The sequence below is a fragment of the Tachypleus tridentatus genome, chromosome 10, assembly GCF_004210375.1.
Source record: "Tachypleus tridentatus isolate NWPU-2018 chromosome 10, ASM421037v1, whole genome shotgun sequence".
NCBI classification, from domain to species: domain Eukaryota; kingdom Metazoa; phylum Arthropoda; class Merostomata; order Xiphosura; family Limulidae; genus Tachypleus; species Tachypleus tridentatus.
The window spans coordinates 90,673,090-90,817,268 of NC_134834.1; the positions used below are offsets into that span (position 1 = coordinate 90,673,090).

The window sequence follows — 144,179 nt, forward strand, 5'->3', positions numbered from 1 at the left end:
AAAGGCAGAAAGGTAGTTATTATTCAAACATAACTCAACAACTTCAGGTCAATTAGACGAACCGAAACAAAATGGTGGGATGTTACTCTCAGTCCTCTTTACCCTGATGATGTGAAACTATATTCACTGAAACGTTGATACGTAGTAAATAGTTACCTACTTACGTTTTGCAATGCGAATAATTATGAAAGAACATACAGTTCCTTTCCCATCAGTCTCCATACCATTGGTTTATCACTAGAACTGGTTTCACCTTGTCGCACGACTCAATTATAATAAATCTGAGACGACAGGGTATTGGAAGGAGCATGTTAATCAAGCAGCAAGACAGTCTCAATAACAAAGACTCAACTCATGCATAATGTTAAGTTTTCATGTTTATAAAGTTGATGTAAAAGAGGATATGTATAAGAGGTATAGTCTTTACTGTAAGAGGTTTATTGATGCTACATTAATGGATTTAAGGAAGGGAAGTCTTAATATTTGTTCCTGTCTAAGGCTTGAATTCCATGGAATTTTCGCATTAGTTCTGCAGTCGCAGAACATTCTTTCTTCTTCGCACAATTGTTTGCTATTATGTTGTTTACAAGTTCATTCTGCAATTTTGTTTCGAACTATTTAGATTTAGTAATTACTTTTTTTATGTTGGTAATGGGTGTTTTACTTATAGCAAAGCCACATCAGGTTTTCTACTGAGCCCAGCGAGGGGAATCGAACCCCTTGATTTCAGCGTTGTAAACCCGTAGACTTACCGCTGTACTACCGTGGGTGCGTTAAGTTAGTAATACACGAAGTATTATTTATTTGTTGTCAATGTACTTTTGAAAACTGTCTTTGGATTCACATTAAGTTATCAGCTGAACTTGAGTTATTTCTAGCTCAGGAGTAAAACGAAGTAAATATTCTCAGTTATCAACTTTTATAAATTGATTTGTTCGAGATTAGAGCAGTTATCTTGCTTCTGTTTAATTCTAACTTATCATATTTCCTTAAGTTTTCAATATCAATTAGTTCTAATTTCCATAATATATCTTTTCGAGCCTTTTAATATTGTAGTACACCTATTTTGTAAACGAAGGAAGAGCTACATATTTTTTGTAATAACGAACTAATGAAACGTTTTCAGCATATTAAATTACTTCTTGTTACTGTATGTATAATTTGTGTACGTTGTTCGTATGAGTTTGCCCAGCGTGGCCACACAGTTATGGCGCTCGACTCGAAATTTGAGGGTCATGTCTTTGAATCCCGTCACACAAAACATGCCCACCCTTTCAGCCGTGGGGGCATTATATTTTGACAGTCAATCACACTTCTCGTTGTTAAAAGAGTGACCCAAGGGTTGGCGATGGGTGATGGTGACTAGCTACTTTTCATCTAGTCTTACACTGCAAAGTAAGGGAAAGATAGCCCCCGCGCATGTTTGCGCGAAGTACAAAAAACAACAACATATTTATGAGTTAATTTTGCGTATTTCTTTACAATATATATATACAAGAAAAATGTTGACATTAATCTAAGAATTTTTCGATACATTATTTTTCAAGTTATTTGACAACAAAATAATTCCACAATTATATTAGAGTCCAGACTGACGAACTGGGTAGAAATAAAGAAATATTAAAACCATTAGATTACATATTTAACTCAAAAATATGGTCTCTCGTATGTTTCATTTAAGAAATATGTTTCCTCTTTCTTTGCCATAAAGAGATAAGGATCTATAAGAAGTGATTTTTGCAATTCTCGTAAACTTTTTATTTGCATTTTTGCTTCTAAAGTGTTGAAAACTACAAGCAATGTTCAAAAACTTGTTCACAACCAAAACGTCACACTTCACTCAGTATGAACAGTAATATTTATATATCACCTTCACCCATTATTGAATTCAATGAAATTTTAATACATCGTTGACCATCACAGCATAATTTACACCTTTAGCTGTGAAATGAGTTTTTGTTAGCCAGTACTTCTTTTGCTTTTCGAAACCCAAGAATCATATTTACCAAAGTTAATGAAAACATGATCACTCAGCAAAGCAGAACATGCCAATCTCTGTTGTTCTCTTTCATTCAAAAATATTTATCAAACATGAAATTCAAAGCTCTGCTGAAGAACCTAGTATTTAACGTGAAAACTCTAAAAAACATTTCTACACGTTACACGGGTGCTGCTCAAACATAGAATCTTAAACTCGTCTCCAAACTCAAACTCAAACTTGGTCATTCTAGTTGAAATAAAGTATAAATATCACTTAACATGTGAAGTCATATCGATATGTGTTTCACCTGATCTCTTTTGTTGGATTGGTCCATTCAGCATCTTATCTTTCCGTTTGTGACATGGTCAGTTGGGGTACAAACACTTTGAATACGACTTTAATATAATCAAATTTCAGCAGGAGTGACAAAACCATGCTTTAAAAATACTTTAGATCACCTTTTTTACAAGATGTAACTGTCACATTTGGCATAGATATTGATTTTACCTTCAGTAGTAAACTTTTAGGGCTGGGGCAGTCTGATTTACTGGAACATCAAGCAAAAAGAGAAGGTAAGTTAGCTTTGATCACCTCTATGCGTTTCATGCCATCTGCAAGAGAATTATTAGGCGTCAGTGTTTAGAATAGAAGTAACTTTGGAGGCATTTGGAACAAATTATAACATTTCCAGAAAGAGTTTTGAAGACATCTTCAGAGTTCACTATAACACGGTTCTAAGTTATGTCTTTTCCAGTTAGGTCCATATTTCCCATGGAATATAGCAATCTATATTTTTTTTCAGTATGACTGAATGATGTGTCAGTATCATGATTACAGTGCGGGCTTTATGAGCCACTCAGGAAACAATGTGACAAAATACTATATGACGCACAGTTACGAAAGTACCTTAGTTTTATTCGATAATCTATTTTTAATGAGTAAAGATATCATTCACTGTACTAAGCAAACAGCGATGCCACTGATTGAAATTCTGAATCATAAAACGAGTGTATACTTTTTCAGTGCTTAACTTGTACATATTGTACATTTATATACAAATTAAAAGGTTTAAAAAAATTCAGAATATGAAAACGATAGAGTAAAATAATAATAGCTGTTACAAAATAAAACTATATTTCGTTATTAATTACATGTCATAATTAATTCTCAAGTTCTTTAGTAAGAGCATTTGTGTTAAAATTGAATACAAAGTAGAAAAAACTTATCTTAAGTGAAATAAAACTGCATAAGCGGTTTTATATAGGAGTCAATAAAGATAGAAAACAATAATGTTTTCGCAACAGATAAACACGTTTCATATTATAATTTCCCTACAGGTTGAGGGCCCAGCATGGCCAAGCGCGTTAAGGCGTGCGACTCGTAATCTGAGGGTCGCGGGTTCACATCCCCGTCGCGCCAAACATGCTCGCCCTCCCAGCCGTGGGGGCGTTATAATGTGACGATCAATCCCACTATTCGTTGGTAAAAGAGTAGCCCAAGAGTTGGTGGTGGGTGGTGATGACTAGCTGCCTTCCCTCTAGTCTTACACTGATAAATTAGGGACGGTTAGCACAGAGAACCCTCGTATAGCTTTGTGCGAAATTCCAAAACAAACAAACAAACCCTACAGGTTGAATGGATTTTACTTCTTGACAAATATTTAGTTTTTGTCACGACATGAAGGAAAAAGATCCCATTTCAATTATCTTGATCGAGTTGGAACAATATATGCATATATATATATTAGATATCCCAATTACATTTTCAAATTATTCTCTCTTAGTACATATGTAGATTGGTATTCACAAACCTATAATTCAGCACAATAGTATTTTATAAGGTAATCTTTTGTGTATTCTTATACTTCTATATAATGACTCTATTAATAAAGTTTACTGAATTAGAAAAATATGCAATGTATCAAATGTTCTCGAAACGTTTCTTTCCTATATAACCTAAATATTTTTGACGAAGTATGAAAATGTCATGAATCGTATATGAGAGAGAGAACTTTGAGAAAGGTAGTATATTTTAGAAGAGACAAATGTAACGAATTATTATATCATCATAAAACATCTGTCACTTATATATAACAATAAATTAATTGTTATTAACTAAAGCTTCATTAAAAATGAACTATATTTTTTGTCTAAGTGAAAAAGTAAAAGAATATTTATGTCAAACATATCTTTTATATATTTTGCTGTCAAAATCTAAAGATCTATGATTTCTAAAATACTCTGAATTAATATAATAATTTGAATCACAAACAAACAAGAAAGACAAATAAATCAGTATTTGCATCATAAAATTTCTGCTTGATTCATGTTGAAATGCGTTTATTAGAAACATAAGCCTAGCTTGCATGAATATATATCTTGGCATTGAAGATTTTATAATAAATCACTGATAATTAGATAAAATTGTATATCTTCTGTTCGAAGTAGGAGAGATTACATTACTATAAAAATTCCCTTACAACTAAAGTATAATTAAAACTTGCGAAACTGACGAAAAATATCACCATTCCAAAATTAACACTTTAATTAGCCAAATCAAGTAAGACAATTGTTCACAAATAACAATTTAATAGAAACAATTAGACTATTTTAAATAAACATAGATAATAGGAAACTTATTTATCTTTATAATAATTTAAACATTTTCAGAGTTATTTTATTTAGAAATGTTTCTTACAAAGAGAAACACGATGAAGAACGATTTCTTTAGCGATAATATGTTATTGTATTTAGTAATAACCATCCATCGCTAACTTTTGGGATACTCTTTTACCAACAAATAGTGGGATTGACCGTCACTTTATAATGCTCTTACCTTATAATGCCGAATTTATTAAAGTAGAAACTAATATGATTAAAAATTCTTCAAGTAAATGGATATATGGAAAATAAGTCATATTGTCATTGCTCAATGAGCATTTGAACCTTCATAATACACAATTTATACTCAGAAACCCTTTCCAACATACTTGAAACTGGTTATGCAAATTTTAATATCTAGAAATATTTCACTGTGCAATGTGTTATTTAAATATTTTCAAATCGCTTAATTTATGCAACCAGAATAATGGGATCTATGAAATTATAAAGGAAAGATTTTTTGGAACATCCTATTTGTGTACGTAATAGAAATGTTTGTTATTCCTTTGAGTGCATGGATTGAGCTGAAAACCCGACTTTACGATCTGAAACCTTTATTCCGTACATCTAATATACAAAGGTTTTCGCTGCGTCTTCTCATATGCTAATGAAAATAGACAGAGCATAAAGAATTATAATCGCACTATCGCGTCCTGTAACATTGGTTGTGGTTAAATAACTGAATCCGTGGTGCGGATAGTAGTGGACTATTTTAAATAACAGTATCAACTGTAACAGTTTTATAAGTTTATTTGAATTTCTATCTGCATCATCTAAAAACCAAGTATTTTTTTAAAGCATTTCCTTTTATATTGAAATCAAACCATTTCAGTTTAACATTGGGCCTTATGTATTCTTATGAAAGGAATATCTTAAAGCATTACTAGGACGTTTGCGAAAACAAGACACGTTTCGTGTCACGTGAAGAAATTTATATAATATTCGATTTAATTCAGTGTTACGGTATTTATGTTTGAAACGTGAGAAACTTTGTAATAATGCACATAGTGCATCGTATTACATTACGTTTTATATCCTTAACACAGCTTATCAATTTTATAAAGCAGTTAAAGGTTTGTTCTACGACTGCACTACTTAGAATATTAATTTTGTAACTGGTTTTACAGTGGCACTCTCCAGTAAAGTTTATGATTTTTGCAATGCTACAGCGCCCATTATATGTACGTATATATAAAACTTCATGGTAATTTACTGAGTTTTAATTTTGAGTTATTCTCAGTAATTCAGTTTCATTAGAAGATGTTCGTTATATTTATGAAACAATGTTGAATAATTACTTTCTGTTGAGCGATGTTGCGTACAATATTTCGTTGGAAATGTTTTCGTACGCAAACATTTGACCAATTGTTTTACATGTCACTCGTTGGGACAGCGGTAAGTCTAGATTTATAACGCCAAAATCAGATGTTCGATTCCCTATGGTGGGCAAAGTAAATAATCTCAAGTAACTTTACTGCAAGATAAAACGCACACATTGTTTCTCATATTCGAGCAAAGCTGTACAAGGACTATCTGTTCTAACTTTTCATAATTTGCAGTTGATGGAGTAGAGCGTTCAACACTTGGACTTCTTTAATAGAATAGCTGGACTTGACCGTCACTCATATAAATCGTAACGTGGGAAGCCAAATTATTTTGTTATAACTGGACAAAAACATTCGACTCTTTGATCAGTATCCCGACATTAGTCACTAGGCAACACAGAACTGCTTACACAAATTTCATTAGAGATGCATTTAGCCATTTCTTGACACCAAATCACTGGCTGTGAAATAAACCTATCGTCCTTAAATTACCACTTGCCTTGTATATGATAAATACATTATAGTTGAAAATGGTTAATTTACAAAGGAGAAGAGGAATCGTCAAAAAGTATAGAAACAAGTTGAATCAAAGTTTTTAAAGGTTTCGAAGAACTTATGTTGGTAGCAAAGAAGAACTTAGAAAATTTAGAGTGTGGAAATCTCGGCTTTCAAGAATCAACCTAAAAATCTCTCTTTAGCCTGCGCAGGAGTTTCTTTAGTAGCTATGTTTAGATTCTGGCGCAATATAACTAGCCGTTTTTTTTTCTAGGCTTCAGTGCTTGAATGACTTCGAGAATAAACTTGGCCAACAGAAATCAAAAACTGATATAATCTATTCTTTTCTTTGAAATATCAACATAAAAATAGCCTTATAACCTGCGCATTAGATTTTTAATAGATATGTTCAGATTTGAATAAAATATTCAAAGCTATTTCTGTATGTTTATGAAACGACAATAATAATGACAATATGAACAATCTAACAATCTGAAAATTAGATTATTTGTCACTATCAATATCTTAGCAGCCTTATTATTTCAAGAAAAAGTCTGCTTATAAAATGAATTTTGTCTTAACGTTCTATTAGAATTTTTGGGAAATTCCTGGGCGATCTTTATTATGAACTACTATGTGTTCATGATATATATATGTATATAAAATCTCAGCTATCCATCTAGTATAACAAGAGATCAAGAACCCAACATGTTTTTATCAATACAGAGCTACACAGTGGAATGCCTGTGATTTGCCCACTGCGGCTTTCGAAATATCATTTTTCGTGTTACAAGCCTTCAAACATGCTGCTAAGCAACAGGAAGACGAATTTCTTCACAAAGTTACAACATTATACTATACGTTAACACACTGTTCGTCTACTGTTTATGCATTATGAATGTTTATTATGTACTTAGCGAAAGTGTCACTAATACAAAAGAACTCAGTTCAAATATAAATATTTATTTTCAGAACAAAAACCTTTACTGTATAATATTTAGTTACCAATGATTTGTATGTAGTAGAGAGAAAGTGTACCTTAGATTTACATCTAAAATGTGTTAAAAATTTCATGCAAAATGTTTTAGTTCTGGTGTACCTTAGATTTACATATAAAATGTGTTAAAAATTTCATGCAAAATGTTTTAGTTCTGGCGTACCTTAGATTTACATCTAAAATGTGTTAAAAATTTCATGCAAAATGTTTTAGTTCTGGTGTACCTTAGATTTACATCTAAAATGTGTTAAAATTTCATGCAAAATGTTTTAGTTCTGGTGTACATTAGATTTACATCTAAAATGTGAGTTAAAAATTTTATGCAAAATGTTTTAGTTCTGGTGTACCTTAGATTTACATCTAAAATGTGAGTTAAAAATTTTATGCAAAATGTTTTAGTTCTGGTGTACCTTACATTTACATCTAAAATGTGTTAAAAATTTCATGCAAAATGTTTTAGTTCTGATAAATGCTATAAATTTATAAATATATAAAATACATTATTTTATCGTTGTATAAATTTTTCGTAATCAGTATACGATGTTTGTTGCTTTAAATCCCCTGTTTAAGATGTTACCTAAACAGTGTTGTAGTTACTATAGAAACATTTTTTTAAAGAATAAACATACTGTTTTATAAACGATAACAAATATTTCAAATCTATAACAAAAGGAACCCTAAAACTTGTAAAAGCCTGTCAAAAACATAGCCAGCGTAAATTCTGCAAAAGTAGTTTATTATTATAATCTCACTGCTTATTCTTAGTGTAGCTAAGACACTTTAGTTTGTTACGTTTTCTATATGACTTGTCATATTGTAGAGTATCCAACAAGAACTTCAATCAACAAGGAGTCATTGTATTGTATACACATTATGTTACACTGATATAAATGTAGCTATAGTAATTCGTGTCTCGTCGTTCTTGTAGGAGAAGTGAAATAGATTAAAATATATCCTAAAATAGTTTTATTAGCACCTTGTAATATTAAACAAAAGGTGGGAATACTTCTAATAACACAAATCACACATTATGCAGAACGTGGACGGTAATATAATATCTGAATATTTGGGTGGGAATACTTCTAACATTACAAATCACACATTATGCAAAACGGGGATGGTAATATCTGAATATTTGGGTGGGAATACTTCTAACATTACAAATCACACATTATGCAAAACGTGGATGGTAATATCTGAATATTTGGGTGGGAATACTTCTAACATTACAAATCACACATTATGCAAAACGTGGATGGTAATATCTGAATATTTGGGTTGGAATACTTCTAACATTACAAATCACACATTATGCAAAACGTGGATGGTAATATCTGAATATTTGGGTGGGAATACTTCTAACATTACAAATATCACATAATTTTCCAAAGGGTGGAATGTGATTGTTTTTGTGAGAATACTTTTTGAAATTAATGTTGAAGATGGAGACGTTAAAATTATTTACACAAGCACTTGTTAACCGTTTTCGAATAGGTTTACAGTGCAAAATGATGTGTAAACTAATTATCTAACAATAGTAAAAATAAGCTTTGTCTTCAATCAAGCAATGCGAAAGAAATAATGTAAAATGTCAGTGATCGCTAATACTTCTTATGTTGGGGAACTAAAATAAGAATGGAGACAGTAATGTCCTGAAACATATATCATCGACACTATTGGTACCATTAGCTAGTAATGGACCTGATATCATTGAACAGCACCCCTCTGTTTATGGCATATAGACATCAACATCTGTCATCTACAAGTAATACAAGTAAAATGGCTAGGAGGACAAAATAGAAATTAATTAGTTGCTGATATGAGATATGTAACTGGTCACCCAAAATGAATAGTTTCTTGTTCCACGTGAAATTTGAATCACGATATAAGTGCAACCCTCTCCGTTTGGTATTAAGTCTCATACATGACTTTAATTAGCCTTTTCATACCTGTTAGGGCACGTCTTCTATGTGCAGAGAGCTCAATGCTCCTAGATATCAGATCCGTTCAACGCGACTGTAAATATAAGATATCAGTTGTCATGTTGCCTTTAGCTACGAAATTATTGTGAAAACAAATGAAAACCTTATGATGTGAACTTATTATTGCTCTACTCCCATTATATGTTAGCTAAATGGGTCTGGATATTGCAGAAACAAGGAAACACTTTAGAAATTACTGCGTCATCGGAGCCTTGAAAGATAAAGATAGAAATTCGTGACTACAGTTTAAGTTTGACCGACGGTGGAGCCATAGGTGTCTTCTCGTACTATGCCACTTCACTAACTGTGTTCATTTTTTGTTGACCATATATATCAGAATTTTAATCTAGCCTGCCATCATTCCACAAACTCGTTTTAACAGTTGTTTGGAGAAACATCACTTTCAAAGTTTACATTGCTCAAAATGGAACCATGTTTTAATTGTAATGGATCTGCTATGGGACGTTGTGGAATGGCATGATGTTGTGTTTCAAAAGAATTATATAAATTGTAGATGGATAGTATAAATAACAGAATTTATACTGTATCAAAAATGCTATAAACTAATTCCACTTGCTTGTGTGTACTTTTGGAATAAAAGAGAATTATTTAAAGCTCTGGATAAACGGGTGGTCTGAGTACATTTATCACCAATTGTATTGTAATAACAGAGTAGAGAAGAATAGTTCATCTTTAAAATTGATTTCAATATAACTGTATGAACTGTTGATGAGAAGGAGAATTATTTAAAGCTCTTGATTCAACTGTGCTGATTAACTGTGCATCTAACTTTTCTACATACGCTTGACTTGTTTTAATTAAAATTACTTTTAAACAAGCGGACTGCGTGCTGTTTGTTTATTATTGAAATTTACTGCCAGCGAGTTACACATATCTACTGTAAAGAATTCTGTCCACAAATAATCATAAATCCTTAGAGGCTGTGACTAGTTCCAAAGTTCAAAACGATTCCTATTAGCGTTACATTAATATTATTTCTGAAGCCTAAAACAAGGATTTTCCGACACTAAATCAATATCATAAACCTTTGTTCATAAAGAACTGAATGCAAAACAATTAAATGTATTCTGGTTAGAAATGTATTTGCACACATTGCATCACATTTAATTTGTAGCTACGAGCCTCACATGTGAATGGCTGCTAAAATTCGAAAGAAGCGATGCTTAAAAAGCAAGTTGATAGACGTTTCAAATCCTCAGTCTCTGACCTTTATACTACTATACGTTAGCTCAGCTTTAGTGTAATTATGTAATTCACCGTACAAACTATACAGTAAAACTACTTGCAACTTTATAAGGTATTTGAATAAACAGCACATAGAACAATAATGAAACGTTTTAGCTGTAACAATTCACTAACGATTTAGATTAGGTTCTACGAAACAATTTATTGCGTAAAACAAAATCCCACGTGTATATATATATATACACGTATTAAACTTGCTTTATGAAGAATCGCCTATAATTACGTTTGTTGTGAAACATATTATCAAAATAAATACTTGTTAGTGGATGCTTTAGCATTCTAGATAGTGTGTTTGACCTATCGAATAGTGCGTTTTTGGAAGTGGATGGAACCGAACCAAATTGGAAGAAAAAATCATTGATACTGATAGGGAAATATATTCTTCTTTTTCATCAAACTGCCATTAAACGTAAGGTATTAGATGCTCTATATTGTTTTTATCTTCTCACTATTTGTCAGGCTTCTACCTGACTTATGTACAAGTGTAAGTGACACGAAGCTAGTAATTCATCTTTAAGCTTATTCGTCTTTATTTGTATTATTTACAGCAATACTCGAATTATCTCTTCGTTACAACTTTCCCTGTGTAATTTATAGACTGGAAGATCTGAGTTATAATCAAAGTGGGAAACAGCTAATAACTGGGTCTACTCTTTTACTTTTCATCGTCCACCTCACAATTTCAGCTTGAGGCACTAAACCAGAAGTCAGAATAAGTTGTGCTTGTTGACTTGTAAAACGATATAAGTATAGAAATTATTCGAGGAAACTCTGGTGGAAGAGAAAGCCATTACTACTTAATTTGTTTCCTGTAAGGATAAACATGTCAGAAGAATGATTTATTTAAATTTCGGGGTGTAAGAATGTCTTTATTTATAACAATATGTTGAAATAATAAATCGTTTAATTTGGCTGGGTAAATACTTACATCAAAATTTGATAAGGATTGTTTATTGAGCCTTTATAATTAACTATCTGTGGTCCAGGCTTTGAAATAAATAAAAACGGTTTTCATAACATAAGTAAAAAGGGTAATTACTAAAAAAACCTTACATTTAAAATAATTATATCCTTCAACGTATTATACCTTTTTTTCACGGAAACATTTTACCTTGAGAATCATAAATAAGTATTATACAGGAATGTTTGTACATGGCGCAGGTGCTTCAAAGCCATATTATATTAGTTAAGTAAATTTCTTTTATTTTAAATTAATACTTTTTTACATATCTCCTTACTTTAAATTTCAACAAAGCTAGAGGAATAAATAAGTTATATTAAAATAATTTTATGGCATCTTTCATGTCTAATGCACACCTCTCTTACATGCAGACCTTTCATAATTATTTTCCTCCATCCACTTCAACAGTCGGATTACACAGAAATCTATATGCGCTATGTCTGATGACTGAACCAGAACGTCTCCGTATCGAATTACATGAATACTCATATCAGTCTTCAGATGCTTGATGTATAAGATGATTGAAAGGATAATTCGTAGAATCAACTCGTACACCCGTAAACATGTACTGCCTTCTTAGACGGGGAACCTTCTTAATTATGTTGTGTGCTATCGCCTGAAACATGTAAACACCTTTTTTCTCTGACCTTTATGTTCGAGGAATATTATCTGTTACAAGACACTGCATTAAACTTACTATTTGTAGGTTGCCTTCTTGATATTCCTGATTCTTTAAATAGTCTATATCTCTTTATATTCCAATGTTGTTCTGTATGAGAGACATATAAATCTTTAAAATAGTAAATTCCCTATCCAAACTTGTAACAAGACATTGCACTTAACTTACACAGTTTTGGTACGACCTCTTGCTGGTCGCATTCAGGATGGTCCTGGTAATCCAAGTTGATCGAAATTCCATTGCTTTACAAGGGATATATCACCTTGCAAATTCTAAATTCCCTCTCTCTGCACGTCTTTATAACTTAAGTATATAAGGCTTAAGTACATACTATTCCAAAAGCGATCTCAATACCTAAAAAATTCCAAACAATGTCAAAGTGTAGTTCTAAAGCGTTCCAATCCGATGCGGCTTTATTTCATCTGTGGTTGTCACATGACTAGATGATTTGCATATACTAAATAGTTATAATAAAACGTTCATATTGATGATATGAACAGTTTGCGTGTAAGGATACGAAATATCACTAGTATCAACGAACACTGTTTTTTAATAGATGATGTTTGAGTAATTTTACTGAGGAATAGGTAATTTAGCTCGATTACTAATTTCTGAAAGAATACTGGAACTTTTTGCATCCGTTTAGAAATATGATCTTCTATGTAAACATTTTTCTGAGTAACGTTTCAATACTGAAAGTGCCTTTGGTGGAACTGAGCTACGTTGAAGTAGTTTTTCGATAGATAATTATTCTAAATATAAAGATATAAAGAACTGCCTTCGCTCCACGTGACTTCAATTACACCGTATCTTCTTTCTCTTCATTCAACCTTAATCCCATCTATTCTAGGGATTAGTCATTAGGGTGTTTTACCTTAGTCCATATTTTTTACACCACGGTGACTAACCCTAAATAGAGACTTCAGCTACCCCTTTATTAGTCAGCAAATAAATTACTCGTGAAAGTGTAATGTTTTATTGTGTAATACACAATTATTTCACTAATTAATGATTGGGAGATTAAAACTAGTTTACATTTCCAAGATAAGTTTCGATGTATGTGACTGTTTGAACACCATTTTCTTTGTTTTATTATTAATTGTGAATGCACTTAGGATACAAGTTATAATATATATCTGTATGGTATGTATAAAACTATGACAGTCTTATAGAAGACAAAAAATTCGAAACAAAAATACCCAATGTACCATTTTTTTGAATACTCAAATTTAGTAACTACTTTCGTAGCATAATTGTCACCTTTCTCAGTACGAATAGAAGATACTTGTTTCTGTTATTCTTACAATGTTAAGATTGCACGAGAGCTGAAGAAGATGAACAATTTCTTATTGATATCAGTTTTGTTTATCAACATGAGAAAACGTTTTAGATCTATCTGGAAGGTTGGATGCCTTACCTTCATCTTCGTATATATGTATGTGTAAACAGAAAGCGAACTTCCACACCAAGTTAGTTCTTAAATCTGCTTAATGAAAAACCATTGTACAATAAAACTTCTTTTCACTCTATATGTTCATGCGGATAGACAAAGTATATAAAACCGGATTTGGAATGTACTTCACCGAATCCTTTCGTTTTGAGTACAGTAACCCTCACCAACCCCACTCGACACAGATATAAATTGATAAAATGTTGGATATTTCTTGTGTACTTCGATTGATCTGATTCCAACTTTACGATATAAGCGTTTATTTTGTAAATAAAGGACCCATAGATCCCAGTTTTGTATAATCCTGTTAGTTAAGAGAGACTAGGAAGTAAAAACATACGATTTCAAAACGGATAAAGCAGTTTTAATCTGAGCAAGTATTTATTTAACACAATTGGATGTAAACACAAACATAAACAGGAATTATCCCTTCTTTAACTGTTTAAACTCAGAATCTCATAAAAATACGAACTACATCCTTTACTTAACTTACATTTTTATTATTCAAGCATCGTAATTGTACACTAAACTCACCTTATAACTTACTAGATTAGAATGACCTTCAAGTAATATTTGTTAAATCATGTTTCAGTTCAATTAAATATATCTATGAACATTAACATAGACGTGAACTTTAAGGATTAACCAACACCTCAATGTTGCGCAACTGATACCAATTTTATGGAATAATATTAAATATTTTATTGAACATATGAAATTAGTGTACGTGAAAGCTTATTATATTTTATACGTTACTTCAAAAACTTCAAGGTATTGTCAAAAGGCATTTACATTAAATAAATGAAAATAAAAACAAACAATAACAGCATATGAAAATATCATTATAATATTTCGAAAGCATCAGGTATAATCTTAAAGTATCATTAAGAATAATACTATTGTATGTATTCATATTAGTATACATTTTCAAATCTTTACATCAAGACTGAAACGTGAAGTAAAACATGTCATCGATAATTCCGTGTTTTAGAAAATGACAAATGACAAAGGAAAGTGATTTCTGAGAGAAAAAAACATGAATGGATAAAAGGACATATTTTGTCTTTTTTTTTTCTCCATTGGCAATTGGTATGACAGAGAGAGAGAACGATTTTATGGGTTGTTGTTTAAAGACCACTCTATGAGATTATTTTAAGATGCCAGAAACATGATACGTTTTCTTGAGGGTTGATATAGAAACCAAATTGAGCAATATACTCAATAAGTATGGAACTAAACTGCCAATAAATCATACTGTGTGATTTTGTTACAGAAATTACATGAGCAAAAATGACACAAATATCCAGCGGTCTTTCAATTCAACGAAAACATAAATTGGCTTTACTCATCACGTGTCCACAACAAACATATTTACTGCGTGCATATTTTAGTTGTTTTAATAATTTTGAGAAAAGAAAATAAAGTAAACAAAAAGAACGACCATCGAAAATACTTCCAAGTGTTTTTCCTTAATCGACCTTTCCAAATATTTTGTCTTCCATGTTTGTTTGTTTTTAACTTCGCTCAAAGCTACTCGAGGGCTATATGTGCTAGCCGTCCCTAATTTAGAAGTATAAGACTAGAGGAAAGGGAGCTAGTCATCACCACCCACCGCCAACTCTTGGGCTACTCTTTTACCAATGAATAGTGGGATTGACCGCACACTCTAACGCCCTCACGGCTGAAAGGGCGAGCATGTTTGGTGCGACCGGGATTTGAACCCGTGACCCTCAGATTACGAGTCGATCGCCTTAACCCACCTGGACACCTTATAATTCTATTTTCAGTAATCATTATTTTCTCTAAAATAAGGCCTAGTAGGGCGCTCGATTCTCAGTATGTGAACCACGGATTCGAGTCCCCTTTACCGAATATTTTTAGCCATGAAGACGTTAGGTCAATTCCACTCTTCCATGGTAAAGAGTAGCCCAATGACCTTTAAAGTTTATCTTCATACAAACAAGTATGTTTCGTAGAAAATTTGACAAAATTTCTAATTCGCGATACAGAATTAGTTACGATAGCGTTGTTTCTTTTTGTATAAAAGTATCAAAATAGTCGCCAGTAAGGAAATAAGCACATCTCAATTAGTCCTAAATGTAGGTACTTGTATAAACATGAATAATATTTACTGTTAATATTTATATTGTTAATTTTTACATGCACTGATTGTATTCTAGATAAATATAAGAAAAAATTACAAGTCTGTGAAAATTATGGCAACGTTACATACAAACATCTGAATTTAAAATGCTGCACAACGATTATAAGCGCTATATAATTGTATGAAATTATTGTCAAAAAACTATATATTTTATGAAGATGATGTCTTAAAATGAAGAAATGGGATATTTTATTTAATACTAAAAACTTTCCCTTGGAATTTCTTTTTAAAAAAAATCCCTTTTTGGAGTTAAAGAGAAGTAATAATTGTAGTTTAATAACAGTCATGGGAAGTTTTAACTTGCATTGAATGGTGTCATAACGATATTTGCTATTAATTATAAAAATCGATTCCATTTTCTGGTTATTCTCACATTTTCACGACTAAACCAGCTAGATTACATAGACAGAACAAACAAGAGCTCTTAACTAAGACCTCTTCTCCTTAAACAAATTTTAACATAATGTTAGCATTACACCGAGAATCGAGTGTTCCCTAATGAGAGGTCTGTGAATAGAGGAGTGTGAGACACTCTGTCTAAAGACAGATAGCCTTTTAACGTTTACACTGTTTATCCGTACAATCCAAAGTACGCTTCCAGACACGGTGATATTGATTTATCTGTAACCTATTCATCAAGGGAACGCGCTTTTCAGTTGGCTAACTATTATGCGTTTCAGAGAACGTTGATTTGAGAATTTAATGAAAGTTTGGGGTTTAACAAACACTTATGATACACATAGTTATAGAAAAAAGTATACCGTAAGAGCAACTATTAATATGAACAGTAAAAGCAACTCACACATTTTTGAAACGTACACAAAAATATTAGTAAGAACTGCATCCAGGAGTACCTGCGATGAGGGGTCTGTAGTAATGTCTATCGAATGCTTGACGGTCGATGCCACTGGAGAAGGCGTTCGCCAGTGTTGTGGCTTTTCTTCTTTGGTTTCTATCGAGGATCCAGGGAGTTTTGTTCAGGTTTCGACGACAACGAACAGTCAGTTTAAATCTGTGTTCGTTTTTCGAGAAACCTGGGCAACCTCTCCCTCCGGTTTTTAATATATGAAACGTCGCTCCTGAAGTGCTTAGCAAGCAGCGCTGAGCCCAGCCATTGTTTTCTGTTGTCATTAACATTAAAAATAGACTTTTGTCGTAGATCTTCATTGCAGTATTTCACGAGGATTACTGATTATGTTACTTCGATGTGTAGTGACGTTATCTTTAGCGGATGTTCAACAAGATTACAAGTTGGATGAAACAGCTCAGAAGCTGAAACGTCATGAAAGCGGTTATATCTTTGAAATCTAGTTAGCTCTCTAGCATAGCCTTTTATAGTGTAGGAGAAGCTACAACCTCAGGGGTTTCTCTGTGGATGGCACATCATTTGGTTGATATTTGGCGACTCAGTTCGACAAGCTTTGCGCTTCAACAACTTCTGCGGAGTGGCTTGTCGAAAATTGCCCATGTAGCTCGACTGTTTGCTTCTTTATCAGGACTCTGCGCCTGACGTTATGTTGTACTGTTTCCGCTTAGCTGCCTCTTCATGATGAACGAGACAACCTGTGGCGTACTTGCACGTGGATTCTGACGTCACAAGGTGGAGGGCGTTACTATGTTTCCTGTGCAATAGCGTCCTCTTTCCACCTGAGCAGTGGAAAATTGGAAATATACGTCTGTGAAAGCTTTAGAAGAAAGAAGCTAGGACTAAGAAAGAAGCTAGGACTGCAAAATGATGACCAAACATCACTGAACAAAGACGAATATCGTAATGTTCTTGTAAAGCAGAAAAAAATAAAAATGATATGACATCTATATTCTTTTTAAGATACTCTAACAATTTCTGTTTTGAAATAGCAGAATATTTGCTTCACAGACTCATATCTAGGACCGTCAGTTATTAATTCTAAACCAGATTCTTTACTGTTTACAAAAACAAAATTCGTTTAACAAAATAAACTAAATAATTACTGGCGAATGATGAAAGGAAAATTAATACATTCGACAAAATTTAAAGAAATAAATAACATTTATGATACGATGTAGAATTTATTATAGATATGTAAAATAAAGCTACTTTATTGAGAAAATAACTCTATCACACGCAATGAAGCCTAACTTATGAAATAAATTAAACAATACACGATTCTTGTCAACTTTATCGGATGCAAGAAACGCCACCTACTTTTTTTTACTAAGTTCAAAGTAAATCATTATTTGTGTTTTATTCTTCATCAAAGAAACTGTACTTCTTAAAAGTACGTTAATAACAGAGCACCAATACAACTGCGGATAGTTAAAAAAGCACCAATATCGATATTTCTTCCAATAAGCCACCTAGAGACGCATACCAGTAAACTGAAAGATGAACTAAATAGGAAAAAAGGTTCACTTTTTCTTTCTAACACATTATTTAATCAAGTTATTTTTTTATTTCTGTTGTTAATGGTAAAATAATTTGAATCAACGTAAATTCTCCGAAGTGCAAATAATTATTCAATTCATGTTGACTAGTTTTGTTTTAAATTATGAAACAAAAAGAAGGAAGATATAATAGTAAGTGGTAATCATATACGTTTCTTAAAATTAGGTCTTAATAATAAATCAGTTAACTGAAGCTTAGTGGAGCTACAAACAGCAAATTGACCTATTAAAGTTATATTTCCAATGTCTGCGTAAGAATGTGGTGAGGATTATTGACCAATCAGATAAACAGAAATGGTTACTCATTTTAACTGGACTTACTTAATAAACTATCTAACCATTCATAACATTTTTCAGTTAGAGCTATTTCGTTATTTTAGTATTTTGCAAAAGGCAGAAGGTCTAAAGGCTAAGCTAGTATTAAGACAAACGACAAGTATTAGAGGACTTTCAGAGTTTATTTGGTGCATGTACAGTTTTTCTTTGATTACATGTGACAAAGAGTACAATAGGAACCAAATCGCACGTCTTCTTGGCTCTCTGACATTACGAGCCTTAAGTTGTATATTGAAAGTAGAATACACTGTCCTTGACAACGACACAATGTAAACTTATTGTAGATAATCTCCCAGTTACTGTCTCCAAAGATAGAAAATGATGGTACAAGAAAGTAGTTTATTTACATTTGTGACATTCTGAAACCTGAACAATAGTAAAAAATGTTTATTTCACAAGATGCTTCTGCAACATTTCCTATACAAACTTAGTTGAGACTTACGTTGTTTAAAAGTTTTCTTTTATGTTAAGTAGAATGAGGTTTGATAACTTTTGAACCACAAATTATGAATATAACTTTGTAGTCTTATAATGTATTGTTATGGTGTTTAACGTATTGTTTATTTGCATATGTTACATCTAGTAATTCACGTATTTGAAAATAAGTAAGGAAATTAATTTACTCTTCATTATTATTCAGCAAAGTTTTGTAACTGATAGACGCGAGAGGAAGCATATTATGAGGTGCAAAAATGATATTAACGACTTCCTTAACGTTTATTTTATATACACTGCGTGAATTACACAAGTGACAAACGCAAAACATCTCAGCAGTAAAGGTTTGTAGCTCTGCTTCTGGAACACAATTAATGAGTTTTGTGAACAGAATTCCTGGACGTGTTGTATACAAGCTGCTGTATGTGATTAAACCTCTAAAGATGTTCTGTATGTTTTATTTATATGATTGCTATCACAATCCTTCATTCAACTTATTTGTTATGAAAACGTTGTTTTGCAATGAATGTGATAAAAAAGTAAATATCTCTGTTTCAGTTGACTCATTTTGAACATTTAGTATAAAACGTAACTCGAAAATAAGTAGTAAATGTTACAATGGTTTGTTTTTGTCTCTTTGTAATATAACACATGAAAGAATTAACGTATAATTGCAATTAATATTATTACAGCTACAAATAGTGTTATAAAATAACGACAATCACTACTTCCGGTTTGGTTTGGTGCTAATCACACATCTAATGGCTAAACCATGTGGTCTAAAATTCAAGTTACTGATCGTTCACCCTACACTATATGTATATATATTTAATGGTTTCATATAGTCTGCTCTCAGTTGTGACACTATAAAAGTTATTTATCTATGGCCAAACCTCACAAAAGATTTATATATATGTATGTTTTATGTATGTAAAGAGTCATGAGGCGAATGACCGCCGTCCATTCATAAGAGACTATATCTAATTGATTACAAAATATTATAGAACCTTTAGCAAAACCTGTAGTCATTTACAAACCGACGATGCAATTGCTCAGGCGCCTCGACAAAGCAAACAACTATATACAAAATAAGCAAACACTATCAAATGTTGATCCTGGCTTGCCATAATAAGATAATTTCACAAGTCGAAACTGTAATAGGCCGACTTCACAAGTCCAAACTGTATGCAAGACATCTAGTGAGATTCAGTCCTCTCACACCAACAGCTGAATCCAATGAATCAACGACATGCAATAAGATTCTTTTTTTATAAATCATATGCTCTTCACTTTGTGGTGAGATAAATATATGCTGATTTTTCATAAATAAACTTAAAAAATACAGTCGTGATAGAAGTATGGTGTAAAGAAGAATAAACAGTTGTGACAACATCTGGAACTTTCAAGAAGGTACCTTTAAAATCAAATATTATAGGGACCATTTCTTATAACCATTTGTGCATCCATACGCTGATGCAATTTGTCACGACTAAGCCTAATGGATGGTAACGTGTGTTTCCACTATACGACACATGCATTTTAAAAAACAACTAAAATTTAACAAATGAAAAAGTCTGCATGAATGGAATACTGTTAGAAAACACTTCATGTCTTGATCCAGGGTGTGGCTGAACCTGAACAACACTTTAATTTTACGAATGTCTTTGATTCGTAGAGTCCATACACCATATTAAAGGTATAAAACTACTTACCTCAAAAACTCTTTTAAAATGAAAGCTAAACGACCAGTCATCTGCCTTTCGAATGATACGGCAGACAGTGACGTACTTGAAGTAAATAACAACGAAATAAATGAGTGATTTGGAAGTATATTTCTAGCAGTGATCTTTACTTTATTATGCTCAACGTACTATAATTCCAACTGTCCTTCTAATTTTTTTAACAGAGTCAATGAAAACACGAATCTTAGGTGGAGTAAGTTTCATTGTAACTACATATTTTATTTTCACCACTATTTGTTTTGAAAAACATTTGTTCCTGTCGTGACTAGTTCTGGTAAAGAAACTCTAAATGCATTATTGTTTCAACATAATGATATATATTACTCATGTCTCAATGTGTACTGGTGAAGCCACTTCAAATATATTATTTTTGTCAAACCATGATTGGTATATCTTGTTCATGTCATAACTAGTATCACAAAGACACTCGAAATAGTAACTGCTGTAGCTGTCTTATATTGCTGTCGGTCAAGTAATAAATTATTATAGGAGAAGAGCATTGTGAGCTATATTTTAGACGTACGAGCTCATATGTACTATTAGAAGTCATACAGGTGCTATAATATCTGGTTTCCGTATTCCATAATAGAGAGAAATTTGTAAAACCAATAAATAAATTAAGTAATGTTCTCACGTCAGAACTATCAGCCGACCTCGTTGTACCTGAATGGGCTTTATTACAGTCTCAAATAACTGTACTCGAAAATTAATTATTTATTTAAATCGGATGAAGCAATCTGAGAATCTGAAAAACATGTATTACTTTATCACCAATAGAAATGTTTAACAATGGTTCAATAAATGTAGTCACCACGACAACTGATAGAACTAAGTAAGTAGTAGCTTGGCTCTATTTTTTGTAAATTACAGAGGACTGCAAAACAATGAATAAAAGGTTAAAATAAGCATGGATATGAGGCTGTCTTATACGTCTCTAAGAACGTTAATATTGTTGTCTTTCTTAAAAAAAACTGAGTCTATATTTTATTTTTAAAGATATAATCTGAACGGTAGTTGCCATTAAAAGAAACAGTAAAGTTACCTGCTGTCATAATTGTAATAAAAAGCAACATTTGAAAGTAACATTTTTTTTATTGTTTGAGATATGTTTATTTAGAATGGGTTGCTGCGAACTACAACGTCATGTGTGGGTTTGAGTTGAGGAAGGATGAGTTACTGATTTTAAATGAGCAGTTTCATAACTTAACAGCGAAGAAGACGTTTGTTTCTTTATTTTATAATTACATCAGAGATAAACTTTAAATTCTATGAAATTAAATAATTTGATTTACATTGAAAGTTTAGTATTGGTTTATGTTTCGATATTTCTATAAAAACAAATATAACGAAGCTGTTTTAAATATGCTGGTACTATTTTCGTCAGTTTTTATTGATTTTTATCACCAGAACTCAGGAAAGTTAGTGCTTGTGCAATTTACAAAATGTGTCATGTTGTAGCTGTAAATACTTCAATAACAATTATAAGAAAATTATTACCGTATGTTTAGTCTTCTGTAGTGTGTGTAATAAATTGAAAATATCAGTCATGAATTATTTAATATTTACAATTCTCCGTAAGATTTTTAAATTCAATATCATTGAGCTTCGAATGCTACGCTATTGATTGTTCTCTAACTTGGGATAATTTGTGAACTTTTTTTTGTTTTGTTTTGAATTTCGCACAAAGCTACTCGAGGGCTATCTGCGTTAGCCGTCCCTACTTTAACAGTGTAAGACTAGAGGGAAGGCAGCTATTCATCACCACCCACCGCCAACTCTTGGGCTACTCTTTTGCCAACGAATAGTGGGATTGACCGTCACATTATAACGCCCCCACGGCTGAAAAAACGAGCATGTTTGGTGCGACCGGACTGTTTAAAAGCATTTTGTTTTGTTTTTTGCACTACATACTCAAAACGGTTGATAGAATTTAAAAAGTGTACTCTTTAAAACCGCCTTTAAAAGAAACACAACACATCACTTACTAACTTCTATAATGATATTTTGTTAATTCTATTTAAGGGTGAGCATGTTTGGCGCGACGGGAATGCGAATCCGCCCACCCTCAGATTAGGAGTCGCACGCCTTAACACGCTTAGCCATGCCGAGCCGAAATAATATTGATCCGGACGTGACACAAAAACATTGTTGTTGTTTTGAATTAAGCACAAAGCTACACAATGGGCTATCTGTGCTCTGTCCACCACGGGTATCGACACTCGGTTTTTAGCATTGGAAGTTCGCAGACATACCGCTGAGCCACTAGGGGGCGGAGGAATAGCGACGTTAACCGTATGGATAATTTTTCTGTTTGAGAAACAATTAGCAAATGTCTGATTTAAGGTAGAAAAGTTTGTTTGTTTGTTTGTTTGTTTTGAATTTCGCGCAAAGCTACTCGAGGGCTATCTGCGCTAGTCGTCCCTAATTTAGCAGTGTAAGACTAGAGGGAAGGCAGCTATTCACCACCACTCACTGCCAACTCTTTTACCAACGAATAGTGGAATCGATCGTCACATTATAACGCCCTCATGGTTTGGTGCGACCGGGATCAAGGTAGAATGGAAATATCTTCTAAACAAGTTTCAACCACAGAGACGTCGTATCCTATGCCTTCGATACAAATGACTAAATTTAAGAGATTAGCGGCTATTCTAAGTTACCTTACCATAAGTTTCTAAGAAATAATCATTTCTAAATCTAATACCTATATAGAAGTTCCAGTAATACTGTTACTGTAGAAATGAAGTTAGGCATATTATGTAACAAGCTATCAAGTTTTGTGATTATGTCGATACTGTCTCATTTAAGATTTTTTTTTCAAATATAAACTACCTTGCGGAAAAGATTTAGAACAGAATTTTCTTACCAAATGCAATTTGAAACTGACAGAACATATGTCGAAAATGTTGCCAGGTTGCGTGATCGTAGAAAAAAAAAAGAACATGAGAGTCACGCAAAGAACGCATATGGATTCAGTTACATTCTTGTAAACTCTCTATAAATAAATGTATATATGTGTGTGTGTGTGCGTGGTCAAGTCTATAAACATATAAGCGTCCATTTCTTACACTGAACACTCTTTCTTTGTTAGTAGTGCACTTTAGCTATTCCACAACTTAATTCAATATAAAGAAAGGAAGTTCTCTTACAGTCCTGGGTTGGCCATGATACGATAAAGTTGCTTGCTTTGTTTATATTCTTTCTCTGTTTTATTCAGGCTACGTAAAATGCGTTTACACTTTACAGAAAAAGCCCAACGCATAACGATTTCTGGAAATAGTCCTAAGATTTGGTTTATTTAAAAAAAAAATTAGACACTATTATTTTTTTTGTACTTTGTTAACTAACTTCATTCAAATCCTTTCAAAATATCTGAGTTATGCAGGTTAAGTCTGATCAGCAACCTACTGAATGAACAAACAGACATGTCCAAGTTACCAGAAATTAGGATTCAAAAAGAAAGGAATTATTTGTTATTTCATAACATTGTCACTTAGAAAGTTCTTGATAATAAATGAGTCCACGAAAAATAAAAATAAAATATTGTCAACAGTGTAATTATTTTCACTAATTAATGCTGGGCTCCCTGTGGGCTTTACACAGCAAACAAGTGATATCACCTCGTGTTTTATCAAACATTTACACAGCGAGTTGCTACAGAAAAAAGCAAACTTCTCTGTACGATGCAATAAATGTATCCACTAGTATTGATTAGGTATCAAAATAAGTAGGTAATTTTAGAGTTGTTGTCTTATTTTATGAAGAATATACTGCTATATAGACAATTTACGTTGTTTTTTTTTAATTTAGAACACTTTTTTAAAAATATAGAATATAATCTCTTATATAACCCATTGTTTTAGTCATCATTTTAGTAGCATAATAATTGGAAAGATCAGTCTTGAGTACACAGTGAGAACATAATTTTTCTTCCTATTATTTTCGTAACCACTTTTCTAGGTAACCCTTTAACAGTTGCCTGAAATAGATTTCAGAAAATTTGTAAAAAACAGTTGTTTATAATTTTTACTCATATTTTCGATTCATTTTTCTTTCAGTGATTAAAACTAAATATTTCTACAGCCAAGCCTTTCTCTATATTCTCAAATATTAGGAAATACTTATTTGTATTTGAAATGTTTATACACTTTACTGGAATACGAGGAACAACGTTTGTAAAATAGTTCAAATTCGTACTTTGATTAATCAGATGAGAACATTATAAAACATGTTTTTGATTTTTAAAATGTTAAAGGATTAACTTAGTACAGTACAATAACTTAACAGTTGTTTTATTATTAGTGCAAATTGTGGATTCCGATATCTGTCTTCAGATCCTCAGGCCTTGGAGGAAAATAAATGATATATATATGATTAATGAACTTGAGATACAAATGCGAAAATATAAATATGATTTGTGTTTTTCAATATTTCATCAATCATGCGAGAAAGCATTTTATTAATCTGTATTGCTTCGTATTGACGTCTTCACCTTTTAACATCTGTGAATATAAATTATATGTTATTTAAAGTATTCTTGTTAGAAAACCAAATATTTTAATAGTTTTAAATACATTAAAATTATTACGTGTTTTAAAAGAACATTCAAAATACGTATACGTGCATAAAATGTAGTAAATACTAATATAACATAGACACAAAACCGATAACCGTCTATAAGAAAGAGAGAAACACTACAATCGATAGTGACTGATATAAACATTTGTTACTCATGTGAACTAATGTGAAATGAATTTGAATTTAAATGATTAAAATGAGTTTTCAAATTATTTTTCAAGGTATATCATGATGCATTGTTGTAATGCTTGCGCTCGATGTTTTGTAGTTTAAATTACGACTTAGCTAACTGAACGAATCATAAACGTAATAAGTTTGTCAGTTATGTAACTGTATCATACAACTCAGTTTTATTGGTATATTTTTAGTAGACAAAATTACAGACGAAGCAAACATTAGAATTTTTTGTAATGATTTAAAATGGTAAGACTGGAAAAGACCATCAAGCTTGGATGAAATCAAGTTTGACTATTCTTAAGTTGTTTTACTACCTTTCCTATAAACATTTAGCTTATGTGAGTCCATCTTGGACGATAAGTTTTCAAACTGTATGGAAGACTTTCTTGGAAGTGGCATCGTAGACAAAAAAATCGTATACGTGAAATTTTAATATTATATACCCCTGCTTCCAAATTTCTTGTAAACAAACTAAAAAGACTTGATTGAATAGTATATGCAGCTGCATAATATTTATCATATAGGCCTCAATCTTGTATAGTTTTCTTACATTAACTTACTCCTGAAAAGACAAAAAAAAATTCTAGATAGGTGAGTTCTTGTATCAAACAAAAGTAGCCCTGAGCGATGGCTTAACAAATAAACGATAGATCTGAAATGCTATTTTTACACGTCAACCTCTTAGACTCCAAGTACGATTGCTAAAAAAATATTTGCCGACGAACTTTTGTTAAATCTAAATGACGCACTTTTTAAGTTTACTTTGTATAAAAAACGGTCCCCGTTAGCAAGGTTTAAAAATTAACAAAGGATGTGTTTTTTTTTCATTTTTAGATACATTGCTACTGTTACTAAAACTCTTTTAGAAACAATCATTAAAATTAATCTGTTGTCTCACAGTAACGTGATAAAATATAGAGTATTAAAATAACCAATCTGTTTTTAATATTTAAAACAAGATATACAAATCAACCAAAATCAGTGTATACTACATTTATAATATTCTATTTAATGAAGATTTTGTAAATGCTGTCTGCTAGTGGTAAAACGGTATATCTTCAGACTTGCAGCGCTAGAAAGAAAGTTTGAATACCCGTGGTATACAGAGTACATATAGCTCATTATGTAGTTTTGTGCTTAATTATGAACAAATAAATTGTATATGCTAAATAATAAATTATTTTCAGAAAATAAAAAACAATCTTCTTTAATTTAAATATTCAAATAATAAACACACGATTTTCTGAGAATCATGAGAAACTTAGAAATAACAAAGACATACAAGAAATCAGCGGAAAATGAAATATTTTACTTTTTAATTGAAGCCACTAAATAACCTAGTTTTGATTTAGGAGTATGAAATATAATATTTCGGAACAAAATAATTTCAAGCAATTTAGAAAATGAATCTGCTATTATTGAATGAAACGTGAAAACAAATATTTTTAGAAACATAAAGGCAAAATGAAACTTAATATTTGTTTCATTTTACGAACTAATCTACCAAGTCTTCCTTTAATTCAGCAGTTGTATACGAAAAATATTAATATCATGTAAAGTCTGCCCCTAAGTAGTTCAGGAGTAAGGCTGAAGGCTTAAAACAGGGTTTCGATACTCGTGGTGGGCACAACACAGATAGCTCATTTTCTAGCTTTGATTAACTACAAACAAAAACCAGTTAAATTGAACTCAACCACAGTGGTGTTTTTGTTTGAAACATAATATTATCTGTTGGACAGATCTAGACGAAGTCAACCTGTATTTTATTTTCTACTCAATGATTCACAGAATTTGAACTAAAAGTTATCGACAAGAACAAATACAATTTTATTCCTTTTTTTCCGCAACTGCACTGGTAAGCAAAACATGGAATGCAAATTACTGGACAATTAACAATCTGATATTTGTTTCTTTAAGTATTATGTCATTGCAATATCATCCAATAGTTCGCGAATTATAAGAAGAACAAAAACAAATATGTCTCAAACAGATAGTTTAAATCATTATTCATTTGGATAAAATACTCAATATTTAAACCATTTGTGTCTGCAAGTTATTTCTGGAAACGTTTTAAGTTCAAGAAGCTATTAAGCAATAATTAAATGCGCATACGATATATTGCTTACATTTAATGCTCTGAAATAATAAATAAAATTAGTTTAAATATTTAAGGTATTTATTTCTTTTGTAGAAATAACAAATATAAAGAAACACTAAGACTGATTTGCAATGTGTCTACCACTGTATTAAACCACATTTTAAAGTAAACCGCAGCTACATCTCTTAATCACCTTCGCACATAACTCAGTAATTATCATTTGACAACATGTGTAAACATTTTAAACATTCACTTTTCATGCCAGGTGGAATGTTATTTGAATTATTCATGTACACTGCATTTCTACACTCACACACACTTTCCTTAACTTTAATAATCATAGCATGACCGAAATACTGTCTGATATCACCGACTGTCATTAAATGTTATTGAATTTACGATTACAAAAAGTATTATAGAAAATGAACCATTATTGTTTTAAAACATAGAATAGTGAGTGTATAATATATAACTATTCAACTTCTTGTAAACGTTCTGATATTAAATATAAATAATGAGGAAATTAAATGGTTTAAAAATAAAACATTAGTAAAATAATTTAAATTGATATACTGAGTTTATGCCAGAAATTATTACTGATGTGTTATATAACTTTGCATGAGTTCAATTAGTAAAAGGAAGAGTTTGTTTTTAATAAGACATTTAACTGATAAGTAATAAAAGCTGTAAATTTACTCAGAAGATTGACGTAATAAAATTAATTAAATGAAATAAAATCCAGACCATAGTTGTCAATAATAAAGTTATGATTAAAAAGTTTGTTAATATATGAAAAAATTGAATCTACTGGTTGAAAGAAAAAATTCGTTGTTTAGCAGATAATAGTATTTATATCAAGGACAATGAGGTTTAACAAATTTAAGCTACCACCAATACTTTTATCAACAAACATACATATATGATGAAACTTTGTAGATTGGACAGCAACTGTCTGTTGTGGAGACATAAGTGTAAAGGACGATGTTTCGAAAGTCTTCCGCCTTTCGTCTTCAAGTCTACTTCAAGTTGCCGTCCATTCTACAAAGTTTCATCATGAATACTCTGCCTAAACAACCTATCAAAGAAAAACATACCTATACTTTACGTAAAGACTGTATTCATCAACAACCTGGTTAAAACCTTAAATAAGCTAAATCAGCACATAATGTTGCATTTATTTAAAGAAGTGTTATAGAGCTTTTGATATATTTGACGCAAACTTGTAGTTCAACTCAACGAATATAAGCTTTTAGCTATGAGCAGTTTACACATAAACAAACCTCACTGCTGAAAAACTGAGACAGGAACTGAAAACACCAGCTCATCGTCACATTTTCTCAATTATTCAATTGATTGTCTTATGAACAACTGCAAGAGTACCTTCAGGATTCAGACTATTTAACTTAATGAACAACTGCAAGAGTACCTTCAGGATTCAGACTATTTAACTTAATGAACAACTGCAAGAGTACCTTCAGGATTCAGACTATTTAACTTAATGAACAACTGCAAGAGTGCCTTCAGGATTCAGACTATTTAACTTAATGAACAACTGCAAGAGTGCCTTCAGGATTCAGACTATTTAATAACTAAGATATAACAACTGATAGGGCTAGGTAGAATTTACGGAAGGAGTGTTATTGGAAAAGACATTGAAGAAAAGGAATTTCTAAAAGGCATAAACAAAATAAACGAAATAATAAAATTAGTATTTATTTTTGGTTACACTTAAAAATATGAAATGCAATAAATATATATTTTATGATAAAAAAGATAATTTCGAGATATCTTCTTAATATACAACAAAATTTGCTAAATAGAAATATGCAATACCTCCTTCTTATATTGCAAAGTGATAGCTAATCTCCAAGCCCATCTCCTTTGTTGTAGTTTAAATAAATAATATGTAGAGATAATGAAAACTTGTTAAGTCATTTATAAGTGTTTGAGAGTGCATTTAAAATTATGAGTATAGTCTTATTATAAAAGCAGTGTTAAATTAGTGTTGAAATTAAGAAACAAAAACAAAGATCATCCAAAAACAATTAAATAAAAGGTTAAATTTTCATACAAAAGCCAATTTTAACAAATCTATATAAACTAAATTTCGAAAATGGAAAATAAAGTAAGTATATCTATGTAAAATTATCTCTAAAACCGAGCGGTATCCTTAATTCCCGAAGATTATAAAACCAATCGATACAATACCAACAAGAAATATTTTAAAATTATCTTTATCAAATCTCACTAAAAATACACACGGTCTTTTACTGAGAATACTGGAACAATAATTACTTTCTAATGTGCCACTTTTATAACTTTTGCATGTATTTTACAAATTTTAATTATCTAATTCAGAGGACTATTTAATTGTCCATCACTTTTGTAGGAATGTTTGTCGCATAATATTATTCATAATAATTTTAATTATTTATTTCCTACTGAATTATTCACATGACTACATGTTGTAATGTTATAATAAATATAATATTTTTTCTACTGTTTCAATTATCTAGAGATTGCCTTAAATTATTAAGCGAGGATAAATAAAATATTACGAAGCCTTAATCCAATTATCTCATAAACTACCATAAAGACAATTTTTTCAAATAAGTTAAAGAGTCTTGCAAGGTAAAAACGCAATAGCACTTAAGTACAATAACCTCAAAAATCGATATGAATTGACACACATTCTTAAATTGTGTCACATAAAGATACAATAACAACGTGCGTTTCACTGATAGAATTTTGTTGCAACTATTTTAACATTCATAGTGAATAAATCGTTTCCCAAATTCAAGATGATATGGAATTTCATGTTAAAGAAATCTATTAAACAACTGTAACCCACAATGTGACATAACATTCGTAGTTGCATACTTCTATCAGCTACTGTCTTTGATAGGAACTTTACCTGTCAATCTGTCGATGTATATCGGTGCATTAGGCGTAGAAAATACATATTCCTATATAGTATTTCTATTTGTTTATAAACATTGCAAATAAAGCGTTTTACTTGCAAAACTTTCCAAATCTATCATGATCTACCACTACAGGTATGGAAACTGTTGATCCCAGTATATCAACATCAAAAACATAACCGTATAATATCTTCTAGGCATTTTATTCGCCATGAACATTTCCTGGTTCAGACTTTAGCGTAGGTATAGTTTCCAAGAGTTTCGTTAAGAGTATTTTCTTAAATAATAATTGTAATTAAGTACAGTACTTTTTATATTAAGTTTTAACTAAAAGTATCTGAATGATACAATGCCTGCGACTGAAAAAGAATAAAAATGCCTAGGTTAAAATAACGTATTTAAATCCACATCCGGCAGTTAACACGAAATCCATTAGGCCTACATGTGTCCAACATTGTTCATGAATAAACTGCACCGTGAAAACTGATTTAAAGTAGATAAATATAAATTGTATAATGAATTGTATTTTTAATTGTGATATTTATATTATTTATTAGAGAAAAAGGAGGCACTAAGAATTCTATAAACTAGTTCTTGCATATTATTATTTGTATTTCAATATACATAACTATTTTAATTTAATACGAAAAAAATCGCAGATTTAGTGACATTTTCACAAGTTTTTGACTCCCACAGTACATGGTAGTAAGCTTATACATGTGGTTTTGTGTTGTTTAACTACATGCCTTCAAAATTTCAGGAAATGGTACCGTTTTTATTTATTAGGAAAAGTATGTAAGTACTTCTAACTTTAAAAATCTTTCCTGCTAAAATTCTTTCTCTCTCAACTTTTGACAGAAACGTTGAAGTCAGAAATAGATATTATAAATTATAATGGCTGAAATTATTTTTATATTAATGTAAAATAAGTTGTTTTTTTTTTAATTTCTCACAAAGCTACTCGAGCTATCTGTACTAGCCGTCCCTAATTTAGCAGTGTAAGACTAGAGGGAAGACAGCTAGTCATCACCACCCATCGCCAACTCTTGGGCTACTCTTTTATTAACGAATAGTAGGGTTGACCGTCACATTATAACACCCCCACGGCTGAAAGGGCAAGCATGTTTGGCGCGACGGGGATGCGAACCCGCGACCTTCAGCTTACGAGTCGCCAGGCCTTAGGTAAAATAAATGTTCGTATTTTGACATTACGTTCGAAGATCATTTTACATCAACACACATATTCATGATTTCTTTTTTGTGCGTGTTAAAGAATGGTCACACAAATTATATACAAATTGTATTTTATAATGAAGGTTAAAAGTCAAAAAATGATCTAAGATCTGAAACCTGTTCGAGAATTGTCTTCTCCTCCCCTGTAACTATGTGTTTTAGGTTTACAATTGTTACCTATTGTAATTTAACTCAGACGAGCCTCCAAGTTATTGTTATATATTACGATTCCAAATAGTTTGAAACGGGGTTAAATTTTAATTTCAATTTACACAGTTTTATTAAATGTCAAGATTAATCAAACTTATGACACTGCCAACAAGATTGATACACACAGTTTTCTTTCTTACTACAAATATATTGTAATATACAAACAACAATACAATTTATAATAATTGTAATGAAAAATAGTTATCATAAATACTGTTTATATACTGAAGCTTTACAAAGTTACAAAGAGTATTGTGTCTTCTACTTTGTCTGGAACTGGATATTTTTTCAATGGTTCACGATAAACAAAATAATTTGATATAGGTAGAATTCAGTTAAGATTGATCACACGTGAGATTTTCACCGTTGAAGTTATATAACGTCTTCGTAAAAATACTGACGTCTGGTGTTAATTCGCTGAAATTAAGTGGTTTGTTATGTTCGAAATTTATAAACGTTCCAGGTCAAATATATGTAGTTTCAGATTAATAAGTGTCAAACACAGTTATAGCTTCCGAGGCAGCAAACCAACAACAATATACTGCCTCTTGGTAGGTTGGCTTATAAACGTAAGACAAAGTTCTCGAAATTTCAGTTGGCGACAATGCTGGTATTCACTAGTATTTACATATACATATAGGACGTTGTTGATTTTTCATTCGAAAATCTTTTACGAATTCATTCAAAAGACGTGAATTTCGCAATACACATTTAACATTTATACATTTCTATACATATGTTCAACTGAGACAAACATCAATGTTAAAATAAATCTATAATAGCAAATCTGTTACGCACCACAAATGAAACAGTGTTATAATGTCCTGATTTTGATTTAATTCGCATAAAATTATGACAAATATAAACATTGTCAAGGTATGATCCATCCCAAATCGACGACAATGATGGCTATAGGGTTGGTGATAAAGGTTATGTCGCAATTAAAAATATTCAATTGCTTTTAGTCACTTGTAAATTCGCCGTTTTCCACATGATGTTCCATTACACTGAATACACCATTCATAGCTAAAAATCTAGGGAAACTAAAGATGATCTCTCCAGTTTAAAAGTATCTTGGACATGTAAGTCAAAATTTAATGCAGTATTAGCTCAATTTTTCTGTTAAAATTTTAACTTTAAAAATAACGAAATATTTTATTACACTTTATTTTATGTAAAGTTGTCTTCTAAATGTTTAAAATATGGATTTCTTGAGTTATTCTTCTAATCACTAAAAAAGCAGCTTTACAAAACGAGGTAAGTTATAACAGACAATTTATCCAAACATACAAGTGCTTCATTTTAAGTACAAACAATCTAAAAGGGTATATTTGCTTGCTTAACATTAAAATGGTTTATAATTAGCTTTCCCCCAATATTAGCAAGAAATAATGAAACTTGAAGGTGTAAAAAATTAATATTACGAAAAATGGTTTATTAATGAATAAATATGCGGTTTAATGAATAAGAAACTCAAGCTTTATCGTATTTTCATAAATGTGAAAACCTATGCATTGTACGTTCTCATAAAATACATCTATACAGCGACGGAAATGCGAAAACTATTATGTTCAAAAATATATAGAGCTTTTATAAATAAATAAAAATTCTGGCAAAAGTTGATAACCTCTGTGCATTGTTCAAAGCAAATTACATTTATTAACAAGTGTGGACATAGAGTAATCATATTTATTAACCTCGTGGGAAGTTTGGTTTGCTTGTAGTTAAGCACAAAGCTACACAAAAGACTATTTGTGCTTTTCTCACCATTGGTATTGAAACCCGGTTTCTAGCGTTGTAAGTCCGCAGACATAGCGGTGTTTCGTTGGAAGCTAGGAAGTAGAAAAAGTAAACATTTGGGAGAATAAAAATTGTTTAACAATTCAAAAATCCACAATAACTAAACTATGTGTTAATGTATGATAGTATGTTCATTTGTCATAAAATGCCCAAATATGCTATGGATATCACTTTAACTCCATATCATCATATTTTTAAGCCTTTTAGAAACAAAAATAAATTAAACTTAAAAGAATACAAAAATGATGTTCGCAAAATACTACTCTATCACTATAATTCAAGCACCACAAGTTATTGATTTTTAAAATAATACCCAAATATATTTCCATAAACTTCTGCAGGCTCGTGTGATATTTATACTTTCTGGCCTGAATCTAGGTTCAACTAGTCTTGTGGTGAACAAAGTAGTGTTTCTTGCTAGTTGTTTTCAAGCGTAGCAATATCAATATATTTCAAATTTGTGAAGATAATCTACTGCATGGGATTTTCTACTGCGCACCTTGTTGGACAATGGAATCCAAATGCTTAGGTTTTCTGCTTACAAACGCTATAGGATACTGCTGTTATGGACAGAAATTAATCGCTCGAGTGTCTGAGTGTTTGAAATTAAACACAAAGCTACACAGTGGGCTATCTGTGCTCTCTCCACCACGGGTATCGAAACCCGGTTTCTAGCAATGTGAGTCCATAGACATACCGCTGTTACGCTGAGGAGCAAAAGTTCCATTGAATGCTAATACACGAAAAGCATAAGGAACTGAGCAATTTTCGAATATTTAATAATTAATTATATTTGACAATATGTCTCGTTGGCATTTTGATTTACAATTTTATCAACATAAAGTTTCAGTGCAATATTTCAAAGTAGTTCATGATACGGAATAATAAAAATTAATGTTAAAAACGTATTTAGTGCCTTTTTTGATGTTAAAGTTTTTCAGTTATAAAAGTACATGAAGATTTGCGACATGAACTATTTCATTCAATCTGTATATCTACATTAGAAAAGTATAATAGATATTATAGTACTAATAAAACGTTTATGTATTTTATATTCCTATAAATAGTAACATTGTCAAGACAAGATCTTCAGCTGAGAGTTTTATTTTTTAACAGGGTGGTTGGCCTTTGGATTGGGGATATCTTCAGATGTTGTAGAAACAGTAAATTTAAGAGAGTGTAAAAAAACAATAAGCTATATCAATGATAAGGGCTGGATTTAAGATTTAAAGAATATATAATGGTTTAATTTATATGTGATAAATAGCCCCTTGTTGTTTTAAAGATTATGTTATGTTATTTTGGAGAACATTCTTTAATTCTAAACTATGAGCCCAAGTCATTAGTTTTAAAAAGTTTTCTCAGATCGCTTGATGTGGTAATTAACATGCTTTATGAAGATGGACTTCAATGAAGTTAAAAGCAATGGACTTTTTTCTTTCAACATATATAATAAGTTTCGTTCGCAACGAGTGCAAATAAAACTTAATATGGCAGTTTTAAAACAAGAAAAAATGGGTTCCTTAGCGCAAATGAAAGCATGTTTTTTAAGGAGTTTTCAAGTGAAACATTAAAAGCCTACGATATTTATACATTTTCATTCAGAAAGTGAGAATAATACGTAACAGAAATCTGCGATATGCGTTTATATTAACTAATTTTTCAAACCAACTGACAACCACCTTGAGAGAAGTGTAACGTATAAGTTGTTCTTGGTTAGTGTAGAAAATTCGCTTATCGTCTTCTAATCTGGAAAATCACTGGGAAATAAATCCCTGTGCGTAACTGCAGCTGTCTTTCAAGACCATAATTAGTTTACCTGTATACTCATTGTCTAAACTATCCTTACGATAGCCATGAGCAGGAAGTTTTAGTGGTCTGATTAGTCTTTCATCAATCCGTTTTTGTTGGAAGTTTGTAACAGTATGTAGGCAAACCCCACTCACATATGCTTTCTTCCATTTGTTGCGTTTTTTTGTTGTTTTTGGTCCTATTTTTTCTTCATTAAGCTGGTTAGCTGTCTCCCAAAGTAATTCTACTGCTCTTTATTGTTAGAAACAATGTTAGGCGTATAAAAAGAAATAAAGGTTAAATCTCAATGCACTGTCAGTTACAAATATACGTATTCAGATACTTAAAATGTTTACCTTAATAAAATATGTATAGTTCAGCGTTATATATTATAGTGGTATACTGTGAAACTGTTTGGAAACTGGAAGAACATGGATTATATATATTCAATAGAATTACCCCTCTCTCGCTTCTACACAAACCATCAATAATTAAATTACACCAACTATCCTGCATCTTATGTAAATACATTTTAGAACATGATGACGTATTTCACTTTGCACTTCAAAGAGGAATCGATTTTTGTGTTCAAAATTAAAATATCGTCATTTTGATGCATTTTACTTGTATCGAATAGAGCCCCGGCATGCTCAGGTGGTTAGAGCGCTCGACTCCTCATCTGAGGGGCGTGGGCTTGAATCCCCATAGTACCAAACATGCTTCCTTCTCTCAGCTGTGGAAGCATGATAATGTGATGGTCAATCTCATTTTTCGTTAATAAAAGAATAGCCCAAAAGTTATGCTGAAAAATTAAGAACAACAAGAACAGAGAGCCCTCATGTATATTTGCGTAAAATTGAAGAAACAAACAAACACGAATAAAATAGTTATTTTGCCAGAACATTCCACAGCTTTTAATGAGTATACATTACGTTTTACACACCGTTAAGGCAGCTTTAGACTAATAAGTAGCTTAATAAACACACTGACTTGACTTCGTTTTGTGAGAGGAACCAAATTGTGTTTTAAGGTAGATAATTACCTCGACATGACTAACTTTTCTAAGTCTCATTTTTAAGAATTTAAGTATAAAACTCATGTTTTATCTGTACAACGTTAATGCTCTTTTGCAAATGTAATAGTGTTACCTAATAGTATTTTTGAATTGCTAAAATAAAAATCCACTAGAGGAGAGAGAATATGATATTATTCCAGAACTGAACAAACCTTCAAAATCTCCAGGAATTGTTGCGTTTTTCCTCTATAAATACGTGGACTAGAAACATCCTCCTTTCATATAAAACATTCCAATAGTTCTCGAAAGTTCAGTCTTATGTGAATCGTGGAATGATGCATATTACCCGTCACTGGACAGCAGGTCTAGGATTATCTCTTTTCTTCTTAAACTACGCAGAAAAAGCCCATACATTTATCATGAAAATACCACAAACCTGCATGTGCTACGTTTAATTCAACGAAACTTCTTGATATTGGCAGACTTGTTCTTTATAACACAAGCCACACCTTCACTCTTCGATAAATATCGTTATTCATTTCATCCTGTTACTATGATACATTAGCAATTACTTTTCATTCCAACAAAAATTACGTGGAATTACTAAAAAAAAACAAACTGAAAGGTCGAAAGAGAATAATTCCACATCTTGTGATATTTTATTTGTTCTCTTTTTTTTTCATTCAGAATTATTTTTCATGAGAAGAGCTGGAACCAAAAGTGGCTTTGCTTGTTGTTTGTTCAATATCTGTAGTTTTTTTCTGTGTAAACAGGTTATAAAAAAAACTATTATTTCACAAAGACGTTAGGGAACTAATATAACAGCTTAAGAAGGAATGTGAGGTGGTTTATATACCTTTATAGTCAAGTTCGGTGACAAAACTGCATTATTTTTCTGTAACGTGTTTGTTTTTTAAGGTTTGTTATTCTTAAGCCTCATTCGAAATAACAATAAATGATAATTAAAATTCATTTTCTTTAGTTTTAAAAAGACCCTGTTGGTTTTGCACTTATGTATACCTCTACAGAATTAAATACTATTTGTGAATTTAATTATCTAACCAACACTTACTGTATATCAATACAATTACTTAACTAAATATATAAAAAAGGTGATTGCTATTAAGATTCATCAAAAATATTCGTTTTCCAATTTCGATTAACTGGGAATGCAGATTTTTCAACTATTTAAACTAGGTGTATATTATTTACAGTACATAACTGAAAGCTATGTTAACTTTGTCTAGCTTTATAGGATTCATAGCTCAGCATTCTGTATATCATCTACTATTATAAATGAAAAGTTTTTAGTGTTTGTATATAAATAACTCCTAGAAAGTGAGCATCTATGGAATGTTACTACACTTATACATAATGTTTAACATGTTATCATGTTTACTTGACGACAAATAGGTAAAAAGTTTTAAGAGATACCAGTTTATCAGCTACAGTTGGTATTCACAGCATTTTATAAGGAAGAAAATTTTGGCCACGATCACACACTTAAGCTCGTTCATAAACATTAGATTATATGTACACTGATAAATAACGTAAAAACGTTACTGACGAAGATTAATTGCACTTAATGAGCACAATGTTCCAAATCTCGTGTTTCCCTCGAAACGATTTCTTCAATCCTATTCAGTGGCTATTCTGATGGCCTTGATTACAAAATTGTACTCGACACCACAATTTCCCTCCTGTAAAGCTCCTGCGAAGGACCGCGAGTACAATCGTAATCACACATCTTGAGAAACTTATCATAGATGTACGTAGATGTTGAATTTCTAGACTAAGATAAGTTTAAAAGGTGAAAGACCCAAAAACTTTCTTTGAAGCTAGCTGAATTGGGGACTTCACAAGTGCACGTTCGAGTGATATTACTGGGATTTCATCTACTTTCTTTCGTCATCATGCTCGCGAAATCACTAACTAAATTCTAGATGTGGTCATGACGCTCGTGAACGTTCGGCTTATGAGTCCTCTAATGCTATTACGAGCTATGTCTTGTTTCAATGTAATGACATTTGAAGCCGAATGGTTTACTTTCGTAATCATAATTTTACCTTAAAAAGGAGGGCGTTACTTCAGATTAGTTTTGGATCTGTTTCACATCTAAACACTCTGCACTTTTCGATGTTTCCGTGGGCAAATACTGAAGATTATTTCCTTTGAAATGGTCTATTCTTTGCCTCTTTATTATTTAACAGTGTTAACTTTTTTTCGAAGGAGTCATAAAACTTATTCTAAACAAATTTCCAATCCATGATGGAATTGCACTGTATAATCCCGTTTGAAACAAACACACAAATGGAAAATATGTTTGTCACCCGTAGCCCCACAACTGACATCTATGGGTACTGCATTAACACGATAACTCCTTCTTATTAAGTACAACTAACATTTCGTTTACGCAACCGTTTTGGACCTTGGAAATACTAGCAACAAACTGTTTAAGATTAGTTTACATTCTTTAATGGTTAAACAGATAATACACATTCAAAGTTTCTTTAGTGTTTTTGATGAAACCTATGAAATATGTTTTAAATTAGCACTTGTGTAAAATATCCCTAAACTCGTCGTTAGATCAAGTAATAACTAAATATCTCTCTTCGATATACTTCTTTATAAGATTGTTTAAAGAATTATGTTATAGACTTGTTCATTGTGTACACTCGTTTTGACTCGACAATAAAAGCACAAACATATCAATTTTATCGACAGTCCGCATTGACCACATTCTTTGATTGTAGCTCTACCTTCTTTGGTATTAAATAATTTAAACCTTTCCCTATTCCATGTGATTTTCTTGATTTATCGACCCCAGATTCAGTCACAACACACATGTGATAAAATACAAGCGTTTCTCAAGTTGTCGTTTTTTTAATTTAAATTTTATTAGAAATGGCATACTGCACGTTTTTCATATGGATTAAAATGTATTTTCAATACATATTGACGTTTCAGATTAAAAAGGGTAAAATAAACTTTGCTTCTAAATGTAAGTCCAAATATAATTTCCTGGCTGAAATTGAAATTCTTAGAGCGCTCTGGCACAGCTGTAATTAAGATTCTGTGCATTGAATTTTACACAGTGTCTATTTATTGGGATTTTTTAAATATAATGAAATATAAAACAAAATGAATTTTTCTTAACGAAAGAAGCACATTTGAACTCGTGTGATTTAGAGTATACGATGTTATTAGTTTTTTAAAGTAAGTCTCTGGGCACGCAATCTTGTAAACATAACTTACCGAAAATCAAGAAAAACGTTGTGCTGTGTTGAAATTTAATTGTATAACTCACCAAGGTAAACAAAAGGATTATACGGGTGAAAGTTATATAATTTCAATATCACATAAACGAATAATATAGGCTGGGCATGACCAGGTGGTTAAAGCACTTGAATCGTAATCCGAGAGTCTCGTAACACTAAGCATGTTTGCCTTTTCAGTCGTGGGGGCGTTATAACGTGACGCTCAAGCCCATTAGTCGTTGGTAAAAGAGTAGCCCAAGAGTTGACGTTGGGTGGTGATAACTAGCTGCCTTCCCTCTAGTCCTACACTACTAAATTAGGAACGGCTAATGCAGATAGCCCTCGTGTAGCTTTACGCGAAATTCAAACCAAACCAATATCACCAAAGAAGACAAACCACCCCAATCTACATGATAAGTTAAAGGTAATTAAAGATGTATCATTTATAAAACTGCTTTCCCCCGTGCAGCACATAAGTAAATTTATCATACATATAAAACATTTATCAGAGATACTAACACACCAAGTAAAATTTAATTAATTCACTAATTGTACAATAACACTAGAAACTGGTTTCAATCTCTAAGTAAAGGAAATGTCATGTAACATTGTATCGTAACTTGAAGTAAGTAATTAAAAGGCTGTACGCAATTGCTTCCTATCCGTACTCAACTCCTGATGCGCATCGTTAATGTAAAACTGGAATATTCGCATTTTGTAACGAATGACGAATTTAGTCAAAAGTCTGTACATTACTGAACAACTACGAGCACAGGAACTGAGAAGAGTGGTTACGAAATATGCAACGCTCAGTGAAAACGTCTTTATGAAACAAGATAAAGTGAAAATAAATTAGTGCTGTTTACAGAAAGACGTTTAAAGGGCAAATACAAAAGAACAAATCTACGGTGAAAGGAGAAGTGAACTTCAGAGGCTGCTTGTTTTGTCCCAAGTATCACAGAAGAACTTCTTTATTGGAAATATTTGCTCGAGGCACTATACATCATGTTCAATTATACATTTTTTATCTTCTTTAGAATACTTGTGATTGCAAGTATTCTACAGAATTGAGTACAAATTAAAATAACATTGAAAACCAATTTTTAATATTTATATATTTGTCGTACATAGGGCCTGGCATGGCCTAGCGCGTTAAGGCGTGCGCTTCGTAACCTGACGGTCGCGGGTTCGCGCCCGAGTCGCGCCAAACATACTCGCCCTCCCAGCCGTGGGGGTGTTATAATGTGACGGTCAATCCCACTATTCGTTGGTAAAAGAGTAGCCCAAGAGTTGGCGGTGGGTGGTGATGACTTCCCTCTAGTCTTACACTGCAAAATTAGGGACGGCTAGCACAGATAGCCCTCGAGTATCTTTGTGCGAAATTCCAAAAAAAACCAAAAAAAAAAACCTTGTGTACATTTATGAGGTAGTGATGCTAGAGTAGAAGTGTATTACATAGTAGTTCCAAGTACAATATTTTATCCAATCTAATCGACTGTAGTTGCCCAAAATCAGATCATACATTATACATAGTAAACTAACAAGAAAGTACTTATATCTTACTTTTAAGCTCCAACTACACGATTTTAAATATTAAATACCTTTTGAATATAGGCAATCCGCGTCAACAGCCAAGAGTTGTGTGTTTTTAAGCTGTCCTCAGAGTAGCCTACACATATTACTTAACAGCCTAGAACATTTTGCTGCTAAGACGAACATAAATTTTATATTTTCATTGTTTTTCCAGTTTGCCGTATGAATAATTTTATCTTACAATGTCGGTATTTGTACGTAACGCATATAATACATCCAAAAATGATGTTAACAAAAATTCCTACTTTGGTGATGACTAGCTCCTTCTCTCTAATCCTACACTGCTAAATTAGCGACGGCTAGCGCAGATAGCCCTCTTGTAGCTTTGCGCGAAATTCAAAAAACAAATAAGTTCAAAAACAAGAATGTGATATAGATATCAACACTTTTCCAAGCTTGATAAAAGAGGAAGTTACCACACAGTGTTGAGTTTGTACGGTAAAATAATGTGAGAACAAATCAGTCTGGTACCTGAGTGTAGTGGAACGAATGAGTACTTATGGCGTGCTCTACCCTAGGCTGTTTAGCCTGGCCGGATGGTTAAGGCGGTCGACTCGTAATCGAAGGGTCGCGGGGTCAAATCCCCTTAACACGAAACATTCTCGCCCTTTCAGCCACCAGGACATTAAAATGTGACGGTCAATCCCATTATTCGTTGGTAAAAGAGTATCCCAATAGTTTGCGGTAAGTGGTGATGTCTAGCTGCCTCCCCTTCTATGGACGTCTAGCGCAGATAGCCATCGTTTAGCTGTGCGCGAAATTCAAACCAAACAAAACCAAAACCAAAAGGCTATTTCTCTCATTAAGATAATAATATTATAAGGCATTCTATTGAAACTACACTATTACTACTTTTACCGAGATTTCACGATAGTAAATTGACACTATGCAGCGATGAATTACTCTACTAATAGACTAAGATAATTGAAATCTACATATTTACCATATCTTTACGCTATCACTGTGTCGAACCACTGTGATATATGTGTATTATCTGTTTCATAAGATACGCATGTGACATATTGTACTTTGAATTTAGGTTAATGCATTGTGTATGAGATCGTGTATTCCCTACATACATGACATTTTGTCACCAAAAGCTGTTTCTTACTTATTGAGATCATTACTATTGATAACATCTGTGAGTAACATATTTGTGTATTTTCCTGACCATTATACGTCATAGCTAGTTATATGACATTTAGTTTAATTCAAACATGATTCAGTTCGAGTTTCCAAGAAAACAATTGTTTATTTTGTTGTTTTTGTTTTTCGCACAAAGCTACTCGAGGACTATCTGTGCTAGCCGTCCCTAATTTAGCAGTGTAAGACTAGATGGAAGGCAGCTAGTCATCACCACCCACCGCCAACTCTTGGGCTACTCTTTTACCAACGAATAGTGGGATTGACCGTAATATTATAGTGCCCCCACGCCTGAAAAGGTGAACATGTTTGGCGCGACGGGGATTCGAACCCGCAAATTAGGAGTCGCACGCCTTAACGCGCTTGGCCATGCCGGGCCCCAAAAAAACAAAGAAATAAAAAGTTTAAAAATGAATATTTCTATTGTTTCTACTCTATGACTAAAAATAAGGACAATTTTTATAAAAATTATGTGTTATGATTGGCACCGATTTTTTACTGACAAATCTCTCGATATATTTTCGTATAGTATACAACGGTATTAGGGTATTCTAAATATTAAAACTTAAATATAACACATAATTTCGATACATAAGAATGCCTTAGTCATATATAACGTAATAAAATTATGCTTTTTACTATTTAGCAGTTTAAACTGGCGACTCGTTCTTTTGATTTCAAAAGTTTCTTTCTAATATACCAATCAAAGTTTTGTATTCTAAAGAATATAAAAGGATTAAGGCGTACGGGTTTGAAGTACCTACTATGTATCAAAGAGAAATATCTGTCAGTGTTTTGTGTGTAATAAAAGCCAAGTATTAATAACTTCTGGTCAAAAGTGAACAAAGCAGCCTGTAAATTAATAAAGTCACATTTGTAAAAAAAAACAAAACAAGGCTTACAATAAGCACGTAAAAGTCATAATTCATTGCACACAAAAGAACTGAAACTTATAATGTAATAAAGTATTGAATGATTAATTAGTTACTTTCTCTGTTAAACACTACCCGAAATGTGAAGTAAGTGATAATAGCCAGAGTACTTGGGCCCGGCATGGCCACGTGGGTTAAGGCATTCGACTCGTAATCTAAGGGTCGCGAGTTCGAATCCCCGTCGCACCAAACATGCTCTCTCTTTTAGCCGTGGGTGCATTATTATGTGACGGTCACTCCCACTATTCGTTGGTAAAAAGAGTAGCCCAAGAGATGGCGGTGGATGGTGACGACTAGCTGCCTTTCCTCTAGTCTTATAATACTAAATTAGGGACGATTAGTGCAGATAGCCCTCATGTAGATTTGCGTGAAATTCAAAAAAACAAACAAGCAGAGCATTTTAAACTTTGTAATATTAAGGAATATATAATTCAAAGAAATAAAGAGTATGTCATCACGTTGAAACTATATATCTAGGAGTAATAAGCAATTTTGGACACAAAAGTCGTAAATTGTTGGAGTTTATAATTTCTAGAAAAATGATTTTATAAACTGAGAAAAGGAGTTTGTTCCATAAAACGTATTAAGCATATTGACATATGAGCATATTAAGTTTTAATTAATTGAAACTAAGCGGAAAACTACACAATGGATTAACCCTTGATGACGAGAAAACCTACTTATAGAGAAAAATATATATGTTAAAACCTTTCGTGAATCTGACGATGACCGAAGAAGGTCGAAACGTTGTTCGCTCCTCTACATAGAGCTTTCTCTACCCATACCAGCTGATTTTACATATAATGGGTTAACCCTACTCTACCTACCGCGCGTATCCAAACCAGATTTCTTGCGTTATGAGTCCGACAACATCCTGCTGTGGTACTGGAAGATTGAATTTTAATTCTGCCACAGTATCACTCATTTGGTATTTGTGTATCTAAACTGTACTTATTTTTTATACGCTAAGAGAAAATTATACATTCTCATATTTTTGTTTAGAGTCGGAGGCCAAAATGTTGTTTTTAATGTATATTTATGTTTCGGTTCCTCCTGTTTATCTAATCTCTTAATCTTTTATAACTCTGAAATCTCAAGAAACGGGTTTCAATTATGTTCGTGTTTAGAGTAAAAGATGCCTGGCAATTATGTTTTTGCTGAAAAACAGTGTGTTCATGATTAACCATGACATTTCTTATTTTGCTCGTTAGAACAGCGGATTATTTGTCATTAAAACATACATAAAATTGTTGGCTCATAAGTTCCCAAAATAATTATAAATATTCTTTTTCGAAAACATTATAATATCTTGCAATTAAAATTTGTCTCATAAGGAATACAAAAATGACGCTCGTATAATAACCGTAGTAAGCACATCAGCAAAGTCTAGCTTTGATACTTTCAGGTCAGTCCATTTTAACTCATTTGAGAACAAATTTATTTCCCTAATTTTCGCAAGAAAATACACAATATTTGAATACTTTTGTTACGTCAGAAACATTTATCACAATAGATTCAAAAATCAATGGCCCATCCATTAAAATAGTTTCATTTGGAGTTTCGATTTAATTATTACTTAATATACAGTTTGCATCACATTTCTTAGGCTATTATGCATTCCTTTCGGAAAGTACGAAGTTCACACATTTAAAGGAGTTTGCCGAAGTGTTTTATGCATAGTTCAAGTAAAAGGGGAATAAACACAACAAAGGAAAGGAAAGTTTTGAATTTTTCAAAGACAACTAAGTTTAAGGAATACAGTCTATAATTTATCTAAGTGCTTTAAGTTCTAAACTTTTTAAAATCTGTTATAATTTACATTAATAAACTATTAAGTTAAAGGGAATCTGCTTTTTGTTTTATTCTGTTTGTAATGAAGCATTGACTTAGAATTATTGTTACAATTCCAAGATTAAACACTTATTTACCATGGTTGTGGAATAATTATATTATCTAAATATATTATTTGTTATAATTAATTATAACATTACATAGAACATGAAAAAAAGAAAAGAAACAACGCAGCTCTAATCTGACGGAAGTAAAACGCAAATTGTGTTGGGTTACACCATCTATCCATCGAGTTTAACGTCACTTTCGCAGGTTTAACGTTCTTAATAAAATAAAAAAAGGAAGGAAAACAGCAGATGTGGTTGCTCTACCCCACAATCTCCAACATTTTTACCACTTTTCGCTGTTTGTAGCCAGATGCGAGAAGATGGCTGCTCGAAAAAAAATCAGTAAAAAGGAATAAATGATTTGAATACAATGCATCAATTGGAGAAAGAGTAAAACAATTCCAGATCCCATAATGACGTTTGGACAGAAATACCACGATGTTAAGGTATTACCACGCCCAATCTAAATTGTTAATATATCTCCAATCGTCCACCCGTATACATAGTTTTTTTTTTAATTATGCCATATTTATTTATATCTCGTCCATAACACAAACGTCACAGAAGATATACAAAATATTAGTTTTCTAATTGAGTTATCAATTGTTAACAATTGTGTGCTTAATTTGTATGATGGCAAGAGCCTTCCTATTTTTTTTTTACCAATATTTTACCGAAGTATTTTTTCTCTCGTTTGTTTCATACGTTATGGTGTGAATACTAACGACAAATGCCAATTCTTATGTCGTATATATTTCACTCCATACCTTTTCTGTTTTCATATGCTATAGTACAACAATGATACATGTTAATTCTCATGTATTATATTTTTCACTCCATGCCGTTCTTTTTCTTTTACATATGATATGATACTAATAACAATAAATGTCAATTCTCATGTTTTATATTTTTCAAACCGTATTTTATCTTTCGTACAAAATAGTCCTAATCATAATACAGATTGGTACGTTAGGCAGACATAAGGAGTCCAAAATAGTGTTTATTTGAATTTTGATCAAAGCTACTTCAGGAATATCCGTGCTAGTCGTCTTTAATTTTGATATGATAAACATTTGGGTTACTATTTAACTATCAATAATGTGATTGATCGTAACATTATAACGTCCCGAAGGCTAAAAGACGAATATGTTCGGTTAACACGATTCAAATACTCGACTCGGAGATCGCGTTGCAAGTGTGCTATCCACCAGGTCATGTCAAGGTCCTTCGACGAATTTACTATTATATATCTATTTTAACATCTATGTTCCTTTTAGTTAACTTTCTATTTAGAAATATACGTAACTCATATCATTAAATCTGTATTGGGAAATTTCCGCTTATTCACTAAAATTATAGAAGATTCTCGAATGTAAAGTCAACAATACAAGTGTGTATGTAAAACACTAGTATAACATATATGTTGTTGTGCAAGCTGAACTTTGTCGGAACTCTCCTCGCCCCTAAAAATATATCCAATGGGAGACACCAGGAGACACTATATATTATAGTTTAGCTATAGTTGGGGTGTCATAAGCATTGGAAGCTATAACTGTGATTAATACTTCATAATTGGTAATTTGACCAATAACGTTTATAAATTTCAAACATTACAAGCCATTTAACTTCAGCAGATACACATCGCATATTATTATTTTTACTAAGATATTATATAACTTCAGCGGCGAAAACCCGACGCGTGATCAACGAATAATGCAAAGGTAGCTAGCTCTCTGTTAAGTAAATTGTACCTATATCAACTGAAATTAATCCGCTTATCGTGAACACTCGATAAGATATCATGGAAGTTTCGGACCAGAAAGATGACTCAGTATTGTTTGTAAATTTGTAAAGAGTTTGTACAAAGATCATTATTTGTAATAACGATTATTTTAAATTGTATTATCGTTTGTATATTAAAATATATTTGTGTTATAAAAAAACGAACTATGTGTATCAATGTTGTTTGCAAATATCATAAATTGGATACATATCAACATTTATTTAACTTCTGAATTAAATTACAATTTACCTTAATTTCAGACTATTTTAAATCGTAGTACGTAAAAATCCTGATGATAGTAACATACGGTTTGTTTTGGTTTTTTTTTAATTTCGCACAAAACTACTCGAGGATTATCTGTGCTAGCCGTCCCTAATTTAGTAGTGTAAGACTAGAGGGAAGGCGCCTAGTCATCACCACCCACCGCCAACTCTTGGGCTACTCTTTTACCAACGAATAGTGGGATTGACCGTAACATTATAACGCCCCCACGGCTGGGAGGGCGAGCATGTTTGGCGCGACGGGGATGCGAACCCACGACCCTCAAATTACGAGTCGCACGCCTTAACACGCTTGGCCATGCCGGGCCGGTAACATACGGAGTCCAGGCTAAAACGCCGATCTCTATGTTCGCTCACACTTTAAAGATTTCAATAGAATAATATGGGGAACCTCTACGGGTCTAGAGGTGTATCTGTGTATGTATGTGTGTTTCCTTGCAGCAAAGTCGAGTCAGGCTATCTGCTATGTCCACCGAAGAAAATCCAACCCCTGATTTTAGCGTTGTAAATCCGAATACTTACCGTTATCATAGCTGGTGACAGAAGCCTAAGGGAGTGACTTGGAAAATCCAACCCCTGATTTTAGTGTTGTAAATCCAAAGACTTGTTGTTGTTGTTGTTGTTTTGGAATTTCGCACAAAGCTACTCGAGGGCTATCTGTGCTAGCCGTCCCTAATTTAGCAGTGTAAGACTAGAGGGAAGGCAGATAGTCATCACCACCCACCGCCAACTCTTTGGCTACTCTTTTACCAACGAATAGTGGGATTGACCGTCACATTACAACGCCCCACGGCTGGGAGGGCGAGCATGTTTGGCACGACTCGGGCGCGAACCCGCGACCCTCAGATTACGAAGCGCACGCCTTAACGCGCTAAGCCATGTCAGGCCCTCCAAAGACTTACCGTTGTCCCAGCTGGTGACAGGAGCCTAAGACATGTCTAATTTTCTCTGATGCTTCCCAGGAAGAATTAATACCTGCTTGTAAGGTTTCACTCTGAAAATAAACAAAAGAGAAACCGGAATATCTTAAATACCTGCTTGTAAGGTTTCACTTTGAAAATAAACAAAAGAGAAACCGGAATATCTTAGAAAATTAAGAAGCTATCTTAATTACAAAACTGAATTCTTACATTATTTGAGCTTGGCATATTTAGCGACTCATACATGACCATTGTTAGAAAGAGCTCATTTTTTCAACTATATTCCCTCTTAAATGAAGGTTTGTATTAAACAATGATCAGAACATATTATGGCCACTAATCCAAGTAATAATTGTAACAAGTATTTGCTCTTTGTGCGTCATTTGTAGAACGCTACGCCTAGCTGTTGTTGAAAATACGTAAGGTGTTACAAACATTTTTCAGTTACAATGCCCCCCAGTGGCTCAGCGGTATGTCTGCGGACTTACAACGCTAAAAACCGGGTTTCGATACCCGTGGTGGGCAGAGCACAGATAGCCCATTGTGTAGCTTTGTGATTAATTCAAAACAACAGTTACAAATTTTACTCTCTTTTCACCGTTACGCAAATTTAGATCCTCGTTCCTCATATCTGTGATAAGTAGGGAAACAATTTTTCACATAAACTCACGCCCAAACTACACTTATCTTACAATCATACATTTCCTGAACAAGCTGACTGTAGAATCTTTTATGTATATCGGCGCTAGCAAGAGTTTGGAAACCGACCAATAAAATACATCATTTATTTAATGGACAAGAAGATGGTACAACTTATCCTTTTCAAACATTCTCTGTTCACAGGGTATTTTGGAAAATTCCGTTCACTATCACCCCAGCACAAAATTCCCTTAAGCCGATACTGTAGCTAATGATGAGAATTGTATAGTAACGAAATCATTAAGTTCGATCGTAAATAATATTTCCCAAGATTTATGGAGGCGCATTTAGCCTATGGCTACAATTAAGAAGACCTTTTCATTAGTACATGCTTCAAGACTTTTACGTATAACCGTCATCCAATATGGCTTTTATATGTTATTACAAAATAAAGATATTATTACATATACATTATTTAAAAAAAAACAACAGTTCTCTTGTGCAGTAATATAAATACAACTAACACTTTCTTAACGATTAAGCTGCTTCGTGAGATTGATATTCAAATCCTAAAAACCTATTTAAATTAACTTTGAATTTTCGGAGCATTTTCAAAGTTCTAACTCCCACTTAAATTCATGTCACTTCCCACCCACCCCCAGACTCAAAGTTAGATCTGAAGGCTTGTAACGTTAAAAACTAGGTTTCGATACTCGTGGTAGGCACAGCACAGATAGCCAATTGTGTAATTTTGTGCTCAACAACAAAAAACAACTATGAAGTTTAAGTTAATTTATTATTATTTGTGTTTTTAAGGAGCCATTTAAATTAAAATTCCTCTAAACTAGATATATATTTTCATTTAGAATATTAGAGTATTAAAATGTCAAATAGTTCTATTTATTGTATGTTAAACTACAGTAGATAATTAATTTCCTTTCACCAAAAAAGGTTTTATATTCCTGAAAACTATATTTATTACAGTTTTTGTCTGAAGGCAAAGTGTTTTTTTTCATGTTCACTTTGAATCTGTATTTCATAATGCCACAAAATCTTGTCTTCTTCCCGTTGCCGCATAACTATATCTTTGTGTTGCTACATAACCTGTACTCCAAAAGTGCGGTAACTAAACATTGAACGTGTGTACAATTTAACAGATATGTATTCAACATATTCATTACAATAATGAATTTATTAATTGCTTAGAAAGAAAAATTTAAATAGAATGAAACAAACCCTTAACTTATACTTAACGTATAGGTGTGGCTTATATTTTCATACTCCTATTAATAATGAGTCTTTCTGACAGTGAATTGTTTTGGAAAGGAAAAGATTTAACTTGCGCGAAGTTGGGTGTATAAACCATTCAATCTTCTTCAATGGCACTCGACTCGTCATTCGAGGGTCGCGGGTTCAAATACCCGTCTAACCAAACATGCACGCCCTTTCAGCCGTGAAGTTACGATCGATCCCACTATTCGATGGTGAAAGAGTAGCCCAAGAGTTAGCGGTGGGTGATGATGACTAGTTATCTTCCCTCTAGTCTTTCACTGCTAAATTATAGGCAGCTAGCGCAGGTAGTCCTCGGGTGCCTTTGCACGAAATTCAAAACCAAACCAATTTTCCTCATTTATATGTATATAAAGTTCCAATGGGTGTCTGGCTTAGTCTGCAATATCAAAGTATTCGTGATGTGTTTATGGGTTCTAACGTGAGGTTAACAGACTAGTTATTTTATTTATTAAACAGCATATTCAGCTAATATCTGTGTACACAGAGATCGACGTATTTTTAATATTTTTAACAGACAAACTGTCATGGGAATAAATAATCATAGTTTGATGAAGTTTCAGTCCTCAATACTCTTTCAATAAAGTCTGGTGTGTTAAATCATAACATGAAATAACACATAACTGAAATACATGATAACTTCAATATTTATGCGAGACATATTCGTAAATCTACAGAAGTTTCAAAAATATGATTTATATGAAACTGTGTTCTTAAAAGTTTCTTAAATAAAGTCATTGGTGAAATTATGTTGTGAATTGACATCTGTTATACTTATATTAGCGGTCATTTGTAAGTCAATAAAAAAATTTGGGATATGTAGTACAAATTATTTGCAACATGTGATTAAAAAGGCGCCAACTAGGAAGCTCTTTTAAAACTGTCTTGACCAGAATGGTTTTTATAACAAATAACATCATTATTGTTAAGATAGAATGCAAATATACCAAGCACTTTCAAACTGAGAAATGCTTATTACGTTAAACATTTACATATGTAACTTATATAACGAGACAGATTCTATGGATATCATGAACAGCTTATCAAACAACGTCTGTAACCTTATATAGGAAACATTAAAAATTCAGTACTTGGTTAGTCCATTTTGAACTCTTAAAACCTCCACAAGAGGACATTGGATGCTGCTGTCTGTGAAGTTATTGGTGTAATCCACTATAATTTCATCGCAGCTTGATGCTATAAGGCACTATAACTCAGTTACAGTAGCTGGTTGACGAATGGTGGTTGGTAATTTTTCAGCTAAGCTCCGTCCAACAGCTCTCAGTGGGATTATAATTTTAAAACTTTGGTATCCATGGCAACCTTGTAACATCCTCCTGTTTGAGAAAATTTTGCATAATATGCACACTGTTGACAGTGGCATTGTCATTCTGAACCACAAAGTTATTGCCATACTTTGCCCAAGCATACTGAACATATATCATCTCCACTTGATGCCTGTAGAAGACACCATTAACATTTCCCTCAAGTATATGAAGAGCAGTTTTCCATTACGATGAATAGCTGTCCAAATATGTACTGCACCACCTCCTGCATGTTTTCTATGAAAAAACTGTCTTTCCTCATCTGTTCTTTAGGCAAACAACGAGTGCTAACCTTACCATAAGATTTAGCAAGCCGGAAACAAGGCTCTTCGGATAAGATGATACGTTGCCAGGGTCTTAACTGTAAGTTGGAAAATAACACGTTGACGGCGATGAATGTTGGGGTATATCGGTTTACAATAGTCCTTATTAAATGACTTTCTTTAATCAGCCTCTTATTCACCGTTCTTCTTGATACCCTGGAATAAATTTGTTCATATCATTCCTATTAAAATACTTCTTTTGACCCTGACATGTTGACCTGATCAAAACACGGTCATCTTTGGTAGTGGTTTCGGGGTCTACCTCTAACCTTTCCTAAAACAACGTTTCTTTAGTTTGATGACGCTTTAGGATTCTAGATACAATACACTAGGAGTAAGTCACTGCTACGGCAATGTCCGTTTGTTTTAAACTATTTCTGGACAGTCGAACAATGTGTCGTCTTATTTCTTCTGGCATGTGACGAGGCACAGCTCTACACCAAATAAAGAGAAATTGCCGCCAAAACAAAGTGTTGCTCTGTTTCGATAAATACCAAATGTACGTCCTTTTATACAAAACAGCATGTGCTTTGACAATCAGTTTCTAAAAAGAACTTATATAAATTAGAATAACAACTCCTATACATTTGTCCGATTATAAGCTACCTTCTCTGTTACCACTCAGGCATTTACTGAATAGCTACTCCATACATGTAGAAAATAACACCAATATAGAAAAGTATGTAAACATTTTTGGTCAATAATATTAATTCCACATAAATGTTGTTGTTTTTTTTCAATGTTAAAAATAAAACAACTTTAGCTATATAATATTCTGTGTAAGGCTCACATACAGCCTTTATGGATTAACACTGTATAAGAAACTTTATATCAGATTTATAGCGCGTCAGCCATTTTATTAATAATGCACCTTCTATCTCCTTTACAGAGTAAGCCTTGCTAACATTACGTAATACTAATAGTTTTAGGCTTCGCTCATACGTTTAAAATCTAAAATTATATTTCAAACTTTGTTTAATGAAGCTCATAAAACCCTTAGAAGATTCATAGCAAAGATTTTCTTTATTCATTACAATGTAGTTTTTTTTTCCGAAGATTAAAGAATAAATCGTATTAGCACCTGTATTATTGAACACCTGAAAACTGTTCTTAATAACTCGGATGTGTAATGTTACCAATGGCTTAGGTAACACCTAAAAACGAAACCTGATAAACTTCTGTTTTATGACTCATCGTATCAGAAAGCTTCTAGACCAATGGAGTTTAATAATGCAGCGTGGTATTTTTTAGCTTGTTCCTAATTATCACTACATCTTAAATTACTTTTAAAAATGGGCAAAACACTCGAGTAAATGCGTTTGTCACGAATGAAACTTCGAAGCCTACAAAGCATTGTGTTTGTGTATTTCCTAAATCATAATCTAGATCTCTCTCAAGCACAAAACCTGATTTACGTTCTCTAACTTTCTAATATAGAAAAGTTATTGAATTTATTTCAGACAGCTATCATAAAAACATTATAGAAACATAAATGAAAAATAACTAAATTCAAGAAAAATGTGATCAAATTTTAATTAAACATATCTCAAGCCACATACAAATATGTTTTAATAATTTTATTTATTAAAACCAATTTAATAAAAGCTTGTAGCCCTAATGTTTTATCTATTCCAATTAACCTCAACGGTTGGGTCTATTTTTGTAAATATTTACTGTTTAACCAAAGATACTGAAAGAACACCATAGTCTAAGAGTAAAACTGTTAAAATAACAAGCAATTAATATTACAAGCGAAAATAACTTGTCTCCAGTATAGTATGGTATTTTTAATTGTAATTATTACTGTTATTATTTGTTCCTCATGATAGTGAATAAAATGTAACTGTCTATTTTCTTAATTAACATATTTAACTTCGTTTAAACAAAAAGGAACGAGTTATATTACAAGCATTAAAATTATCGATCACCTATGAAATAAAAGTTTTAAAGCATCGGAGATTTTGTGTTAAAATTCAACAGCTTGCTGATGCAATATGATGTTTTATAGAGGGCGACATAGCAAGTATATAATCATATATATATATATATATACAATACATTTTCCAAGTTTCCATGAAAGGATATACCAAAGCTTTCAAAGGAACTTTTTTGTACTTTCTATTTGGTTCAAGATCGAAACTTTGAATTATAAGTAAACATTGGTACAAAAAAATAAAATAAAACGACGTATGTGGTTTGATCCCACATACATTTTAATACGTCTCTGTTTGTTCCACCCACTTATGTATTCACATTTCTCTTATTTGACAGTTACCATACTTATACACAATATTTTCTGTATCACTTACCACGTGTGTTATATATTCTACTTTCTTTCTGGCGGTAACAACATTCCATAAACAGAAAAATTAGTAAGATAAATAAAGTGAAAGTTGGTGGAAGCTAAACCTTCATGAGTGCACTTGTAACATATGTTTCTTATTTTTCATATTTATTAGAGTTGCTTTACCGCAAGAGTAGGGTAGGTGGAGGGAAATGACAAATCTTGCCCACTGAGAAATATTCCACCTGTTCACCTATGGTTGTTCTCTTCCTTTTTTCTCCACTTCATCTGTCTATGTTTTGTTCTCTTCTTTCTGTTATTCCTATGAATGCACAACAATTACCTATGACGATTGAAACAAGCTTTACAACAATGGATGCTACAAAGTCTGAAATACATCTTCTATGATGTTTCTACACACTTTAAAACTGAGAAGAGCACTTAATATATGAACCTCTTCTGAGAACTCCACTTTCCTACCAATGTGTGTATCGCAAGCATTCGACATCAGAACCCCTTGCATAGCCATACATCAAATCTGTCCGCGCACGCATTCAAAACAGAAAATTTCAAATGTTTTAGCATCAGTTCGTATCCTCAAATATTGTACTCTAACTTGTATACACTAGTAATAAATTGGAATTGCAAATGGAACATCATAAATGCAAAATTTTATAAAGGAAAGTTTCCCCTTCACTATTTCTTGATTAGTACTGATAGTAATTCTCGTACTGACCTCGCTTCAGACCACAAAAATTCACGTGCTTTATCGTTGAAAAAAACGTTCAATTTAATATATATATTTTTTCCGTTATTATCTTTTCCGTGCATGAGATAAAATTCGCGTAAAGATGTTGAGTTATATTTAGTGTGTTTTGTGTTGTTGTTACATCAAATTTGTAACCTGGCACAGTTTCGTTTATTCAGTGCGTGCCTTAACGATAGCAGTGTTTAACTACAGTTTGGAGCGCGTGCCGTAATCACATTATTGATTATTCCAAAGCACGTTACAAGGCTAAGTTCGCGAGTAATTTCATACAGATCAGCTAATGAAACACAATAAATTGTACTCCAAGTTATTTTACCGCTGAGCGAACGTGTTCAAATAACATTCAACAATCTTCCTATACCACGATGCCATTAAAATCACATATTGCATATTCTCGTGTTTTCCTGTCCAAGCATTAAGCGCATTTTTATTTTAAAGCTATATAACAAGTTAATTTCTTTTCATAAAGCACGTCGTTTCATTTCCTAAGTAGAATATATTTTTCATAATATCTAGCACTCGTTTTAGATATACAGCAGGATCTAATACAAGTAACGAGATTCATTATTTTTTCAGTATAATCAACAGATGCAGTTTCGGTTTCCATTAAAATATCCAGATGTAAATTTGCAGTAATACAGGAATTGATCCGGTTTCCATTAATAAAGTATAATATGTTATGTTACATTAATACAAGAGTTAATTTCTTTAAAAAACGTTTCAGGTGTACTTTGGAGAATTAATGTCACAATCACTTTTAAAACAAGTGTGGTTTCACACATCTATGAGTGTGAATCCGTACTCTTTGTGAGAAAAAATGACTTCATGCCCACAATAGATTGTTAAATATTAAATAGTAGGCTGAATATGCGACATAAAGTGCCTATTTATAGACAAGTAAAGATGCTAAATATCTATGACGACATATTTAATTCATTCCCTATCTCATTTCTTCTTTTATGTTTTTCAGTTTTACGCAATTTCCGCCTCCAAACTTGTACGAAAGCGTTGAACATTGAAACATTAAACGTACAGTGGTCTTGAAGACTTTACACTATTAAAACTCTTCAGGAAAGATTTATTTCTGAAAGGAAGATTAGTGAAGCTCTCGGTTCAATTCTGATGGAATTCGTAAAACGAAAATACATATTTACGGAGTTTGTATTTTATCATAATCGCATTCTTTCCTAAGAAATAAACCGAATTTACTAACACATTAATGGGACTGCTTGGAATTCTTTAGTACCAACGTATGAGAAATATTAAGTTTATTTTTAAAAGACACTCAAATATAATTATATATCTAGTGAGGGCATATGAAAGGGATTAAAGTTATTCATAACAACCATCAACGTATACTTCTGTTATATTTAGTACCAGAAAAAAAAGAGTATTGCTTCTTTTTAACAACCATCAACGAATAATGCTATTTACAAATTTATTTAGTACCATTAGTACCATAAGAAAGGGATTAGGCTTATTTTTAACAATCATCAACGTATAATTCTATTTACAAATTTAGTACCAGAAGAAAGGATTAGGTTTATTTTTAACAACCATCAACGTATAATTCTATTTATAAATTTAGTACCAGAAGAAAGGTATCAGGTTTATTTTTAACAACCATCAACGTATAATTCTATTTATAAATTTAGTACCAGAAGAAATGGATTAGGTTTATTTCTTTTATTGACCACCCACATGTAAAATATTTATATCTGTCAGTTTCTCTCTTTGACTCAGCGGTGTTTAGCAGTGCAAGAGAAGATGGAAGAGAGCCAATAATCGTCACCCACAGCCAACTCTTGGGCTACTCTTTTACCAACGAAGAGCGGGATTGAACGTCACATTGTAACGCTCCCACGGCTGAAAGGGCGAGCGTGTTTGCTGTAACAGGTTTTCGAACCCGCGACTCTCGAATTACAAGTCAAATGCCTTAAGCAACTGGCCATGCCGGGCCTGCTCAGCAGTGTAAGAAACACTTATTGTAGATATTTCACAATTAATATTCCTATTAATAATATCATGGCTTGAAAATATTAAATTATTGTTAACAAATAAATATATATATATCAGTTTGAGTAAGTTTAAAAGAACTCAAATTATTATTTTCTTATTAATACCAATAGTTCCCTTTAACAACTTGTTATGTCTCGTTCTAACATATTCTCGTGCGTACAAAAACATATATCTTTAAAATAACGTAAGTGGCATGCTTGCATGTTAGTAGAATGGGTGGATCCATGAATGATTACATTTCTCAGTTGTTACACCCACTTAAATAACAAAGACATATATATATATGTATACCATACCAGTTTTACTGACGCCTCTTCACTATTTCGCTTTAAAAAGCATTAAGCAAAGAGGTTATTAAAATTATCTTATAACTATATTTTTCAATGTTAACTCATCTGTAAAATGTGAAAGCTTAAAAGGTTTGGTATAAGTAATTCTATTTCCAGTTAATTCCAGAGGCGTGGCATGGTTAAGGTAGTCGACTCGTAAGCTGCGGGTCGCGGGTTCGAATCCCCGTTACACCAAATATGTTCGCCCTTTCAGCCAAGGGGGCATTATAATTCGTTGGTAAAAGAGTGTCTCAAGAGTTGGCGGTGGGTGGTGATGGCTAGCTGCCTTCCCTCTAGTCTTACACTGCTAAATTAGGGACGCCTATGGCAGATAGCCCTCGAGCAGCTTTGCGCGAAATTCAAAACAAACAAACCCTAGCATTAAAAGATTTGCTTGGATTATTCTTTGGTTCTTCTACGTAAACTGAGTCACCTTATGCCACTAATTTTTATTCGTGATTTCTTCAAGGCAAAATGTATCGAATAATCTGTGGCAGTGTTCTCAGTGTAATTTGTAGAGTAATTTCTAATTAGATGTAAATTGTGTATTTTGTTATTGTATACAGTATATTAAAGTTCCTTTGCAAAATGACAACGAGGTAGACTGAAGTTAGTGGCTATAAATAGTATAATTAACTCCACCCCGTTTACAGTAATTGCCATAATACCTGACCATGTGCTCACGTATGCTTCATGTCTGATAGTGCTAATTACGAGTTATTCTGATTAAGTGGAAGGGTGTTCCTGACTTCGTGACATATTGCAAAGGGTAATTATTGGCTTTGAGACAACCACGTGACTACGGTATACAACTTTCTCTAAATTATATTTAAGTACATTTTTTTTTATAGATTTAATGAAGAAATAAACATATCTTAACGTTTATCGTTCTTTTCGTTTATCCAGTTAAAAAATTCACTCATTTGGATGGTTATGATTAACAGTGGTGGTTTGCGTTGACACGATAATAAAGTTTAATTGTATAAGTGTAATTATACGAGTTATTAACACTAAAAAAATCTGTAAATTTATTGATGTAATTTTAACTACTGGTTCCCACTGAAAAAGTGTGTAAATTTTTGGAGTTAATATATGTAAACGAGTAATAGTGTGTAACTTTTTGGAGTTAATATATGTAAACGAGTAATAGTGTGTAACTTTATTGGAGTTAATATATGTAAACGAGTAATAGTGTGTAACTTTTTGGAGTAATATATGTAAACGAGTAATAGTTCACAATAACATGCTCGCCCTTTCAGCCGTGGGGTTTTTAATGTGACGGTGAATCCCACTATTCGTTGGTAAAAGAGTAGCCCAAGTGTTGGCGGTGGGTGGTGACGACTAGCCGCATTCCCTCGAGTTTTACACTGATAAATTAGGGACGACTAACACAGATAGCCCTCGAGTAGCTTAGCGCGAGATTAAAAAAAGAAAACACAATAGTAAAAAAGAATTTGTTCAACTTTTTGAACACGATTTAAAAATTACCGTTTAATTTACATTTGAAAAACAAATCTTCGAATACCATAGAGAGCACAGAATGCTTTGCAGGTTTCTCAAAAGTATTGTTTGTTTGCGTAAAACTACTGGAGAGCTATCTACGCTAGTTGTCCCTAATTTAGCAGTATACGACCAGAGGTGAGGCAGATAGTCATCTCCACCCACTGCTAACTCTTAGGCTACTCTTTTACCAACGAATAGTGGGATTGACCGTCACATTATAACGCCCCACGGTTGAAAGGACGAGCATGTTTGGTGTGACGGGTAATTGAACCCGCGACCCTCAAATTACGAGTCGAGTATCTTAACCACCTGGCGATGCAGGGCCTATACGAAGGGAAATAAGAATGATATATGTTATAATTTAATAAGGACGAGTCTCCGATTTATTACGTTATGTACGTTGGGTATTACTACTTCAAGTAACCGGAAATTTGAATTTGACCTTAGTAGATAATTGAATGTTAATATGTATGACATTTATGTTGTTTGCCAACAAGATTAATGCATAAAATTTCCTTTATTAACATAAATATATTTTAATACACAAACATAAAAACAATACAATTTATAATAATGATTATTACTTATAGTTATTACAAATGATGGTTTATATACAATAATTTTTACACGTTTACATGTCCTCCGCTGGTACAGCGGTGAGTGTACGAATTTACAAAGCTAAAATCAGGGGTTCGATTCCCTTCAGTGGACTCAGCATATAGACCTATGTAGTTTTGCTATGAAAACACACACAAATAAACTATACTGTGTCTTATACCCTCTTTAGAACTGAGTATTTTACCGACGATCCAAGTCCGTGACTATCAAATTAATTCTGAGTTGATATTTTTGCACCTCGCTTAAGCTAATGACGTCTTTCTTGGCTAGCCCCACACCGGTTAGAAGTTCACTTATTATCGAAAAATATATTTAATATTCCCGTAGAAACAATAACGTTCGAAGTAATTCACTGAAATTGAATGGGTTGTAAATGATCGAATTCTGTAAAGTCTAATAAAATTCTTCCTTTTTTCTCTCGGCCAGCCGTTTTTATAAGAATCACGTGATTTTCTCAAGGCTTAAACAATATTCTAGTGCGTTTTCGTGAACAAATAATGTTTTTTCACACTTTCAAGAACGTTCTATAAATTTGTGAAACAAGCGAATCTTGCGTAATACACAGTCAAGAATATACGTCCCTTGAAAAAAAAAGAAAGCCATAGAGAAACAAGCGTAGACATTAAAATAGATGTACAACAGTAAATCTGTTGCAGACATTTCATATTTTCACACATTAAATATCCGACTGGAAATAGTCAAGGAGGAAACATTAGATACATCCTTTCTATACTTTGTTTAACCATTGCATAGATCACGTGGAATAAAGGCATAATGACAGTGATGCATGCTGCTTAATGAAGGTATTAGTATTCATATTGGTTGAACTTAAAATGCATCTCTAAGACCGTTAAACCAGAAGGGAGATGCAAACACCATGTCAGAATGATTAATTTAACGCTAGCTTCAGTGTAAGAATGAGAGCTTCAAAACAAACACTTGTGTACTATATCTTATCAATGAAATAAAAACCATATAACCCTGAAGAAGAAAGGTCCACCTTTCGAAACGCTCGGGTTATAAGGATTTTATTTATTTTCAATCATTCTTGAACTTACATGTTTTTTTTCTTAATGTGTCGAATATATTAGCAATGGTATTCAAGCTGTATGTGTGTACATAACAATAGAGAAATGTTACTCGTGACTCTATAAGTTTAATTAATCTAGCTGCCAGGAAAGAAAAATCAATATTTGTATTTACGTACTCTCTTTATGTAGAGACGGCGCTTTCGTATTTCTAAGAATTAAAATTTGTTTTTCCTTCTATTCATATTGTGGAACCATAACAATCAAGTTATAGCTGCCTATAATAATGCTATCGAAATTGATATAATTATGCAATACAATAATACTATACAAATGGTTACAATAATGCTATATATAAGTCAAATTAATATAAATAAAAACTTATTATTATTATTACAAAATGAGACCTTAATATTTTGTGTGGAGATATGTAACACCATGACATATACATAGGTTTAAAGGACTACAATATCGAAAGGAGTTAAACACAATTGAAGTTGATCTACGCCTAAAAAAATAGTTCTGGCTCTTAACTGAACAAAACTTTACCATATGGAGCGTCATATTAACTCTTGTTGTTTGTTTGTATCTTTTCTCATCAAGCTAAATTTAAAGCCCACAAGAAAAGAGCTAACACTGAAATAACAAAATCTAACCAATAGTTAGCTCTCAAAAAATAAGAATACCACAGCTCATAATCGGGTTTTCTTTTGAACGGGCGTAAACTAAAAACGTGGTTATACTGAATTCGAATCTAAATCTCTTACAAAACCAGAGAATGTTTTAACAACCCTTTTCATGTATTGCTTAATAGAATTGTAAGAACAGAATGGTAAGACTCGTTAGGGTATTTCAATTTACTTGTAAAGCCAAGAATAGACCTTACGTTACCCAGTATTCAATGTGACGTCCCACACATCTGCAAAACATTGTGTACCATTCTACCGACGAAAAACAAAAACAAGAAACATCGCATTTTTGACAAATTAGAGCTTGCTATATATTTTAAAATTAGTGACTAAGTCCAACTATTCAGACCTAAAATAGTAGCCTAAGGGTTTGGGGTGAGAGCTGTTGATTAGCAGCCTTTTCTCTGGCTTATCAGCTTACCTGAAATATAACTCTTTTACAGACGAGTTGTGGCGAAGTTTCTTTACAATTTGTCTATGCTTACAAATATTTAAGAAATTATTTAGACTAAATTGTCAAAAAGTGTATATTCATTTTGATTAACCTCTTTCATATAACGCCTGAAACAGAAATATTCTATTTAGGAATTCTACTGCTTGTTTGTTGTTATACGTAGAGATACATAATGAACTGGTTATCTATACTCTGCCCATCGCAGGTATCGAAACCTGACACTTTAGCTTTATGTTCCCCCAGACTTACTTCTGAGCTATCATGGAGAAGTGTATGCAAGGAAGAAAGTTGTCTCTATTCATCCATCTATATATCTATGTACAAAACCGATTTATCACGCTTATTAATAAAAATTAAATACATATGTTTACAGTAATTGCACAGTTTTTCATTACTTTCAAAGAATATTTATCAGAAGCCAGTAACAAAAATTCCCTAGAACCTGTAAACAAAAAAATAACACATCTTATCAACTTTTGACGTGTTTTTTTAACAACACGAAGATTATTTTATAAAACATGTATATCGTGTAATAATTACATCTATCAAATCATAGAATCTCGTAATTCATAGGAAAATAAAGCCCTGGGTGTCAGTGTAGCTTTATCAGACTTTAGGAAATACTGTCAAGGGTGAAAGACTAATAAGTAGCTGTATTAAGTCTACTTTCTTAAGAAAGCGTTTGCTATAAAAAGTATGATACATTTATAAGAAGGTTTTCTCTAGTTTACGCAGCAAATTGAGGACAGTCATAAATTACCATCGTAAAATTCCGTAGTGTGTTGTACGTCTAGTTAGTGAACTTACGTGTGTCAAAACCAATAAGTTATATTGGTCTGCTAGACCCAATTTTTATAACAAGAGAAAAAAGTCACTATTTGAGAACATAGATGACTGTAAATGTTTTACTTGTTTTGACTTTAATGGTGAATATCTCATTCAATGAGGGTCTGTTCTCTCTACGTGTTAAGCCATTTCTTCGATGTAAGATACGTCGTTCTAATCTTATTGAAATCGTAAAAAAAATTAAGTTTTGTTACTAAATATTACAGAATTTTAAAACTAATAAGGCGATTGATAAAACTGTGTGATAACTTAATTTTCCTTTGCTTTTAAGAATTTTATTTCAGAAGGTTAAATTATTCCAGTCTAATTATCTAGTTTTTTGTACCTGTTAGTTTTTATATCATGTGAAGACTTTTCTACGGTTTAAAGAAATCAACTGGTACGTTTTGTAAGTATGTTACAAATTAGATTGAGTCTCACTGGCTATTAAGTTCTAGATTCATATTAAAATCCAACAGTTAGTTATTTATGCTATATTTTATAAATCAAGAAAGTATACAGATTACTTATCCATTTAATCAGCGCACCTGGTGTCAACTACACTACTGGGAATAAATTCAACTTTCTATTATCGACCTAACATTGAATAAAATAAGACAATATTAGTATAATAAGAAGAATGCTATTACAATAGTATTATTTCATAGGCACCTTTGGAATATTTCATCACGGTTTCCCACTCTTCCTAACAAACGACCCATAGAAATAATCATACAGCTTTATGATACATAGACTTAATTGAGGATGGAATGAAGTGGCGCTCTTCAAACATATTTTACTAATGTGTTTTTAAAACTTGAGTTATTGTTTTGTTTATTAAAAACATATTAGTAAAATCATTTAATAAACAATTTTGAGGTAAAATTATTAATACCATCAGTTGCTAAATAATTGTAAATATGTTCACATCCTACTCATTCCTGTTTAGGACACGATACCCTGCTTATTATGTTTTGCACGATCCCATGAAACTCACGACAGTATTGTGTCTAGACGATTAGAAGTGTTTCAACATGGCCAGGTAATTAAGGCACTCGACTCGCAATCCGAGGTTCGCGGGTTCGAATTCCCGTCACACCAAACATGCTCGCCATTTCAGCCGTGGGGGCGTTATGGCGTTACGATCAATCCCACTGTTCGTTGGTAAAAGAGTAGCCCAAAAGACGGCGGTGGGTGGTGATGACTAGCTGCCTTTCCTCTAGTCTTACACTGCTAAATTAGGGACGGCTAGCACAGATAACCCTCGTGTAGTTTTAAGCGAAATTCAAAACAAACCAAACAGTTAGAAGTACTAAATATACCTTTGTATATATACTTATATATATGTACATGATTATTTAGGTAAACATATTTATATTAATCAATTCAACTATTTATCTTCTGTTACTTTACTACAGAGTCACCTAAAGATTTTTATCTGTTTATACATCGATTACTGATCAAAACTTGCCTATCTATAAACTATTTATTTGACATCATATTGTGTACATCTGTCGCTTGCCACGACAACTTTCTATCGATTTCTACCTCTTCTCGTGTTCTTTTTTGGCATCATATTTCTTCCTGATAACCCGATTAGTTGTACAGTTATAAGATTCTTCTTCAAGTCAAGATGCTAATCGGTAACAAAAGAACATAAATAATTTAAAAGGAACTTAGCGTCATTAATGCAAGCTCCATAAACAGTAAATACCTAATAAATATGTTCAAAAAGTAATAACAAGTGAATCTAACAAATTATACTGAACCGTTTAACTCACTGCCGTGAAAAGACAAAACACGTCTGTTTATTGATTGTGGAACTTTAGAACGTGACTAAATTTTGAGAAAGAGTCAGTGACTATAATTAACTAGGATGAGAGAATGTTGGTGATTAAATGGAGAAAAATGACCCAATATAACTTTTCTTCAATTTACACCGGAAGATAAAGCTGTAGGAACAATTTGGTTTCCGAGGATTTTAGCGAGTTAGATTAGTAATTAACATTACAATTTCTATTAAAACATCACCCTAACTTAATAATTCGAAACAATGCTTACGTTTTTTTGTGTTTATTCGTGATTATTGACGATTCTCCGAAAAGGTAGGATTATTTATATTCTCACGTACTACGCATGAGCAAAAAAAAAAAAAACTTTCAGGATAACAGATTATTAGAAAAACATTCACAACTGGTTTGAAACTGCGTCAGATAAAGAAGTCCAAGTGGACGAACAATGACGTTTGGAATAAGATAAGCTTCGGATTGTGTACTTAGAAATGAAACAAAACTATTTGCAAGTTATTAGGTTATATCACAGAGTATAAAAAAAACTTTATGCTAGCGCCGTGATACATTACTTGATATACCACTAGCAAAATAATAAAAGGTTCGCAAATCTCCTAGGTTTTATGACATTGAAATGTATGATTATCCAAAATAATTGTGATTGGATTTTCACTAATAAGAAGCGATACGCTGAACGTAAGTTATTTTATTCGACGTTCAAACTGAAAGTATTAAATTTAATTTCTTTAACTGAGGTTTCACAAAGCACTCAGCTGTCATTGGCGGACATGCTCGCACAAGGAAAGAAGTCACTTGATATCCAGAAAGTAGCAGAAATTTCAGAAGAAAAACGAATTTTAAAACTTGAGAATAACTTGACTGTTAAAATATTTTCTTACAGAACTGAAATTAAAAAACTAAAACTGAAATACTGACCCGGATGTGTTGTGGTATTTTATAGGTTACATGTTTATGCATTTATCTGTTCGTATTTTAATATTTAACGAAACATCTATGTTACTTAGGTTAATTTACATTTTTTACAGAAACAATATTAACTTGCTCGGGAAACATTTTTTCACGTTAGAACATATTTCAAGACATTCTGACATTTGAGGTAAAATAATTCTGTAGATCTATATCACATTACAAGTGACAGCTTTTACAGTAAGGTACGACATTAATTCTTATAGATCAATCCACGAGATAAATGAAACTGTTACGTGATTTTTATACAGCTTCTGAGAACAAAATAAAACGTCTGTTCTTAGCAGATTATACAATAAAACTGCTTAGGTAAGAAGTCTATTACTTCAACTTATCGAAACACAGAATGATATAAATATCAATTGAGGTAATTTAATTATCAATAAAACCATACTACTTCATGGCTTCAACCAAGGTAAAGATTAAACCTTTATTTTAAAATCATAAAGTCTGTTACAAAAGTAAATAGAACTAAAATTAAAAGTAATAAATATTTCTTTTATTTCTTGCTTTTCAAGTTCGTGTGTCATGCTACGTTGCAGCCTACATGGCACGTTTTACTGACGTCATCATATTATAAACTGCAGCCTTCAGTGTCATGTATGTGACGTAATTTTAGTGTCTACTAATTCATTCACAGATAATACACTTTTGTTAAACAGTGTGAGCGGTTATAACACGTAACCCCTCCAGGTATCCTTCAGTCCTCTTTGGGGAAAATTAGGAAAACATGTACAGTAACTTGTAACAAATATAGAAATATGTATATTTTTTCTATCATTTTCCATTTTCCTCATCCACACACTATTTTGACCATTAACCCATGTAAAACACGTAGATTTGGATTTTTATATCTCTAGTATTTTAATATTAAAAGTATTATTTTAGAGTTAATGGAGTTTCTGACTTATGTTTATAATATATAGAACGGAATAACTTCTCCAGATGGCAAGTCATTAGTACATCAAACTACCAAAGAAAAAAGAAAATATCAATTACAAATCGCAACTCACATACATAATAATAAAATATAAGCGAGCACTTAAAAAAATAGTTCAAGTTTTATTTTTGTTGCTACTATTACCTTCACTAGGATTATAATATAATAGAAGGAAAACACATTAAACACGTAATGGCAAGCTCATTTCTTCTTCATTGCTGAGCATCGCAATATTTATTGCCAAAAAGACAACAAGTAGTTTCTAGCCTTCTAGCGCACGGTAATGCCTACAATCGTTACTGAATAGACTATAAACCTACGAAAAAGGTTTCAGAAAAATGGAAAAGAAATAATCCCGTCTGGGCAAAATTGATGTCGAAAATGTTATATAGCGTAGAAAGATATTCTGTAGAAATCTCGAATACATTTTTCGAGCAGTAAAATGGTATAGGACAGATGTGGAAAAAATGAGTCAAATCAGTGTTTCCGAATGAGGCTGCATCGATAGTGTGTTATGAGCATTTCATGACTGGAAATAAGTAAATCCTGTATTTTTCATTGAGAAACGTGATATATCCATTTTTAACATAACTGATCCAAAAACAAACAAACAGAAATATTGTCTCGAAATTCAGAGTGAAATATTTTACAAAATGTTTTTGAAATTTATCAACATTTATGTTTTTAATTTATCATAATTTTTAATTCCAGCAAGAGTGATTTAAATAAAGTACTTCCTAGATACTTTGATTAGTTTATTCGTTTTTGAAGTTAAGCATAATGTTTTTTTTTTTTCTGTGCCAAACACAGGCATCAAAACCCTGGATTCTAACGTTGTAAGTCTGCAAACGTACCGCTAAGCTACTGAGGTGGGTTTTGATTAGTTTGAATATTCTGTGTTTAAAATGTTAAAATTTTCTATACAATAATGCCTCTTTGTTTTGTTTTATTGTTACTAAACACAAAGCTATACAAATGGGTGTTGTGGATCATCCCATCTCTGTCACCTCTACAAATGGGTGTTGTGGATCATCCCATCTCTGTCATCTCTACAAATGGGTGTTGTGGATCATCCCATCTCTGTCACCTCTACAAATGGGTGTTGTGGATCATCCCATCTCTGTCATCTCTACAAATGGGTGTTGTGGATCCCATCCCATCTCTGATCATCATCTCTGTCTCTACAAATGGGTGTTGTGGATCATCCCATCTCTGTCACCTCTACAAATGGGTGTTGTCACCTCTACAAATGGGTGTTGTGGATCATCCCATCTCTGTCACTCTACAAATGGGTGTTGTGGATCATCCCATCTCTGTCACCTCTACAAATGGGTGTTGTGGATCATCCCATCTCTGTCATCTCTACAAATGGGTGTTGTGGATCATCCCATCTCTGTCATCTCTACAAATGGGTGTTGTGGATCATCCCATCTCTGTCACCTCTACAAATGGGTGTTGTGGATCATCCCATCTCTGTCATCTCTACAAATGGGTGTTGTGGATCCCATCCCATCTCTGATCATCATCTCTACAAATGGGTGTTGTGGATCATCCCATCTCTGTCACCTCTACAAATGGGTGTTGTGGATCATCCCATCTCTGTCACTCTACAAATGGGTGTTGTGGATCATCCCATCTCTGTCACTCTACAAATGGGTGTTGTGGATCATCCCATCTCTGTCACCTCTACAAATGGGTGTTGTGGATCATCCCATCTCTGTCACCTCTTTTTCATTGATCTTTTGATACTAGTTTGTTACCGCTATACTGTATTCACATTGAACTTTAACTTTATTTAGGTTGTATACCTAATCCTGTCTTTAACATACCGATGAAAGTATAACATTTTTTTTCTGTTTATTAATGTAACAAAAATTCATAGATTAGAACTAGGCAGCAAATTGTTTTCTTCCTTTGCCTCTGTCGATTTATTCTATATCTCTCTCACACATCTTGCGATCTTTTCTTCGTCTTCATTTAACTCATACTTTTCTTATATATTCTGTTCTTAAATCTATACCGAACAGGTACGTTTATTTTATTTTCTTACCTTACTCACTTGTTTTCTGTAGATTGTATTATAAAGATTTCTAATCACAGAGGTACTGAGATCTTCACGCCCGGTGAACAATAAAGGCAGTTGCTCACTTCAATAATTTTTAATGCTTTAAAGTGCTGCAATCTTCGAAAGATAGTTGTTTTGTCACTTGTATCAACTCCAGTCAATGTTATTTATATCTAACTTCATAACAATGGAATATCTGTGCTGTGTCGACTAATGTATCAAACCTTAACTTTTAACGTTTTTAGCCTTCCAGACTTACCATTGAGCCATTAGCAGTAGCAATGTTTCAGACTGCAGAATATGGATAAGTCTATCCAAATAACTGAAACTGTGATGGAAATGTGTTGCTATGTGTGTGTGTGTGCGAGTGTATATGTGTAGATTGTAAATCAATAATACGACATATTTGTATTTACGATATATAATTTGGTTTAAATTTAGCACAAAGTTTTAATAGCAGCACAAGTATTGCCAAATTTTGGGGTTTTAATGTTAGTACAAAAGTCCCTATACGAAAGTTAAAATGTTCAAAATTCATCTTGTAGATTAAACATTTAGTCCCAGATTTTTACCCGGGTGAGCTGTGTATAAAGATATGAAATGACTCCCGGTTATAATGGTGAACTGAAGCATATTATGAAGAGGTGAAAAATTAGAAATACAAAATAAAACTCACCATTAGATTCAGTTAGCTTACTTGTAAAACGTAAAATAAATTTATTAATTAGCCTACTTACTCATAAAGAAAAACATATAAATAAGCTAATAATTATAGAGGTGATATATTCAATACCAGATTAAGTTTCACTTATGCTTATATATATACATCTGTAAGTTTATTCATTACGTTAAATAAAAACAGACCATATATTTATCTCACTTGATTTCTTAAGTGACACTGAATAGCTGTGAGTTGATCACAGAGTTTCCTTCTGCAAACACGACCACTTCTAGCTTTCGTTCTTTAAGTGCACATAACTAAACTTTGTGCAAAGAGATAAGCACTCTAGATAATGAAGAAAGTTGAACTTCTCATGACGTTTTTCTCATGAACGTTTTTGTAAGTTTCCATAATTATCAACCATATTTGTATATAAAAGGTTTGTTATGATACATGAGAGTATCATGTGGATGTTGATATACAATAAAAAGATATTTTAGTATGAAAAAGTATCAGGTGTATACTGATATACTAGACAAGCAAAGATACTTTAGTGTACAAGAATATTAAGAGTGTTTTGGTGTGCTAGCCAACCAAAGAGACTTCGGTACACAAGAGTGTCAGTTATATATTGGTATACTAGATGATCAGTGATACTTTTAAACACAGTGTATCAGTATATGTTGGTATAGGTTAGCAAACAAGAGATTTGTTATATAATTAACACTGTTTATTCTAGACAATTTGAACATATTTAAATATGTTAAGTTAGAATATATATATATTGTATTTATAATGTATAAACGACAAACAACTTTAGAAAAAAGTTTAATTACTTGTACTCACCGTTTCGGCTTACGCCTTTATCACGTGTCTAGAACGTCACAAGCTACTAAAGTAATTTTAAGAGACGGTAACCGAAAACAAAGTACAATTAAAACAATATAATGGAAAAGTGTGCGTGAAACGTGATGCAAGAATAGTCGAATAGTTTTGGATTGTTGATTATAAAAACAGAAAAAAAACTATAATAATAACATATAAATAGAGAAAATCAAAATGATAAAATTAATAATAATAATGAAATGTTAAAAGGACCGAACGTTGTACCTATTGATGAAAAGCCATTTAGATTAAATCAAAAGTGATTCTTTTTGCTTTCTGCCAAGAAAATTGTCACAAATTTCTAAAACTTTGGTTATATGAGATGTCGCTTTGGTTGTACCGTGTTCTTTTAAGTAATGTCAGCAATAGCTTTCTGTTGTCAAGATTTCAAGAGGTACGAAAGTGTTCTTTGGAAAGATTGCTTATTGGACGATTGGATATATGTGGCTCAACACGTTAGCTCATAAACAGTGTTTTGAAGTGTTTAGAACCTGTACAAGCCATTTGTTTTTACTAGACACTTTTTGAATTTTAATTATATTATCGTTATTAAAGGCTGAACGAGGAAGTATATCCTTTAGTTTTCTACCAGATTTTTATATGATTTTGATATTGACACCAGATCTTAGAGGTAAGTGGTTAAAGTTTCATCCACGAAGAGCATAACCCATGAAACAACGTCTTAATGTGGTAGTTTCTTTTCTTGATCTCATGTGTTACTATCTTGCGTGTCAAACTTGTCAAACTTATCTTAGCAATGTACACGATAAACCGTTTGACAACATTTTCCAATTTTGGATTCCTTGCTAATGGTGGAAACAACATAAATAACCCATTGTTGAGCTGCGCAGTAGAACAGTGAATACATTTATTTAAACTTCATTATCGTTGCGCTAATATGGTAACGATAAGGTTAAATTGTTGTTTAGATCTACTGGATTCTGGAATTTGTCCTGATAGTTGTCTTATTCTCTATAAATAGGTTTGCTGTTACTTTTAATAATATGAAAAAAACATTTCTTGTATATGTTATTTATTAATTGTTTCTATTTTTTTTCAGGAACTATTAAGCAGTTTGAAAAATGACTCGTATTGAAATAAGGGTGAAAATGGGTATACTCTAATCTCTTATTTAAGTACCGAGCCTGACTTCCCTGACATAACAGTAGGTTCTTTTTTCAATATAGAAAACGAGAGTACGAAACTCCTCAAACATTAATCGTTGTTTACTGTTTTCTACAAAAAAGAATAGAACTTCTGTCACCATAAACATGTTTATTTTTCATTTACAAGAGTGTTGGACAAACAATGTCCTATGCACAGTCGACAAAGTTTTCGAAATAACGAAACTTCGTCAGCAGCCACGAAATACATAAATATATATATATATATGTGGTAATAGAAAGACAAATATGTTAATAAACATTAAAATGTGTAATACTAAGGACATGTTATCAGAGTATGAAATACCATATGGAAAAGAAAAGTATTTATGTACTAATACCATACAGCAAAAAATAACTGGAAAATAAGTCATACTAAGAGCATTTATTGAGAGCACAACGACAGATATAATGAAAGTAAAATAAAATAGGTAAACTGTAGAGTGAAACAACATAATGGGACAATTAACCTTTTATAGAGTTATTACATAAAAGATGCAGAAGGTTTTCGAAACGTCGTTCTCTATATTCGAGTTTCTGTAACAGGCAGTTACCAACCATTCAACCAAGTTTCGTCATGAACAATCTGCCTAAACAATCTATCACAGACTTAGATAGATTGTATTTTCTAAAGTTTATAGACCTTGGTACCAGACTGAATAATAACCTTTTCAAAACCAAAAAATATTGCAGTGATTAGAGGTTTTCTCGGAAAGTTTGAGTAATAGGCCCTGCATGATTAAGCGGTAAAAGTCGATGTTCGGAAACGAAATGATGCAGTCAAGTGGCATGAATACGTTTAAAGGTTTTACTAAAAATGCTGGTAAGACTAATTGGACGGTAAGAACTAACAATAATAAAGTCTTCATTAGATTTAAAGAAGAATGAAATAATAGAGAATTTCCAAGATAATGGACAGTAAATAGTGTATTGTAAGGTATAGCCAACAAAGAAAGAAACTTCTTTTTGCCTGTTTCAGACAAAGATATTTAATATCATCTTTCCATGGAACACTGTTATACCTATGTATAATTGATAGTCGAAAATATATAATAACGTTTAAAGTACTCATTGGTACTCACTTCATGATTCTTTTTTTAAAGTGCTGAGACAGGTCAGGTAGTGTGAGATTAGTAAAACTGGATCAATTATTAAAGTGTAATAGGATCTAGGACCCAAAAAACTCTTTCATCAAATGTAGCAGAAAGGTTCGTTTTTGTATTGATGAAGTCAGAGCAGAGTTATTCACTAAAACTGGGTACCCTGGAATTCGTAATCATCTATTCATGAGACAAAATATAAGCCATAATTGAAAGGCATGGTGGACATTCCAGAGTTGATTACATGCATGTCTCAAAAAAATATTCCAAAATGTTATTCATATACGGGCTGTATTACATTAAAATTATAGTTTAGACGCTGAAAGCTAGCGAAACATTAAAAATCAGTATGCTTAGATTTATTATAGTAACCATGATGTCTACAGATGTGTTGTTGTTTTTTCACGATTCTCTTAGCTTGTCCATTTCGAATTCAAAATAAACGAGAGAGAATAGAACACTGATAAAGAGAATTTTCGTTAGTACCAGAACTTGTCAGTTTCACTGGCCGATAATAAACAAATAATTCTCTGATATTATAGGGCTAGATAATTATGTTTTGATTGATTTGGAAGAAATTCCATAGTGTTCATGTATTCCAGGACACGAGTGGCATGTATTTTACCTATATATGTATCCTTATGGCTAACGAACCTGTAATCACCTATATATGTATCTTGACAGCTAATAACCTGTGATGAGCTATACATGTATCTTGATGGTTAACAAACCTTTGATCATCTATATATGTACCATAACGGATTATACACCTGTAATCATCTTTATATGTATCCTTACAGCTAACAAACCTGTGATCACCTATATACATGTATGTATCCTAACAGTTCACAAGCCTATGATCACCTATATTTACTTTCGTGAAGTTAGTTTGATAAGCACAGCATATCTTTTAGATTTGGTCTACCAAATAAAGAGATTAGATAAGGTTTATTTTGAGGAATCAAGCTTTCAGAAAATGTTATCAAGCCAGTGGGATATTTTTTTATAATAGACGTACTGAAAAGCTGTGGGAATATTACAAACCAAGGGATCTCAAGTAGAAGTAAATACAGGTTATACTGAAGTCCATACATAAGTTTGTTGTACGAATAACCAAAATTTAGGTGTTAGAAAAAGTATGATACGTGAAAAAACCAAAAGCATCACCTAAATACTGTTGTCAAAAACGAGAACCTTAACTCAACTGAGCACTTTCAAATATTCATAATTGACATGTTTTTATCTCCTCTTATACCTTTAAATTTAATATCTCTTCTTAGTAACGCCCTCAAACTCAACTTGTTTGGGGTCAATCGATAATTTCCCAGGTGACCGGCTTACACGGCAAACATACCTTTAAATTTAATATCTCTTCTTAGTAACGCCGCCAAACACACTTGTTTGGGGTCATCCGATAATTTTCCAAGTAACTAAACCTTTACATTTAATACTCGTGACTGTTTTTGATTATTCCAAAACATGTGTAGACTGCAGACAGAATATTTTGTTATTCAACCGTTGTAAAAGACAAATGAACATCGTTCATCCTCTTTGTTGTTCTACTTTTTTTCTGAATAAACGCCCCCTAGTAACACAACGATATGTCTGTGGACTCACGTCGCTAGAAACCGGGTTTCGATACCCTTGGTGAGCAGAGCACAGATAACCCATTGTGTAAATTTGTGCTAAATTCCAAATAATTAATCAGTTAATAATTCTGGAAAACTAGTATTTCGTCCAATGAATTAATTTATTAGATTCCAAACGTTCTACACGCTAAGTAGTTTCTGTCTTTCAAAAGTGTATAAATATTCTTTTTTTTAAGTATACTCTTAAAAATGTATCTCATTGGATAATCTACTTTGCCATGTATTAATTAATTTCACGATGACATATCTACTCAGTTCTAACAGTGTGGCAAATAGTTGTACCTGAATTTTACTGTAGTCTCAAAGAGCTCATTATTGTTTAGTAGCACGATCCACACGCATATAAGCAGTTTTAATTTAGATGAATTTCTAAAACTGAGTAAGATTGTAACATAATTTAATGTTTGAATGTCAACTATAATGTCAACAATAAAAGGCCCGGCATGGCCAGGTGGTTAAGGCGTTCAGCTCGTAAACTGAGGGTCGTGGGTTCGAATCATCATCGCACCAAACACGCTAGCCCTTTCAGCCGTGGGTGTATTATAATATGACGGTCAATCACACCATTCGTTAGTAAAAGTGTAGCCCAAGAGTTGGCGGTGGGTGGTGATTAACAGCTGTCTTCCCTCTAGTCTTACACTGCTAAATTAGGGACGACTAGCTCAGATAGCCCTCGTGTAGTTTTGCGGGAAACTCAAAAAAACAAACAAACAAACATTTACAGTAAAAGGTCCAAATGTTGTATGTGAATGTCTTAGATGCTATTTCGGGTTATATTGGAGCCTACCACTAGGTGGCTTCAAACTCACAAATGTGAGAACATGTAAACCTGAAACCAATTTCATTTTCTATTATTAACAATTTAAGTTAAATAAATATGGTGAAGTAAATAGAAGTCCTCTGGAAAGCACATAAAGATAATATCCAGTACGTCTATATTAAACTTCCCTTTTAACATTTGTTTTTTCTGGTAAACATCTATATGTACATTGTTCTTCTCCCATCACACAATAAAAGATGAGAATTATTCTAACAGAAGTAGCAGCACAAAATGTAGGTTTTATTTTCAGACATTAAATATACAAAAATAGTAATTTATTGTTTCTGGTTTTGTTTTTGTTTTTAGCTGTTTGATTTTCATCCACAAAAATCATCCTCTGACCTGAAGTTATCTCCAAAACAAGTTATGTGTAAATTGCACGTTGCAGTTTACCATTAAAAGCTTAATAATACTAAACATACCAGATTGGCAATGGTTAGTCAGAATATGGTGCTCGCAACGTAATTGTTCCTATAAGTTATTTATAATTTTATCATTTATTTCTCATCTATGTAGTTGGTTTAGCTCCGATCAAAAGATTTTAATAAAAGTTTTATATGGCTGCTAGTGTTTTGTATGATTGCGTTTACCCACTCCCATTGACATCAGAGACATGAAAAGTTAAACCAACTTGGTACTATTACGTCTCGAAAATTCTCAAAACTAAGATTAAATTAACAGTTCGTATAATATCAGTAAACAAACCCAGTAAACACTAACATCATAGTAACAAAGCATTTGTAAAAAGTAACTTTTACAGCAGTCTGTAAAGATACAATCCAGTTAGTAATAAGATAAAACGTTAATTGAAGATTAAATAATCTTTCCAACATAAACAGCCGTTTTAAGTCCACAATAAAAAAACGTTAAAGCTTGAATGTTGTGAATTCAATGACCGAAACACTCATTTTAAGGAGAGCTCGAAGAAAAACCTTTAAAAATCTGAGAATACTCCTTAAAAATGAGTTCGTAATGTGTATTCTAACAGTTACCTCGTCTAACGTTGAGATCTTTGCAAGAGTAGAGAAAAACAAAAGACATCAGTGAACTAAAACTAAGATTAAATGGTATTTGTACTGAAATTGTAAACCAGGCTTATTTTATCTACCATTTTCAGTATATTAACATTACCTTCCGCCATTTTACTTTGACTAGAAACCATTTTTATCGGAATAATAATGTAAGCTAAATGTGGCATCAAAAACTTCCAAGAGAGGGCTGATGAAACGATCCGTGGCTTAAAACCTACATTCTCATAAAAAAAAAAGACACTGTTCAACAATTTCCTGTAAGTAATAACGACAAAAGTAAAACTAGGTGTCACAAACTGTTTATTTCACTAACAGTAGATATTCTAAACGCACTATAATCCTTAGTGTCTTTGACATCAAACAAAAAGCGTTTACGCGATAAACGTCGTTCTATACGACCCGTGGTAGTTTAATCTAAAAACCCAGTGATAAAGTGATAAGAACCTAGCCGTAATAGCCTTTAAAACTGAGTGCTAAAACACGGGACAGTCTTTTCCGCTTCGTTAAATAAATATCGTAGATCTTTTTGCGAGAGAAATGGCTTGTCATTCGACATAAACAATGAAAATTTTACAACAAAAATAATAATTGTTATGAAAATAAAACCACACAACAAAATAATGTTTACGGCAAGCACCCGAACCACTTACATATATTTAATATAATGTAATAACGAATGATTAAATTATTACAACAATTTTGTTCCTTTAGAAAATAAGACAGCTTTGATTTTATAGGAAGATAATTCATGTAAAAGGAAACTACTTATGGCTCATTTTGTTTAGTAATTTTTTTCAGAATAACTTTACATGTTTCTAAAGTCGTCTTAATCACAGTTTGTTTATTACTACAATGCAATACAACGAACTTATTTCATAATATTTTTTGATTGTGTGTTGCTGTTTTAATTTCAAATATGTGTCCCCCTCCAGTTGTTTATTGATAAAGGTTTCAGAATTTAGAATACTAAAATTTAGGGTTCGAACACAACGCATATAGCCCGTTGTGTATCTTTGTGTTAAAACAAATAGTTTCAAATTTCTAAAAGTTGTTCTGATTTTCATTCTCAATTTTATTTCTTGTTTGTATAATGTGTTAATTAGTGCTTATAGCGTAAAATTTAGTTGTTCGACCCCAGTAATAGCCATAACACAGATAGCTTGTTGTCTGTCCTCCTACGTGATTAACAAAAGTAGCAAACATATGTCGCGAATGCATGTCTGTGGTATAACTTAAGATATCAGACAGCAAGTGTTACTTTCTGGAGAGTAGTGGGTAGATGACCTATGCGTGATAGACTGAGCATTGATATAGATAAAAAAACAAAACAGTTATAGGTTTCTTTCAGCTATTTTTCCTGTTTATCATTAATTCATAATCCATCTGATACAATAAAAATTAGTTTTATTTGACATATATCAGGTCATCTCTTAAGTTATGTCCGATTTCAGTTTCAGAAAAAATATAAAAAATTTCAAACTCTTTTAATGTTATTTAATCAGTAATGTATGTTACATTATTATTAATTACTTCCTGCCAACGATCCACGAGATTCTGAATGCCACTTCTATAAAATTATTGGGGTTTGGAGGGAAAAAATGTAGAGAGGTAGTTTTGACATCTTCATGAGTTCCAAGCTCTTTTCCATCAAAATAGTTTTGCAAACTTTGGAATAGATAATAATCACATGGGGCAAGGTCTGGAGAATAGGAGGATGTGGAAGTTTTTCCCAGTCTAGCTCTTCAATCTTTGTAGATGTGATCCTTATTGTATGAGGCCGTGCATTATCCTGGTGTAACACAACACCTTTACGATTGATCAAAGTAGGCCTCTTTTTCTTTCATTGCAACATTCAAGCTGTTGACAATAGAAGTCTGATGTAATTGTTACATTGAGTAGCAGCAACTCAAAATGGATCACACCAACAATATCCCACCAAACACTTAACAAGACTTTCCTAGGGTAGAGGTCCATTTTGAGATGTAAAGATTTTTTACGGTGTGTGGTACATACAATTTTTATTATAAAAGGCTTTGGCCTACTTTTAATCTCCAAATCTCAAAAGAAAGTTTCTTTGCTTGAAGTCCATCACAAAACTATTCAAGTGGTTATCTTTATACTACCTACCACGGGTATTAAAACCCAATTTTAACGTTGTTGGTCCTCAGACATTCCGCTGTGATACTGAGGGGGACTTAGAAAGTAAAAGAGTGTAAAACTATCAATAACAGACAAATCATTAACAAAAATGGATCATTCATAGTTTAAAATAGCTTCCTTCTTTCTGATAACTACAGCAATTATTGTTTGTAAAATCTCTGGTTTAATTTTACTGCGACTCAAATTGAATGACATTGGAACATTTTAGAGTTCTTTCGAATCATGTGACTTGGTTAAGTTTTATCTAAATCATTTTAAAATAAAAAATAATAATAACTGTTAAGATATAAATAAATTACTAATGCGTTTTGTTCGTGTTCATCGAAAAGCTACTCAATAAACTATCTGTTCTCTGCCCATCGTGAGTATTGAAACCCGTCTTTTCGTGTTTAAGCCCTTAGACTTATCGTTGAGTCGCTGGAGAGGGAAGGAGTTACTGAAAGTGTATAACTGTTTGCTTCAGCCAGCAGTAATTAGCTTAACTTAGACATAGAACAAAAGTTAGGTTCCTAATTCAGTGTGTCGAAATTTTAAGTTTATAAATGCATTTATTTTTCATTGCTCTTAACAAATATTGTTATAATTTTTAAATAGATTATAACTGGAATAGGTTATCTGTTAAAGAGTATGTTAAAATTCAACTAATGACATTTTTGACATATGTGACGTCCAGTTAACACTTTTAGTGAGTTTGGGAGAGAACTGTCTATAGCAAAATTTCCAAGCATAACAATTTTCCTAAACTAAATTGTCACGAAGTATATGAAAACGTCAAAAACACATTTCAATTTAATCTTTCATTAACTACACATCACAAACTTACTTAAGTAAAATAAATTTAATAAGTTTATTTGCACAGTTGACAGTTTCATCTGCCTTACACAAACGTCTTTACGTTTTTGTGTTGTCCTTAACCGAACCTGTGCTTTAGTCAGGTAAGAAAACTTATCCAAAACACTAAGTAAAGAAAAATAACTTAGTTTTAAAATACTTAATGGCAGTAAAGGTAATTTTGGAATTAAATTGTCTGGTACGAGATGACAATCTTAACTGTTTTTGTTGGACTTTTTACTTAATTAGCGGATTTTAATAGATGTTGTTATAAATATACAATGGAAACATTTTTACAGAATTTCCAGCTTCGCAAGGAAATTGAAGATCTGAAGCTGGAAACCAATTTTCTTTTGTATATTCATTCAATCTAATAATCATTATTTTAACATGTTGAAGCAAGAAAAGCCCATTCTTGCGAACATCCTCATACAGAAAAATACATATGAACGTACATCATTGTAAATCTAGTCTGAAAAACATTTTATCCAAAACCACTTAAGCTTTATAGCAAACAAACAAAACTAAGTGGAAACCTTTTCTATTAGTGTTCAAATGATTTTAGTGTTTGTTAATTAATATATTGATTAAAGTTAAGAATTCGTGGAAAAACAAACGTTGTGATTTCTTGCTCATGGTGGAATTATTACACAAATAGGAGTTAATGCACGGTATGGGTGATCTTTTCATGTCATTAATTAGGGTAAAAGAAAATTCTAATGAAAACAACGTGTTTTAATTTTGCAAAACATTTAAACAGGGTAGATAGAACAGCATTAGGCGTAACAACTTCAAGTGTTGTACACTTACATTTTCAGTTAATGGATTTTCTTCAGGCCTTATGAATGAACTACAGAACATTGATAATTTCTAACAGTTCCATCTCTTTTAGATTTACATTGGTTGAACTTACTTTGCATTTTTTGAAAGAATCGTAGAGATAATGTTCCATTATGAAATTAGTAAAATGTACGGGACAGACATTTGAATTTCAACAATTCGCTTCATATACTCTGAAAGTTAGTCATACCATGTTCGGCTACAGTATATAAAAACTCATTTTTAAATAACTGTAAGGCAAATGAATTATGCTATTTGATAAAGAACAAATTGGGGTGATCTAGTCGGACAACATTTTATGTAACTTAAGTACATACAATATTGTAATTTTTAGCTTTTCCAGACTCGTCATTTGAGGGTCACGGGTTCGAGTCCCCCTCATACCAAACATGTTCGCTCTTTGATCCGTGAGGGGGTTATAATGATACAGTCGATCCCACTATTCGTTGGTAAAAGAGTAGCTCAAGAGTTGGCGGTGGGTGGTGATGACTAACTGCCTTACCTCTAGTCTTATACTGCTAAATTATGGACGGCTATCTGCGCGAAATTCAAAACAAACAAGTTCCGCCAATTCTTGATAACAAGAAACCCACTTGGAATAAAAATGTATTTCAGAACCGTTGGTATGGGTGTCAACACTTTTATTGATAAGCAGAGAACAACGTTTCAACCTTCCTAGGTCATCTTCAGGTCCAACAAGGTTGAAACGTTGTTCTCTGCTTACCAATAAAATCTCTGCCAATATCTTTACTGCCTTTTTTTGTTGTTGTTTTCTGAGCCTGCAGTATAACATCTATATTCCACTGTATACGAAAGGTTAAGAACATAGCTAATCATCGTTATTTTCTGAATCTGTCAAACTGTCTCTTAAGACGTTTCCAGAACACTCATAAATCAAAACCTTTGCTGTTGTTTACAGAACTTCCCCTTACCTCTGTGATACGTTTATAATCAAATATTTTATTACAATCATCAGTCTTGAAATATACATAGTTTTCATTCAATTATGTTATATTCATAGGTATCTAAATAGACATTTTTTTAACCTCTAAAGTGTGTAATTTCTTATATTTGAAAAGCCTTAACACACCGACTTCGAGTAACTACTGTTAGAACACTGTCAACTATGAAGCGATAGTTAAAATCATACATATTGTTTTAACGTGTTCTTTGTTCAGGCTTTTTTCTTGTCTTTCAAAATACGTAGTACACGCTTACGGGATTTACAAAATTTGATCAAAGTTAAGAAAAAACGACCTTTACATCTTCTAAAGACCCAGCGTTGGTTTAAATTAAAAATACATTATTTGATAGTTAACTGGAGTGTGAAGGTAGTTTTTCCTTAACTTTGTTAGGCGGATTTTTAAAATTATACGATGAAAATAATGCCAAGTCCAATCCACATAAAAAATAATTTATTTCTTCCTTAAGGTTTGCTAACGGCCACTATAATTTGTACACACTTGTACCTTTAGGCTTAACTTGGTTAATAACTCTCCCTCGAGGTTTGGGTATCATATGTACCCTACAGCGTCACGTGCTCTTTGACTTCTTCCTCCTTCCTTTACTTACGTAATCAAGCAGTGTTTGATGGTGTTAGTTTTTTGTTGGTTAATGACGTTTCGTTTGTTTGTTTGTTTTGAATTTTGTGCAAAGCTACACAAGGGCTATCTGCGCTAGCCGTCTCTAATTTAACTGTGTAAGGCTAGAGATAAAGTCGCTAGTCATCACCACCCACCGTCAACTCTTGAGATACATTTTTACCAACGAACAGTGGGATTGATTGGGCCATAACGTTTCGTTTTCTTTAGTGGAACTTTACTTTCTAATGCACCTACGACTAGCGTCGGAGTACAAATGAACTTACTTTTATAATTTTATGAATTATCGATCGAGTACCTGAATATACGTGGTGATAACACTGACCTAAATACTTCAGTAATTTTTTCAGTCACTGAAAGAACTGAAAATTAAAACTGGCCTTCACCTGTTCTTGTATTTTGTTTCTAAATATTTAAAACAAGTCCCTCAATCATTAACATTCACCAACATTCAGTGTATTCTGGGATTACTTTTATAAACTTTCAATATTTAACGCATTCATCGTGTTAACAGATCCCTGTAACAAATATTTGAATTAAGACCTTTAAAATAAATTTTACTAAACAGCACACTTCTTTGATTGTGAACAATCCGAAACATGAAAATAAAGCACTACACTACACTAAACTGTGTATTCACCATATCTTTTTAACTGTATTATCTTCTGAAACCTGTAATATGCAGATGGGATTACCTCTGGCTTTGATCACCTGTTCTTTTGGACTTGCTTCCTACTGGTATGTCTGCGGACTTATACTGCTAAAAACCGGGTTTCGATACCCGTAGTAGGACGAGCACATATAGCCCATCATGAAGCCTTACGCTTAGTTCCAATAAAAAAAAAAAGTAAAACCACGTAACCCTTTGAAAGTAGAAAAGATTATTGTAAATTTATTGTTTTATGCAAGAGTAAATCCTGATATAATGACTTAATGTCAAATTAACTTATCATTCTGATCTTTATAAGAATGTAAAATAAAAATATTTTATTACACCTGTTACCTGACTAATGTTTATTTTTACCTAAGTAGGTGACTTGCTCTAATCGGAAGATTATATTAAGTAGCCAATTACACCTACGAACAATACAGATAAAACTGGTGCTTCTCTACATATCTTTTATATATAATTCAGGTTGTGCCTTTCAGTTCTTGCTTTGCGAGATGCCTAAATACTACAAACTATAGAAGTACCTCAGCTGCTCTTTCATTTGTGTTCCGGGGGGTTTTCTCACAGATCACAATACACGTTAAAACTAAGTTGTTAACGCTAAATATAGTGTATGCATAGCATCTCGACTTTTGTGTTTGTAAAATGTTCGAACTTTATAAATTTATGTGCCTAATATTTTAACCTGTTCACTATAGCTTACGAAGATTGAATATGTAATGTTTTGGAACTGCAATACTTAAATGCTTCTTGCAATATACACACACGTGTGAAATGTTCATTGTTGCTGTCGTCGTTTTATTGCACAGAAGATATTTTAATTGCATAATATTTCATTTATCGTTCTTTAGCAGTAAAATACTCAATAAATTGTGCCAAAAATGTTCTACTTCGAGGACAGTTCTATCAATGAAATAGCCATCTCGTGAATTCTACGAAATTTTCACATGAAATAAACTGTTTGTTTCGTAACACACTTTGGTCAGTATCAACTCCTTAAGCCTTATCAACTCCGTCTATTCCTGTACGAGGTTTATGATCTAACCCCTAACTTATGTATCAAAAAGGAATGTTTAAAAATTTTCAAATATCAAATTATTTAACATTATAAAAGTATGATTGTTTTAACTTCCCTGCAAACAAACTAATGTATTTATAATTGTAAAAATAAATGAATTGGAAGAAAGTAAACAAACTATTGAACTCACACCTAACTAGAATTAATTAAATTAGGCTAAATAAGTTGATTTTCTTACGAGTTTTAATAAGTTGAGCTAAGATTCATTCATTAATTATTATATTTTAGTATAAATTGTTTTTGTTAAGAGCATTTAAGATTACATCACATTAGGGATCTCATTCTTTCGTAAAACTTATAACTCAAACGACTACAAACTACAGGAGTACCCAAGCACCTCCTCAGTTTGTGTTCCACGTGATTTTATGACAGATCACAATACACGTTAAAAAAAAGTTGTGAACCGTGTAATTATAGTACACGTATTACTTCTGGACTTATACGGAAATCGTTACCGCTATTCAACTCTGGTTTTGCGATTTGTCAACTTTCGACATTAAAAAGAAATGTTAACATAATGAATATCCACGATTTTGTTTTTATAAAAGCTGATTATTCTGAAGTGCATTTCTAACGAGCTCATAATATTTGTTTCCCGAACGCCATTCATTATAATCTGCTTATTGCCTCTGCCTAATTAAACCGTAGACCAGGTTTGATAAGATCATATTATAGAGTGTAGCTATTCTTCTGCTAAAATTAATGAGCAAATCATCGTTGTATTAATCATACAGCGCATAAGATCAAACACTGCGCAAAGAGTAATTATGTTACAGTGGGTTAGCTCCCAAGTTTAAGCTTCTAGTGTGCTCATAGAAAGACAGTATATCATATATAAATGTATATAAACATGTGCTATTTCTTATGTACATAATATGTAAATTGGTACTTCCGGTTCTGGTGACGTTCATTTATAGCCAAATCGTCACTCATTATAACAAATGCTGACTAACTACTTTTCAAGTTAGTTTAATGTTTGCAAGTTTTCATGCTAGTAACAATATCTAATTTTTAATATGCTTATATACAACACTATTTTAAACAAGTCACTTCCTGGTTTCATACATCAACTAAAGGAACTTCTTGAAAAGCAGTTGAAGTTAATGTTGATTGATGAGAATAACATAAAGTTAAGCCTAGTTTCGTGTATTTAACAGTGTGTTCGTGTATAATGTGAAGTTCTGCTTAGTTTCGTGTACATTTTTTTTTTGTAAATCTAATAGGAGCACAGGGAAAACTGACATATTTAAATCACCGGTATTTCCACAGAAGGTTTAACACTTTTTGGTTTTCATTTTCAGCTTTATACGTACGCCTTCATTTTGGTCACGTTTTCCTGCCTTTTAATGAAGCTCGTAATGAATATTTTAATTTACTGAACTTATGATCTTTAAGCAAGCATATGTTAAAGCATATAAACAGAAAACGGCAAATAGTTAAATTATTTTACTAAATTTCTCTAGACTTTATTTTTACACCATTATAACTGTATTCGTCTTTATCGATATGTAATTGATTTTGTAATAAAATAACTTTTAAGGTACAGTTTCTAGATACAACGTTAATAATATTTCGTTGTAAACTGAACTTTTACATCAGACACGAGAGGCCCGGCTTGGCCAGGTGGTTAAGGCACTCAACTCGTAATCTGAGGGTTGAGGGTTCGAATCTCCCTCACACCAAACATGCTCGCCTTTTCAGCCGTGAGTGCGTTATAATGTGACAGTTAAGCCCACTATTATTTGGTAAAAGAGTGGCCCAAGAGTTGGCAGTGGGTGGTGATCACTAGCTGCCTTCCCTCTAGTCTTACACTGCTAAATTAGAGACAGATAGCCCTCGTGTACTTTTCGCGAAATTCAAAGCAAACAAACAAACAGACATCAGAAACTGCTCTAGTACAGAACATATGGTTAGAAACATGCTTAATGATACACACGAAACGTCATTATTTACGTAAGCTTTATTAACTGTCAAAGTTTTGAGGTTAATGACAAATTTGAAAATAAGCACTAAAAACACACAAACGTACTTGCATAATTGTTATGCAGAAATGTTTTGTTTTGTAAGTAATGGAACAGTTGTGTAAAATTCGAAGGATTCATGCAAGTGAATGCCACTCACAGAAACAGAATATTCATTATTAAAAACAGTACTTAAGTTAAATTGTATTATTAACTAGGCCTCTTAAAATGTTAGACTATTCCTGAGCAATGCTTTGCGATACAAAACTGCCTTATTTTCGATCAGACACTCTCAGAAATAAATGAAAATGTTATCTAGTTCTGATGATTAGTATTGGACATTATTATAGAAATATATCAAGCAATATAAAGTGAAACCAAAAGCAATAACATGGGATTATGGTAAACTAAAAATATCATGTTTTATTTATTTCTTTAGAATCTTTCTTTTCAAAACCCAAAGCGTTCATAATACATCGTATCTCATACATTGTGTTGAGAGAACACCATATTGTTGAATACGGTGTTATTCTTTAATTATAAGTCTCTAGTATTCTTACTTAGACAGACATATCTATTTCTCGCACTGTACCACTAGGTTTTTCATATCGAAACTAACATCTTTATCAACAAAAATATCTCTCTTCATTTTCAGTAGGAAGTTTATATTCGGAATGATGGGATTGCATATTGTAATTCTTATTTATACTGTTATAACAGAGTTACTTTTATCTTTGTATATTAAAGGACTGAATGAACTTAGTTGAAATCCTTTTAGCTTCGGCATTAAAAAATATAGTGAGATATTCTACACTTTAAAAAAATCACATTAATTTACTTTCAACATCTTTTATATAGTAAACGATCTAACTCTACATTATTAGCATAATGTAATTTGAATCTAAAGTTCCTTTTTTTTATACAATAGTTTATAATTTAGTGGAGTACTTCACCTTCGCTGTGTTATACGCACTTTATAACGGCTTTACTCGATTTTTTAAATTCCACTTTTTATTAATAGGACGTATAAAAATATTTCAAGTTGCAAATCACTAGATGGTAAAATGTAAAAGAAAGTAACAAAGTTAACTCACTAACAGCTATATTCTACACAAGTTTTTTATTAGGATACCACAGCTCTCAAGCAATTGATTACCACTCAAGCAATTCATTACCATGCTACTGGTGTATTGAGTAGAAATAGGAGAGCTATTCTCATTCAAGATCTAAAACCTTCCTTCAACAAAGAGCAAAGATACAAGACCTTTTCTGACTATGAGGGTTTGCTCTAACAGTTTCTTGTATAAAAAACTAGATATAAAACTGTTTTATTATACTTTCCTAAGCTTAAGGTTACTATATTTGCGTAAGCTTAATAAAAATATTTTGAAACAAAAGTTAAAATTTAGACATGAATATTAAATTTAAATATCAATCAATGGTATTTTTTTTTCTCTTTTATGTTAAAGGACTTGCTCATACAATGCTATAACGTAAGTAAAACTGACTGTTATATTTATATTCCAGCGAACAAATGAACACCTACAGTTCCGTTAAATAATGTTAACATAGCCACACTGCGTCAATATAGCAAATAACTTTTGGTATCTTTGTGCCCAATAACAAACAAAAACAATACGCATTTATCATTAAATAAATACTAAAGATATTAAGGTTACAGACAGAGTTTTATGAAGGAAGAAACATGTTTTAAACATTAAAAATAATAACAAATTGCTCACTCAAAACAGGTATAAATCATTGTCATTTGCTTTTTCAAGTAAGATAGTGGATTACTCACACATTTCTTCGAATGCATGTCGATAGTCGTTTTGTTTTGTTTTTTTTATTCAATGTGCATAATCCATTGTCCAATTTTTGCACAATGTTAATTTTATTCAAAACAGATTAGATTTAATACAATTTTTACCTACGTTAGGGACGTTTCACGTCAGCACACAGCCTGGCTTAAATTTTTCAAAATGCCTAATTAATTCCCGGATGGTTCAGAACGAATCGATGGCATTTATCCAGGCGCGCGACGGATAACAACGTCAATATACAGTATGCTTCGAACAATGTGGTCTAGTTCATATAAACATTCGAATGTTGATTTTTTTTTATCTCTTAGATTTCTTTCTGAGCTTTCATAGCTATTTTACTGTATAATTTTTCAGCTACCTTACTTGGCCATCTCTCTTCCTCTCGTACAAACAAATGCAAATATGGCACTCTCTGTTTCCAAGTTTCTACAAAAGTCTTCACGTTGGTATTAGGGTAAATATTAAAATAAGTTATTAAACTAACCAATGGACTAAATTACTTTTCATGAACATTTAAATATGGATGGGTGCAAACTCAATACATATGTAAATACTTGTTTGTTTTTTCAATCGACTTCATTCATTTACATGTTATCGATTTATGAGCCGACAATAGTTAACCCTTCTTACTGTCGCCTGAATAGATTTACTAGCTGCCAGGGATCATTCTTAATGAACTTATACTAAAGAACACAGTAATTTCAGTACTACTTAAAATGTCTTGAAAAAGGAAAATAACTCGCAACGTGTTTTTGGTTTTGCATTTGACACGTGAAAGTAGTAACTTTGATTTTGTCTGGTTATTTACACTTTTTAATGGATATGTCAACGACTAATTCTTAATTTTTGTTTGCAGGCTCACAAGCACTAGAAACCGGGTTCCGATACCAGAGTGGGCAGAGCATAGATAGTCTTCTGTGTAACTTTGTGTTTAATTACGCACAAACAAACAAAACAAATATGAAGTGAATTAAACTGATAAAACTAGAAAATGTATATTTGTGTTTTGAGAGGCAGTTTAATATCTTAACAAAAACTAGTCCGGAAAGAGTTAAAACAAATAATTAATTCGTTATGTAAAGTTGACAGGCGAGCGAGAATAACACAACAAGACTATGAAATGTGACAATGGTATTTTGGTGTGTTTTTTTATTAAGCTTTTATATAGAAGCTGTGGAGACGAAACGCCCCCTCGTGGTTCACAGACAACATCTCGTTGAACAAAGTTCTTAGTTATCCTCAGTTACTTCTATAGCTACTCCAAAGCGTGTCTTCACCAGTTTAAAATAAACCGTTGAGACACTCACTTCTGATCTCTAATTAGGTATATGTGTCAATAAGTTGGACACGCTAGCTTGTGAGTTTGGATGTGAAAAGGTAAAAATCCACAAACTGTGTTAATTGTGTGTTGGGCCAACAAATGTTGAGAACCAGTTAACTCTTCCACCAGTTTTGAAGCTAGCAGAATCAAACTTAGGAAAACCCGGGAGTGTCCTCATGTATGGCAAAACCCACCCACAAAAGGGAGCTCAAACGTCTCCCAATGGTCACCTGAGCACGATGAGGGCTATAATCACATTTCAGGATCATTCAATCTGAGTCTGACATGGTATTTCTTGTTCCTGGCCATCCCATGGGCGACATGTTTGTCTCATATATATATATATATATGTATCTTTGCCAGAATCATGCTTCTCATTATTTCGGAGCTAGCAAGTCCAAAGTTGTCATGCGGATTCGGGATGTTCCGTGTAATGTCTTTATCCGTATGGTGTATCATACCTACCAAGGAATTACCGAACACTCCCAAAAGGCAGCCCAGGAATGAAGGAAGTATAAGAGTAATCGTTCATTAGCACAGAACTCGAATCTGGCATCAGAATCTATGCTTATGTTTATCTTATTATGTATACTTTTATCTTTTGTTAAGCTAATCTCTTTCAACATTTTAGAGCTAGCAAGCCCAAACTTGATAGGCAGACTCGGAGTGAATCAGGTGGTGTCCTTTTCTATATATGATGTATCTCTCTAAACAAGGGGTTCTAAAACGCTCCTGGAAAGTCGTCCAAACACGATAAAAGTATAAGAGTAATCGATCAGGGACGCTGTCCTAAATCTGATATCGGAACTTACGTTTCTGGGCCACGTCGGGAATCCAGAGGCGCCATGTTTCACACTGTGTTCATACTTCACACAGAAGCTTATGAAATCAAACTCGGCAGGAATCTTGGACAGTGTTCTAATAGGTTTTTCTCTACAGACCCTTCCTTGTGATATCTAAAGAATAAACTGGGTGCAATGTGAGAGATGGATTGGTGTAGCAAGATCTCTATGAATCATAATCCATGTCTTTGAATCCTGCTGTGAAACAAGGTTGTTTTATATTTTTATTATGCAATCTGCGATATCCTGTTACAAAATGAATGCCGTAAGTCTAGCTGCCTTGTCATTTCTTTACGTGTGTTATGTGAGGCAGACACTTTCAATGATAAACAATAATTCTTAATATAAACATAATGATATTCTAACTGAACAAAAACACAAAGTCATCTTCATAACGAAAATATTTAGGGGTTTAAACATTGATTCTCATATTGGCTAAATTCATTTAATTTTATATCGGAGTTAAACAATATAAATCAACAAAGAAACGCGTAAATAATAATAAATAAACTACCACAAAATATTATGTTCGGGGAATTTAGGCCCGGCATAGGTGGTTAAAGCACTCGACTGGTAATCTGAGGGTTGCGGATTCGGATCCCCCTCACACAAAATAAGCCCGCTCTTTCAGCCGTGGGGGCGTTATAGTGTCACAGTCAATCCCACTATTCGTTGGTAAAAAGAGTAGCCCAAAAGTTGGCGGTGGTGGCGATGACTATCTGCCTTCCCTCTAGTTTTAAACTGCTAAATTAGGGATGGCTAGCGCAGATAACCCTGGTGAAGTTATGGGCAAAATTAAAAAAAAAAAAAACATATCGGAGAATTTCTCAGAATGTGTGTACAGAAAAATGTCCCAGATTTGAAAACTACCTATTTATGAAAGATGTCAAATAAGCTTCATTTGTAAAAAATAATAATAATCATAAAACTAAATCTTTTCAAGCTGACTATAAAATGTATATGTTGCAAGTATGCTTTTTTTCAGTGTTCCTTGTTTTCAAACAACAGCCACAAATCTTAAACACCAACAGCTCCAAAATTGTATTAACATGATTTGAAAATACTGTATGATGTTTGTGTTTCAAATAAGCACAAAGCTACACGATAGACTATCTGTGCTCTGCTTACCACGGGTATCGAAACCCGGTTTTTAGCAGTGTGAGTCCGTAAACATACTGCTGTGCCTCTGGGGAGGCGAAAATACTCTCTATTTACTTTTTCGAACTTTGTTTCATATAAATATATATCAGATACCGATCTGTTGTTTACAAGCTGTTGTGTTAATGTATTTATATTCGGTAAATTAGATGAATGTATTCCATAATTAGTTGATTTCCTTACTGGATAATATAAACAAAGTGCTTTAAAATTCATTATATATATATATTTATTAATACCACTCTTATTTTAAGCGCCTACCCAATTGTTCAGTTAAATCTGAAGACTTATAAGGCTACAAATTATATTTCGATCCTGTGTAGCTTCGAACATAACTACAAACAAACAAAAACTGCTTTAGTGTAAGGGAAGTTAAATAAATTCTTAAAAACATGAAAATGGTAATCACATTTCTGTAGAGGTAATAAGCTCAAAGTACTTAACAGCCTAATGTTATTTTACGATATGGTGACCATAGTTGTAAAGTCAAGTGAAACGTAAAAGCAGTATTTTTTGGTAATCTCTGGCCTCCGTTTACGTATGAACAAGCTCTTTTTCATACAAAGTGTTTGTTCAAAACTGGTCCTTGTTAAGATCTTAAAGCAATAAAAGTAGAAGGCTAAGTCATATTCACCTATAACGTGTTCCAATACACTTACTCTGTTCGAAGACCTTATATGTGCATGGCTTTTACCTCGTATCAACCCAACAATTTTCTTTTAGTAGAATCGATTTATCTATGCTATCAGTCAGTAAGGAAATATGAATTTATAAACAAAAAGAAAGAGAAAACTTTACGTTATAGTTAAGTTTAAAAATACTGATCAACTGGATTTGACTGTATATCTTGTGAAGTGTAGTACGTATCTATATATGTTTTTAGATTGAGCAGATATTTACCAAAATATTACAAAGTTTTCATCAAGAGACTGGAAGATCATAAAACATCCGGCTAGATGTTGAAGAGGGTAAAAACTAATAACCGATCATTAAATATGTGCAGGAAACTCGATGCGCTACGATATCAACAGAAGTGAAGGAAGAGTTTTGAACCAATAGTAGATATGTAGAATGAATATTTACTCTTCATAATAGATATAATTTGATAGGTTCTGCATGAGCAAGATCAAATGGCGAAAATCACGTCTTAAACATTCTAGTAATGTTTTGTAGGTTGTGAAAGTTTTCTTTGGTGGCAAAAATAATGAGATAAAAACGTCTTCAAAGTTGACATTACGATTCCGGAAACAACCGTTATTCGGTTCAAAGTTCTCTGAGATGTATCATAGTCTGTCTAAAAGGGTTAAGTTCCTGAGTTAGACTAGGTGGTTAGTTGTATGTTGGTAGGTATCCGTAAGGTTTGACGATCCAGAATTTATAGTCTATGGTAAAAGGAGCTGACATAGAGATCAAGGCAGTGTGACCATGGCTCAGACAATGTCCAATAAAGACTTGATATACATACAGAAGGAGGGATAGATTTAAATCCTAGGAAGTTTTCCACTACTCAGTGTAGTTGGAATCAGGAGGAGAGGATTCTTTCAAGAGACGTCAGATGGACCCTCCAGGCAATGTGTTCGTCAGATATGATTCCAAAGTTTTTGACTGTATCGGATAACAAAATATATGTTGTTAAATCGTCGTTTCATTCCAGTCCGAAGGGTGGCGGGCCATCAGCCATGAGAAGGTATCAATGATAAACACCTGTATATCTACTGAATGGGTAAAAGAAGTAAACGATGAATAATGGAAATGCAGGAGGTTAATATACATGGATTATCGTCGTCAGACGAGAGAGTTAGGAGTAAACAAATTTATGAAAGGTAAATATGAAATAACAAGACCCAAGCCAGCATCATACGACTTTTTTCTCGATACATATATTATTATGTAGCAAATTCCAACAAATGTTGTGGCATGAAAGATACAAGTGGTGATGAACGTCGAGTACACATATGTAGGAGAATATACGAGAAACGTATGTGATACTTAACGATCCTTTGTAAGTCCAAGTAACTTAGCATTAAAGCCTAAAACACGAAGTGAATGGGGCTCCAAAGCCTCTGTTTATAGACACTAATATGAGGAAACAGAAACCAAAGCTGTATACCCATACATCAGACCGTGTAAATTGGACATTCTGCGAGTTTATATAAGTAAGATTATAATCAAACAAACAAAATCTTTCCAAACATTGAATACATCATATAAACTTCCACCGAAGAGTTGATATTTAATTTTCCATGCAAAGCGCTTATCAAAAATAAAACCCAGTTATTTGACAGTATCAAATACTTGGATACGAGATGTATTTATGGTTGTATTAAACAGGAATTGGCTGTGACAAGAACAGCACCTATGACGTTTGGAACATCACAAAATAGCACATGTTTTGGGCACATTAAGAGCAAGACGACAACAACCATAAAAGCATACAACATTATCAAAAAAAATATATACATTTTGATATAAAGGTCTTTACTCACAACTAATAACATAAAATGATTTTCCGATTTAAATAACATACGATTATGCCGTCATAATTAATTATTCACAACTATTGAACGGACTAGCTGGTGAATTAATTGTGCGTTTTCTTCTACCCTCCATCATGTGTAGTTTCTGTAATGTAAAAAAATAATCCAAGAATGACGTAACATCCAAAAAGACTTTCAAATAAAGGTAGTTACATACAATGCCTTAATATAATGCACATACAACTACAAGTATATTTTCATTCAACCTCATTCGGTCAGGTTCTAACTAATACACAATTACTCTTTATGTTTGTAATAGAAATAAGAGACTTACCAGCATAACTTTAGCAAACATCTACATAAATGGTGTCTCCGCCAAATTCATAGTGTGTTTGTATGTAGTTTCCAGACAAAAAAGAAACTTATTGGATTGATAATCTTAACATTGTTCAATCTTTCAGAATTAATCTAGATCGTGATATTAGTGGTATCCGTTCATTGGTTTCATCTCTGCCAGAAGAAGAAAAATAACTTTATTTCTTGCATATTTTTATCATATAATATGAAAGCTGAAGTTTCTACAACTCACTCTTTGTTTAAGATAATTGTTCATAATAGTTTTCTATAAATTAATTAGTTTAGCATTTCTTTTTTAATCAGTCTCCAGGTGTCACCTTTATTTTACTTACACATCTAACTATAGTTTTAAATATATATATATTTCTAAATTAAAATACCACTAACATCTTTTCACTACGCGCTCTCACCATCGGCTACATTGTACCGGAAATGAAACGCTTACAATAATATATAGAGAAATAAACGTTTTCTGGAAAACCGGAAGACTTTTATGATATCACTAAACGCCCTCTATATATACCACTTGTTCGTTTACATCATCAAAGGTCCATCTTTCGAAGTTGGTTGTTTTTGAATTACGCGCAAAGCTACTCGAGGGTTATCTGCGCTAGCCGTCCTTAATTTAATAGTGTAAGACAAGAGGGAAGGCAGCTAGTCATCACCACCCACCGCCAACTCTTGGGCTACTCTTTTACCAACGAATAGTGGGATTGACCGTCACATAATAACGCCCTCACGGCTGAGATGGCGAGTATGTTTGGTGCGACCGGGATTCGAACCCGCAACCTCGGATTACGAGTCGAACGCCGTCACACACTTAGCCATGCCGGGCCCCCACCTTTCGAAACCACTCGGGTTATAGGGTTTTTATTTCAGTTCTATCAAGACTTCGTGTTTCTCTAACATCATGAATGTTACTGAAGTATTTATCCTTAATATGTTTGAAATTATTCGAAATTTTGGTTGTCTACTAAACAATAAACTTAAGTTTTTCACCAATATGAATAAATTGTATTCTTTCTTTTTGTAATATGTTTTCGTTTTAAATACTTAAAACTAGTTATGTTGAAAATGTTGTGTCTTACTAAACATAAAACTCATGCTGACAAATTAATTCAATCCATATTAGTTAGGCCTGGCATGGCCTAGCGAGTTAAGGCGTGCTCTTCATAATCTGAGGGTCGCGGGTTCGTGCCCGAGTCGCGCCAAACATGCTCGCCCTTTCAGCCGTGGGGGCGTTATAATGTCACGGTCAATCCCACTATTCGTTGGTAAAAGAGTAGCCCAAGAGTTGGCGGTGGGTGGTGATGACTAGCTGCCTTCTCTCTAGTCTTACACTGCTAAATTGGGGACGGCCAGCACAGATAGCCCTCGAGTAGCTTTGTGCAAAATTCAAAACAAACAAACAAGATATTTTACTTAGTCGAACTGAAAATTTTTGTCGTTTATATTTTTATTCGTCATTCGATTAAAAACGGAAACACAAAAGAAAGCCCATTTATGTTCTCCATTTATCAAATTGACAAAGCAGGAGGAGTCAAATGAACAAAAACCATACTTCCCACCCTATTAAACTAAATGTCTATATATTATAAATCTCTATCTCGCGACGTTTCACACAAAACCACACACACGCACACAGTGTGTGAAACATTCAACTTGTCGTACCAGTGTTTAACGATTATTCTCCCTGTAATTCACGAGAATATTACCTTGTGACAACAACGCAGTGACAAAATGGTTCATGTCCTGTCAAGTTCACGCTACCTATCAAATCTATATACGGCCTTCAATCATACACTTGTAATCATCTAATCCCTCGAGCAGAAAAATGTCTCCTGCAGGTACACAAACTATTCTCCAAAAACGGTCGTTGTTTCTTTTTCTCGGTGAACAATATCTATAATATTACAAAAATCGTTTTACTTTCGTTTTTACAAAATATAGCTTGACACGCCATCGGAAGGAACAAAATAGGTCACCTATTGTTACCGTACTGAGACGTCAAACATGTGCATTTATCATAAAATAGAACTATTACATTCTAGCTTGAAACACCATGTGCGTTTTACCTTGAGTTTTGATACTTTCCATGTAGTTAAACCTCAGTATCGCACACCATGATTAACATAAATAAAGCACGGTTGAATAGACTTGAAAGTGAAACAGGTATCAGACTGTGTCCCAATCGATGGATTCCTTCAAAAGTTGGTCATTATTCATTGATTGCTTATTGTTCATATAAACTGCATTACAGAAACTAGTATAACCCAGGTGAAAACCAACCCAAAGACCAAAACTCAGATGCAGACGGGAAACATGTCTCCATGTTGTTGAGAGCATAAACTGAATTCAATGAAATCTGGTTGTGATGTCTGATGAATAGTGACTCACTCTTCATTGTTTTAACAGTAAATGTAGAGAAACTCACCAGAAGCACTTATCCCTGCTTCTGTTGCTTTGTCAGTATAATACAAGTAGTCGTAAATATCGTTTGAAGAACAGCATCCTGATCATTAGTATGATTTCTTTAGATTAACCATCACAGTAAATCTGAATATTAACCAACCAATAATGATGCAATTCCTCTTATATGAACATGACCTTTTCTAAATAAATAATGTAATAACTTTTCGTTTCTGTGTTGTCCAAAAGACTTCATTCATCTTCTTTAGCCGTCACAATCAAAGTACTTCAACCTAATTGTCTTTTGGTATGAACCTGAATATTTCTTTAAAGCACATTGTCCCGTTAATACTTATTAACCAATTAAAAAATTACCCCTGACAGAATTTGGTAAAAAAAAAAATGATTAAAACGTTGTTGAGTATCATATCAAATATAAGATATTATCAAAGATAAAATCATTTGATTATATTTCTATTTATTCGGCTTAAATGTAAAATAGTTTCTTGAAATGGTAAAAAGTTAGATTTAAACCTACACCCATCGTTTATTACATGGGGCTCGGCATGGCCAGGTGGGTTAAGGCGTTCGACTCGTAATCCGAGGTTCGAGGGTTTGAATCCTCGTCGCACCAAACATGCTCGTCCTTTCAGGTGTGGGTGCGTTATAATGTGACGGTTAGTCCCACTTTTAGTTGGTAAAAGAGTGGCCCAAGAGTTGGCAGTTGGTGGTGATGACTAGCTGCCTTCCCTCTAAAGTTACACCGCTAAATTAGGGACAGCTAGCGCAGATAGCCCTTGTGTAGCTTTGCGCGAAATTCAAAATAACAAATAACAAACCTAGACCCATCGTTTATAAATAGGATAAATAAGGATTGACTCCTTTGTGATGGAATGAGCAGCCGTTTAAATAAGGTACTTTATTAGCCAAAATACTGAGGAATAAAGAATATATAAATAATTCCGACTAACAAAAGCGCAAAAACTTTTTTAAAAGTTATGTTATTGGAAAACCGCGAGCGCATACCGGCAAATAAATAGGTAAACACATAGATGTCAAAATGTTGTTGTTTTTTAATACAGACATCGTATTTTTTTCTCAAAGGTCATTCTTGTAATTTCTATTTCTAGCTGTTTCACCATATGCATGTTACGAAACAGACCTTTCTCTATTCAAAATTACTTTTACCTCGAAACACCTAAAGTTTATTAAGGTGAGTGGATTGTATAACTAACATTATTACCAGTATAAAGTAAAGTTCATAAGAGTATTATTTCAGACCATCGTTATTTAAAAGCGAAGCATACGACATTTACTCTAAAACTCTTTAAAGCAACATTAAATATAATTATTGTTTCTCTTGAGGATAGATATGCTAGAATTAGGTTTTCTCTAATCAGTATAAGAGACATTTGGTGGTTATCTTGGCTAACGCCATTTTGTGGCTATACTGATGTAAAGGAAGATATCAAATAACAATACTCTAAATAAATTTAAACCTTTAATGATGTGATTCATTCAACACCGAAATTACCACTTACACTATTCAATAATTATTAAACTCAGTGCACTTACTTTAATTATGGTGACTAACATAAGTAAGTCGTCTTTTATGAAGGTAAACTATACTTTACCAAAACATTTGTGTTTTTAATATGTTCAAACTAAATATATTTGAGGTCTAAAGCCTTACGAGCTAACATTGAAAAACAGTTTTTAGTGAAATTTTCAAATCGATCAATGGCTTTAGATACCAGAATTAGTGTCTAAGATGTTGAAAACATTCTCTATCTAATGTTTTGAAAAAAGTGTTGTGTGCATGACTTCATTCGTGATGTAATTGTACAAAGATTCCTTACAAAAATACGGTTGCACCCACTTTCCTCAAAAATAAAACATTCTAATAAACGAGAGATAGAAACATATTCTAAAGACAACCATTTCAAAAATAAGAATGTACTTTTATTTATTGTTCAATACTAGAAAACACGAAACCAATTCTACTTAGAAACACCTTCTGCTACACTACGTTTCCTTAACTTGATGGGACAATAAAAACAACGAATATGTCAGTTTCGTTAAGAGAAAGCAAGGCTGAAATTTTTTATTAGTTTTGATTTTTTACCCTACGTTACTAAGTCATAAAGATTTGCTTTCTTAATTCAATTTTGGAATTTGATAATTTCAGGTTTTCAGGTAAGGGTCGAATAATTTACAGTGAGTGTCTGTGACTTTTTGGCGATAAATTTCAACAATAAAAGCACTCAACGTGTTTTAAAATAATATATTAAAACATGTCAAATGTATGTACAAATGTTTGTTAAACTGTCGAATATCACAGTTGTATTTAGTCTACATAAATTGGTTCGGTGACTTTAGAATACAATTGACAAGATAAATTATTCTTTTCTATTATGTTATTAAAACATAATTTGTGATAATTTCACTTCAAAAATCGCCACTATATCCTTTTTATGACTAAACTCACAATCACGCAGTCTAGATCTAGGTTTTGAATGACATTTCTGACGTGTATTTATAAACCAAAAGAAGTTTAGAGAGTTCAACATACTACTAGAAATTATACAGCAATAATATTCAATTAGAACAATGAGAAAACTCAGAAAGTTCTAGTAACATTATGCAATAATATCACAATCTCCAGTTCATAACTGTTGAATTACACAACGTGTCATTTGTAAACAGTTACGTAAACAAACTTGCGATAAATTATCGCTTTTAGAAACTAGATTTAACACTGACATTAAACTGAAACTGAAACGATCATGTATAGTTAATAAATAAAATTTCGTGAACAGCATTTATGGTAAACGTTGTTTTCACATGATGCTAAGCAACCATTTTCATATTTTTACATTTCATTCTGCCGTGAACAAAAATTTAACGTAATGGGATAAGATACGTCCATAAAATTTGCATGGAGTCCTCATCCTGAAACGTTACAATTTTTCGTGAAGGACACAAAAATCATATGAAGATGCTTCTGGTCCGTGAGCAATCAAATGCCTTTTCCTGTGCATTACTGGTAATATGATTTTATCTAAGTCTATTGGAGCCACAAGTGCTATTTTTATACAATAATCACCAGATCACATCGCTTAGCAACAGAATAATCAATTTGTAAGCATACTTAAACTAGGAAAAATTAATAATTTGCATGCGTAGCTCAATTTTTGATCTCAATTGCTCAATTTCAGGCCACATTAAGCTACTTAAGAGAGACAAGTTAGGTAAACAAACGTCAAAACATATTCTCGTACGTTCAGTTAATAATGCAAATAAAATTAATCAGAATTATAATAATAGGGTGTGTGGTCATAGAAGATAGCCACGTTAACAACAATAATGATATCACCAATAAGATGCTCATTAATACAAGTTGCTTTCTACAAGCTAGTGTCATATCAAAACAAGAAAATCTCAAAGTTAATAAAAACGTATTGAATTATGCACTACAACTGGTGGAGAAACCAGTCCTTCTTAAGAATTATCATACAGCTTTGAGATTTTTTTGTTATGCTAACTTAAAAAGAAATTCTCATGTTATTACTCTTAAGCAACTTGTCTACCTTCAGGGATTTGTCTTTTCGGTCTTGAAAATGATTTCATGAAATTTTTTTCCTCCCTGTTTTTTAATCCAATTCCACTTGGAATTTCTCGTACTGAATCGCAGGCAAGGAAATTATCCATAATCATGCCTCAGACGATGAAATACCGAGTACAGTAGCGATAAGACAAGAGTACCAAAGATAGGAATGAGTGTACAAAACTAGCTTCAAGGCTGGTTGTGTTGTTTTTACGTCGAATCAATTTGATTACATTCGGCTTTAGTCCTAGCGAACAAGAGTTTGATGTTTTTATTCGCTCAGATACGAACCAACCTAATATGATTACATAAAGTAATTACATTATTGTTTACACTAAACGATTATATTCGAATATAACATTATTTAATGTCTAGTTTCATGTATGATACACAAACATGCTCTCTCTCTCATGTACAAACATAAACATGTTTATGTATACAGGGTGGAGCAAACGTAGCCATAGTTTAATTTCTGTCGTTTCACTATGACACAAGCAGTAAGTAAATTGGTTTCGTAAAGTTTTGTTTGGAATCAACTGTAAAGTTACTTCTACTTCACTTGGCTATATAATAAATTTTTCCCACCTGTATATGAATAATTATACTACAGGAACTTCCACGGGCCCCCGAATTTTTTTCTTTCAAAAGTAAATGAAATAAAAATGAAGAGTAACAAATATTATAGTTTTTTTTTAAGTTTATTTGACATGTCGTGTTGTAGAATACAGAGTACATAATACTTCTCGTGATTCTTGGCATGCGCAGCTTTACTAACGTAACGACAGTACAAATTGGAATGTTAAGCGTCCTTTTGTGACGTTACTTTAGAGTCTACTGACTGACTGACGGACAAGATACCACTATATCGTGATACGAATAGTTAAAACAGTTGAACTCTCCACGCGGCCTTCCTCCCTCTTTCAGCCGACATAATCGACACTAATTTTTGTATAAATTTCGTAGGCTAGGCGTGACCTAGTGGTTAGCGTGAACGCATATCTAATTCGAGGGTTTGTATTTTGAGTCCCATTAACTTTAAAATACATTCCACACCTTTGATCGGTAAGTAAACTATGAGATCCACGACCAAATCTTATTATTGGAATATATCAAAATAGGCCAGGAAGTTGCAGTGAGTACTTTTGACTTGTTACCTTCCTTATAATCTACCAGTTCAAAAATTTTATAAATGTTATGTACAAAGAGCACATTGTTTAACTTGCGTTAAAAAGACAACAAACAAGACATTTAAGTTTTGCAGCCCACAAGTGCTCTATATCCCGTCTAAAACCCTTAAATAAAGAGGGAAGAAATCAGAGATTACAGAAAATGGCAGCTTCATATTCACAGCTAGATAACTTTAACGGAAGAGCGAAGTAAGGTTACAAGTAAAGTTCTCCCACTCAGGGAGGTAGGTTTATGGACTTACAATTCTAAATCAGGCTAAGGGTTCTACTCCCTGTTATGGACGGAGCGAGATAGCTCACTGTGTAGGATTGCGCAAAAATAACAATACGTGTACGTAGCAATAATTGTTTTCTATTCACATGTCAAAAATCTTAAGTTTAAAAGTAAATATTAAATCATCAAATAAATTGTTTACATAACCTCACGTTATATTCTAGAACTAAAGGTTCATCCAAAGCATTAGATTTGAGTCCATATAACGAATTATATTTTATATAAACTTAATTTTCTCATTACTAATCTCATTCAGAGTTTGGCTATCTTAATTTCTGTATAATCTCTGAGTTATATTTTTCAAGACCTCCCTCCTGTGACATAGCGTGTTACCATACAAACAGTTTTCAAAAACCAACTCCACAAATAAGACATTCAATATGAACGATTTTTCTTTTTTACTCAATCAACACGAACACGAACATCTAATCTGAGGGTCGTGAGTTCGAATCTCTGTCTCACCAAACATGATCGCCCTTTCAGCCGTGGGAGCGTTATAATGTCGCGGTCAATCCCACTATTCATTGGTAAAAGAGTAGCCCAAGAGTTGGTGGTGGGTGATGATGACTAGCTGCCTTCCCTCTAGTCTTACACTGCAAAATTAGGAATGGCTAGCAAAGATAGCCCTCGTGTAGCTTTGCGCAAAATTGAAAACAGACCAAAAAATTTGTTAAGAAGTCTCATACATCCTGTGTTAGCATTTTAAACACGTAAACATTCGTTATTTTAGTATTTTTGGTTAATTTACTTATTCAGCAAATTTAACCTTATAAAACGATTTCGTTTGTTTTTGTATCATATCGCATTTTTTTCATCAAATCAATATAAGTATAGTTTAATCTTTATTATGTACAAGTATACTATTCAAAAAGCGAATAGAAGCAAACAGAACACTATTAATCACTTTAAATGAGAAAACTACAACACTTGGGCGTTGCACTCTTGATACTGGTAATTATTTATTATTCATTGATATTGATTTCCATTTACTGGTTAAATATTTATAATTATGTTATTCACATTGTGATGATACATATATATATGCACTCGAGGATTAGCATATTTTGATTAAGGTTTGTTGTAGTTACAGCTTTTCACCACCAGAGCTTCAATACACGTTTATTAGCAATTTGATTAGCACAAGCAGAACTTAGTAGGAGATCACAATAGGTACGATAAATTATACATAAGTGACTAATTCTTGATAGAAACTTTTCCACTCATTAAACTTTTCCTTTAGATTCAAGTATGTTGTTCAAATTATACCTCATTTAATATGCAATTCCAAGGGCGTAGGAAATTTACGAAGTACAATGAAAAAAGCAATAAAACTTTACCACATGAAAGCATTTCTAGTAAACCTCTGAGCAATGAATATATTACAATAACGTTACAAACTTCTTTGGCCCGGCATGGTCAGGTGGTTAAAGCACTTGACTCGTAACCTGAGGGTCACGGATTCTAATTCCCGCCACACCAAACATGTTAGCCCTTTCAGCCGTGGGGTCTTTATAATATGACAGTCAATTCCATTATTTGTTGGCGAAAACAGTAGCCCAGGAGTTGGTGGTGGGTGGTGATGACTAGCTGTTTTTCCTCTAGTCTCACACTGCTAAATTAGGGACGGCTAGCGGAGATTGCCCTCGTGTAGCTTTGGCGAAATTCAAAACAAGCCAAACCAATGTATATATAGGATTTGAAGGATATGTAAATTTAGCCGGTTATTTTTCGAAAAACACATATATATACATATATTTCTTATTAGTACAATTTATTGTTTTCTCCCCGTTTCATTTGTTTAAAATCTACCTCGGAGTAAAGATGAGAAAATGTAAAATGTGCAAAAAAAAACAACCAAAAAAAAACACTCGATTTGCAAAGGATTGACCAAAGTTTGAGTTTCCTTACTTATTTTGGGCTCTCCGCTAGTGCAGCGGTATGTCTACGGATTTACAACGCTAAAATCAGGGGTTCGATTCCCTCGGTGGGCTGAGCAGATTTCCCTTTGTGCCTTTGCTTTTGAAAAACACACACTTATTTTGAAATATTTAATAACGTTTATTATACTGTTTGCATCTGAGGTGTTGCGTCAGTTTGAATTAGTAGAGAGCTTTAAATATTACTAAATAATAAATAAAGTTTTCATTCGACGCATAGGAACACAAAGGTTACCCTGCAAATAACAGAAAGAGGTGAGATCTGAACGCTTACTTCTTTATTTCACTCCCCAGGGGCCCTAAGGATAAACGTTAGGCTTAACAGCGATAGTTTATATAACATTACAGAGAAACTCAGAATCAAACACCACATAATTTTATTCTTTCGTACACTAAAAGTTAAAAAAAATTCAGAATTCAAAAAGAGTTGTGTCTCAAAATTTATCACACGTTACAATAAATCTTCCAAAGCAAACATTTCATTTCCTAATTTGTCGAATCGTGCACAAATCTACTCGAGGCCTATCTACACATGCTGTCCCTAATTTAGAAGTGATAATACATTAGAGGGAAGGCATCTTGTTGCAACATCACCCGTCATCAAACCTTGGGCTACTCTAATCAATTTGTAGCATTGATAGTCACATTAAGTCTCACAGGACGAGTATGTTCGATGATAGAATTCGAGCCGTCGACTTACAGATTACGAGTCGAGCATCGTAAAAAGCAGCCCATGCCACGTTAAAAATATTTAGAGTTACTTCATATTACGACTGCAAGCGCATATTCTACAGCATTTGTCATTACCAGTTACAAAGCCCCAATTTAACGTTTACAAAATTTCACCAAAAATAGCAGGTTCCTAAAAAAAAAGTGTTGGCTGCTTCTGGTCAGTCTGGCATGAGCTGGTGGCTAAGGCACTTAACTCACAATTTGAGGGTCGGGTGATTCGATTCCCGTCCCCAATTATGAGCACTATTTCAGCCATGGTGGTATTATAACGTGACGGTCATTCCCACTAAATGTTTGTAATGAGTAGCCAAAGAGTTAGTGGTGAGTGGTGTTTACTAGCTATCTTCTCGTTTGTCTTGAAATTCAAAATTAGGGACGGCTAGAGCAGATAGTCCTCTGGTAACACTTGGGCGAATTTCGAAACAATACTCCTATTCGATATAACGTAGATACGTTTATGCAACCATCGGGAACTTATATGTTAAGCTTAGACTAAGTTTAAGAAATCTATAAATGAGAAGACACTAATAGAAATAATTTCTAGGATCTAAATACCAAGAGTTAGAAATATTATCGCACAAATATCACTGTGCTTTGACCTAATTTTGAGTAAGTCTCTAATTTTCCAAATCTCGTAAGTAACATTTTAAACTATTGAAGTATTGATGCTGTATATGGAAGTAATTACATGAATCAATATTAAAGCTTCATTTTGATGTTTTTTAAGCATTCTTATAATAGAAAATAATATGATCTATATCCCTCTTAGCTTATCACTATTTATGAAAAAGCGAGGAATGCTCACGGGTCAAACCTAGAGAAAAACATGGAAGATACAGATTTCTGTAGCTCCATCATGTTTAAAGTAATAGCCAACTAAGGCTGAGGTTCATTTGATTTTCGATCACATGCGGAAAGTAATTAGATTCTGAAAGAAACATTTCGAATTTTGTAACTTTCATATTTCATTGATGTAAGGAATAATCTTAGGCTTACAAATGAAATAAATTAAAAAAATTTATGTCAATGAAAACATTTTGTGGAATAACTCTGAGTATTTAAACTTTTTCTTACAGAAAGGAGTGTCTCCTGATGTATCTTTGCTCCTGTTTCAAAGTTTGGCGTTTAAAAATGTAATAACATTAGAAAAATAATTGTTTTTTTAAACTGGACGACTAAAGTTGCATATTTTAAGCAAATAGTATGTTTCGCTTCCAACACATACATCGCAAAAGAATTGTTTGTTTGTAGTTAATTAAGCACAAAGCTACACAAATAACTATCTGTGATCTGACCACCATGGGTATCAAAACCCGATTTCTAGCGTTGTAAGACCGCAGATATACCGCTATGCCTCTGGGGTAAGAATAAAATCTAATTCTGTCACTGTTTCATTAGTGTTTTGGCACTATATACCAACCTAATATATTTAATAATAATTAACAATTAAAATATGAACATATTTTTTGTGCCTAATCAACAGTGAAAATAACCGTTATAGTAAATGAAGTGTGATTTTGAGGGAAATCGTTAAATAAAGTTTCATTAGGTTTAACTTTTTCTTTAACTTTGTATACGTTTACACAGTAAAACTGTAGATAAAATGACGTTTTCTACTTTTTTATTTGTGATAAACCTAGCAGGGTGAAATAGAGAAGGTGACTACGTGTAGGTTTAGTTTGTTTTAGATTTGGCTGGACAATAACTGACTTTCTATTGTCGTACCAAACAATCTAATATCAAGATCTCTAAATTATTCAAAAGTTTTTCAACAAAAATGGCTTGAGATAAATTTGATTTATTCCGAAAAATGTTGAGAAACAGCTTTCCTATTGAAGATTATTAAAGACTGAATTTATAAATCATCACGTTGAAACAGTTCTAAAAAGCCAGTTTCTAAAATGTGTTATAAAACATGCAAAAACAATACAAACATGACAACTGATATTGTACAGTACAAGTCATTAAAGTAAACCACTTGTTTCTTAATATCAGTTTCCTGTGTGCGCGCGCACATGTTCCTAGAAATGCGATTTTTACTATCGAAAAACCTTTTAAAATGTTGAACTTTAATTTTCGAAACTTATTCATTAATATTATATCAGTAAAGAAACGGCTTAGGATGAGCAAAGAAATTAGATTCAAACAAACTGGCCTAGAGCTAACGATAAAGCTTTGACAGCATTATAGCATTTTTATAGTTCTTCTTCTGATGGAACTTAGCACAAATAAACTGCAACGCCAACCATTACATGTTCCAACATAAATGTATTTGTATATATTTTTATGTGTTGAAAAAGATTATTTATTTGTTTTTCAATTTCGCGTAAAGCTACAAGAGAGATATCCGCGCTAGCTGTCTCTAATTCAGCAGTGTAAGACAAGAGGTAAGGCAGCTGGTCATCACCGCACACCGCCAACTCTTAGGCTACTCTTTTACCAACGCATATTAGGATTGACCGTCACATTATAACGTCCTCACATCTAAAAGGGCGAGCATGTTTGTTGTGACGAGGATTCGAACCCGCGACCCTCAACTCAGATTACGAGTCGAGCCCCTTAACCACATGGCCATGTTGGGGCCTGTGTTGAAAAAGAAACAAATGGTCTAGAAGTTGATCTACTTATTTTGGTAACGTTTCTTTTCTGTATAATAGAAAATTCGTTACCAGCAGAAGTGTGGCTATTCAAATGCTTATAAGAGCATAAGAATGTAAACTAATATTGAAAAATGTGAAAAACCTATCTGTAAAGTTGAATATAAACCATATTTAGACTTATTTTCTTGAATAAAAACTCTATTAAACGACGATTCTCAATCACATAATATCCGTAGTGTAAATTGAAGTATTAAATTCATTCATTCAATGAATGAAAAGTTATTGATTCACAAACTCATATCTATCCTTCAAAAGGACAGAATACTTGAGTGTGATTTTTAGGTTGATAATATATATTTCAGATTTCACGGTATTTCTGGTGCGTTGTTGTCGTTTTTGTTTCTCAGAAGTATTCTGAATTCAATATTTGCTTTTGGTTATTGAATCTGAGCGCTGACTTTAGGAATGAGTAACTGTGTTTCGAAACAATGTTTTTAAAGTAGCCCTTCTCCAATTTAGAGAAACCTCTAAGTGTGTGTGTGTAAGTGTAATCTGGACGTACGTGAGTTCTTCAACCTTTGAAATCTTATCTTTGAATCCAATCTTTAAAGTAAAAAAAAAAAAAAATAAAGTATATAGTTTCCAATTTGTAAAGATAGATAATTAAAGGACCTTACAGCTATTTTATCAGATGTCCAATCAAATTTCAAGATAGAATAAGCGTAGAAAACTCATCTTCAGATGTCCAATGAAATTTTATGTTCGAATAAGTGGAGAAAACTAATCTTCTTTTCTAATAAGACCATGAAACTAATTTGTGGTCCATTCAGAATTGAAAAAAATATAAAAAACTCAAAACTAAGCAAGTAATAACATTATTTTATGCTTGTTGTTTGTTTATACAATGAATTCTGCTTTCAGTCTACCATGGAGAATCGAACCCCAAGTTTTCGAGCTATAACTATGTAAATCTACCGCTGACCAAACAGACGACGTTTTGTAAAATATTACCATAAAATATAAAGTTTTATTTCGTAAAAATTGGAGAGACAAACTTATTTAACTTTTAAGTTTATTTGACTTTTAAAATTTATAGGAAAACTCGACTCAACAGAGGTAAATACGCCGAAAATGGCTGTACAAGTATTTCATGACGTAATATAGCTGAAAAATATATAACTAAAACATAAGGTACCAGTGGCAACGACTAAGAAGAGCTAACATTTTCATACGTGCTTTAATACGTATATTTTGGTAAGATTGGAATTTTTAGAGGGGGCGAGACTGTAGCATAGACACATGCCCATGAATATAAATATACACACACACACACACACAAACACTCGATGAATACTCATAAAAAAGTTACCCGATAATATGAATACAAATATATTTAGAACATCAGTTGGGTCTCATAAGCTGATGCATCTTACAAAATATTTTGTGCCCACAGAATTTTTCCCATGGGTCAACCAGGAGTTCAATCCCTCAGAGTGGACAGATTGGAGACTGTCCATTGTTTATCTTTGTACTAAAGAAAAAACAACACAACAATTAAATCACCAAAATGTCAGAAGAAGTATTATTAAGTAAAATGTGGACTTCATGAGAAAAACTGTGTATAAAGACAACTTACATCTCAGTGTTGGAAAAAAAATAAAGCAAAGTATAATAAACAACAAAACATGTTTTTAAACCTGCACTTATCAATATTGTAAGTTATGCTCTGTCATGTTCACTTTGAAAACGTAAAGCATGTATACACATTTCGAAACATAAATGTTAATGTCATTTTATGAGTGTGCGTGTGTGATGTTTTATAACAAAGCCACATCGGGCTGAGTCCACCGAGAGGAACTGAACCCCTGATTTTAGCCTTCTAAATCTATTCCCCTTGGGATATGGGAACGTCATTTTATGAGTGTAAAAATAAAAATAATTAATGCCTCAGATCGTGACTTATTTTAGAGCTTTTTGAAGGGTTATCATGGAATTTTAATACCGGAGTGATAAAATGGTTTTAACTTATGAAGAATGTTTTGTTTTATTTTAAATTTGAATTAGACACAATGTAATTTATATCGCCTGTTATACATTCAATTTGTTTTCCGTTATTTAAACTTTCTTGTAAGTTTTTTTTTTCTAATTAGGCTTACTTTTTTGAATTCTTTGTAACCTACCTTTCATCCCCCCTCTCGGTGGACCCGATGTGGCTTTACTATAAGAAACCACACACACATACACACCTTTTATCCTATCGGACATTGGGCTAAGTTTTAGTGATCATAAAAGAAAAATATTAATAAAATCAATACCAATCTATAAGCGTCATCGAAAGAAGGAAAATGCCAGACATGTTTGAAGCAAAAGGTAACGACATTTAGTTCAAGAAAAATTACAGACGACTTCTTGCGATTCCAACCCAATAACCCATTTCTCATGAGTACTTACATGACATTTAGAAAACATTCTAACATCCTTCTCGTCTGTTGTTCGTTTTAAATGTAACGTTTTAAATTTGAGCACCATTTGACATTTCTACTTATTCAATTTCGCATTACGTTATTTCCAACAGAATGAGACATTGCATTAACGCTCATTTATAAATGTCTGAAAAATTATATATCACAGAAAATTTTCACATATATTTTGATACAATGTCTACATTCTGAATGATAAAAAATGTTAATTTTTACTGACGACCTTTCGTTCGTTCAATTCCGTAAATTCTAGAAATCGCTTGATTATCAAGCCAACGAAACAGCATAAACTCAATTATTCAGTAAAGTATATGTAAGCAAATTTGTTTCCATATCATGCATACTATTAATAAATTCAGAGGTAAAACCAAAGTTATTGGCACACTTTCATATAACTCATGTATGCCTAACCCATATATTTTAGCATTTTAGCACATTTTTATTTTTCATTAACTTAATGTTGTTATTATATATAGTTGTGTCCACAATGATTTTAAATATAAATTTATCTTGCTTTAATTAACCACTGGTGAGTCTTACGGAAGTAAATCTAGTAATAACAGGAACGTGTACAAACTTTTGTTTTTTATTGCCCACAAATTAATAAATGTAGTAGTTAAGACATGTAAAAGTCTTTATGACTTTGATAAAGCAAGGGAACACAGATATACGAGGGACATATTTTGCTTCTTTAGTCGCCTTACTCTGAATAAGGATGGTCTTTAAAAAAAGTAACTGAATAAAATAGGGAAATTCACAGCTGGTTTTTAAATAATATTTCGGCTGTGTGTCATAAAATGTCATGTTGTAATAAGTAAATATTCCAGTCTCCAGTAATTTATAATTTGTTTAATTAACGTAGCGAAAGAGACTTTAGAATGAAATTTTATTTGGCAGACAATTTTTAATTATGAATAAGGCAACTTTTATTTTCACAATTTGCGACTCTTTTTGTTTGTTTGTGTACTTCAAGAATCACCAAAATGGCACACCGCTAGAATCCGGGTTTCGATTGTAGTTTTTTATTTCAGAGGGAGTGTACATTGTGGAATAAATATTGAAAAGTTAAGATGCAATTTTGTAAGAATGGTTGATAGAAGTTTTATTAATATTCGAAAATTTTCCTCGTGAAATAATTTTTCTTTTGTTAAAGAACATTGTTGGGTTTTGAAACACTTAGATAGAATATTAAAAATTTCCCATACAAGTAAATCTTTTAGTTCCGTCCCAAACGGAATTTAGTAATATTTTTTATTACTGGTTGAAAAATAAACTAAAAAAACGACTTTCCTGTTCGTCAAATCGAAATATCGCTCATGTTCAATGACATTAACTGGGAATCTCGTATGGGGAGTATGACCAGTTTATCCAAGCGCCTGATTTAATAATAATAAAAATCAACATTTCTTTAAGCCAGAAAATTCAATCATGATAACACAACGAAAGCTTACTCCAAAAACAGCCTGAACCGTGTTATAGGAAATGTTTACTTTTAAAACAGATTATTTTATTATCAAATTTGTTTTAGAGATGAGAAATTTATGTAATGCTAAAATAGTAAAATAATAACTATTTTATATGCAAAGATATGGACTTAAAGCCTACATTCTGAAAGACTGAAGCACAAGTTAATTTCAACATTTTATTTTGTTGTTGTTTTTTTGTAAAATTTCAGTTTTCCCCAATGTTTTTGTTTTTTTTACAGCCCTACAAATTCGTGAAATGTTATTTATGTTATTATCTTGCATTTGTTATGAGTAAATATAACATGAAATTTACATTTAAAATCAAGTTTACAGAAATAAATTGTTAAAAATAGAAATAATTATCTATTAACAAATACATTAATAACTGTATATCGGAAAAATATCATACTTTACACACAAAAATACACTTTCAAAACGCTTCCATTTTGGTGTTCTTCTGTAAAGGAAAAATAGATTATTCTGTGAAAATTTGGGAGGTTTGGTTTGGTCCCGGCATAACCAAGCGTGTTAAGACGTTCGACTCGTAATCCAAAGATTGCGGGTTCGAATCTCGTTAGCACCAAACATGCTCGCCCTTTCAGCCGTAGGGGCGTTATAAAGTGACGATTAATCCCATTATTCGTTGGTAATAGAGTAGCCCAAGAGTTAGCGGTGCTAATTTAGCAATGTAAGACTATAGGAAAGGCAGCTGGTCATCACCACCCACCGCCAACTCTGGGGTTACTCCTTTACCAGCGAATTGTGGGATTGACCGTCACATTATAACGCCCCCATACCTGAAAAGGCAAACGTGTTTGGTGTTGTTGATATTTTTAAAACAACATTATTTAACGCTACTTAACACACAATGGAAGTTTAAAACTTATATAAAGCTTTAAGGTTGAAACATACAAGTAGGTTTTTCTTTGTTATGTAAGTGTCATCAGAGGGTACCTAATTTTACAGACTGAAGACTATCCTTGAAGATTCAAAACCAGTTTTTATGTTTTTATGTATATTCTTATATAATTCTTTTAAATAAATAATAATGATAAAGAATTATATATATATATTTTATAGGTCACGTCACTGAAAAAATATATTTAGTTCCTGTTATAAATAAATAAATAAATACATATATATATATATACATTTCCTTCATTTCATACAAGGGTAAATTCTAAGAACCTATGAGTGAGAACAAAGAACGATGTGTCAACCACAGTACATCTGTTACATCCAGCTTACAACTGTAAACATCAATACTGGTCTTTTACTGATCATCTATAAAACGTCATCATCTCTTCTGTGCAATCGCTTTTATCAGTGTGAGCAATAGAGTAAAAGAAAAAAGAACAATCGATCTGCTATATGATGTATACCTTCAGATGAATCTTAAAATCTTTCCTTTCTGCTTCAATTACCAAAAATCCTTTAGAATGTTTTAGCTAATCTACTTTCCTTTTCTCTTTCACCCAATAGTTCACCTATATCTCGATGGTCGTTCGATCCGTCCACTACATTACACCGACTCAGCTTTCAAAGGCGTCGGTACACTTTTACCTTATTCATTTTCACGTGCTCTCACTTTGCTTTAACTAAGCATAAAGTATATTTCGGGAAAAAATATATCGCTTTAAATTCATGTTTGTAAGCCGAAGATAAAGTTGTGGTATAAACGATGAGATAAACAAACATCACTCTGATAAAGTTTGTATCCCGAAGATTTTTGGTATCTCCATTTCATATAAACTCTCTACAGATGGCCCGGCATGGCCAAGCGCGTTAAGGCGTTCGACTCGTAATCCGAGAGTCGCGGGTTTGAATCCCGGTATCACCAAATATGCTCGCTCTTTTAGCCGTGGGGGCGTCATAATGTGACGGTCAATCCCACTATTCGTTGGTAAAAGAGTAGCCAAAGTGTTGGCGGTGGGTGGTGATGACTAGCTGCCTTCTCTATAGTTTTACACTGCAAAATTAGGAACAGCTAGCGAAGACAGCCCTCGTGTAGCTTTGCGCGAAATTCAAATAAACAAACTCTACCTGGAGACCTTGCGTCTAAATGAAAGCCCTACTTGACAATTTCCGTTGGGAAAGACTTCACCGTAAAGCTGTTATGTCAAAATATCAGTATTTCAATACCTCTTGTATTCAGCAGTACAATTGTACAGATATCCATTGGCACTGCTTCTGATGTCGTGGCCGGTATACTTTCGTATGGAACAGCGTGAATTCGTTTCTGTGTCAAACTACTTTAGGTATGGTACTGTTCAACAGAATGTTGTAACAGAATACCTCATCTAATTGAACCAAATATCATCTTGCTCTCGTTTTCAGGCGTAGATAATTCATGATTAAGTTGTCTGGAACACGTGGAAGATTTTCTTTGCATACACTTCTGGATTATGACTTGTTGCAGGTGTCTTTCTGGATGATCCTGATGACTTTGTTTAACAAAACTATTAAGTACAAGGGATATATAGCCCAACTTATAAATTACAAACCTGCCACCTAAACAGAACTGAATGTACGAATGTCTTGCTTTGGAAAGGGTTGTTATGTACTCTTCCCAAAAAGCGATAACTTCGGTAACATTACAAACAAGAAGAAATGCTGTTCTAATAATCCCATTAAGTTTGTTTCTCACCTTACTTCTAGCTTGTTTCTTCAAACTCTTTTTACTCTGATCGCCACAAATGTGCTTAAGTAACAGATTCAAGATACCTTTAATGTTATCTGCATAAAACCTGTTGTTTCGAACCTGAAGTAATTCCATGTATTTGTAGAGAAATGTATAAACTAAATTATTTAACAAGTTGGTTAGTTAGTAGATTTCACAAAATGTTTTTAATTATTTGTTTCTACGTCGGATAAGAAAATAACTTCATCATATTTTTTGTATATTACCAGCACTCACAATGAGTGACTACGTCAACTGACCAGGTTCCTGTTCAAAAATAAATTATGAGATCTAACCTGTAACGACACAGATTAAACAAATAATTTGATAATATTCAACTATAAACATATTCATATTAACGTGTTGGGGCCTGGCATGGCCAGGTGGGTTAAGGCGTGCAATTCGTAATCTGAGGGTCTCGGGTTCGCGTCCCCGTCGTGCTAAACATGCTCGCCCTTTCAGCCGTGGGGGCGTTATAAGTTACGGTCAATCCCACTATTCGTTGGTAAAAGAGTAGCCCAAGAGTTGGCGGTGGGTGGTGATGACTAGCTTCCTTCCCTCTAGTCTTACGATGCAAAATTAGGGACGGCTAGTGCAGATAGCCCTCGAGTAGCTTTGCGCGAAATTCAAAAACAAAACAAAAAACAATTGACGTGTTTGAAGACATACCGCTGTACTAGCGGGGTGCAGTTATTATAAAACAAATCCCTGAAAGACAGACGCTATCAACGTTCGGGAGGGAGGAAGAGGTCTAATGTACCTGACCCTCCTGGGTATTTAACATCACTACCCAAATACCTACTCAGCGAGACTCGACTCGACTCGACGTGTTTGAGACAACAGGATGTGAATTGTAGACCATCAAGGTCATACTCAGGTCAAATAACGATTCAACTGCATGAGGTTAGTAAGTAACAACATATTAATAAGATTATATAAAAACAAAACAGTTTATCGTTAATGATAAATACAATACACAAAAACATTTACAGGCTAACTGAAATTCATAATATGTTCGCATGGCAAAGCAAAAGTTACTGCTATAAAATAATGTTAGTCACAAATATAGTATTCCCTCTAAGTTGCGTGACCACACAAAAACTAACCAAGTGCCGCGCACTTGGGGAAGGACCTCCATACGTTGACGGCCTTAATGACCCTAGCAATCGATAGGCCTAAAGCTCAAATAACCAACTGGTAGCGTCGCAAAGCGGTCCTATAGCCCAATAGGGTCGATAATCTAAAAATAACCTCCCTTGAAAAAAACAAAACTGATAGCGCACATTGTCTCAATACAGGTGCACATGAAAATATTTATTTCGCACATGAACTGAAAAATTAGAAGGAACATTAATGACAACTCAGTTCATTTTTACGTAAGTCAAGAGTTAATGATGTGCTCTTAAACACCACGAGAACTTCCGATACATCCCCTCCAGCAGCTTACCCTATAAGGGTAATTTGGTAGATTCAGAACTTCGTGTGGTATTGTTACACCATTACTCACATACGAGATCGAGATATGTCGACTCATCAGAAAACGTAATACGCTTTTAGTCTTTCATCAATTCAGTGTACTCTCTTTATATTATTACTTCAGTTCATTCTCTTCATATTTCAAACAAACGGTTTGTGGACTAGTTTTCTGTTGTAATGTGACTTTTTATACGACGCCTTTCATATATTACAATTAAATTTACTCGATTCCTCACAAATACTTTAGGAATCGTTCATGTAAGTGTTGCACTTTACAAGCCTTTTCTCTCGACCTTTTACCCGCAATTTTTTGTTGTTTTTTCAGATTACTCTAATAGAAGACGTAACTTCTAACATGAGACATCTTGGAGTAGAAGATTAGAAACATGCTATTTTAATAAAGGCTCTATTACAAATCAGACATTCTTTTCTCATGTTTCATCTAATGATCAGAAAGAACCTTGCCCTTTCTCCATACCATTAAAGAACACCCACTAATGTGTACACCTTTTCCTCTAGCAGGTTTCAGCAATCATTTTTTTTTTGTTTGCTTGGAATTTCGAGCAAAGGTACAGGAGAGCTATGTGCGCTAACCGTCCTTAATTTAGCATTATAAGACAAGAGGAAAGGCAGGCAGTCATCTTGGGCTACTCTTTTACAAAAGAATAGGATGGGGGATTGACAGTCATGTTATAACGCCTCCATGGCTGAAAGGCCGAGTATGTTTGATGTAACGGAGATTCGAACCTGCGATCTTCAGACTGCGAGTCAAGCACCCTAAACACCTGGCCATGCCTCATCAACGACTTGTTGTTGCACCAAGTGATAAATGTATTTTGTATATCTAAATAACTGCATTGTTATGCATATACTATTGAAAGGGTTCTAATAAGAGAAATCAGACGTTATGCCTGTTAAATAACTAATCAACATACAAAAATGTATGTATAAATTAGAATTAATGTGGTCTCAACTGTTTTGAACACTTAATCTAAAGTTTTAAGTTCATTTGTCTGTGGCTCTCTTTCTAAAATATCTTTCTAAAATATCTTTTCATACATCTTTCTTTACTAAAATAAGAAGATATAATTTAGTTCGTGTAGAACGTCAATCCCTATTTAAGCACGTTTCTAGTAACGTAAAATTTTATACAGTTAATAAAACATTTGATTTCAAAGACAGAGCGTCAGTGCAAAGTTTCATTAGATTTAGCTTCTGTTGTACTTTAAATTTGCATTTTTTATAGTTTTGTTTACGCACAAATAGTTTTTGTTGGATATCACTTACTATCGAAAAAAAACTATTATTTATTGGCTGAATGGGTTTTTATTTCTGGAAGAACTAAATATGAGTTTGTTTTCGAAATTAATTTGGCACAGTCTTCATTGTTCTGCGTTTAAGCACGCTCAGAAAACACTGAGATTTCCATTTTGAAGAATTTATATAATCTTTATAACGAGTAATTACCACATACATATTATTTATCACATGTTATAAGACAGCATAATGACAATGAAAATGCCTCAGACCCTTCACCTTGAACTGAGTAAATAGTGTTTTCAAATACAAACGTATAGTAATAACTTATCTATTACATAGGATGGCCACAGACAAGTTGTTGTACTGTAAAAGATCGGGCATGCTGAGCTAAAACAGCACAGTCAACATGCTGCATGTATTTATATTACTATCATAGAGTCAGTGGACTCAATATATAGGGACAACCAAGGTACTCAATAGATATAATACAAATATGAATGCTAAAAATCAACACGATAGAGAAATTTACTTTAAGGGATGGTTACCGTTCACTTTCTCTTGTTTCTCTACCCAAGAAGAGCCGAAACAAGACAAGAAATCATCCAGGAGGTGACTAGCCCACCAATTATTTCATCTTTCTTTTTTTCTTGTTTCAATTGAGATATCTCTACAAATACTTTATCATTACAGTCAGTTTAAACCGTCCATTATACGTCTTTATGGGCAGGAGCCGGCATGGCCAGGTGGGTTAAGGCGTTCGACTCGTAATCCAAGGGTTCCGGGTTCGAATCCCCGTCGCACCAAACATGATCGCCCGTTCAGCCGTGAGGGCGTTATAATGTGACGGTCAATCCCACTATTCGTCGGTAAAAAGTATCCCAAGAGTTGGCGGTGGGTGGTGATGACTAGCTGCCTTCCCTCTAGTCTTACACTGCTAAATTATGGACGGCTAGTGCAGATAGCTCTTGAGTAGCTTTGAGCGAGATAAAAAAACAACTTTTTGGAGAATGCAAAATGTCATCGCTTAGTTTTAATAACTAGTAGTAATTAAAAAACAAAAAATAATTCGTGTGTATACGATGTTATACCAAACTGTTTCAAGGTCCATGCGTTTCTTGTTTCCAAGGGCTCTAATAATGTATGAGTCAAACAAAAAACGAAGGAAGAGTACATACAAACAATATCGTAATTAATTCCACTAATTTTAATGTTGGGGTCCTCTTTGCTCAGTTTTCTACTCAGAATGGTGTTACAGGAAATAAAACACAACTCAATACAATGCAGTACATGGACCCCACCGGTAGCATTACCACCTATATTTTAAGACGAGTAATGTTTTGTTTTAAGTGGTCACGGTATAAGAAGTTATAGAAATTCGCTGGCGTTAAAGAAGTTCAAATACAAATTATCTAATAGTTGAACTCTAATCTGACAGTTATAATATTCTTTATAGATTGCATGTTTGTTATCAGACACAAAACTATGTAATGGACTATCTTTGGTATGCCCACCGTTGATATCTAAATCCAATTTTTTTAGCGTTATAAGCGCTAATGCTTACGGCTGAGTTACTAGGAGGCGTAATTTATAAGAAATGAATCGTTATTAATCAAAGCACAAAAGTTTAATCAACTTACATTCCTACCTCAGCATATTGCCTGTTAGATTATGAGCCACTGTTGATTAACCTATCACATAATCATAATACAATATAATATTGCTGTGATTACACCTATTCAATTTGCTGAAACTGTATTGTGTACGAATATTTAATTATATCTTGTTTGGAAATATATGTACGTTATTACGATACCAATATAACTCAAGCACGAAGGCCTACAATGAGTAACCTCTTCAATTCCATCTCTTCTGTGAGAACAGTTCCCATTTCGCCTACTTCACAGCCTTGCGCTTAACAACAACCACTTTTAAATCCTCACTAAAGGGTTCCAGTCAGATAAACATTCTAACTAAGCGATAGGTTACCTTTACTTTAGTCTTCCTATACATACATACAAAAAAGCTCCCCGCTGGTACAGCGATTACTCTGCGGATTTACAACGCTGAAATCAGGTGGCTCGATTCCCCTCGGTGAGCTCAGCAGATAGCCTGATGTGGCTGTGTTGTAAGAAAACACACACATAAAAGAGTAAAATATATACAAATATTTGTTGCGTCTATTCTACGTTTCGAAAATGATATAAACTTGTTAATAATTATTGCACTTTTTGTTTGCACTTACTTTATCTTTGTGATGCTGAAGTAATGCTAGCATCTTTCATTAAGTTGCTGTTATGATGGTTTGTTAGAGAGTAAGAATCTTGTATATCAACACATGTCTCGATTAAAATGTGTTAAATATATAGAACTGTAATCATATACCACATGATTTTTGGTATATTCATCATATAAGAGAGAGAAATTTAAAGTTTCATAAATTTCTTGCACGAAACTTATAATTTAAAGAGTCTAAGAATAATGAATTTCTCGTTTTTATTTTATATTCTCTAAAAAAATAAAACCCCTACCGTCCATTTTAGTTCAAAATAAAATGTACAGCTTAAATCCATCATGTGCTGTTAGTTATTTGTAAAAATAGCTCCAGACAAAATATCCTATATGAACTAAAATTCTCTCCTGTAAGTTTATATAGACTGAACTGAAATGTTTTGTAGCTTTTAGAAGTTACAAAATTGTATATCAAACTGTTTTGTGGGATTTTCCCCCACTATTTCAACGACTGTATAGGGGAAGACAGAAGAAGTGGAAGAATACCCTTTTCATAAGTTTTATGAACTTGGGAACGCTCCAAAGTAATTTTATGTTAGGCGAGTTTGAGCCCCTAATAACGAGTTTATGCTGAAGTGATCTGGAAGTACATATACGACCACACCACTTGATCTAATAAATTAACCCATTTTTAACTAATTAACTAACACATGAACGAGGAATTGCAAAAACGAAACTTGACGGACACTATCGGAACTCTTGAGTCTAAGGCATTGCTTTCTTATTACTTCTTGAATTATAATTTCAAATTGTTATACTTACTTGGTTCGATAAAATTTTCCACGTTGCATTTTCATACATGACGACCTTTTATACTGCGATGCATTTAAAGAAGGAAAAAATAAATTTTATATTTTTACAAAATACATTCTGAGATGAAGCTTTTGGAAACAATAAAATAACTTGCTAAGCTTCTCATCACAAGTATAAAAGTTGCAAGTACCCAAATCATAAAATAAACATTCAATACATTTCTAACATGAATTCTTACCTATGAGGTAAGTGTGTCATTACTGCATTCATATAGATAAGTCTCTTCTAGAAATCTTGCAGGAGTCTTGTGTGGACCTGAGAATTAACTCTTTTGATAGGAAGAACTCAGCTATGTTGGAGTCCTGACTTACTTGTCAGAACCCAAAACCCACTACCCACTACCCAAAACTAACACACGTGTTGGTGAACTAAAGGAATAAATACATGCTGCGTCGATGCCTGATAATTTCAACATGCTCTCTATTCTTATTAGACCTGTTAAGATATTGGAGCGACATCTGTGGAGAAACAAAACAATAACAAGATAAAATATAAGACTCGGAACCCGCCTCAGATTCCAATGGTAACTGTCTGGAAACCTTTGTTTAAAGTCCCAATTTTACTTAAGTATGTTAAAGTTTGATATAAATGTTTCTGCTACAAGGACAAAAGTTCCAAAAGAAATTATTTGTATTAAAGATTCAAACAAAAATAAATACTTTGATTATCATAGAGATTTTTTATAGGAATACTAGCCGGCTGAATTATTTATTATAACTGAAAATATCTAATATAGAAACAAGAATAAAGTAGTAAATTCCAGGTATGTTAAAAAACAACCTGTAATGATACTGTGTTCTGATATCCAATGTCTTGTCAGCTTATGTGTTATATTTCTTTATGAAGCAAATTATTGCATCTTAGTTGCAAACCTAACGTTATTACATATAAAATCACTGTTTCACATATCCAGTTATTCTACAATAATTCTTACGAGTCAGTTATAGGTCAATTCTTCTTTTGAAGAATAATTATAGTTTTAATTTACATTCAATCTAATATCCAGAATAGTGGAAACAAGATTTTATTTGTAATTTCACTTATGTATTTGTTATTTTTTGATGAAAAACAACAATAAATATCTCAGATTTTCTATAGTCAGCCCACATTAAAAACACATCCGATTTTTTATTAGAAAAGGTTTCTCGTATCAGCAAAAATTTTAAACTTATTATAAATACAATACTTTTAAATTATATTTCACGAAAGAAGCAGTTTCGAACTAAATCCATTCAACATTGTTACTTTACTTTTAAATAACGAATGAATATTTCATTTCTAAAATGTCATTTACAATTCAAGTGACTCTTCATTCCAGTAACGCTCATTTAACTCATTATAATTTATTATTTTTTCTTTCTTGCGCTTGATTTATTGATTCACAATTTTAATTTAATTCGTTTTATAACAGAAATACCCTGAAACTTAAGTGGTAAATCCTTTTAAATAAAGTTATTTTAAATAACTCAGGTCAGATGTAGCTAAGTCCTTAGCGTGTCGGGACTGTTTAAGCAAGGGTTTGTTGTTCGTATTATTTTCCTACAAACAATAACTTACCCTCTTTAAGAGCCCAGCATGGCCAAGCGTGTTAAGGCGTGCGGCTCGTAATCTGAGGGTCTCGGGTTCGCATCCCTGTTGCGCCAAACATGCTCGCCCTTTCAGTCGTGGGGGCGTTATAATGTGACAGTCAATCACACTATTCGTTGGTAAAAGAGTAGCCCAAGAGTTGGCGATGGGTGGTGATGACTAGCTGCCTTCCCTCTAGTCTTACACTGCTAAATTAGGGACGGCCAACACAGATAGCCCTCGAGGAGCTTTGTGAGAAATTCAAAAAACAAACAAACAAACCCTGGTTGAACCGTGATTGAACTGTACAAATAACAGACAAATTTCTTTATTCAGTCAGAGAAGAACTGTCCAAGACTTGGTGATGGGTGTCGTTGTCTCATTACTTTCCTTCTCGTCGATTCTGAGCAGATAACGTTTGTTTAGCCTCACCCAAAAATTGTGAAAACAAATAAAATAATAATTACCTATGATTTTACGTTATGAAAACTTGCAAATTCATAGAAAATGAGCAATATCCAGAATTACGTATTAAATCTAAGACCAAACTAGTCTTTAGAATAAACCTACTCAATCAGTAGTGCTTATTAGTCAAGAACAAAACATGTTGAAACAAGCTTTTTATAGTTCAGCATGTACCATTCTATGTACCTATAGTTTAAAAACTGTGATTTTAAAGGATGACTCTTGATACATTAAGATTTAACTGGGACTGTTAACTGGGAAGAATTTCTATACATAAAATATGCCTTTAGTTAATCACTTAAGAAAAGAATTGTGCAAAGATAAGTCATTCTCCATGTTGGTAAATAGATCGACAATTACTGCAAAGCATTGAAAATATTTATAATAATGTGATTAAGTTCTCTCGGATCTAAGACATATTTTAATAATAATAACAATTATTATTATAAGTTTAGAAAAACGTCAGAACGATATATAGAGTCCGTATTTAATATTATTGATATCATTCCGATACTTCCTTTATAATTGTTTTAGTTTCCATGACAGAAATAAATATTTGGTTCTTAGGAGTTGATGGTAATGGCTAGGCATTATTGATCAAATGACATCTCTGGCAAAACTATCATGGCATACAGCATCAACTTCAGGCAGACAAGTAATTGAAAAAAAAACAACTAAAATGTTCTTGCTTTGTAAACATGACGGTCTTACATGGCCAGGTGGTTAAGGCACTCGACTGGTAATCCGAGGGTCGCGGGTTCGAATCCCCGTCACACCAAACATGCTCGCCCTCTTAGCCGTGGGGGCGTTATAATGTCACGGTTAATCCCACTATTCGCTAATTAAAAGAGTAGCTCAAGAGTTGACAGGGGGTGGTAGTGAGTAACTCTCTTCCCTCTAGTCTTACACTGCTAGATTAAGGACAGCTAGTGCAGATAAGTGCGCGAAATTCAAAACAAACCAAACCAGTTTGAACATGATATTGTTTTCCCATAGAAACTTTCTCTGATATTGGTGATTTTTTTTTGCTGGAACCAGGTTTCTTAATTTTAGGGGATTGTGATTGCCCTGAAAAGGATCAAAAGAATATTCAGTTCTACAATTATAGATACCAATCCGTCAAGAACATAAGTACGGGGAGGAGGAAGAGGTCATAGAGAACCTGACCCTCCAGGGTATGAACTTTTCTTACCGAAACACCGACAGAGATTCGATTCGAACATGATATTGTTAAGAGTCAACATACTTTTATTACAATGCCATAATGCACCGAATTAGAATACGTCGATTACCTTAATATTTTCTTTATGCACAGTACTTTTTAAACCTGACGCTAGGGAAACTTTATTTCATCAAAAATGTTTATACCAAAGAACGTGGTTGCTCAACGTGGTAAATTTATGTTTTTCCCTCGTATTCACTTAACCATTATGAAATATCTGTTGTTGTTTTTTGAGTATCTTTGTAATCTTTCCTAACATAAAATATTTACAAAATTATATTAAGAAAAGAAGATATCAAAAAATTGGAAAGTTCAGACACCCAACATCGTAAGTGTTCTGTTTTTCTTATTTATCTACTTGGACGCTGGTATTTACTCTTTGAAGAAATATGTTCAAGTCTGTAAAAGAATATATCTTTATAGACACATCTAATACTTTTATTTTTAAACATTTTGAAAATCAATTAGTTCATGAAAGTTCTCTCTGAAACATTGTTTTATTAATTTGAAAATGAACGCCTAATAACTCATACTAATGTTACAAAATAGGAAATGAAAGATAGAAGCTGATAAAGACAGAATGTAACAGAAATGTTGTAAATCGTTTCTGTTTCGTAAACCAAATAATTTAAAAGCTGTTTAACAATAACATGAAAAAAATTAATCTATGTTTGTGACGACTCGTTCTCCACGCTTTGAGTTAGTAGTTCGACACCTATCTTAATAATTCAAGAAAATATCGTTAGAATTAAAGTTTAAACTGTATTACTACCATTTATATTCCATAACATTTAGTTAGACGTTCACAGAGCATAAAAAGCATGGAGTGTTTTATGCAGTAACACATGTATTCTTATTAATGTATTTAATTATGTAAACGTACACTCTGTCATTTTGACCATAACAATAATAACTTATCATTGCTCCCAAACTTCTGTTCTAGAGACATTTTTAAGCCTAAAGCAAGTTTCTTTAATATTAAATTCTGAGAACAATTTCAAAATGAAAACACAGTCTTAATATTAATAAACTGCAAACCCCATTGGAGCTGGTATCTCCATCTTCATAGTTCAACGAGTTAAATTTGACAACGAAAAAACGTTGACTAATCACGTCAGGGTCAAGTTTATCAAACAATGTTGAGCCGCCAGGACAACGGTAAGTCTGTAGATTTACAACGCTAAAATCCGAGGTTCGATTTCCCTCGGTGAACACAGCAAACAGTGTGACGTAATTTTACACTGAAACAAACAAACAACTCTACTCAGAGAAACTTATGATTAAATTAATAGCTAGTAATCACATTAAATACCTATAACTAATGTTTAGTTTAAAAGTAGTATCCCAAAAAGGAGTTACTGTAATATATGAAATTAGCTTCCTTTATCAAAAACAAATCCCAAACTATTATATATATATATGGACTTCAGAAGACTTAATTTCTTTTTATACATAAATACGATCTGTTTACATAAATAAAACTTTCAATACGTTAGTTTCGTAAATATTTTTTGCCTTTATTTGTTCGTATGTAAGCACTGTTGTACATACGTTTCTCATTTCTCATTCAATTAGTATTCAATACTGCGAAGAAACTAAATAATAACAACAAATTTTCCTGAACTGTGAACAATGATTTCCTAAATGGTACATTTGAAATTTAATCGATTTTTCTAAACGGTATATTTAAAATCAAATACTTTTCTTAAATGTAAAATATTTAGGATTATGCAAAAATTTCCTAAATAAATATTAGATTCTTTCTAAGGATGCTTTATATCGAGGTCGTTTCTGTTTAATATATTCATCAAGTTTGTTTAATGTTATTACACACAAAATTATTAGTTCAGTTTTTAGACACTTTTCATTTCAGTAAAAAAACATAAAATAAAATCGTTTTATTACTTGAGAACAAACAAACGTATTTCTTTATTCTAAGCTCTAACCTATGTGAAGCCTATAGAGTTTATCAAGAATGATTTTTTCTTTTCTGTTATTACATTGCTTGCACTCTCTCTGGATTTCGTTAATCACGTTTATTATTCTCGACTGGTGCCTTTATTGAGAGACTTTAGTAGAAGACTTGATTAAAATTTGTTTGCCTTATAGTTGCTATGGAAACACATTAATTTAGGTGTTCCTATATAAGCATTAGCTTGAAAGTCCTGGTTCTGAAGATTTCGTTTAAATTAACTCCAAAATTTCATGACGTTATTTTTAAAGAAGTTTATTTCCAGTCATCTTTACTTGTAACGTGATCTCAAGTGTTTATTTAGATTCACAATAATTTGAAAATAATGTTCTTATTTCACTTTAGGTGTTATGATTACCTGTTCTTTCTATTACTTGTAATGATATACTAGCATTTTATTTTTCTATATACACCCTCTAAGGACAGAAAAAGAAAATATTGTATCATTTAGTACTAAGTGAAACTCTGTAGATGTTATTCAACTATTACAAATAGATTAGACTAGTGTAGTGTGTGATAATTTATGTAATAAATAAGTTATGGAAAAACGTAACAACAGTTACAAATCATTTTAATATAATTTTACTATTTCAAAATTTAAACTTTCACGCATTATTATTTTGTGCAGTAGTAATTTTTTTTATGATTAAATTTTGTTTACCCTAAGTTTTTTATTTTAAGATTGAAATACTTAAGGCATCACTCTATTATTAGCGTTTTAAGAAAAGAGTCAAAATAACTTAATTGTGTCAGGGGTACTGCTGAGACTTAACTGTGGGAATGAAACTATTATATTAATACGTCACAATAGCTGAATGCTAGGTCAGGTTAGTATTTAAAGATAATCAAGTTGACTGGTTATATTAGTGGGGTGGGTTTAATGGGAAAAGCTTTTGAAACAAGTGACTTCTATTTAAACAAGGTAGAAAGTGTTTTGTTTGCTATGGCTATTAACCTAGCATTAACAGGAATTTTAAAGTAATACTAGATATAGGTGAGAGCTTGGGTGATGAATAAAACTAATTTTTTTAATGATAACTGTTATTATTTTCATACTAGGAATAACTGAAACAAAACAAATTACTTTATGAACACTTGTCGGAACAAAGAGTTTTGATGTGATGGAAATAACTGAAACCGAATTTATAGAAAACGTTTTGATTGCAGGTTATTTATGGTAGTGAAAGGAAGAGTACAAGTGGCTTTATACGCATAATGTGAGTTATATTCTGTTTAGTTGAGAATGTTAAAGGTAATAACAATGAAGTTCGCTTTATCTAGGATTTTGTGAGTGGTATTAGAGATACAAGGCTTACGGTTGGAATTACAGCAGATCACATGATGAAAATAATGGAATTAATGAGAAACTCTACAGTGAAATAAATAACTTAGCTCTTATTGGGGTCGTAAGTGTGGAAGATTTTAATTTCTGGAATATAATACAGAATTTTTAAAATCAAATCATGAGGAAGAAATATTTTTAGAAACTGCAAAGTACATTATTCTTTACCAAGTGGTAACATAACCTACTAGGAACAATGACACTATTTTTATTTCTTTTAACTTCTAATTTAGAAATGGTTGAGAAAATAGAGATTGGGGAACATCTGGGTGAAAGAGATAGTTGCCCAATTAGATGTGATGTTTTATTGCACATGGGGTTAAGGAATACGAGGGCTGTTCAAAAAATACGCGGACTGACGTCATAAAACAAAATGTACTTTATTTAGAAGTTACAGGTCTGGGACCCCTTCAAAGTACTCTCCTCCCCAACGCACACACTTATCCCAACGGTGTTTCCACTTGTTGAAACAGTCCTGGTACGCTTCTTTTGTAATGTCCTCCAGCTCCTTCGTCGCATTTGCCTTAATCTCGGGAATCGTCTCAAATCTTATTCCTTTCAAGGGTCTTTTGAGTTTGGGGAACAAGAAAAAATCGCAAGGTCAGGTGATTAGGGGGGTAAGGAATAACAGCGATCGAGTGTTTGGCCAAAAACTCACGAGTTCTGAGGCACAAATTTCGCAGCAACGCGGTGCATCTTCAATTTTTCGGTCAAAATCTCGTAACAAGATCCAACTGATATCCCACACTCTTCAGCAAGCTCCCCTGACAGTCAGACGTCGATTTGCCTGCACCAGGGTGTTGATTTTGTCGACGTGTGGGTCGTCAGTTGACGTGGAAGGACGTCCAGGGCGCTCATCATCTTCAATGGACTGTCGACCATCCTTAAAACGTTCATGCCACTTGAAACATGCCGTACGCTTCATAGCAACATCACCGTAAGCCGTGTTAAGCATAGCAAAAGTTTCAGTCGCAGATTTTCCAAGTTTAACACAAAATTTCACAGCAAGTCGTTGCTCCTTCAGGTCATTCATTCTGAAATCCGCCAAACAAAAAAATCGCACTTCACTTAAAACCGCGTAGCTAATACACAAATGAAGATATCTGCAATCGGGAAATGGCGTCGTAATCAGCTGATCTGTGCAAACCTAGCGACACCAAGCGGATTCCCCTGGAATTAACTGGAGCCGCGCAATTCAAACAGTCCGCGTATTTTTTAACAGACCTCGTAATAACATTTTGGTTCCAAATTTCAATGGAAAAAATGTTGAAGTGATGAGAAAAGAATTATCTGTTTTGAATTAGGAAACATAATTGAAAAAAATGTGTCTGTAAGTTAAAAATCTGGTTGGTTCGCGAAGAATATAAAGGGTACGATAAAAGAAAAAATATTATAAATTGAAAATATTTTAAAATCACTGCTAAAGTAAAATATTACAAAATCATATAAAATCAATGAAGTTGGTTAAACGTAAAATTAATAAATCAAAAGCTATATGTAAAAAAGCTAGTTGAACTTGTAAAATTAATAGTAAGGATTTCTTAAAATACATTAGGGTCAGTATAACGATCGGACTGGAGAAGAGCAGTTTGAGAGATGATAAATAAAAGCTCATATCTGTTTATTATGGAATAACTGGGTTATTAAATTCGACTTTTTATACAATATTTACCAATGAAGAACTAAGCACTTATCTCCTCTACAGGTTGTGGTATTGTATGGGACAGAGTCAAATGACACGTAAGCACTGCATGCAGTGACCAAATAGCTTTTAGGCGAAAGTTAATTCAGTAAAACAATATTACCGGGTTGAGGACGGTATCTGTTACCTACATCCTTAAAGCGGAGATACACCCTGATCACTTACCTTCTTATGGAGATAGGCAGAATATATACAGGATCTAGGAGAAGCATATCTCTGATCTCACCAGTAATTGGTAAAATGACACTGATACTCACATGAGGGACATGGGAGACAACGTGTGCAAATATCCCAAAGTTTAATTTGACCATTGTACTATGAGACTGTAGAGTGTGCAGCTTCTAGTAAAACAGTCTGATAAGTAAGCAGGGCAGAACCAAGCTGACGGACTCCAAATTACTGAACATTCCTTGCCCTTTTCTGACATGGGATTCTGGTCAAGTTACTATATATTTTCTCTTCTATAAAACCTACTGTAAATAATAGTTAAATTACACTGGATCATCGATAAAGCTCAGAGATTGCTTTCTCAGCTGGAGATCATTCTCATTGGCTATTAAAAATACAAATAGAAAGGACGAAGAAAAGGTAGGAGAGGGAGAAAGGAGAGGCAACAAAGAAGGAAAGTAGATGAGATACGGTTTGCACGTGTAAGACTGAAAGTACCTGAATTACTTCAGTGTCATAAAGAAAGGGATAATACCTGAAATTTTCACCTACATTTTCAATGTCTTTATACTACAGGAAACATATCTGATGAAACCTGAACTATCAAAGCTCCTGAATACAAGAGCTGTATGAATCTGACAAGAACAACATACTACAAACAAGCCATCTTTCTTAAGTATAATATCAAACACAGTGTGATTGACACCGTCAAGTGGAATGAGGAGATTATGGAGATACAAGGCTTACAAATACATGTTAACAACCTGGAGTGGCGTCTATTGAATATTTATGTAGAAGTGAGCAAGATTCCCAACAAAGAGAATTGTGATTTTTTGTCGGAAGTTATAAGCCTCCCAGGTGATGAAACCATTTTATTTAGTGACTTGAATGCCAGTGAAAAAGAGTAGTGAAATGTCACAGAGAATAGACAAGGAATTGGTTGCTTTTAAAGAGACATTGCTGAAGTCAGGTTTGACATGTGTCAAGGATGGCTGGTCAACTAGATTAGCAACAAGCCCAGCTGACTTTGACAGTTTCATAGACCTTGCCTTAGTGTCACAGCAAGCAATAATCAATACACAGTGGAATGCATTGTAACAGTGTGAAAGCAATCATCTAACAGCCATAAGGCAAAGAGAACTCCATAAGATGCTCACTCAAACAAGTAGGCATAATGATAGGCCCCTCTTGGCTTCACTCAACAAAATGTGAAGAAAACGATTAAAATTAACCAATTTTAATTATCTTAATCGAGGAATCTTTAAGGACAAAATGAGGTGATGTGTGGTGGTGTCAAAATTAAGAAAACAGCCTTCAAACACAGAGGAATAAAACAACCCTCAAACACAGAGGAAAAAACAATCCTCAAACACAGAAAAAAAAACAGCCCTTAAACACAAAGGAAAAACAACCCTCAAACACAGAGGAAAAAACAGCCCTCAAACACAGAGGAAAAAACAGCCCTCAAACACAGAGAAAAAAACAGCCCTCAAACATAAAGGAAAAAAACAGCCCTCAAACACAGAGGAAAAAAAAGCAGCCCTCAAACACAGAGGAAAATAACAGCCCTCAAACACAGAAGAAAAAACAGCAGCCCTCAAACACAGAGGAAAAACAGCCCTGAAACACAGAGGAAATAGTGAGGGAGGTAGAGGACTAAAGGAACAGACAAACGCAATAATTTTGAAAAATAACAGTTACATTTAAAGGAAACATATTAGAGAAATTCACCAAATAGGTGGTGGGTGATAAAACAATGCAAACATTCTGGCAATTACATTTCAGTATGAATTGAGAAACAGAAGTCACATAATACTAAACATACAGTATAAAGTCATCATGAAGACTGACCAGAAGACAGGTCCTTCTTGAGAAGTTTTATTGAATTGATTGAGATCACCAGATATATTGTATGGTTAGTTATGGTCTAAGAACTGTTCTTAATTCAGAAGAGCATGAGGATATGTTCAGTATCAAGCAGTCCAAAGGCATTATCAGGCAGAGTAAAGACAGTAAAACGCTAAAACCGGGTTTCGATACCCGTGGTGGGCAGAGCGCAGATAGCCCATTGTGTAGCTTTGTGTTTAATTAAAAACAACAGCATTAAATTTATTTCAGCATCTCTGTTTTCGGCGCATTTCTGGCGACCTCCTATTTCACTTTGGAAAACGTCGATGCACGACATAGTAGCAACAGCTACTGGAGATAATCTATGCAATATGTTTTATACAGGTTAAAACAATTGTTTGCAAGAGTGAATTATACTATTTGGTCAATTAAGATTAAATTACTGGTGATAGTATATTAGAAATTCTGGACTGTGTGAGCAGGTTACATGCATTAAGAAATAGAGTAGCGAGACATGATGACAGAATGCAGAAGTTCAAATACGTATAGTTCTATCATAGCTACAGAGATCTGATAGCAAATAAACTCCGAATGTAAATAGAATGAAGTATACGTGTTGTCGTTAAATATTTAAATGAAGAATTAAATGCACTATTGTGAAATTTATTTCTCTCAACACAAAGACAGTCTTCTTAAAAGAGATTTAGTCTTAGCGAGGCCAGTAATTTCGACAGTGAGAAAATATAGAAAATTCAATTTTAGTTAAGGTTGTAATCCTAGTCAGAAAGGTTTTAACACTAATCGGAAAGGTTGTAACACTTGTCAGAAAGAAGGTTGTAATCAAGGTTGTAACCCTAGTCAGAAAGGTCGTAATCCTAGTCAGAAAGAAGATTGTAATCCTAGTCAGAAACAAGGTTGTAACTCTTGTTCTAACCCTAGTCAAAAAGAAGATTGTAATCCTAGTCAGAAACCAGGTTGTAACCCTTGTTCTAACTCCAGTCAGAAAGGTTGTAATCCCAGTCAGAAAGCTACCTTTGAATCCAGTTGAATGGTGACATATGTATTCACATTTTTCAAATAAAATATGTCCTTATATTGTTTGTTTATTGAATTTCTTTCAAAGATGCTCAAGAGATATCTGTATCAGACGTCTGTAATTTAGAAGTAACATACTAGGGGAGATGCAACAAATTAACAACACTCGATGCCAACTCTCCAATTAATTACTTTTTATTTTGAAAAAAAAAATGGATTAACTGTCACATTATAACGTTCCAAAGTTGGAAGAACAAGCATGTTTGGTGACGATATACAAACAGGAAACTCGTATAGCGCGAGCCTTTGCTCTCAACCACCAAGTCAAGCCAAGACAGCATGCAATGAGAGAGAAATGTCTCTCTCTTTCAGTGATCCTCTGAACAAGTAAAACTTCAGATCCAGAACATTATTAGTAGATTAGCTATAGCTAATTCTTACATCAATTGAACGGCTAGATATTCTTATTTAAAAACCTAAGAAATTTCTTGTTTATTATACACTGCTGGCCAAAATCTTAAGGCCAATGAGCATAAAGAAAAAATATGCATTTTGCGTTGTAAGACTTAACCACTTATTTGAGTAGTGTACACTATGAAATTAACCTAAATACTAGCTGGTCAAAAGTTTAAGACCATTCCGAAACGAAGTCCTAAACAGGGTAGTAAATACCCAACAAGAGGTCTCTGTAGTGCGTTGCACGGCTGTCATTGCAAATAACTTCGAAAATTCGCTTTGGCATGGTCAATATAATCGTTTGCAGAAGGTTGGCTGGAATGTTATTCCAAGTGGTGAAAATGGCTTCACGAAGATCATGAACTCTTTGAAATTGACGTCCATTTCTATAGACTTTCCTTGCCATTCACCCCCAAACATTTTCAATGGGGTTCAGTTCAGGCGAACACGCTGGATGGTCCAAGAGAATCACGTTATTCGCCATGAAACAGTCCTTTGTCCTGCGGGCATTGTAGATTGCAGCGTTGTCTTACTAAAAGATCCAGTCATTTTCACACAAGCGAGCGCCTTCAATCAATAGGCATGCTCTCTCCAACATACCAGTGTAGCCAGCCGCTGTTTGGCGCCCCTGTATAACCTGAAACTCCATTGTTCCATGGAAGGAGAAAGCACCTCAGATCATGATGGAACCTTCTTCACTATGTCGTGTAGTAAATGTCTCTGGTGGGATATCCTTATAGTGTTAGTAACGTTGGAAGCCATCTGGACCATCCAGGTTAAATATTTTCTCATCAGAGAACAAAGCCTTCTTCCACTTTTCTACGTCCCATGTTTGGTGCTTTTCAGCAAAGTTCAACCAAGCTGTTTCGTGGAGAGGAAGGAGGCGTGGCCTTTGAAGACGTTTACGGTTTTAAAGCCTTTCCCTAGTAGATGCCGTCTTATTATTCTTGAGCTGCATTATGCGTCTGTAAGGGCCTTAATCTTGCTGGTGTCTTGCCGGAGAATCCGTCAAATCCTTCTGCTCAACGCCGACGAAATTTTCTTGGTCCGACCACTTGAAATTCTCGTTCGTATCTCTCAGGGTCTTTAAAGAAATTTGCAACAGCAGTTTTATTATGTCCAATCTCACCAGCGATGGCATGTTCAGAGAGACCTTGCTTTCGCAGCTCGACAATTCTGCCACGTTCAAACTATGTCAACATTTTAGCCTTTGCCATGTTTTTACCCAATGTAACACAAGAGATGTCAGTGGGAGATGTTGACAACGCTAATGCTTGAACACAAATGACTAAATTTCGTTACGTGTTTACCGATTAACGCTTCGTTTCAGTATGGTCTTAAACTTTTGACCAGCTAGTATTTAGGCTAATTTCATAGTGTTTACATTTTCCCTATTAAATGCTAAAAAAGTTTGTTATTTTTATTTACCCTTTTTTTATTTTCATCTTTCGAAGCTCTACTCAAATAATTGGTTGAGTCTATCAGCGCAGAATGCATATTTTTTATTTATGTTCATTGGCCTTAAGATTTTGGCCAGCAGTGTATATGCTTGATCACTTTCTTTTTTAACATATTGTCCTACGGTTTCTGATTATTTATTTCCTTGCTGTAATTGTCCTAACTAAATTAACTAAAGACTGATTCTTGATGTCCAACAAGAATAAAAATATGTCTGATTATAATCAGTGATGTCGAGAAAACCCACTTATAGAAAAATATTTTTGTCTGATTATGTATATTCTTTTTTATTGCTTTCTAGCTACTCACTTTTTAGTGATGTGTCTTTAGTGATGCATCTTTAGTACACTTACAAAGAATGAATAAATATATATATATAGTTATGTATACAGGTGATCCATTAACCTTTTCAGAGCACATGTAACTTCATCCTGGACGATCTTATTTCCCCTCACTTATAGAAGTATCATACGTATTTTCAAAAATTAAAGCAGTCCCTGAAACTACCCTTCCACACACAAAAATGAAACTTCTAAGCTACTGGCGTCTCTAAGTTGTTTTGTTTTTATCAATATATCTAATCTTTACATTCATGAAAGCTAAATTAGTTGCACCAGCAGATATCTCTGTTACAGAATTAGGTTACTATTGAGAATGCATCATTTTAATTCTATTAGAGCTCGCTAGTCTTTGCGCAGACATAAAGTAAATTAGTTTGCTCTGCTTGTGATTAGACACAAAACCACACAATTGGCTATCTGTGCTGTACCCAACACAGCTATTGAAACCTGGATTTAGCGTTATAAGCTTTCGTATTTACTATTGTGCCACTAGAGGCTATAAATTAAATTAGGTTTTATACTTAGAAAATAATGAGTGTTTTTCTTTCTAATCGGATCCCCGGCACATCAAACATGCTCGTACTTTCAGCCGTGGGTGCGTTATAATGCTACGTTCAATCCCACTATTCATTGGTAAAAGAGTAGTCCAAAACTTGGCAGTGAGTGGTGATGACTAGCTGCCTTCTCTCTCATCTTACACTGCTAGATCAGAAACGGCTAGCACAGATAGCCCTCGTGTAGCTTTGCGCGAAATTCAAAACAAACCAAAATTTCTAATCAGATGCTTTATAAATTACACCCAGGTATCAATGCATAAAAATATTTTGATGCTTTACTGCAATATGATTTATATAGCTTTAATATTTTGATAAATGCACAACTATACCTGAAACATACAATGTAAATGATAACATTACCAAAACAATAAAAAATATATTTGTCACCAAAGCTATTAATCGAATACAAAACATATGAACTAAGCTTTGTTACAAGGAAATAATATGCATACTTTTCCCCAACACATTAAATGTTTTACTGAGCTAACATTTAACAGTTTCATAAAAAATGCAAATTAAATAATATCGTGAAATAGTGATCGCTAATTAATTAATGCAAAAAATGTAAGAGTTTTGACAGCATTTCTTTATCAATGATTTTCAACAATACTGCCTGTTTAATTCGTTTCTTCTTTAAACATTATTTTTTATTTTGTATGATTTCTATTTAGAAATTAACATTTATTTTCTATATAGTTCTTAACTTATAATTTTATTTATACGTCAATAAAGATACCTTGCCTTTGATAACTATTTTCCTTTAGTTGAAAGTAATGCATAAACATTCTATACTACTTAAGCGGGTAAATCCTAGGATTTGGTTTCGATCGGATCAGTAAGAAAGCAATTACTTGAGAGTAAAGCTAAAATCAACCTTTATCGTAAACATGTACCAGCAGTAAAGGCTGGTAATTTTTCACTCATGCGCAGTTGTTGTCTTATTGACTCCATATTTATCCTGTACACTTATCTCAGAAATCTGTTATCATAGCGACTGACCTATGTTTGCTCTAATCACGTACAATTCACGAAAATAATAGATCTAAATCGGAAACAGTAACATTTATTATAAAAACTTGCAAACAGAAACTCTTTCACCTCAGCGATTTTCTACCATACATCGCAGGTCTTCCTCGTTTTCGTCATATCTACCAACAATCAATACTTTCTAGGCCTAAAATTCTTTTACGTCTGTAGGAGACTATATTAGTTCATCGTTTTGCCCTCACTTCCAATTTAAGAAACATTTAAAAAATAAATTTAAACTTTATATTGTTTTTTTCATAAAACACAAGAGGATAATGTTATTTTTAAAACGAACCTCCCATAGCTATTCGACAGTATCATTCTACGATTTTACTCAACTAAACGAGATTCTCAGTAATAAAAAAAAAAAAAAGGGGCCTGGCATGGCCAAGCGCGTAAGGCGTGCGACTCGTAATCCGAGGGTCGCGGGTTCGCGCCCGCGTCGCGCTAAACATGCTCGCCCTCCCAGCCGTGGGGGTGTATAATGTGACGGTCAATCCCACTATTCGTTGGTAAAGAGTAGCCCAAGAGTTGGCGGTAGGTGGTGATGACTAGCTGCCTTCCCTCTAGTCTTACACTGCTAAATTAGGGACGGCTAGCACAGATAGCCCTCGAGTAGCTTTGTGCGAAATTCCCAAAACAAAAAACAGTTAAAAAAAAAGCGTAAAATTTCAGATTTTAAAGATTAAATTTTATTATCGATCATAAATATCAAACCAAAACCGAATAAAAACTAAATGAATATGATATAAGAAGAATAATCGTGACATATAATAAAGCAGCTATGTGACAAAAAGAATTTTAATTATTAACATTAACAAGGTACTAGCAAAAATATTTAATTTTGTTAATGTTTACAGTTACTGGCAACACGGAACAACCTCGTTCAAATAAAGCCAGGTATAAAAAGACAGAGAGAGATGGTCGTCCACATTTAATTGGTGTAGATGTCCCAGTATTAACCACTTCGTAATAACAGATATGGTCTGATATGTGAACAGAGAGAGAATGATATATCTTATGTTGAGCCGATCATTGTAACCACTAGAAATATAGTGTTGGTAGTCTTGGTTTTAGAAAACTTTAACACGGAACCTCAGTAGATGCTGTGTTGATGATATTTGTGCGTGTAAGTAGTGTGTATATCACCGACAACATCTAATAGCCGAATTGCTTTTGGACCAGCCAGTCAATCAGGTTAGAAGTTTCATTTTCCGATTGCCTTTCGTGTCAAAAGTAGATCAGACGTCATGTGTGTAGGATCGTAGAACCATCTGAGCTGGTTTATACGAACTGAGTGTAATCACTTATGACATCAGGCTTGAAAACGACTGATTCGTAAATAACACGAGACAATCAGTTGGTGAAACTTGAAATTAAACACCACTACGTTTCACATTTACATGAGAGAGAAAAAAAGGTACACTTATATTAATTATATTTAGGGTTCCTGTTTATATCAACCGCAACAAGGATAATAATACAATATGACTGAGCTTTGGGCGTGGTTTAAAAACTTTCCATCACATTTCATTCTTCTATTTGATTATGTAGTAAATCTCGTTAAAATATTCATTTCCCAAGTTTTTGTAAAAACATTATGGTTACAAACAAACATTTTCGTATAAATTCCAACAAGAAACAGTTATATGTTTGAATAGAAAAGTTTTAACATGTATAATTTAAATAGCTTTAATTTTTAAAATAAACAAAGAACTCTAGTTTCATTAACACAAATATACTAGAATAAGAATTTACCAGTAAACAGCATGGGCAACGTTCAATATTTCATAACTTAGATGCTGTTAGAAGGTAATCGTCTCAGATTTTATGTATGTTTATATTGTCTCAAAAAAGTCTATACTAGCAGGGGCGATCTTAGTCATTCTGGAGCCCCAGACAGAATTCAGTAAATGGACCCCATAAGAATAAGAAAACACAAAAGTATATTAAAAGGCGTTGTATTTGTGTTTTTCTTATTGCAAAGACACATCAGGCTATCTGCTATTTCTATTGAAGGGAATCAAACCCCTGATTTTAGCGTTGTGAATCCGTGGACTTACCGCTGTCCCAGCGGGGAACAGATTAAAAGACATGACATCGACGGCTCTTACATGTGTGGTGGTCCTGGACAAGTGCCCAGTTTGCCCAATAGGTAGGAAAACACTTTTAATTCTAATTGTTTATCATTCTCTCGAGGATATTACTTTATTAAACATAAGATGTCAATAAGAAATGTTTGTTTGTTTGTTTGTTTAGAATTAAGCACAAAGCTACTCAATGGGCTATCTGTGCTCTGCCCACCACGGGTATCGAAACCCGGTTTTTAGTGTGTAAGTCCGCAGACATGCCACTGGGGGGCAATAAGAAATGAATAATTGAAAAAAATTTAAATAGGAAATTTGCACAATTAGAGATAAACACACAAAATGGCTGCATATATTTTATGGTAATCTATAACACAGTTAAAATGCGGTGCACTACTAATCTAGGCATAATCACAAAATATTATATATATATATATATATATGTTGAAAATTTCATTTTTAAAATCTAATTATGGTGTATTTACTGTTTTCACTTTAGCTTTCGTATTTTTGTAACATAAACAAATTAGATACTTAGCCAGGTGGTTAGGGACCTGGACTCACAATTTGAGAATCACGTGAGGACGTAATTATGTGACAGTCAATCCCATTATTTGTTAATAAAAGGGTAACCCAATAGTTGTTGGCGGGTGGTGGTGACTAGGTGCCTTCGCTCCATTCTTAAACTTTTCAAATAGATACGGCTAAAGATGGTAGCTCTCGTGCTTGTGCGAAATTCAAAATAGACCATAAGGTACTTACTAAACCGGTTGTTCAACTGTTAATATTTTTTATGTTTGTCAAACAATATTGTTCTCTTACAAAGAAATCAGCCAAAGCAAAAGAATCGCTGTAATGGTAATGCAAACGCTTGGTGTCCTAGAATAATTAATTCGTTACACAAAAGGTAACACTACTTATAGATATCGTGGAGGATATTTTGTTAAAAAGTTCATTCAATTAGTAAATATTTTTAAAATTGTTAACTATTTCGATGAAATACCCAATTATTGACAAATGTAACTTAATCATTTCACCTCTGTTAATGTTAACTAAATATTAAAAGAAATACGATAGTATTCTCAGTTAATATTAGATGTTTATTTATGATAAGAATCATAATCAGCAAAACACGTTTTATTTAATTATGTAACAACCTAAGTGAGATGAATCTTCTACTTTATAAACAAGGTAGATAATTTGCGCAAAACGGAAACAGTCAATTTTTGAATTAATTGAAAAGCTAAATAATGATAGTGTAGTTAATCATTGCTGTTATGTAATTATTATTCAAAAATTTGAAAGACAGATAAAAATTACATAGTCAATGTGGCCCATCGATAGGAAAAGTTAGAGATTACAGCGTGGGAAGTAGCAATTTCATTAGAAAGATATCTTATCATTCTGAAGGCAGTGTAAGAAATTTATGAACTTAATAGCTGGTATATAGAGGTTTAAATATTTTCATAAGTAAATATACCTTGTGTTTAATATTTCAAAAAGCACGTTTCATTCCAATTAACCAAAATTACCCACTAAAATTCGTGTTTGTTACGGTATCAACTATGAAGAACAGTATGACGTACACTAGAAACACATAACTTGCTATATTAATTTAAAGAATACATCGTTCTTTTATATATTTATATGATAAAAAAAATAAACATCGACAGTGCCTGTCTTTAAAGTTTTCTTTGATGTCGGATTAGTGTCAAAATAAATGTATTTCGGAAACATCCTGGCTCTTTCTTTATAATTTATTACAATGAACCAGTAGAAGCAGTGAACTTCGTCTAGATAGATATATAAATTAACATTAGTTCCAGAATATGACGAATGAACTAAAAAATGTGACTCAAAACTAGAATGATACTACTGAATACCTTAAGATCAAGAAAGACACTAGAAAAATGAACGTATTTAATGTCAATATTTAATTAGATATCCTGTTAATTGTTTTTTTGTTTGTTTTATTCTTTAATCAAATCAGATAACATATTGTAGCGATATCTATCACAGGTAGAATGTTCGAAAAAAGTGGAATCTCGTCTGTTAAAACGTATCTAAATAAGCCAGATATAATATGATGCGTATAGTTACATATACATATATAAGAGACAAAGAATTATGAAAAATAACAAGGTAGCTACGTTAAGTTCGTTAACCAGTAATTTATTATGTTCCGATGAGAGAAGTGCTGATAGAATAAGTAACTACATAGTATGACTAAAACCTTTAGAGACTAAGTAAACCTAACACTGGCACAATTCCAAAATTCGTAACAAATGGTGAATGTACTCGTTTGATCGCTACAGTAACCAAAAAGACTCGAAGACCAAAGTCATGAAGAATAATTGGACTTGACTTTGGTAGAACGAGAGAAATAAAACTTGGTCTAAGACAAACAAGAACAATTACTTTGTTAATTAAAGCAGAATAATATACGTAACAAAACCGAGGAACTGATGAGGCGAAGATGGAGAAATTGTTTGGACTATGTTGAAAATAAATATCAGAAAAAGAACTATATTTATTTAAATAAAACTTTCACAGTCTGGAAAAAAGTGGACTGAAGTTAGTTACGATTGTTGATTTAAAAGTTACAAATTACGAATACATAATTAGAATATATAATATTAATTCTAAAAAAAAATAAACTTCACAGACTGTTTTGTCTCTTCGTGGGTGTAGTTGCGGAATTATAGTAGCGGGTAGATAAATTTGCACTAAAAGTAGATTTTATTTATAATTCTTATCCAAAAAAAAATATTTAAAAATTGAAAGTCTGAAACTCCAAGCCTTATATCAAGCCATGTTTCTGTTCTTTGAGAACTAGGAAGCAAATTAATTTATAAGCACCAAAACGGATCACAGATATTCAGAAGTATTTTTATTTCATGTGAAAGTTTTAAAAGAACTTCATGTTTAGGATAGCGTTGAACACAGAGATATTATCCAATAAAACAGAGAGACACATTTGATTACCTCACACCGCAGGTAGTAGCAGCTGGATTAGAAGTGGTACGTGATTTAGTCTAAAATTTACAGACTCAGAAATTGAACTCAAGCTATTTTCTTTGTGTGTGTATATATTATACATTTCTGGAATAAAAATATAATTTTTCCCTTTTAAAAATGCTCCTTCTGACTAGATGCAAGAAAGAATTACTTAGCAGACTCCAAGGCTTAAATAAATCATTATCAAGTATATGTTTAGGACAACAAATAATCTAAATTAATATGTGAGATGGTATTAATAATTAAGACTCAAGCAGATGAACTGCTGGAATCTGATGTATACAAAACAGTTGATTAGGTTATTTTCTGGAGATTTAAATTCAGTTCACAGGAGTAACAAACAAATAAGGATGATAACTGTGGTGTGCAGTCAGATGAGTCCAAGACTTTACTGAGGAGCCTATCGATGAAACAATAAGGTATCACTCGGGTGTAAAAATTCTAACCCTATGAGATTAAGTTCTTACACGTGCCTTTGAAAAGGTGGTGAGAGAGGAAAACGTACATGATAAATACTTAAACCATCCTACTCAAGGAATTTCATCACGTGGGAAGCAAGTTTCATTCACCTGGATGTCATTACAGAAGTAGGATATGGGTGGTAGAATCATTTTAAGGTGAGCTTCCAATATCTTGCCATGCACTAAGATACACAAACGCTGCTATTCCTGATCTGAGAAACTAATGAAGTCGAAATTGTGAATGGCCACCAACTTGAAAAGTGCAGAAGCAGACAAAAAAGGAAAAGACACAAAAGTTACTTTACATATCCAGTAAATATACACGTACAACTTGCATTTTGTGTAGGGGCGTCATTTACAAAATTTATTAGCCCCTCAGTGGCTCAGCGGTATGTCTGCGGACTTACAACGCTAAAAACCGGGTTTCGATACCCGTGGTTGGAAGAGCACAGGTAGCCCATTGTGTAGCTTTGTGCTTAATTCAAAACAACATCAAAATTTATTCCCAGGTATTTGTTTCCATAACACCAAGACTTACGTCTTTATTCAAAAATATTTTGCTTTAGCAATTTCTAATAATTTTTTATTTAATTTATTTTTAACTCCACTTTTACTTCTTTAAGTATTTTTACAATGTTCCAATTAACAATATGTAAAAAATTAACTACGTGCTATGCCAGGACCCAAACACTAGTTTTTATTTTATTACCAGCATTTTAACGGTCTTTAATTCAAAATTTCAGATTTTTGCCTATCAGTCTAATGTAATTTAAACTTCAACTACAAGATACTTTGCATGTTCCACATTTATCCTTTACTTCAATTTTATCTTTCATGCTATTAATGATGCCAATTAATTTTATTTGAGGAATAAAGTTTATTTGTTAATCGGAAGTTTTCATGAATACGTGTTTTACTTGACCATGACTCTAATTTATTTCCTGCTGGACTCAGGTGTCTGTTTCTTTTAACAACATAGATTATGTTGATGTATAAGTAGACGGTAGTATATATGTCTAAATAAACAGGCTAAATATGGATGTTGCTGTTGACGATTGTGTATGTTATCTAATTATGTACAAGTGTTTTAGTTGTCATTTGATTATCACAAAATTATAATGGCTTGTTAATCACATGATTAAAGGAATCAAAAGAGAATTGCCATTCGTACTTCAATAACTATCGAGCAATTTCTTGGAGACATCCATATAATACTTATTACATGCTCAGTTGTCATAGTGTTTAGAACAGTTTGTTAACTACAAAACTGACAAGACTAAAACTAAAGGGCATTACAACCTTCACTCTTCAAGATAACAAGAAGAATTTTTGGTTGTAAAACTAAAGATGATTGTTAGGAATTCAAAAACTAGCTGAAAGGGCGTTACAACCATTGTTTTCCAATCTACTCAGCAATTTTAAAAAGAAGTATGCTGTCAAATATTTTGCATCCTTTCTAGTCAAGCGGTAATGGAAGTTCAGTAGAACAAAGCTTGCTTGATTCATCTACAATACGAGGTCTGTTCAAAAAATACGCGGACTGACGTCATAAAACAAAATGTACTTTATTTAGAAGTTACAGGTCTGGGACCCCTTCAAAGTACTCTCCTCCCCAACGCACACTTGTTGAACCAGTTCTGGTACGCTTCTTTTGTAATGTCCTCCAGCTCCTTCGTCGCATTTGCCTTAATCTCGGAAATCGTCTCAAATCTTCTTCCTTTCAAGGAAGAAACAAGGTCAGGTGAGTAGGGGGTGGGGAAGAACAGTGATCGAGTGTTTGGCCAAAAACTCACGAGCTCTGAGAGCTGAATTTCGCAGCAACGCGGTGCATCTTCAATTTTTCGGTCAAAATCTCGTAACAAGATCCAACTGATATCCCACATTCTTCAGCAAGCTCCCTGACAGTCAGACGTCGATTTGCCTGCACCAGGGTGTTGATTTTGTCGACGTGTGGGTCGTCAGTTGACGTGGAAGGACGTCCAGAACGCTCATCATCTTCAATGGACTGTCGACCATCCTTAAAACGTTCATGCCACTTGAAACATGCCGTGCGCTTCATAGCAACATCACCGTAAGCCGTGTTAAGCATAGCAAAAGTTTCAGTCGCAGATTTTCCAAGTTTAACACAAAATTTAACAGCAAGTCGTTGCTCCTTCGGGTCATTCATTCTGAAATCCGCCAAACAAAAAAATCGCACTTCACTTAAAACTGCGTAGCTAATACACAAATGAAGATATCTGCAATCGGGAAATGACGTCGTAATCAGCTGATCTGTGCGAACCTAGCAACACCAAGCGGATTCCCCTGGAACCAACTGGAGCCGCGCAATTCAAACAGTCCGCGTGTGTTTTGAACAGCCCTCGTACATTTGAAGTATATTCTTTTATGTGCAGTGAGGGAAATTTGTTCCTTGTCAGCGCAAAATGTGAATAAGACTGTTCTGGGTTTAAGTAGAAAAATCTTTGTTTCACTGGATTTGCTTCTATTTTTCTGTGACGCCAACTTATTAGTTCTGCTCTTGTTTTGGTAGCAATCTAAGACAGCAATTTGGCTTGGATTGATCTGAATACGTGTTGAAATAATATATGTATGATAGTACCAGTACATATAATAACCCTGGCGAAAATAATTTAAACTGAAAAGTCTTAGTTTTGTTGAATTCTACCAGTAATTCATTGTTTTGCCATAGTGATAAAACTAATTAAGTTTTATGGTACATAGATGGCAGCATAACATGGCATTGCGGCTGTTCAGACATATCTAGAATGAGTACTGTGGAATGGATACCATAGTTATGGCGTATGGGAAAGATACAGTCTACTTATGATAATTGATGATGACGTATATAAACATGAATAAATACACGTGATAAACATGTTCAGTGTTGTAAGCGTTTATGGATGTTACTTGGGCACTAACGAGTGTTAAATGGTATGAAAGGATCAGTTTTAGTTTGAACACAACTATCATAGCGTGTTAATGATAGTAAATAATTTGGTCTAGTTGTTAATACTTTGCAGTCAGAAGTAAACTGTTTTGTAAAACTTATTTGGTGTGTCACATATTTTCATTAATGCTGGTGAAAGAATGTTTAAGTTTCAGGATTAACAATTCAGCACGTGGTGGATTTTTTGGCAACTGACAAAAGTAATGCCTAGTTTCACACACACTATTTGCAGAAAACCAAAGTTTCACCCGTCATTTCACTAGTAGTAGCAAGTAATTTTTTACCTGGATATAAATGAAATATTAGTAAATAAGAGAAACTATCTGTAGAAAATTCAAGTAATAAACAGTAGCCTTAGTCATACTAAATGTAGACTAGTTTTATTAAATTATAATTTAATAATTTTAATCACGCAGACCGTAGTATTTTGAGGAACACACAGCACAAGTTTACTGAAAATGTTCCTAACATTATTTCAATACAAGGTACAGTTCAAATGCATAAGTGTAAACTGTGTGCACTCCAAGATAAGAAGTAAACGATGTGTGGTAATGCTTTTTTGTTGCCTTAAGCTCTATTAAACTGATGATAAACTAGTTGGCTTAAATATTTAGTAAATATTTTACCTTTCACTGTTTTAAAACGTTGTTTTTAATTCTTAACATATAACTTATTTAAGCTTTATAAATATACTATTTGTTGTAATTAATAGTTATTGGTATTGAGCAACAAATGCCCAATTTCAATTATTTTATACTTCAAGAACAGAAAACATGTAGTTCAAAAACTACACAAGTTTATGTAATTACAGCTTAAGCAACCTATCTTATAACAATAAACATATGTTTATGTTACTCGAGATTTTAAAAGTTAGTTTTAATAACACAGGCATTCACTTAATCTGAATTTCATATTGGTCTAGTAGCTCCACATATATGTATTTCCTTTATTGGTTAATTTGTGTAAACAGTATTATATGATTCAAGAATATTTAATTTAGGGTTTTTTAATTTTTTTATTAACATTTTAATATATATATCACTTCATTCTGAAAAAGTAATTGTTGAGTATTTATATCAGACAACATCTAAAGCACATCAGCACCACAAGTGCTGTGGTACCCCTTCTTTTTCTTTATATTTTCTTGGCTGAAATTCAAACCTGAGATGAGTGCTCTACCAATTAAGCTAAAGGGTTAATTTTCTTGTACTTATTAGTAAGATCTTTTTAACAACTAAAGCTATCTCACAGTTTATTGGCATACATACAAAGTACTTAAATGCATTAACTCTATTGCACAACTAAAGAGCAATTTGGTCCTTCAGTTTTGCCCTTGTATACCTACATCAATGAAAAATAAAATATTAAATCTAACCTTGTTTTTTTATAAATCATTGATTCCTCTTGTAAACTATGACAACTTTCTATCCATCATTAATGTTAACTATTTATTCCATAAGTTAATCACACTTTTATAACAATGAAATTGTTTTAACTAAAGCCTAAAAGAATTTAGCACAAAGAAACCTGTGATTTTATGTATCAGATGATCTTCTAAGTATTAAAATTCAATAAGTTTAACTTTTACCCTTTTTACTTGAAAAATAAAAAAAAGAGATATTAAGATACTGCCACAAAATTATCCTTCCACCCCTGAAATGTGTGGTAGTATTCCTCTGATTTTCAAGTAAGGTTTAAGCAGTGACAGGTATAAAGAGATAACTACCACTTTTGACTAGCAATCAATTTCTGTAAATATATCCCAAATACTGTTAGTTTTTCTATTAGCAACAGAGCATTGCTTTAATTACTTAAATGACTTATCTACCAATTATGACACAAATCTTTTTCTTCAGTCATTTTATTAAATGGGTTCTTTCAAATATTTTAAATCCAGTATTCAAGGAATTATGGTTTCATGAAATCATAACCACTGTACTTATATTTACTTTGTGCTTGCAATCTGTCAATCATTCTAAACAATTTTTACAACAGGATGTTCGGAAAGTCACTGTACAGTTTTGTAATCATATTTTATTCAGTCTATTTCAAGCCAGCAACAGATAGCAGTGTTTAGAAACAAAATAAGAAGGATCCAAGCCTGTATTGATGCCAACAGGGGTCACTTTCAACATTGTTTATAATTGTCATTCATATTTACCTCCTGTATTCTATATTGAAGCATGTCTGTTAATAAATATATAAGTGCACAGTGACTTTCCAAACACTATATAATTTGTGTTAGAATGAAAGTTGTAGAGTGTAAAAGTACTTGAGACATTATTACTTTGAAAACAAAATAGAATAATTGACTAAATTTATTTTGCTATTGCATGTTATAGAAAATATATCTAACTCATTTTAAATAAAACATATACTGTGTAATCACAGCATATTGGCCTGGAAGGTAGTAAACCCTCACATGTAAACAAATCCCATTCTATGGATCCTTGGCAGATTACAGAG

At 33.0% G+C, this 144,179-nt stretch overlaps 1 long non-coding RNA gene across 3 annotated transcripts; it reads right to left on the reverse strand.

The window, feature by feature from the left end:
- Positions 1–25,066: 25,066 nt before the first annotated feature.
- LOC143228143 (uncharacterized) lies at positions 25,067–118,410 on the reverse strand. Of its 3 annotated transcripts, XR_013015215.1 has the most exons (7): positions 118,221–118,410; positions 117,992–118,044; positions 116,953–117,058; positions 48,510–48,601; positions 36,933–37,111; positions 33,882–33,946; positions 25,067–25,399 (listed from the first exon to the last, which is right to left on the reverse strand). It is a non-coding gene; the product is annotated as an uncharacterized LOC143228143 (long non-coding RNA). The 3 variants fall into 3 exon arrangements; XR_013015214.1 differs by lacking the exon at positions 117,992–118,044; XR_013015216.1 differs by lacking the exons at positions 33,882–33,946; positions 117,992–118,044.
- Between the last annotated feature and the right edge of the window lie 25,769 nt (positions 118,411–144,179).